This window comes from Prinia subflava, chromosome 3 (assembly GCF_021018805.1).
Source record: "Prinia subflava isolate CZ2003 ecotype Zambia chromosome 3, Cam_Psub_1.2, whole genome shotgun sequence".
In the NCBI taxonomy this organism is placed as follows: domain Eukaryota; kingdom Metazoa; phylum Chordata; class Aves; order Passeriformes; family Cisticolidae; genus Prinia; species Prinia subflava.
In genome coordinates, this window is record NC_086249.1 from 79424597 (window position 1) to 79568775 (window position 144179).

A 144179-nucleotide genomic window follows, 5' to 3' on the forward strand; every position below is an offset into this window, starting at 1 on the left:
CGGTTGCTTACACATAGGCATGTCCTGATGGCCCCAGGGGACAGCAGATATGCACTGGGGACTAACAGTTGTATGACAGGAACTACAGGAAACCCATGTCTCTCTGGAGCACAGGACTGGAGGCCAGCAGGAGAGGGCAGGCCTTGGGCATCTCAAAATGAACCAGGCACCTCTGGTTCGCAGCCAAATCAGGAGCTGGGAGTAGGAGACGGGTCCAACTTAAGGCTCCAAGTGCCTGTCGCCACAATTAAGCTAGATGTTAGATCTCCTACTACATTCCTCTAGTGAAAAATAGTTCAGTATAGATATTGGCATCTCAACATCATTCCTAAAGATTATGTCAGCTGATCTAAGGTATGGGGACATCAGGACCTTGAGTGAAAGACACAGAAGAAAACATCAGCCCATCAGCTGAGCTGTGTGATATGTGGTTACCTTCATTATCCTGGTGTCACTTCAGACCTGTCCTTTAGAGAGGTTTATGATGGAGCAAGCTCTCCCTCCCCAGCTAATGAAGAGAGAGATGAATAGATGTGCAATCCCTCTTGGCCCAAAGCAGGCCTCTAAAATAAAAGGGATTCCCTTTCTCAAGTGGTTGTTGCTCCTGAGAGAGTGATTTTTCTTAGCATTTACAGCAACAAAGCCAGGTTCCTGGTGGTGCATGCAAAAGGAAAGCAGCTCTTTTTCTTTTCTCTGGGATTTGGAAGTGATTTCTCCCGAAGATGCTAGGAGGGCTCATTATAGATGGCAAAATCATAAAAGAACTGCAACATGCCTAGTTTTCACCCTTGGTGTGTTGGCAACCATGCTGCAAAGTGAGCAGAGGCCTTGGCTCCCCTGCCTGCAGAGCTGGATCTTGGCCCCTGGTCTAGTTTGTCTTGACACTTGGCATCCCATGGGGTGAGGCACCCACAGCCATGGGGTTCTGCATGGGTCCCTGGTGAGGATGGGACACCCAGAGTGAAGTGGGACACCCTGAGTCACAGTGATGGGCCAGACCCAGGAAATGAGTCAATCACTCACCTTCACCCTCTATGGCCTGTCAGGGTCTCAGTAGGTACAGGTAGCTTTATTTAAAAACAAACCCTCTTCAGCATGTAAATGCATCACAACTTAACACCATGGCACAGCAGCTCATGCCCGTGGCTTCCTCCATTTGCTGCCTTCTTGGGGTGAAATGAATCCCAGATTCCTCTGGGTGAGAGTTGTAGAAAGTGTGCCCACAACAACACAGTTGGATTGGGTGATGAGCTGAAGAAATGGGAGGTGATTTCTCAGAGGAGGTGTTGAGAATACCTCTTGCTGACAGTTTTGTGCCTTGTTGAAATACGCATCACATCTCTACAACTCCAACTGCTGAAGAGGGCAAGTAAAATGCCAAGGGAAGGGAAGGGATGTAGGACATATATGTCCTACAATATATATCTCGTGCAAATGGAAGAGATTCAATTTGCAGAGATTAAGGTGAACATTAGAGCAGAAATTCCATAAGGATGACATCTATGAAATTACAGAGTGCAATTTGGGAAACTGTGCTTCTTAAGCACTAAGGGGAACAAGAGTACATTGTAAGGCACGGGATCTCTCATAGCTAATAGCTGTATTACAGTGATGTAGTGTTCATGCTATAGTTCAACATGAATCACAATGCTGGCTGATGCATAAATACCACATTATTTTATATAGGCTATATATGCACCGTGTCTATGACATTATTTTTATCTGCCCCTATAATGCAAGTTTAGAACTTCCCTGAGCTAGTCTGTAAGAGTTATGTACAATACCGAGCAAAACTCCTATGAAGTTTAATTTGACCAGTGCTAAAGGAACGTGCTAATTAAATTTTATTTATTTATTTATTTGTTTGTTTGTTTGTTTATTTATTTATTTTTTCATTAGAAAGGAAATAAACTTCAGAACTTTCCCTTGACAGTAAGCACGAGTTTATCTTTAAATGGTTTTGGACTATAATGCAGTACTTGTAAATGAAACTTGGGAATTTCAGTAGTTATCTGGCAAGTGACACAGACTAGGGTTAAGAATGTGACCACCCACTATGAATAGTTCCCACTTACATCTTTAGTATGTATATTTATAGAACTACTTATTTTATGCTTAATGCATAAGTGGGGGGATCACTGGAATTTGTTCCTGGGCCCACTTTCCTCTTAGAAAGCAGCACAGACTGCTGTCTGCTTGGAGTTTGACAAGAGACAGTATTTAACATTTATCTTGTTTACACCTAAAATGAGGAAGGAGCAAGCCTGGTATGTATAGATCTAAGTGTTTGCCTGTCCATTTGCCAGCCGAACACTCAATCGCAGAAGTTGCACAAACAAATTAGGCATACAGCTATACAAACCTAGTTTGAAAAATTGGGCCATGCGTGGGTGTGTGCATCTAAATATTTTACAAGCTGAACAATTACCCTGGAGTATTTTAGGTTAGAGATAGATAAATGATATGTCCATTGAAATTTACATCTAAGTAAAGATTCAAAGATAAATATGCATAAAATCTTTCAATTATCAGGTTTTCAGGCGTTATGGGTGTTCTTATTTCAGAATAGTGCTGGGCAAAGCTCCTCGCTTTTGTGATTCAGTTATGTGACACAGAAGTAGCAATAAGGCTACTGCCAGGATACAGGTTAAGAAAAAACATTACCAATAATCTATTTCATTGCTGCACTATAGCAAATGTTAACAGTGAAGAAAACACTCAAAAAGGTGAACCAATGGAGTGACTGAGAGAGGAGATGCCCAGTGCTGCCATTCAGCCACAGTGGGAAAGGCTCACTGACAGGTTCAGGAGTTCGAAGGGAGTTTGTTGTCTCTCCACAGCATTACTTCAATTCAGCCCACACATCTCCATGCAATGCCTGGAGCCTAGTGACGTGGGGCTTCCTGTGGATGGGCTGTCTGGAGCCTTGCCTTCATAGCTCAAACCTCCTGGGAGCAGGCAGCAACATCTGCTCCATGGTATCATACACATCCTGCATGGCTGGACTTGGTCTCCTCTCAATGGCTTCACCTCCTTGATGAGGACACAGAACCAGGAAGAAGAGTGATGAGCCTTACCCTCCTGAAGTTGCCCTACCAAACCATTTTCTTTTCTGAATCGAGGACCTTCTTTTTTATGTTTCATGTTGTAATTACAGAATCTGAGCTACTGTCCCATGAAGTGGTCTGTCAAAGGCAAGCCTATGGCTAAATCATGAGCAGAATTTGGAAATGGATTTGGAAACAGGCACTGGCTTAGACCAAAGGACATTGTTTGTACTCCAGCAGTTTAGTCTGGCTGTTCAAGGGTGCTCCCAGGATTTCCCAGGTGACTAACGTTACCTCCTGGCACCAAAGCCTTCCCTGCTGTTCTCAGCCCTACTACAAGGCTCATATCCCATATTCACCTAAGTTAATTATTACTCCTATTGAAACACTCCCTTTTAATTAATGGGAGAGTTGATGATCTCATATGTTTATCTGTTAGCAGTTTTGTTACTGTTTAATAACTAGAACCCTAGAATGACACAAACCCAACGCATCAAATGATGGTGGCTGATTGTCACCTCAAAGGGTAGAGAGGGCTGTGGTTTGGGGAAAATTCTGCTATTCAGGGCCACATTCTTCCATGTGGTGCTTGGTGTACACCACCAGCTAACAACCACTCTGAGACTCTTCAAGGCTCTTTGAAGGACAGGCAATGGAAGGGGGAAAAGAAAGTCAACAACAATAAAGTAGCAGCCTTTTAAATGACACACCTACAAGTGAGCAGTCCTCATTCCCAAAAGCCTAGCAGATTACCACAGTTATTCTTGCAGCTGACTGATCTGTCAAAAATTATGATTTTCTCTTCTTTTCTTCAATTGAGATCTTTTTATTTTCTCTGCTGACTTGAAAAAGCACCCCAGAAATATATTTCCACTTCAGTTTCTGCTCATCAGGATGAGGACGTAAGTGAGGGGAAAGGAAAGAAAACACAAACCACTCCCCACATGTATTTGCTGGTAGTGTTGCCTGAACTGGTACATGTCAAGCCCAGAAATACAGAAGACAGAGCATACCAGAACTGCCTACAAACTATCATCTTTACCACTTTTCCAGCAGCATTGCCAACACTACATTTCTCTGCCCAGAATGTTCCTGAACCACCAAGACTGGGAAAACCTGTGGGAAAAGCAAAGAAAACCCAAGCTACCTTATTTGCCCACAGAAGTCCCTATGGACAGCATCTACGTGTGTGCCTCTCCTCCCTCTTCCCCTGCCCTGAAAATACTGAGGCTTGGTGCCCACGGGTCTGGAGAGACCTACTGAATGGGCACTGCAGAGAAGGCTCAGCCCATTTCTGGGTGTGGGACAAATGAAGACTGTCCAGAGAAGATCCCTCCTGGTGCAGATTTCAGAAAGTATGTTTTCTTCATCAGTAAACAAACAATGACTCATTGGCTGTCACATGAGAGAAAATGAGATTACAAAGGATGTATAAGTAAATAAATTAGTTCCCGTTAGTCATGGCAACAGCTCAGTGTTTCCACCCAAGTGTTTTATTCCAATTCATCTTTTTGTCTTTATTTTTGTAATATTGTTACTCTTTTACTTTGGGGAATGAAATTCTAATAAGATTCTCTTGTAAATACAGTTTTTAAAAATGCAGTTCTTGTGTTAGACTACTTTTGAGGACACAGTCTTTATTTTTTGACATTTGTGTTCAGGAATGGAGCTGTGGGGGAAGAAATGAGGCTGTACCCTACTCTGCCCTGATAGTGCTGCAGGTCTTGCATGTGGCCATTTGTCACTCAACCTGCAAAAGGAGCTTTTATCATGCAGGCGTTGGCTGCTCAGCTCCCTTCCCCAAATGTAGCTGCATTACACTGTTTTACAGATGCCATGCAATAGAGCTCTGGAGGTTTGCTGACCCCTCTCCCCAGGCATCAATGCCAGAATACTGTGATCCAAAGAACTGTGTCTCTCTGAGTAAATACTTATTTTAAAACAGGCTTCTACTCCTTTCCTTTACATCTGCATCTCAGCCGATAAAGACTTTTTGTGTTTATCCCAGATCCTGCAAAGATGGAAATCTTGTAGAAGAGCTGTGTTTTCGTCTGTGGTTTTAATTCATTTTTTACAAAGACCTTGTTTTGCTATAGATGTTGAATATTCTACAAATTATGTAGGATGTTTTAAATATGTGTATTTATTAAACTTCCTATAATCTCAGTCCATGCCCTCCAAAGTAGGGGAAATTGGAAATTGTCAGAGTCACATCTTGATTTAAATGTCACAATTCTCATCTACAGGCAAAAGTGGTTGTTACTGTTTTCACTAGGACATGAAAAAGACTTCAGAAATTATTCCAGAGAACTGAATAATTTAAATATTACCATTATTCACAGATTTCCCTAAAACCATTTTCTGACTGGTTTTCTCCCTTATTGCAAGACGTAGGAGGAATTTAGGGAGATGGCGCCTTTTCTGGTACATTCTTCAAAATGTGCAACAAAGAAAATCACTTCCTTTAAAATAACATCAAAAAGCATCTCTCTCCCTCTCTGACTACAACTGTTTTTACACCTGCAGATACTGTTAAATATATCTGTTCTAATTGTAAAATTCACTCCAATCTATAAAGGTGATGGCATTTTCTTGGGGCAGCTGCTCAGGGGTGACTCAGGAGCCACTCATCAGGACTTCAGAAGTATGTTCACAGCCAGCATTAGCATTACAAATCTCTTCATACTACAACTGCATCTTTGACTTGGTTGGAATTTTTAGATCAGTGGACAAAAAATGCACTTGGACCCTTAATTCCAATGTATTTCCCATATTATCAATGACAATACTTTATTGAGACTATTGTCTTTAGACACCCAGCAGAGGTGATGAGTGAGGAAAGGAGAGAAGGGAAAGCAGTGTGGAAGGGATGTTAGCCCCTGTATGCACCAACAGGTGCTGCAAGTTTTGTGAATGCATCAGGCAGAGAGCCTGGAGCCATCCCTGCTGTTTATACAAAGACTCCTCTTATCCCTGTCTTGCAAACATGTTTAGGCTGCAATAAATTGAAACTTCTCTTTCAAATTCTCAAGGCTCTCGAAACTTGGAGGCAATGTTAGTAAAAGTTTAAAATAGGAGACTTCACAGATTACTCATGCCATCATTTAAAAGGCTATGGGATTTGTTCCAGTACAGCAGAGAATTTTTTCATTATTGGTTGTAGCAATAATCATAAGCTGAGGCCTGTGATTCAGTTTATGGTGGACTTAATTCATGATGGAAGACTTTATTTTTAACAACAAAAGTTGTTAAAGAGAGGATAGCAAAATTCTGTTAAAGGTAATTAACTCCACAGATGCAGGGCTGAAGGCTGCTCTATAAAGGGACAAAAACCCCCAAACAAATCTATAAGGGTGATGGATTTTATCCTCTTCCTTTCCAGCAGGTTCACTTTAAAGTATCTTTTTTAAAATTTACACTCTTAATGAAATAATTTAAATACTACAAAACTATGTTTAGTTCTGCTTATTGCTGTTGTCAAGGGCATTTCTACATGAAACCTGAACAAGAACAGGTCAGGTGGAGCAATGTGTGGGTGAAAGCACTTCCTCTACACAAAGTATAGCATGACAAGATTGTATGCACACAAGTACAGATTCACGGTTTTGTTTTTGAATGAAAGGAACAAATTTGTTTCTAAATTCTCTATCTTCTCTTCTGACTGGAGAATTGATTCTCTGATGCTGGACTGAATAAATCACTGCTTATGTTCTGTTATTTTGATTTTTGTTTTTATTCAGAGGATTTTTTTTCGTTCAAGAATGGAAAGGAAATATATGAGTCTCAGAGAAAAAATAAATTAATTTCTTTCAAGGCAATCCATCTGGTTTGAGTTGTTCATTAAACAGAGGAAAGTGAGGCTGAAAAGCAACTCTCGAAAGGCCAGCTCTGACAGAGCAAGAAGGTAAGAATTTACCCATCTCAACCTGTCAAGAGCTGACACTATTAATCTCTATGCCACTGCATAACAAATATATAAGGTTAAAAATTAAAGGATGGATATTTTCATTCATTTAAATAGTGGGTAAAGTAAGAAACTGAGGGCCGGGTTTATTTTTTTTTTCAATACTTTTGAGACATCAAAAGCACTTGAAGCAAAATAATTTGATTCTTATTTTATGAATATAAAAGTATTTGTATTTTCTTGTTGAGACAGTGGGTGGGAGCAGTGAATCAGGAGGTTTGTGTTGAATTTCATATCTGATAACAAATTCCTTTTTGATCAAAGGCAAGTCTGCATGCTGTAATTTCTTTGTCCTAAATGTAGCTGTATATAAAGTATACCTGCCTCATGGGATATTTCAGATGAATAGAACTATATATGTTGAGAGTACCACATAATGCCACTATAGCTGACATTTAGTTTGATGCTTCACAGCCTAAGTGCCCTAAACACTTTTCTTATTACCTCATTATTTTCTTTACTGTTTATATGAGGCCCGTTCAGGCAGAACCCATTAGCCAGTGATAAGGAAAGAGGGAGAGATGTTTGTAGTCAAGTCACCAAAAAGCCCAGAGATTTTTTCTTCATGTATTTGAAATATTTGCAGCCAGAATTGGAGGGGGAGCAGGGAAGATGGAGCTTGGAGTTTGGGGTTTTGTCTGGGTTTTTTTAAGACTCCAGTATCTGCAAACATTTGGAAGGACTTAATGGTTCCCAAGTGTTGTCTAGCTCAAGACAGTACATAATATGTAAATGTACCGTCTACTTTCTGAGATTCTTGGGAAGCCACAATATAGACAAAGGTTACCACTAGAGTCACACTGGAAATGTAAAATTTGTGCACCCCAGAGTATTCATTTAGGTAAGAAAAGTTTATACAATTTATGGAAGAATTACTCTGTGAGGAAATGAAATTTCAGTAGCTTTTATATCCCATTTCCTTGGTTCCTCTGTCATCCCCCAAGTTCAACCCTTTCTTTAGGAGTCCTAAGTGAGCGGGGAAAAATGTGTTGAATTTAATGGTTGGCTTGGGAAGTCTTCCCCAAAGCACTGTTTGTCCATTTTAACAGGCTGTCTGCTGCACTTACTTTGTTTTACTGGCTATAAGGACATGAGTACTTACATTTGCTCTCTTTCTCAAAATATTGTGGTTTGGCTGAGTGGTTTAGACTAAACTGAAGAAATATATCAGTACTAGAGAGGATGGTTTATTTTGGTGGTTTTACCTGTGTGTTTTCAAACCCCATCTGTACTGAGAGTATCGAGCTGTGTGTGGGAGCGGTGCTGCAGCAGGCGGATGTGCAGGAGCCCTGATCGTCCATTCCTACACACACAGACAGAGTTTGCCCCAAATGCTCTGCTCTCTTGTAGAGGTGGGAATTGGAGATGGGAGCAAGGCCAGGGACCTCTGCACAGAAAGCTGGGTGTGCTGGGGAAAGGCAGATTTCACAGGGACTTCGTACACATCCCTCACAAGCACTGTGCAATTTAGCTGTAGGCGAGGCAGGGCTGACCACACTGTGACTTGCATTAGCACACCACCCGCACCGAGCCAGAGGACAGACTGCAGTCAAGGTCAGCCAGTGTCCCTGCAGTCACCCTGGCCTCACCCACGGTACAGAGGAGATGCTGAAGACACTCACTGCCCCTTCAACTTGGCTGTGGTGCAGCTCCTCAAGGATGCCTTTTCAGCTGCACTGCCTGGCCGTGCGGCTGTTCTGCTGAACAAAGGGACACCTAGGTTTCACCAGAATCAGCTTTGATTAAATGTTCCTTGCGAGGGACAGTCGATATTCCTGAGCCCTCGCAGCTCCCCAGTGGCTTGTCCTCCACCTCCAGGCTGTGTGCTCTGGCAGCCTGTCTCCTGCAGTCCTGGTGCCAGGACGCCTGCTCGCCCACGGACAGCTGGGCTCAGCGCCTAAAGAAACCTGTTTGCACTCTGGCTGCAATGAGTCCAGCAGCTTATTTCTTGCTCCCTCCCTGGGAAAGATTACACTTAAGAGACTGGCAAAGCAGCCCTGAGCACGCTCCAGTCACGTGCAGAAAGGATTTGGATTACAACTCTCCAGATGCATGCACAGCCCAAGCATTCTGGCCTTGTGCAAATGCAGTGGACTTTGCCTATTGATCTATTTTTTCCTCTCCAAGAGGACTTTCTTATGAGATAGTTGTTCAGAAATTAATTTGTGCTGCACTAGTGATTGTATTGTTATTGTTCCCATGTGGCTGTGGATATAGATGATATTTTACAGGAAATCATGAAGAAAAGACTATTGCTTTGAGCAAGGCTGTAATTTAAAGTTATCCACAGAACATGATCCATACTTGTATTCTCACCTCTATAGCACTGCAGTGGTACAACACCAGCTCCAGTCCAGGTGATGTTCTGACCTAGGTTTTCAACATGACCATGTTTATTCTAATTGATGGATTTAGCATTTTAGACCTGGTTCATCAGCCTAAAGTATGAATTAGTGAGCACTTAAACCTGAGGCAAATTTTTTTTTTGTGTATGAATAAGAGATGCAGGAGTCCAGTATAGGCACTCAATGTAGAAATGCCTTCTCTCTTTTCCTGCTTGAGATGCATAAGATGTGTCTGTGGTTCATATTTTTATTTTACAGAAGGTATATTTTGCATCAGACTTCATGAAAATGAAAAAATCAGTGATCATACTCAATTAGTCTAAACAGCATCACTTAATCATTTGTAACAGGACACAAAATTACCTAAAAAATATGCCCATATAAATTGCTTCTTGAAATACACTTCCTTTTATGCCATTGTAGTGTGAACATCCCCCTTGAGCACTTTCCTGTGTTGGACATGCTGATTACATTGTTCATTTAGCAAGCAGAAAACGAATGGAAGTGCTATTAAATACACCAAATGATTTGGATCAGAATGTATCTACTTCCTTGAAAACTGAAGGCTGGGAAGAGCATGCAGGAATAACAGCAAACACATAAACTTAGAAGATGCAGCTCAATCTGGAAGCTGAAAGTGGAGGTGATGCTCCTGTGTCTGGCTCTGCCTGGGCTGGCAGCAGCTCCAGGGCAGGGTGAGCCAGGGCTTCTGCTCTCTGGGGCCAAGGGTGTAACTGGGAGCAAAAGAAACTGGGTGGAGGGGATAGGATTACTGCCTGCTGTCTCTCCCAACCAGAATGAGGGTCAACCACGTTCCACCGATTTATTTGTGGGAGAGGAGCTAGAGGAATTAACTTGCTAATCCTACACCCAGCCTCTCTCTTCCCCCACTGTAGTCTTCCACTGATTTCCCAATATAGATTTTGTCTTCCTCTCTGCAGCTGTTTGTTATTTCCAATTTTTAATAACAAAATGCTATTTCCTAAGACTTGGAGACTTTTATTTCTTCATCAAATCCACTTTCACCTAATGTACATAAAGGATTTGTTCCTAATACATAAAACCCTGTAAACTAAAGCACTTGTAGTAGATTTTTTCTTCTATCAATTTAATCTGAGGAAATTAGACACCTGCTCTAACAGTAAATAAATGTTCACGAAAATTAGGGAGAATTAGAAGGCAAATTCTTCAATCACTTACAAACCATGAACATATACTTTTTTGAGTAGCCCTGAAATAGCTTGCAGGTGTTGTTTTTAGGTGGCTAAAGACGGCTCACTGCACTCCTGTAGTTGTTCAGGAGAGACAATGTAGGGGCAGAGACTCTACATGCATTGCTTCAACTTCCTGACTGTATGACTGCAACTTAATGAGCTGCTTAAGGCTCAACCCAATGAAAGGTTTCAGTGACTAAAAAAGGGCTTATATATTATTAAGATTCCTGTACTCGACATTGCAAATCCATACCTTCCTGTTTGATTTCATAAGTCTCTAAATGCTGCCAGCTCTGCACCTGCACGTGTCTTGGACCATCCCTGATACTCTAGTCATGTCTGGGTGTGATTGCAACCCAAAAATGCATCACTTATTCGCCTTAAGGGCCTGTCACAGTAGGCTTGGCACACAACCATTGGATGGATCCACCACAGGAGGCAGCAGTGGTTATGGAGAAGCTTTGGCTATAAATATTCTCCACCTTTGTTTTTGAAGGTAAAGGCAAATTCATGGGGCACGAGACAGGGTGTGTAGTGCCACTGTGTAATATTATACGGAAAAGAAGGAGTCAGTGAAATCCAGAGATCTTTATTTCCTAGTCAGCAAAGCAAGTTCAGGATCCCTTCATCCTGGCCAGAGGAACAGGGGTGGAATTTCTCAGAGATGCTCATGCACTGTGTTTCTTGCTGCCACATTGCTTCCTGCAGAAGGTGCTGGCTGAGAATGTTCAGGTTGTGATCCCTTTGCACCAAGGATTTCATATCACAAATCCCAGGGAGTCAAATAACCACTTTGCGACCGCAAAAATGGAGGTCCTACCCATCTCTCACACCCCTGCCACCACAGGGCTTCTCTCTGTATCTCACAGTGACTTTGGTGCCTGCATCCACAGCTCTGCAAGGAACACACTGCTGAGCTCTGGGTTTGGGCCCTGCTTGCTCATAGTGCCCATTTCTGCTGGTGAAAATATTAGCAAAGATTTGAGAAAGAAGACCAGTAAAAATTAACTAGAAAAAGACTAAGTCATATAAGAATAGGCACCTGTACAAACAGTCACATACAACTCAAATGGTGGCTCCTGGGGATATGTTTGTATTAGATATATGCTCTCCTGGCTTTGAATACATGTTTTCTCTCAGAGCATAAACTTTAATGATTTAATCTAGGAATGAGCCTTAGGGACACCACAAATATCTAGGGTAATGTTAACCCTTGTCTCAGATAATCAATTGTTGTTGGTCAGCAAATAATTGATCTGATTTAAGGAGTTCTTAGGTGACACTGGTCAAACCCACACACTTCTGCACTGCTGCAGGCAAAGAACTGTGACCAAAACACAGTTCTAAATGCAACAGGTAGCTTCATCCTTGGCACTAGCTCAGCTGATGTATGTAGGCAGCAAAGATCAAGCTTACCAAGACCCCTCTGCCCACCCTGCCCTTTAGAATGCAAGGAACTGCCAGATGAGGGCCCATAAGTAGACCACAATTTGACCTAGAGATACATAAAACCAGAACAGCATCCATCTAATGGAGAGAAAATAATTGGTAGTGACGTTCCTCAAGTTGCTTTATTCTGTTTATGTAGAATATTACATTGACTAAAGACAAAAGCAGGAAGTATCTAAGAAATGACAACTGAAAAGTGGATTTGCTTTACATCTTAATTTTACATTATAGCAAAAAAGACATACAGGCCTATTTGAGATTGAAACTCATTTTTATATGCGTATTATTAAAGAGAAAGAAAAAGTGAAAAAGAAGAAATTAAAAAGAAAAAAGGAAAATAGGAAAAGGAGGAAAGAAAAATATCTTTTGAGAGTTAATTCTTCAGCCATTTTCATCTGTTTTTGAGCTAGCACTCCATGACAACATTTCCATTATATGCTGTCTCTGGTGTATTGCTATCAAAGCATACAGGACTTTTCCACTGAGTGGAAAATTGGCGAGCCTTTCTTGTTTACAACTGCAAAGGTAACAACTCTGATAAAGTAATGGACATAATTATGACACTTTTAGTCAAATTGTGGGAAAAATAATGTTACGTTCCCTTAGCCCGGCCATTGCACCTGAATGTGTTATTCTTAAAATCAACACTGATGTTGCTTGTTAACAGCATCCTTGCTCAGAGGGCTGTGCACAGTCCATGACCTCCTGGCTTCAACAAATCTTAGTAAAAACGCTCTTGCAAGGGTAGCTTAAGGATTTTCACAGCAATTGGTGCTCTCAATAGGCTCAGCTTTGGAAGAGGAGTGTGAGTTTGACTTCTAGAGGCAGCAAGTGAAGCTCTGGGCTAGAAGGGGACTGGGCAGTTGTATCCGTCTCAGCAGAGTCCCTATGCAGTCCTTCCAGGCTCCACTGTGGACTGCTGCTTCTTCCCAACTGCCCTTAAAAGATCAAGTCCCATCTAAGTCTGAAATATAAATGGGTAGATGCTGCACTGCTGAAGTGACCATGCCATCCCCATTACAAAGATTGACAGGCAAAGTAGCATAGTGCAAGTCATTAAGAAAAACACTCTGAATGCAGTGTAAAGATGATCTAAGCTCTTTAGAAGCACTTAAAAACCCACAGAACCATAGAATCATAAAATCATAGAGTAAGTTGGAAGGGACTCATCAGGACCATTGAGTCCAACTCCTGGCACTCTGCAGGACACCACAAGAATCCCACCATGTACCTGAGACATCAAGTCCCTTCCTCTTCATGTCACAGTGCCTCAGGAACTGTAGGCTCTCTCACCACACCACTCCCTCCCCATCCCCATCCTCACAGCTCAGGGAGTCGAGCACTGCAAACTTCCCTGAGCATCAAGCTCCAGACTCCAGCAAGCCCCTTGAATTCTCATCTTCTTAAGGCAATTCCCTAGCAAGCAGCCTATTCTTTCATAGCTTTACCTTTGTGGTTCTCAAAGCGCTTTATGAACGTTCACCAAGCTTATGTTATAACACCTGTGAGGGGTTAAAACATTGCTGCTTTCCCAAGGGTGGGTAGTGCAATTTTTGGGCATCCACATGGAGATGTGTGAAAGTTTCAGAGATACAAAACACCTAGAACTACCAGCTTCTGGCACACATAACCTGTGACCCAAAATAAGCACTATTAAAAACGCAATGGTGGGCTTGCTTTTATTTATTTTTTATTATTTTTTTATTTTATTTATTTTTATTTATTGCTGTAAAAAAGAGTTTACAAGTAAAAATACTTTCAAGTGTGCCTCTACAGGTCTGAGAGTAAGAAACTTTTTATTTGCTTGTGCTTTTTTTCTTGAAGGGAGCTGAGACAATTTAACTAAAGATGCAATTCAGGCAGCTTGGTCTGTAAGTAAAACAAAGTACACACCATATTGGATGACTCATAGTGAAATTGCAAGAGCAGATGAAATCAGTGGGAGCCATGAGCTTTTCCGTAAACAATTTCAAAGTTACTGACACCAAAGCACAAGGCAGTGCAGTGTTAGGCACCTGTTAGGGGAAGACACAATTAAAATACATGACATTGTGAGGCGATGTGTTAAACAGACAAACTAGTGTGGGGACCAGCACAAAACAGAATTCATAACATCTTTAGATCAACATGAACAACAGCATGTCAACATAAAGGCATGTTTCATTCCCTCTGGACTGGATACCTCCCAGGAATTCCCCTCCTGGGGGTATTTTGGTGGAGAGGGCCCAATGACTAGGAGGTTTGGGACAGGAATGAGGAGAATGCAACCACTCCCCGTTATCATTGTTCCCACCCACCCTCCCACGGTGAGGAGCTTTTCTCCCTCCCAACGCTTTCACAGGAGCTCTGAAGCAGCTGGCAAGGGGAAGCATGCCAGCTACACTCTGCTGGCAGGGGCCCTTAAGGGGGGGCTGCAAGGGCAACCAACCTCAGGCTCTGACCCTCTGCAGGGTTCCCTGTGGTCTGCTGGGAAACTCCCAAGGTAAATTAAACTGTTCTTTGAGGTGAGGGCAGAGGAAATGGTCTTTTCCTGAGTGATCTGCAAGAGGACCATCAGGACCTACCAGTGTCAATATAAAGTAAATGAGCTGTGATTAAGTTTGCGTACACAATTTGCCCTGTCAGCTAGGGACTTCACCCATCAAATTTTAAATCCCATGAGAGCCAGTTACTGCAGCATTGAGCTCTACAGAAGGTCAAAGTGTAGGTGATTTCAAACCCAGGACAGACATGATTGTTAGTCAAACAATATTGGGTCAAATAACTCATTGATTGGACTGCTACTTGTTTGTATGGCAGCTGAACAGCCTGTGCCTGTGCCTCCTGCCTGGTGTGCTATGGCAAGCAATCTCCACTCAGGAGAGGTTTGGCATCGAAAGAGCAGCAATATTTTAAATTGGGATTTGAGGAACCATGCAGACCTTTGGTCTGAAATTCCTTTTTGACTTTTTCTTGCTGAGCCAAAATTGGTCCTGTATTTGGCAGATGGCACTGACTCAGGTGTTTATCCAGAGTGCTCTGATGCATATGTCCATGTATGCCCACTGACTACAGATAAACAGGTAGTGACTTAGGTTAGCTGGACACAGGTTGGCTAATGAGCGTCAAAATACAAACACAACCCATCCTCCCAAAATTTGTTGAAGAAAAAATAGTACCTGATGAATTTCAGTTGGGTACTGGATTTGTCAGCTAAATCAGGACTGACTTTGCTGCTGCAAACCGTAATGCTAAAATAAACCACTTGTATGGATGCCCTCTGTGCTTTACATCTACGGATTATCCCTCCGTCATTCCAGTGAACTATTACAATAATCATATAAAATCCAGGAATACTGTCAAAGCTTTCCTTAGTAAGCCAAAGCTATATAGCACTTGGGTGACAGTGACAGTTGGAAAACAAAGACTAGGAACACTGACTTGTGAATTATTTTTCCTGTCTCTAGACAATTCTTGTATGTAATAGAGATCAGGTAAAAGAATGGTAGCGATGTAGATCCAAGTTTACATATGCTCAGCCAGTTCTTACTGCCATGTTGCTGTCTTTGCAATAGCAGCTTAAACAGGGATTGCTTTAAAAAGCCCCACCCAAAACCAAGACACCCCGAACTATTTTGAAACATGATTATTTTTTCATAGTTCCTTTTTCATTACTAAAAAGTTTGGGTTTTTAAAATAATCGTGATACAATCAATATTTAAAATAAAATTTACATTATTTCAGTTAACAACCTATAGCTATGATTTTGTATAGCTAAAAATTTTCTCCATCTTTGATTTAAGAATTCAATGTTTCCAGCTTTTTTAATGTAATATTTGTATTTGGCCACTGATCTTTATAATGCTGTCTGGTATTCAGTTTTTCTGTTATGTATAATCATTCAGCAATTTCAATTATGACTGATGGAGTCAGGAAAATTTCACTTTCAACCATATTAGTTCTTCACACTATTGTTCTCCCAGCTAATTCTAATTTTAATTAGATTGAGCAGCAATTGATTGTACTGATGTACTGTTCAATTAATTCCACAGTGATGACTGAGGTTATTTGCTGAGTGACAGCAAAATACCAGAGTACACCAAATTTTACAATAATTATGTACCAGTTCTACTGGAAACAGTGGTCCATCATCTTATATAAACAAATTCTGATTTTAAAGTCACGACTATTTAGGTATTTTTAAATATTGCCTATTAGAAAATAAGGATGACTCCATTTTATAAGCATAGAGATAATAAACTCTGTAACATTAAGAAGGAACTTTAAAAACTGACCACACAAAATATCTCAAATTTAAATTTTTCATCAGAGGTAGGTGGAGTCTTGGTTTGTTGTTGTGTGCCCATTGTTTTTTGCCTCCTGTTATAGTAGATCATGTAGATACAGGGAAAAGCATGTAGTAATCACACTACTTATGGTCTTGTCTTTTAACTCAGGATTGAAAAGTAAAATACAAACCCCACTTCTGTACTTTCTGAACCAGAAAAAAACAGATTGCAGATGATGTTTGATCTGCATGGATTGTACAACTGTCTAGACTGTAGACTAAAACCTTGTGCACTGATCAGTAAGAGTCTGCATTACCCATTCAAACAGGAAATGTTGCATGAAGGTAAAATTCATGCCAGCATATAATAGCAGAAAATGACTTACACTGTCTGACCTAATTTAGAATCATCAACCTCAAACATTCAAAAATTCAATCACGACACCAATCATGGAACTAATGTAAAAGCCTGATTTAAAACACATTGATTATTCTTTTATCTACAGGTTTCTAAGTTCACAGAGAGCAAGCTTCCAGACTTTCCCTGGCAGTCATGAAGGATGAAAACACTGTTTTGAAGGTTGCACTTTTCACACAATCTTATGCTTCTTGGGATCAGCGCTCTGAGAGATACATTTTGTATAACAATTAAAATCCTTGGCAAAGCAGTTTTCAAAGGCAGGGCCTATGATTAGTCACAGGTTATTAGAAAATAATTGGGAAGGCTAATGAGGAGCATTTGTTTCCTTCTCTGCAGTTAACTACAGCATTGTCAGTTTGTGAACCTGACACCAGTCAGACCTCTAAAGGGTGAAGTCAGCTCCTGGATATGAAGTTGATAATTAAGGCTGTAGACACATAGTAGAGAGCCAAGTAGGAACTTAAACCCGAGTCAGCATGACGCCACAGGATTGTTGTGCTGCCTTCACTCACAACCTGCAGCTGCTTTTTCAACCTCTTGGCCCAAGACAGTCCCACCAGCCCTCTGCTCCATTTGCCCAGGCTCTTGAGATGACATGATAAAGTAATGTATTATAGATGTGCAGCACATCACTTTGCCACTTTTTCAGATCACGGCTGCTGCACCAAGCCAGCATGGGCCAGAGAAGTCCCGTCCAGGCACACAAATGCTGCAAGGTTGTGGCTGTGGATCCCCAAGGAAGCTGCCATGGAACATGGCCCATGGAGTTTGAGTGCCCATGGGATGAGCTTCCCTGCATCAGTAAACAACTACATACACTTGGAAAATGTTCCTCCCGAGAACAGAAAGCACTGGTCCCTAGCCTTATACAGCTCATAAATTGGTCATGCAGCCTACTGGATCTGCAGGTAAGAAAACCTCCTCTGTTTTTTTTCTGTTGCGTCTCCCTACACATTTTTTCCCCATGAGAGGGGAGTATCAGCTTGCAGTGATGAGCAAAGTCCAGTGTGGGCAATACCATTTTGCTGACATAACCTACCACATGCTGTATCTGCACCACTGGCTCTGAGCTGTGGCACCGCTGTGGCACATGTCAGGGGGTTGAGCTCCTCCCATGAAATGGCTGCACCTCATGGCTGCAAGATGCAATACCCATGTCTCTGCACTGAGCAGAACAGCCAACTCTGGACAGAATTTGGTATTTAAGTGCAAAACGGAGATTACTCAGTAGAGTCAAAACAGCATGTAACAGCAGTATTTTGAATTTCAAAACTGTATGAAAGATCAGTTTTAACCTTTGAATGGAGTTCAAAAGATGTCCCTCAGCACACTTCCACTTTTAAATAAACAGGAGAATCAAGGGCCCTGACATTTCCAAAGCCCAAAACACCGTTTTGTTTTCCTTACATAAATACTTTGAATCTCAGCAACTGTCTACAAAAGATAACGATAGAATTTGTCATAGTTAAATGTGATCTGCTGATAGATTTAGCTTGCAGTTTTACAGCACCTTTGGGGAGCTTTGGTCCATTGAATAGAAGAATTTGGATGTTTTGTGAGCTCTAAGGACAGGTTCTTCCCCTCAACGTTTTTCATAAATGTCATTGAGGATGCAGCAGCCATGCAGTAAGTGAGAAAAGCAGCTGCCTTACCGTCAGGTTGAGTTAGAATCATAGTGCAAATATACTTAAGTGACTCAGCAGTAACTAAGTGAGTATTTGGGATCTATTCTCCCCTGGTAGTGGTCATTTAATTCCTCTTCATCTACATGGGAAATGAACATGTTTTAAGTAGAAACTAAATGTGTAGCGATGTAAACCCTTCAAGATGATTTTTTTCTTGAGAGAAAAGACACTGACAGAAATTTTCTGTTATCTTCTGTTGTTTATGTTATTAAAATGCGCATTCTTTTCCACGTTAAGGAGAATTAAAAATCACCTTTTTTTTTCCCCAGAGTGCCCAGTGGTTTTTTACCTTTCCATTTGTTAATGACATGATATTAACAACCCCACAAGTATAAATGGAGTTTATTAGACTATTGAAACCTTTAAAAGGCAGCTTTGAAAATGAGGAGTAGTGGCTTTTGAAAGAAGTTAATCACAGAATCATAGAATAAATTAGGTTTTGGAAAGGCTTCTCAGATCATGGTGTCTAACCTATATTAACTTATATTTGGTATATTTTCTCCCCAATGGATTAGAAGAGTGACCAAACACCTTTGCTGTCCACCTTGGAACTGGACAATGTTGTTTTCCAGATTTTCAACTTACCAGTCCCTCGGTTTCATATCCCTGCTAAAATGTCTCCCTATGGGAGTGGGTATTAGCTCATACTCTAGAGAGAGCAGCTGGTGAGAAAACCTGATGCATCTGGAGAAAAGATCAGGTATTTGCACAGAAGGCAGAAGGAGCCCCATCTGGGACGTGGTTGTTGTCTCCTGCCACAATGTGTGTGAATACATTAGTGTGGTTTGGATCTGCATGGTTGGGATCCACACGTTCCCATGCCCATCTTGTGGAAGCCACCGCTCTGCCAGGCTGGTGGTAAAGCACAAGCAGCAGCACACAGGGGACAGAAAATGGATAGTCATGAAAAAAGAAAGACGAAGAAAAAAGAACTATAAACCAAAAGACATGCTATTGTTTTTTTAGCCTCTTGTGCAAGACATGAACATCAAGATGAATTAACTACCATTATGTAATTGCAAAATGGATCTATCACACAACCTGTGGGTCTGGGGCTTGTATGCAGCCCTGTTTGAAGCAGCAGTATGAGGCATGCTGTTTCTTTGCCAAAGACATAGATACATATTTCTATTACTTACCCATTTAAAATTTTTTTTAGTATATAGTTATGGCCTTAGGCTGGGAAAAATATTTATGCTCTTGTCTCCGGTGTATATATTTTCTAAGGACAGCACCACTCTTATGCATATGCAAAAGTGCATGCTTTACATATTTACCTTCTTTATACAAACCAGTGTGCCTGCCACATCATGTACTGCTTTCACTTCTGTGCATATTCCCCCAAATTTATCATCTTCTCATATTTAGAGTGTAATTCTCACTCAAATCACAAGCAGCCAGCTCTTCTTAATAACAGTTATTTCAGAGATAACAGCTAATTATGACATTTTAAAAGGCACACATTAATATTTCAGTAGGCTCAATGTTTTGAAATACTACTCAGGGCAACATCTTGGTTGTTTTTGCGGGGAAACCTAAGGATCCATTCAACAAATAGGCAGTTAAAACATCCTTCAATATATAAACCCTTGCAAACGCTTTCTACAGTGTCTTCCATTCATCATAAGCCACACTTTGGAAAAAAAACAGCTTTAATGGATCGCTTCTTAATGTAATTAAGTATATTTAACAACAGTATGCTTCAGAGTCCTTAAATTAGTGCTTTGCCTCAAGACAATGTATTCATCCAAATCCCTCCCTAAAACATTCTTATTCTGTAAATCCTATTAACATTAATCTGCTAAAGTTAGGTGTGTTTTATCATTTTTTTTCAGATGCCTGGAAAGCTTTGAGAGCTACTGCTCATTCAGCAGCTTATGGTTCCTTCTGGAAGTCTAACTCAACCTGGAAACTTTGAAGGGTTCATGACACCTTGCCTTGAACACCCTCCACTCAACAGCGCTATGGGGAAAAGAACAAAGTGGAGGATATATTGTAGGATGGCATTAGCAAGGGAGTGGTAAGAAGGGACAAAACCGAGACCAAAACCTGTGTACTATAAATGAAAAGGAGAGAAGGGATAATTCACCTCTCTTTTATCACTTCCACAGTGCATTTTGTTCCAGAAACAACAGAGACTTTTATCTGAAAGTCCTTGGATGACCGATCGCATTTAAATTCAGCCCAGGCCTCTGCAGGCTAGAGTGAGGCCTGACCATGCTGTGAGGCGGAGCCAGCAGGGACCCCAAATATTTTCCAGCTCTAAAAAAGCATGGTCAGATTATTATTTCAAAAGGAAGATTAACACCATTGTGAACTGAAGTCAAATGCATGCACGAAAAGCCAGGAAAGGGGATTTCTGTTCCTCCCTGAGGTGCATGCAGTCTTTCTTGGAAGAAAGAAGTGGCTGCATTTTCCTTTCAGGTTTATCTCACAGGCACGTGAAAGGCACTTGGGGCTTCCTAAATCATCAGTTAAATGCTGTGAGAATTTGTAAAAGTTAACAAGGGGAAGAGGGACTTGAGGATTTCTAAACCATTTTAAGCAGGAGCATGGAAAGATTGCCGAGCATACATTTTACAATCATCATATTTCAAGGTTCTAAAATCTTTGTCGCAAGATCTCACTGCTAGATTAGCTTTGGTCACAGAAAACAAGACAGCAGGGCTGCTGACTTTAATTTGGATTCAGAAAGAGTGGTGTTGCCTAGCCTTGCTTCCCAAGCCAGGAAATGCCTCCTGAGAAGAACCAGTACGACTAACACTCCAGCCTCCTCTATGTTGTAAAGGGTTTACAATATTTTAGAGTGCCTTCCCCCTTCCCATGCCAAGGAATGATTTTTCTCCACAGACCAGGGACATTACTGGGGGGATGTGCCAAAGGCAAAGCACTGGGGCTGGCAGGTCGGCTATTCCCACTAGAGACCGGAGTCACCACGGGGGCTTCTGTCCCCTGCCTTTAACCACTCGTGGAGGTCTTTCCCGTCAGTGGAGGGGCACAGCGGCTGGCACGGACTGCACATACACCTAGCCACGGGGCTCTGTTTCAGAATTGGCTTACCCCAGGGACCAAAGCGTGTCAGGGGAGGTTTAGGTTGGGTATTAGAAAAAGATTCTTCACCCAGAGGGTGGTTGGGCACTGGAACAGGCTCCCCAAGGTCACAGCACCAATCCTGACAAGAGTTCAAGAAGCTCTTGGACAACGCTCCCAGCACAAGGTGGAATTCTTGGGAGTGTCTAGAGCTTGGCAAAGAGCTGGACTCGATGAACCTTGTGGGTCCCTTCTAACACAGGATATTCTCTGTTTCTGTGGCTTGGGGTGGCTGCCGTGCTCACCACCATTGGTAGGGCACACCACCTACCAATCACCGCCCGACCCGGCTGATAGAAGGGGCGCTGTGGCTGAAACTTCGCCCCGGGCCAGCAAGGAAGAGAAGGGCCGGGAAGAGCCGAGGCTGCAGCCGCCCCGGGGCTCATGGGCGGCGGCGGCGGCGGCGGCGGCGGCGGCGGCGGCGGCGGCGGAAGCGCCCCGATACCGCGGCTGGAAATTCCCCGGCGGCAGCGACCCCGCGCCCCTGGCCCGTGGCAGCCCCGGGGCGAACCCCGGCGCGCCCCTCCCCGCTCCGGGCGCTTCCCCGGCCCGGCCCCGAGGAGCGCGCGTCCGCCTCATGCCCGGGTCTTTCGGCGTTCGCCAGTACTTTTCCCGAGCGCTTCCGCTCCCAGCGGGGCAGCTTGTCCGGGAGCGCTGGGTCTCACGGGGCTGGAAGGGGGAGGAGGTGTCAGGGCGCTCCTGCCGGGCAGGGCCCCCTTTGCCCCGCCCCGCGGTCCCGGAGAGGTCCTCCCGCGGAGGGGAGGGAGCCACCCAGGCTGTCCCTGCCCGTCCTTCCTGCGCTGGGGCGGGGGAGCAGCGGCCCTCCCGGCGGGCAAGAGGGAGCCCAGGGAGCTCCTCCCGCGCGATCCCGGCAGCGGCAGCGGCAGGAAGGGCAGGGCGGGGGCGGGGGCTGTGGCTGTGCCGGGGGGGGGCGGTTCGCGGAGGAGGGGCCGCCGCCGCCGCCGGGCGCAGCAGGCAGAGGGAAGGCAGAGAGCGGAGCTGCTGCCGCCGTTGCCGCCGCCGAGGGCCGGGGCCTTGGACGCGTCCGGCGAAGAGCGCAGGAGGAGAAGGAAGGGGAAGAGGGGGGAGCCAGCCGGCCCCTCTCGGAGGACGCGGCCCGCATCCGCCTGGGGAAGGGCAGAGGGAAGCGGAGGGGGAGCGAGCGGGCGCCGCCGCCGCCGCCGCCGAGGAGACAAAGAAGCGGAGCCCGCCTGGGCTGGGAGCCTCCCCGCCGCCGCCGCCCGCCCCGCTCCGATCCCCGCCGGCCGGCCGGAGGTGAGCGCGGCCGCGGGCGGGACTGGGAAGGGGCCGGGGCGGGTGCTTGGGCCCGCCGCAAACTTGTGGCGGCCGCCGGGGACGACGCGCGGAAGGGGCGCCGGGAGCGGGAGAAAGGCGGGTGTCACCTGGGCGGCCGAGGCTCCGCGGCCGCCCCGCGCAGGAGGGGGCCGCTACCTGCCGGGGGTGGCACGGGGGGCCCGGAGCGGGAGGAGGTGTTTGTGTGCCACGTCCAGTTGCGGGGGGGGGCTCGGGGGCGGCTCCTCCTCATCCTCCCGAGTTGCTGCTTGTGTGCATGTGTGGCGTGTGACAGCCGCTGCTTTGTGCCGCCCGGCTGGGGGGCAGCGCCGGGCCGGGACGCCACCCCGCACATCCCTCGCGGGGCTCCGGTGAATGGAGGCGGCGTATCCGGCGGCCGCGGGGCAGCACCGGGGAAGGCGGGCAGCGCCTCCCGGCCGGAGCGCGGCGCAACCCGAAAGTTTCCCGAGCCGGGAGCGGGAGCGCCGCCGCCCCGCACGGGGACCGGAGGGCGGCCGGGAACACCGGGCTGGAGGCGGGGACCTGGCCCTCCACCCGCTCGGTTCATTTTTCTTTCCGTCACCGATTTTTGACTTCAGTAGGGCTGAGGCCAGGGGTTTTCTCAAGGAGGGCGGTGCACTGTGTCTTCGGTCGATGCCAGTGTAGGTAAAGGACATAAAGGCAAAATTACATCTCCTGTACTGAGTGTTCAGTGAAGCGCATCCTTGCGTATTTTGGGAAGAAAATAACTGAAGTTTGTAAGTCTTCTCGCCCTGTTTTTAATAAAAAATGTGCCCAGGCTAACAGCTACCCCTTGCTGGCAGGGTAGGCACTTTGGCCTATCTCAGATCAGGTTGTCAGATCGGGATTCAGGTTTGTAATTCAGGTCTGACGTGCAGCTGGCTGATCATAAGCGCTCTCGGCTGTGTGTTCCTATGTTAATACCTTCCAATGTTTTTTAACAGTGAATGTGGCCCTCTTCGTGCATCAGGGTTATTCCGTGAATTTTACGTAGTATTTCACTCGTAACTATCACGTTTTTGTAAAACAAAGAGAAACCTTTTGTTATTTTAAAAGTTGAATGGTGGCTGAAAGTCGGCAAGAATTTAAAGCACTCTTCAGCTTGAACAGTGTTTCTTCCCATGAATTATTTTCGTTTCTGAGGAACATACTGCTGCTGTTCTAGCAGCTCAACGTGGGAGAATTAGACTTCTCTTTCATGAAATGTGGTAGTGACCTTTGTAAAAACAAATTTTCATGGCCTAACCACGCGTGGTTTGTATCATTGGGAGTTTGGACTCGTAACTTAATATGGAGGAATTTGAAAAGACTCACTGGGTAGGAGATTATGAAGAATTTCTGTTTGAAAGTACTTGTTTTGCCATTGCTTTTTAGAAATCTGAAACAGTCAGCACTACACAGATGATGTTAATGGTATTGTGTTTTCATTTTTAGGATTATAATTTCTGATGCAATGTCGTTGCTTCTCTGAAATATTGATTTCACAACTCTGGAAATTGAAAGCCTCTGTCTCACTCAAGTGTGTTTAAGAAGTTAAGCAGATCGCTTTGTCTTTGTAACTGACTTTCTTCTTGTGACTTTGACAGAAGATGTCACTTTTGGGAACAGTGAATAAATGTAGCAATAGAAGGCACCTGTACTATGAAGATCAAGGCTGTAATTAGCAAATATTTTTATATAGGCCATGAAACAGATACAGATTCATTATATTAGCTCTTGTTGCTGTTGTTCTGTCATTGCAACATTAGTTGTTACATTTGCTTCCTACTTCTACCACATTACATTTCCTATTGCTTTTGTGAAAAAAAAAATATACAAAGTCTCTTTTGCTATATTTTCCCAAAACTAATGGCAGAGTTAGCCCTTGATAGTGTGGATGATCCTTTTTATTACATCCTGGCTACTAAACATACTATAAATTCAGAACTCCAGCCTTTGCCTTGTTGCCATACAGAAAAGGAACTTACCTCCCTTTTTTCTCTTCTCTGTTTTCCTGGCTAGCTGTCTAAAAGCTTAAGGAAAGGTCTTTATGCTCTTCCGTGTCACCTCATCTTCTGTTAGCTAAAGAAGAGGCAAAAGATATGGAGTGTCTGCTACTTTTCCAGCCTTAGTTTTTTTGTGCCTTGTGTTGCTGTTGGTATGTTAATCCTTTGCAGTGCTCATGGCTTTCGTCGGTAGAAACTATAGTGACTCGAAAAGTGATGCCTAGATAACTCTGTTTGCTGGTCGTGGTCTTGAGCAGCAGCAAAACTACCCGAGTATCTGCATTTTTCATGCTCCTTGAGCATAAAAGCTGCTTCCAGACTCATGGAGGCAGGTACTGTATCAATTTACTCTCCGCTGGTTTGAAATCAAACCCAAGCCCATCTTTGAATGTAAAGCGAATGTTCTAGAAAAATGTTTTGTATTTGTATTGAGGGACTGATGGTTTCTAAGCAGAGTGGGTATTCCCAAACCCCACTCCCACTGTGTTTTGAGGAAGGAGGATTGCTGATGAGGATTTATTAGAGGTGTTTGAGGGAGTTTTTAGATAGCTGAAAACTGAAACCAGATGCTGCCGTGTTTGGGTTAGTGCCGTCAGCCCGGGTGAGGTGCTGGGTGCTCCTTGCTGGACACCCCGCTCCCCCAGAGTAGGTCATGTGGCGTGTTGAGGAGACGGAGAGTTGAGGCACTCTGCAGGAGAGCTGCCTTCTGCTTCTCATGAAATTATAAACCCAAAGGTAGTGTGCTTTGTCCTTGTATTTACTAGGTATACAGAAATGCTGTAGAACAATAGTTTCCAGGGAGTGAAAGTCAGGAATTTTTACTAGTTCCTAAAGTGGACGGTGTTTAGAGAGCTGGGATGGTGTTTGTAATGTGGGAAGTAGCATTGTTTTGTTGTGCTGAGGTGAAGAAGTGAGGCCTGCACTAATCGTTTCACCTGTGCACCATTGTCCACTCTTTGCTACATGAGATCCTGGTACACCTTTGAGAAATGACTTTTCTCTTTGTTTTGCTTTGCAGATTTATGCATATTGGCCCAGAAATCCAAAATTTATTTGTGTTTTAGGTAGTTCCAGTTTAAATTTCTCCTGCAAATTAATTAGCCCCGTTAGTTTTCTCGTAATATAGTCAATGGTGTTCTGCCCAATTAAACTGTTGCTCTATTCAGTAGTGGGTAAAGTAATCCTTGCAAATGCGAAGTTTTTGTTGTTTTGGGTTTTTTTCCTTGAAGTAATCTTTTTTCCCATAATAAGAATTCTTAATTGTTTCATTAATTCTAATGACATGAGTAAGTTGAAAGTGCATTGAAATATGACATATATTTTTATATTCAATTAAGTACGTGTGACACAACAAATCGATTTGTTTCTCACCATTAATGAAGGGAGTTCATATTTTAAACCCAGCATAAATAATAACTTTGTGTGCAATGAGAGGGCCTGACAGTGTACATTTTTAAGCTTTCATACAGTATTGCAAATTTTAAGAATTCAGGTGCAGAGGAATAAATCTTGATTAGAGAATAGCAACCCATTGCATTTTAAATTACTGAAGCTATACACAAAGCCCTGGTGTCAGTAAAGTTTTAGAAATACTCGTGCTATGAAAAACATTTGTTAGAGTGGAAGCTCAGGCATGCTGGTATAGCCTGTATTTGTTCACAATTGTAGAAAAAAACTTTGTCGCTTAGAGGCTTTTTTGCGCTGTAGGTTCGCTATGCTGGTTTTAGTCCTGGTCTCATTATCCGGTATTAATATGGTGACATGTAACTACTGTTGATTATTTGGTGGAGCAGACAGTGTGGTGAACATGGGACACTCAGCAGATCCCTAAAGTCTCAAAAGTGTTCTTACACTTACAGTTGTGACAAAATTCTCTCTTATAATCGTGACAAAATAGAGGTGCAAAATAAAATGCTATGTGGGTGTGTTTTTACCTTATCCAGTTTCCTCAGCTCGTATCAGTTACTGTATGCAGAGTACACACAACCATAGAAACACACATGAAAACAGGTAGTGAGATATACCACAGATAGTATATAGCAGAAATTTTATTGGAAAAAAAGATAGATGTAGTTTGTTTACAGAATCAGCTAGCAACTTTCTTAGGCAACCTCCTTCTAAAAATCTTTTTAAAAATTATTTAAATTAAATACAGACTTTGTTTCAGATAAGGTGTTTAATCAAAAAAAGAAATATAGTTAGGTAGCCTGTTGTGTTGCAGCAGTTGTGCTGTTTGGATAGGTGGGGCATTAATAACCAAAAATAAATGAGCAGGTCTTCAGTTTATTACCTATTTGATAGAAAAGCAGATTTTTAGCCTTCTGAGCTGTTTAAAATTTCTACATTCCAGAAATGATCACAGTATTTATGAGGGCCTGAATAAAGAGAAGTGACACGAGTGTGAAAGCAGGTACTGAAGTTTATGGAAAAGCCAGAGGCTGTGGATGCTCTTGCTGATGCAGTCCTCTGAGTCCGGGTCATGTCCTCTTACAGTATGAGAAGCTGCTTTTAGCTGAGTGCTGTCTCTTGCCTGTCTTTCCCCACGGGTTACCTTGGATCAGCTCTGTGCAAATACAGAGGAGCCATCAGACCTTGCAGGAGAACAGGAAGAGGATTAACAAAGGCAGGTGCTTTTTGCTCATGCTAGGGTGGGATTATTGATTCTGTGCGTCATTTAAAAAGTATGTGTTTTATTTTTAAGAAAATAGAAGCAAGCTCTTGGAAAAAAAATCATCAATTTCACTTCAGATTTAACTATATTGTTCTTATTTATATTATTTTCAAAAAGTCATAAAACATGGTCAAAAAATTGCCTTCAGAATAAGATTAGATCCCTTGCACGGGTGGGAAGGTTTAGAAATGAATGACAATATTCATTAAGCATATAAACTATAGATGAAACATAGTAGGATTTTCTAACTCATTCTTATCAAATTTAAGTTGGCTGAAATAATGTTTTTTTGTATACCAATTAAATATTAGTTAACTATATAGTAAAATAAAACACTTTGTTCCTTCAGTCCTTTCCTAGGTTTGGGAGAGAAGAGGAACGCTATGTCCTGTTAGAACTTACTCTGTATATGAAGAGTTAAACTGGTGTATTACTCTAATTCTTTTAGACCATTCTGGACTAATAAATGTTACAAGGAACAGCAATAAATGAAGCCTCCTGTTTAGCAAAACCTAGAACTGATACCAAAGAAGAGTCCCAAGCATTGATCAGACTGACCTCTTGGTTTTAATGCAGTGAGAGCACCCTCAGCATACCACGGCTGCAAGGTTTTCCTTCCTGTTTTACCATAGCAGTGTATCCATCATGCTTGTTTTCTCCCACATCCGTTGTGCGTTGGACTTGGCTCCCAGTGCCATCCTGGGCCACTGCTGTTTCAGGGGAGCTGACTTCTTAGTTGACATCCTAATGATGTTTTGGATGACAACAAGGAAAAGTATTTTTCAACCTTTTAATGCAGAAGGAGAGATACGTGGCTCTATGATATGCTCTCGGGCCGAATTTTGATAGCTGTCATGACAACAAATGACACGTTCATTTCCCTGAATGGATGGTGTCCTTCCAGACACACACAGAGTGTTATCAAATTTGACAGGTCTTGAATGATGGCATGTCAAGCATTCTGGATTCCACCACAGGAGACTTGGGCTGCTACAAATGCACACTGCCACCTGGCTTAGCAAAACTTACTTTAGGCTTTTTCTTAGGTTTGAGTTCAGATTTTTTAAAATTTGTTTTTACAAGTATCTTTTGAGTTTTCATTTTAAGTAGATCAAATATTGGTAGAAAATTTAGTTAGTAATTTTAGATTGAAAATTTGATTGCTAAATAGTAGAAGAGAAAAAAACGTAGTTGGACTTGATCCAAACACTGTAAAGATGCATGTGTTTTAAATGCTTTCAGTATTTTTAGTAATAATTTCAGCAAAACTAGAAGGATAGGTTTTGAGTATTTGGCAGGTTGGAAATGTGCGCTCTGCTCACTGATTTTTTTCATTTTGTGTTAGTGCTGTCAGTCAGTGATGGTACAAATGCTTCTTGGTAGTTCAGCTGTAGAGTGCAGGGCCAGGAGCTGACACCTGAGTAGATGAGCTGCAGACAGGGGCAGTCAGTGGCACAGATGGCTTATTTGATTTATTTATAGGCTTGGCTGTTGTTTGTATGTAAGGTTGCAATCTCACTTGGCCAGGTGTTTCTGGTTTAACTGGACTGAAGAAGTCATGTAAGTTGGGTAAAACCCTGTAAGTGCTGGGTTTTGTGTGTTTTGTATTTGAGTGTTAAGATGGATTACAGTCTGTCAGTATCTAGTGCTCTGGTGGCTGGCTCAAATGACCTGCAAACAGCAGTTTTTCATGCGTGGTGGTGTATTTATTTATTTATAGTTATGAACTACTTTAGTTAGCAATACTGTCTGGCTATACCTGTCATGTAAGTGAAATGATAACTGGTACCATTTAGGTGCTGGGAAGAAAGTACCATGTTTGTATCTTTGATGAGTCCTTCCTACCAGAACTTATAATTCTATGTATATAGCAACATTGGAAATGTAGGTTAAGACATAGCATTTTTCCCAGTGAGTATTGAAATTGTGTAAAAGTCCCTGCTGTTTTTTCAGCTTTGTGGTTTTAATTAAGAATGTTTTTGTTCCAGTCATAAAAGAAGTTGGTTATGGTATATCTTGTTTAATTGTGCTTTCCTTTAATCATAGCATGTTGAATGCAAAAAATGTAGGTGCCATTTATAGGTATAAAGATGGGTATTTTTATATCAAAAAAAGAGTGAAGCCATTTAGAGTATAAACATCCTGAGCTTTACCTTTCCTGTATTTCAGAAAAAAAGATAAAAAGAAAAATTGATGCTCAGTCTTCTTCCTTTACATTCCAGAGTTCCAACAGTCTGTAGGCAGTCTTTTTGCTAGTGCTGCAGGGATAATATAGAAATAATTATATTGTGGACTATTCATAAATTCACACTGTTTTGAATTCCATTTAATTCAAATAGAGAAAGAAATTAATGCTAATATCCCAAATAATTAATGCTATAATAAGGGATCTGCCTTCCACTTGACACTAAATGACTTATGTTCTGTTACATCAAAAGACCTAAATCATTTTGAGCATTCAATATTAAAATTCTAGTTCATGAATATTAGAAATTTAATCAGATATCTCAGTAAGGACTGTGTGGATTGTATTGAGTTTAAACACTGGTAATCACAAAGCTTGTATTTAGCACAGGTATCAAAATATGACAGATCATTTTTATGAGCTTTGAGGCTCGTAAGGGATGCATGGGGAATCATAATGAACTGAAATGTTATGGACTTCCTATGGCAGAATACTGTTAAAGTCTGAGTAATGTTGTTACTGAGACAATGTGTGTCTTCCTCGGTTAGTCTTGTCTTATAATACTCTCGGTTGTATTCCTTTAGGATCTTTTCTGGTTTTGCTGACAGGAGATTCTGGATGTTTATTTCAATCAGGTGTTTGTCTCACCTCTCTGGAAGACAAACTGTCAGAGCTTTGCCAAAGTTTCATTCTTTGTTTTGTATCCCAACTTCTCCCTCCATTGCTGTGGCCCTGTGCATGTGCTTAGTACCCCTGGCGGTCCTGTTGGAGTGATCGTCTCTTATTTACAAGACACAAAGCTGAGCCATATGTACATCTTTTCCAAGATAAGGACCACTGTTACATTGCAGGTCAATTCTTTTTTAGTTACACGTTCTTTACTTGTCACAACATGTATATAGAATTATGGAACTTCTGCTGTAGTGTCACACAGCCAGCTTATTTTTAGAGACAGACTTTATGCCTATACATTGTTTATGACATTACTTTTCCAGCAGTCCCAGAAAGTCAGTGTGGCTCCCAGTAGTTAAGGATTGTAAGTAATACTGAGCTGTTATAGAACAGGTGTGGATCAGGCAGTGCTTGATATAATGCCTGCTTAAGTTGATGGAAAAGGAAATTTAGTCCTCCGGGGGAAACAAGGAATTAGTTAGTTTGGTGTTTTATTTAAAAACATGGAAACTAGAACTTAAAACAGACAACCAAAATTAATGAAAACAGGAAAAAAAAAAAAAAAAAAGGAAAACTAAAATGTGATGCAAGAAAGGCTCTTAAATGCATTGAGGGTTGTAATTCCTGTTTTGGAGGAACCAAGGTTTGAAAACAAGTATATTAATGCAGATCATGGAAATTCATAACTTCTAAATGCTTTGCCCCCCATGTTTTAACTGTATTAGTTTGTTTAATGGTGCAGCTAGACCTGATTTCAATGTTCTGTTATAAAGGTCTTTTCAACTTGCCCTTGTGATTTGTCTGTTCTGTTCTTTGATTTTTTTCCTTCTTTCCAGATAGATAATTTTAGTGGTTAAGTAGCTGATCATTTGGATTCCTTTGAGTTAATATAAGTGATATACTTGTGGTTACAAAAAGATACCGTATGTAATTGCCATCTGGATTAATGGCCATTGACTTACTCTTCTGCAGCAATGGCATACATACCATTACTGAGTGTACATAGCATTTGAAGCAGCTTGGTATTTAGTAGATTATACTGTGCTTGCTAAGCGGGTAGTAAAATTTTAAATGCTTCCTTCTTCAAAAATAGCAATCCTGAATCTGATGTCAGTGAGTCATGAATGCAGGTGAGTCAAGGTGGAGTTGTGCTAGAGAGGGGATCATTTTTCCAGTGCCACTCCCTGGTCAGCTCTGCCTGCCTGTTGCCCACCTGACTGGTAGCAGCTCTTGGCTCTTTCTCCTGTGCCATTTTCCTGCCACAGGCTTTTTTGAGTATGGGAGTGTGCCTGGTTTGCAGGATGTCATGCCTGATGTTAAGCAGTTGTATTTCAGTGGATTTTTAAATTGGCGGTACTGTTGTTCTAAAATTGTGGCACCTACTAGATATCAAGAACCCCTCAAAACCAACAACAATGAAAACTCCAAACCTCAATATTAATACTTGCACTTGGTATCAATATAATTAATAGTTTTGGCTGCTGTTGACATGTACCTTTAGATTTTCTTAGGGAAGTACCATTTTTTTTATGAATCTATAAATTCTTAATTCAAGAAAAACTTTGATTTAGTTGCTGCATACCTTGATTATTGTGCTGTCTAAACTGATGGTGATCACCTGTGTCTTTGCTTTGTTAATCTTTTCTCTCCTTTTCCATTGTACAATATTTTGTAGATAATTAGAATTTGGAATAGCCTTGATTGTGAGTGGACATATTTTTGGGTTGTCTTTAATCTATTCATACAGCAGAAATATTACATATGGCATAGTATTACATTACATACAGCAAAGAAAATAAAATATTAGATAAAACTAGAAAAAATGTATTCTGTCTAGCATGGTTACACGCATTTGGGAATGAGTAAGATTTGACTGGAATGTTGTAGTTGCATGATGTGCAGAAGTGGAGTTGATGAGATTTCTGAAATGAGGTTACACTTAAACCCTTGCTTACAAGATTTCTGTATAATTGTTTTTAACTTCCTTCTTCTGTGAATATGTTCTGGAATTGTGTTAGGGTATTGGGGTGGGCTGCCACATGGGTCAGTCAATACATATCTTTCCCTAAATAAGAAGAAACATTTTTGCACTGAGAAATGTAGCAAGTGTTTTACATTGTTTTTCTAGATTTTTCAGTGGCATTGATTTGAAGTAGTGTAAATTTATGGCAAGCTAAAATGACCGTGTGTAACTGTTTTGCAGAGAAATCTGTTTTCCTGCAGCTTCTGTGTGCAACTGGTCATCGTACATTGTCTTGAATCACGCAGCCCTTTGCTCTAATAGCTCTTTCAAAGAATCCAAATCTGCTCCTTACGCCATCTCCCTTCTGTTCCCTTTGCAGTACAGGGTGGCACCGGTCAGTGCCTCAGAAATCCACCTCCTGTGGTTAATGCACTCTTTGCAAGCAGCACAGGGGCTGTCAGGTAGCTGAATGGCGTCCAGCTGCTGCGTTATGAAGCCCTTTGTCTAACGATCTGCTATTAAAGTTCCCGTGGAGGCTATTACTCATGTATTCCTCATGCCGGAAGAGTCTTTCCATTAATTTAACAGCTGTGAATAGGATTTGGATGAAGATATTTTTGTTAGTGCTTTGTTGGCTCTCTATTCTAAGTAAATATGTAGCTGCACACAGTCTGTTTGCTTATATCTGCTCAGGGTAGGAGAAAGTGTAGGGTGCTTTACAGGGTAATTCTGTTAAATAGCATGTTCTCATTTTCTATCTTCATATGTATATGCTTGCAACTTGGTATTTGGAAGTGGCTAATTATATCTGAACTTAATGTGGTCCAAATTGGGGCAGGATTTACCAACATGAACTGGCTTTGGGCTAAGGTGAATTGTATAAAAATAAAACTGTACTTTCCTTCACAATGCATCCTCCTCCTCCTCCTGCTTGTCCACCCTTTATAGGGTGGGAGAACTGCCGTAGAGAGAATTGTGTGATGAGGTTCAGCACTGGATCCCAGTGTCATAAGGTGTTGGGGGAATGGTGGAAGCAATATTATTTCAGTTTTTTCTGTTTTCCAATAGCTGGATATTTTCTTTTTTGTAATATTTCTTCATAACATTGCTGTTCTTGGAAGTCTGTGTTGTTCTGTACTGAAATGAAATGCAGCCTGGGGTTTTCAGCTTGTAGATGTACTGTAATGTACTTACTGACAGTTGCTGCTTCTGAGGACTTTATATGCAACACTGATCTGAAACTTACAAATTTCAAGGGCAGGTAAGGGAAAGAGAGTTGGAAAATAGAATTCTTGAGTTCAGGAAGAGATAGACAAAGGATTCACAGTTAGTAGCCTTAAGTGTATATGTACATTTTAAAAAGTTTTGTGTGAGTGTACTTCCAAGATTGTTTTTTATAGTAATTGTTTTGTGCTTATCAGCTTTTGCTGCAAAGTGGACATAATACAGGTTGCTGAGTCATTGACCCTTGTAACCAACAATTTGTATGTCTTCACCTTGTTTAGCTTCATACCAAGAAGTAGTAGAAATGTGATTTTTATAGTATATTCCTTTGTGAATATACTTGTTCACAAAGGAAAGACTTAAATTTTTCTCTGGTGTATCTAATTTTTTATCATTATGTGTGGATGTACAGAATGTGCTCAGCTGAGATTGATCACTGGTGTGTGAAATGACCAAATTATAACAATGGAGGGTTTTCTGAGGTGGGTAATACATTTTCATATGTAGCTTCCAGCAGTGACTTTAATACACTGAAGGCCACACTTTCAATGCTTCTGTTATTGAAATGTAGTGCTGTGATCATTTTTCTGCTGAACTTCAATTTAGAACTTCATCTCAAAAACATCCAAGGAAAAAAGCATCAAAGCAAAATAATAATTGTCTTGGAATGCAGGAAGATCTTTAAGTATAGAATTAAAATAGGTAGGAAGAGCTTGAAAAAGTGCTTTGGGCACCTTAAAGGCTAAATCTGTAAGTAAGAGAGGAAAAGACGGGCACGTACCTTGATGTTGTAATAGTTTGCTAACCTTGCATACAGGACGTAAACCTCTGCATTCTTACAGTTTATAGCTTTGTTTCCCATCTTGAATCTTCTGGCTTTGCTTTACCTAAAGGACTGTTACCACTTTACTGAAAGATCCTCAGGAACTATTTTGCCACTCGCAGAGCCCTGAACTGGTCCTCTGCTGCACTTCAAAGCCACCAGGTGAACTCTTCCAAATGTTTAATCAACTGAGTTATGATTCTCAAGCCACTTATGAATGTGTTTAGTTAACTTTTCTGAGGTTTGGATTTGGGACTTTGTAAAGAAAAGCACATATGGGAAGAAGAAAATGATGATTAAAAGTAGTGTATGCTCAGTAGAGAATTGGTTCAGACTCTTCAGCATTTCAGATGTGCCAGTGTGAGAACGGTTTCTCTCGTACTTCTGTCAGTGTAGTAATAGCTGTGGGAGGATGGTGGTGTGCATGAGGCTTCAATAGCTGACAGCTTTTTTACTTTCTACAGCTACAATTAAAAGTATCATAAATGTTGAATTTCATGCTGGTTTTGTTGGAAGACTGATTAAAGAAGAAATGTAGTCTGTATTATCCAGGAACACCTCTAGTATCATGCTGAAGTCATTCACATTTTCCTTGCTTTACAGTAGGTCTTGATGTGTCAAACACAGATTTTAGTGGGTCTTGATTTGTTCTGGCAGCATCAGCAGATGGTTTCAATACCATCTGCAAAATATATGGAAAGTTCTGTAAAGTGCCGATTTTCTAGGGTTTTGTTTGGTTTTACTATGCTTTGCAGTGAATATTAAAATGTTCAGGAAATTTAGCATACTTTGTCTGCTGGGCAAAGTAAAATCTTACTGTAGCATGTGGAAGCCACTTTTCATCCCACCCACAAGCTCAGTGTACCTGAGAAATCCAATTATTGGCCATGGACTGTGTTGGGGAGGGATCTGCTCTTCAGGCTAAATCTCAGTAGACATGGTTATTTTCTTCACCTCTTGTGTTACAGAGAACTCTACCACTTGCTTTAGTTTCTACATTCTCTTTTCAGCTCAGCCCACACATTTTTCTTGCTTTTCTAGGAACAGCTTCCCTAGATGGCAACACTAGCGGCTGGCAGCTCTGTGCTAGTTACGCCTGGGGAAAAAGCCCTGGCTTTCTCAAAGCCCTCTGCCTCTAGCAGCAGTGAGCAGATACACTCATTGTTAGGGGATGTGAGTGGAAGGTATGTGGTAGTCTTGTCTCTGCATGGCTGAAACCCTCATCAGCTGGAGCATCTGACTGGATCCTGGTCTGGGATGAACTCGATGGATTCGTGTAGTGGAAGTCTGTGCTGTGTTACATATCCCAGTTGATGCTACTATGAGTTATTTTAGGTGCTTGTCAATATACTCTTCCAGTGTATAAATGCTCTTGATTTTCTTTTTTATTCATAGAAATGCTGCAGTGGGTCTGGGTTGCACTCTGATAATAGAATCACCTGTATTTCTTTGCTGGTTTTTTCCAAGTCAGCTGTGCATACTTGAATAAATAGCACACATAAACTGTCTCCGAAAAAGGTATTTCTATGGAATATGCACATCGGAAGTTTATTACCTTCAGTTTGTTTATAGATTATAGGATCTACCCCTCTGGAGTAAGATTATTTTCTTGATTTCTGTTTATGTTTAAAAACACGGTATCACCCCTAAAGCACGTCTTGTCATCTTGTTACTACTCTCTGTTAATTTTCGTGTCTGGGGTAAAAAGATGTGTGTTAGGATAACTTAGTTTCAAGATGCAGTATGAGGTTTAAAGAGAGAAACTGTGTGCCTGCAAAAAGGTAAATGATTCTGTTTCTCTGTATCTGCGATTTCATCCTTAAAAGTAAAAAGCAAGGAGGAAATTCATTGTGGTCATGTAATGTTACTTGAATTCATTTTGCTAGTCTGAGTTTTCATTCTCAGAAAAGAAAGATCACTTAATCACAGATTGCAAATAGTGTAAATTAGACACCTCTGAAAAGTAGAAATGATAGTAGAAGGATGAATTAGTTGATTTCTACCTACAGCACAGGATTTGCTCATTTTGGCAACAGCAAGATGTTTAGTTCAGCTCTGCCAATTTTTTTTGGAAATCTCACTCTAATTTGCTGAGCTTGGAGACCGTGTGATTATTTCAGCCAGCAGGAGAGCCTTATTTCTTTTGTCAGGTTTTTTAAAAAAATCTGCTTGCTAATTCTTTGGGGTTTTGATTGGAGGCTTTTTGGATTTTTTTGAATGTTACTTCATCATGTGCACCATTAAACATTTTATGCAGGAATGAGAAATAATTATTTCTTCTTCAATTGGTTCACACTGGAATAGCCACAAAACCCTTGATCCTGGTTCTCCACTATTCTGCAGGTTGTAAATCATTTACTTTGTGCTCCAAGTGCAATACATTTGTATAAATCTACTATTGATGTTGATGTATCATTTCTACTTCAGTCTCACTTAAGGCAAGTGTAAATAACTTTACAGAGTTGCAAAACAGTAGGGAAATAAGCCTCCACAAGCTGAGGCATCAGACTTATTTTCTGGGACAAATGAAGAGGTTCTTTGAAACCTGATCAAAGCCCAGGCTCTCCAGTTGTGCGTAATGTAAAGGTGGTGGCGTTTGAACAGAATTTGTTGGCTTCAGGATTTTTGGGTTTGTTTTCCTTTTTCTTTCTTTATTGGGGCTTTATATCTCTGGAACTCCTATTCAATGTATTTCTGGAAATGACAAATGTAATGCCATATGGCATACCAGATTTCAAGCCACTCTGAGGTGCATGTGTGAATTTTAGAGTGCCTGGAAGAAATGAATGAAAACCACATTCTCAGTTATATCTATTACCAAGCACAGTAGGCAGAGGAATGGGAAAGCTTTGAAGTAATTTCTGCTGGAGGGATTATGTGCTTATTTCTGCGCCACCATCCTAATGCAGCAAGGTGTAGATGTAATTTATGTTTCAAAATATGCACTAATTTCAGCAGGGCTGTTGGTTTATGTGCTGCTGTGCTATTCTGGGAGATGGTAAGAAATACTGAGCATCTTTTTGCTACTGGCAACTGTTACCATTTTCAATTCTTCATTTCCAACCCTTTTTGTGCCTAAATCTCTCTTTCAGACTTTAATGCCTGAACTTAATTCTTAAGTATTGTTGAACTGTTATTTCTGTATATGCTCTGCTTCCTTAAAAGGTTCTGTATTGATTATACTTTGAGTAGATTTCTTAAGCTTTTGTTGTTTAGTAAAAGCTGAGGAATTTACTGAAGGTATATGTACCAGGGTTATTTTTCAATCTGAAGACTTTATGTAAACTTTTTAAATGCAGAAAAGATGTTTGGGGAAGTTGTGTCAGGTTTTGGTTATAAAAAGCATCTCCTCCTTGCAGGGGGCAAGCTATTAAGGTAGTTCCTTAAGTTCAGTTGTGTGATCAGCTCACACAATTCTGTGAATTTTCTTCAGAATTAAAGACAATTAATTTCAAAGAGTTTTTTATGTAGAAAGAGGGAAGAAACGTACTTATGAGATAACTAATTTGAGTGATTAATATTTTGCCACCATAATTGCTTTGCTGGTAGAATTTGGTAAAATTAATTCTTTCTTCCTCTAACAATAAGAGAGTGTTCACAGGGGTAGTCATGTTACACTACTAAATCCTTTCTCCCAAATTTTTCTTTTAAGAAATGTACCTTGATACAGTAATTGTTCATGAACACTTTCAGCTCACAGCCTTACGCTCTTTGATTTGTGTGAAACCCTAAGGCTTTTCATAAGATTCCGAGTTTCTTCTGTGTTAGATCATTTCAATGATTCAATTAACTTGCTGTGTGCCAGTTAATTGCTGTTTCTGACCTTGAATGAAAGAGTATGTTGTGTGTTCCAGTTGTTTCAAAAAGATGACAGCAAAGGAATGATCTTGCAGTGATGTAAAGCAGCAGTTTTACAGGTGTTTATGATTACCAACACTTGTGATGTTCTCACACACCCAGTGGAAAAATGTCTTCCTTCTTCCTAGAAAATACTGATTTGTTAGGTCTGTGTTATTTAAGAAATCAGTTTGCTGAGGCTGAATGTCCTGATGAGTTGAGAAGTGGGAAGCTGTGGTTCTTGTCAGTGGCAGAAACTGCCCTTGGGATCTGTGTGTGCAATCTTCCTCCCGCCCTTGGGACAGCTCTCCCTGGTAGGAGGTCACAGTCACAAAGTGAGGGGCTTCTAATGCTTAGAGTATGTCCTCTTGGGTGACAGTGGGCTACTGCTGGAAAATTCATGGAGTTTTCAAGTAGGAGAAAACTGTATATCCCCTCTTTCTTTCTGGATGTTTTTTGGTCTTGTTTTTTTTTTTTACTCTTGATGTGTGATATGTTTTCAAATTATCTTCCTCTTTCTGATACAATGGATATTTCTTCAATAATTTAAGCAAACTTTTTTAAAATACAAAATCTTAGTTCATATCTGTATTCCACTGGAAAACTTTTGGAGTACAGAGATCCGCACAATAGTAGTAAGTCATTGTTCTTTGCTTTTGAAATTCTGTGAAACCATACGTAGCACCAAGTATCTATTCAATGAAAATTTTTTATTTGAAATGAAGAATCTGGAACTTCTGAAATGCAATTTCGGTGTGTTTTGGTAGGAATAAAATAAAGGACATTTTAGACTTTCTAACTTTACCTGCTTTATGCACAAACAATTTTGAAACATAGGGTTTTGTGTCAGAAGGCAATACCCTTCTCAAATTGCTATCCATATAGAAACTGGTTTTGGAATGGTTTAAGGTATTAGTACACTGTGCATTTGTTAGTTAGTCCTCTTTCTTCATACATTTGTTTCAAAACTCTTCTTCCAACTTTTCTAGATATTCTGTGTATATTCATATCTTTAAAGAAACCTAGGTAAGAAACTCTTGGAAAAAAAAATCACAGAATGGAACACGTAGTCAGCTATTTGAAGAAATGCTGTATGCCGAACTTTTCATCATGTGCCTCTGATGTGGATCAGAATTAGAAACAAACATCTCCTCAGTTCTTCCCTTGCTGAAAGGCTGGCTTGAATTTGTTAGCATTTTGTTGTATCTTTCAGGATTAAAGTTTAAGTTGTCACATACAAAACCCTAGCTAAAGCCTGAACTCTTTTGGTGCAATAGTCATTGCAGGTGATATGTGTTTCCTTTATTGTGTATAAGTGTTCTTAAATGTATTATCTCTGAAATTTCAGTGTATCAAAACCAGTGTTTGTTCCAAGGCTTTTACCAGCCAATCCTTATTTTCTATCAAATTGTTCTGAATACTGTAATGATTGGTGGTTGTTTGTCATCAGTTGAAGTTAAGACCTAAGCTCTCCATAGGTCTTCTGTGTGTATTTTTCCTTCCCTGTCTTTGGAGGGAAATGCTAATTGCTTAAAACCTTTCTGCATCTCTTTCAGTGTTCCTCTAACATTTTGGCTGTTCTTGTCTTGTTTCTTCATCTGCTTTTTCACTGGTTGATAACTCATGTGAGTTATCTTTACCAGCCACTTGCTAAAAAACTACATCTGCTATCCATGTTCTCGTTTTGAAAACACCAACAAAGAGCAATTCTGAAATAAAACTGTGATTGCATGGCCATCCAAGCTTTATTGCTTGGTAGATATTGCAGGTAATGGCACTAAGAAAGATATGATGGCGTGCGTCAGCAATCAGAAGGTAGCCCTGGTATATTTGTAATCTCGTTTATGTGTTGGTACTGTTTGGAGAAGCTCTGTAGACCCAAAGCAGAACTCTTGCTGCCCTTAGGCCATCAATTTATACGTACTTCTGGTTCTGCAAGTTTTCTTTGAAATCATAGATGCGTGTGGTTGGCTTGTTTTGTTTTGGATTTTTTTTAGTGAAGAATTGTTTCATAACATTTGGTGGTAATTAGCCTGAGTCAGTCATTTGAGATGGGGAGGGGAAGGGGGAGGAGAATCCTGCCCTGCTGAGAATCACAGAAATCTTGTGATTACAATTTTTGAGGGGTCCATGATCTCATCGCATTTTTTGGTAAAGCTTTTGTATAGATACACAAGGTGCCATTCAAAGTTTGTGGATGTATGTGTATTGTCTAATGGCTTATTTTTTGATTTGACATTATAAATTTGACTGATTAACATGTGCCAGTAAGTTTCCAAAGCTGGTGCTTAAATGGGGATTATGTACTCTTCTGCTCACCAGTGTAAGTTGTCTTCAAGTCACAGGTCCAGGCAGTCCTCCTGCCTCTCTGCTCCAGGGAGAGCACTGATAGGAAGGAGAAGGTTTTTTTTGCCTGTGGGGACATTGAAAGGCTGGGCAAAGAAACAGTAGTACCACTCTCCTTTGAGGTGATTCTTCCTTCGAGCTTTATTCAAACAAGAGGCATTTTTGCCTTGGGAAAGTCTTGATTTTGGCTCTCAGACCCAAAGTGCTCATTTTGAAGCTCCCATCAGATTGTATTCTGCAGAAAAGAGAAGTCATGTTTCTGTGGTGAAACCAGCTAGCTTTTTTAGGAGCAAAGCTAAAACTGGCTTCTGAAACATAAGCTAAGCAAAGTGTGTAACATTTATCCTTACAGTTTATAAGTGTGGCACTATCTACTTCAAAATTTTGTTACTTAGGCATAGAAACCCATGCTAGAAATTTTGGTTGATATGTCCTCGTTAGGATTGTTCTATTTTCTGTCTTCTGTTTCCTTTGTATCTCACAAAGTAAGATAGTAATATGTCTTGAATAAAAACAAATTGCCCTGAGCTGCTTTGGGTATTTTTTGAAATGTTTAATATTGATTGTCTTCTTGAACTCATTAATGCCTGCCATCAGCAGGAAACATAAGAATTCTGATTGAAGGAAGTTTGCACATGTAAAGCTATTACAAGCTGGTAAAATGCAAGGTGAGAATAAACTTTTTTTTTGGCAAAAGAATGAATGAGTGGTGTACCCCATTTGTGGTGTCAGAACCAGTACTAGGTGATGCATCATGCTTTTTATCCTTGATATTGTTTTGTCATGGTAGGTTTATTTCTGATTCCTGGAGCATCACCAAAATTTTGAATCCTGTTCACACAGCATGTCTGTTCCTGGGCTGATTTTTTAAAAAAAAAATTTTTTTGTTTGCCACCATATGTCAGATGTGCTTAAGAATGTGAAGCTTGTTGTACTGCTTTCTCAAGGTACCTAGTGCTTCTAAAAATTCAGTAGCTATAATTTGAGCAGTTGATATGTTCACAGTCTGTAGGTAGGTTCTAGTTTTGAAAATACTTAATTCTTACTGGGAACTGCTACTTTATATTTGTCAAGAGGAAAGCACTTGTGACATTTGTGATATTGATGATTTAAATAAAAGGTTTCTGTAACTATTTTTTTGGAGAAAAACTGTGTGTATGCTTTAGCAATTAACAGTGAGTTTTTGAAACTGTTGCTCTTAGGGTTCATATCATAAACTTCATGTTCTGAAGCATGTGGGATACTTGTGCTCTTTTGCAGCTTGAGATTTGAAGCTTCCCTAATGGAACTGTTCTTCTTGTAGGATCCATATTAGCTGTCATAGTCTACTGAAAGGAAAGGTATATTACAAAGAAAACCAATATAATTGAAATTGTGCAGAAAGGAGAGGAAACACAAGTACAATTTAATGCTTTCAGATCTTCATTAGTTTTAAAAAACTCAGAGATGATACTCTTAGCTTCATTTTTAGGCAAAACGTGTTCAGATCATGAAGCCAATGTCTTCATATTTCTCTTAGCAAAGCTTCTGTTCCTGCAGGTTAATAAAGCCGTTTTAAAGTGTGTGCAGAAAACCCCATGGAAATACACCAGAAAAAGCCCATGGGATTGAGTAATATGCATGGAAAAATGCCTCTGCCTTTTGTTTCCTCGTGTCAGAGAAAGGAAAAAAAACCAAAAACCCATAACCCCCAACCTCATGTTGTTGTCTTTTAATCTCCCCTGCACTGAGAAAGCTCTGGCCCAGATCTTCCCATTTTAATTGTGGAATTGGAGTACAAACCTTGAAATTACATAATTACCCTCCTTCCCCCCATCAGCATCCTCTCTCTCTCTGTCTGGAGATTATCTGTTTCTCAGGTTGTCAGTAGGCATGTAAAGGACCAAATTTAATAAAACTGTAACTATAATTGTTTAATGAAATGACTGTAATATTTTTAAGCCTGTTCTTGAAACTTGGCACCTTTCTGTACTAGAAACAAAGTGTTTGGCTAATGTACTTGAAAGTGGACAGCATATGTTTTCTTGGCTTTTGTTTTTTAGCAACAGATCATGTGCTTAAATGGAATTGTGACATTTTGATTTCTAGCCTGCATGAGGAAGATGATTTAGTCAGGTTAGCTACTGAGAAAGAGCTATTCAGCAAGGCTCTTGTGTACCCTTCAGAAAGAGCTTTGACTGCTGTGACTGCCTACTACAAATGAGGGATTTTTAATTTGTTTTCTTTTGGTTTTTTTTTGTTCCCAAAAGAAAGGACAGACCTGGACATCTATAAATGTTTGGGTTTGGGTCGTTGGATGAGCTGGGGAAATACTGTGTGAAGAGAGGAACACATGATTATATATCCACAAATAAACTGCACTGAAGTGGTGAAGTATTCAGTGCTTCTGAAAGTTGTCTAAATTTACATTGAAATATTTAGCAATGATAGTTTTTAAAATCCATATAGAACAAGAGCTTATTTTTTTAAAAATTCGTCATTGTTTCAGTACCCTTCAGATTGATGAGGTTTTGTTTTGATCTCCCCTCCCTGTTTTCCAACATGAAGTAACCCCATGTCAAAAGGTTCCTTACCCAGGAAATCTTTAAAAAACAACAGACAAAAATAACAAACAAGAAAATGAGTACTGGGGCACCATTGGAGTAAATGTTGAACTCGGCTGGTGGTTATTGTTACGGTTTACATACATTTTGAGCGTTGGGACCAGGACAAACTTTTGCACCACAAGCAGAAGGAACAGTTGTTCGAGAACTGTGAAATAGCAACTGTCTTCTTCAAGGGGTGGTGGGAAGAAAAGGCATTCCCCAAGTCTTCCTGAAACGCCTGGCAGAGAAAGGTAGCTCTGAATTTTCTTTCTTGTAAATGAAGTTTTATTAAACTGTGATTGCCATCTATGTCATACTATAAAGATGGTTGAAAAATGTGCTGATTCTCATTTCATTCAGTTTATTGTCATACCGTATGGGATTTAAATGAGACCTAATGGAGTCGTAATTGGATTTGATTGGATTTGCAGTGCCTGTGTGACATGAAGGAGGATTCATGGTACTGTGCTCAGGCTGTTGTAGAGAGCAAATGCAAAAATTAAATCTCATACAAAACTGGAAACAAATTGATTGACTATATCCTTAAAAAAAAAAAAAGGAAAGTTGAGGAAAATTGTAGCTGAAGAATTTTGTTCTAGGCTTTGTCAAAATGCTTCTGACAGGTTCAATGACTGCATGATTCAGTTGGGAGATATTTTCAATTAAGTGTATATTTTCAGTATATAACTATATATTGCTTGTAAATACAATAAAGTTATTAGTAGTTTAGAAGTTTAGTTAAAATTATTGTCTGATATTCTCTGTTATGCTTTAACAGCAGAAAACATCTGGGTTACTGATTTGAATTTGGTGCAAACTGATAATATCCAAAATTGTGTCTTGCAAAGAGATGTCTGTGAATATCTCTGAGAAAGGATTTTGAGATAGGTTGCCATAAGAAAATGATAGCTGCTCTTCATTGGCACTGCTTTTGAATTAAGACTATCTTGAGTTCTGGAGTGCAACCCTGCATTTGTGTATTAGGTGTTTCTTTGAATTTCTGTTTGAATTAGCTCTATACTCTAGAATGCTCCAGATTTTTACCAAGGAAATTTCTTGTTTTGAGACTTTTCTGAGTATCACTAATGATTGTATTCAGGAAAAAACCAAACCAAAGCAAAAATACCCACCTCTAATTGTGTGAGTTTTGGTGTAAGAAGCATAGACTTGGAATGTGAAGTCCTAAATATAGCCACATGAATAATGAATGCTTTACTCTCTCCTGAGTTTTATGCTGTCTTCAGACCAGAAGCACTTGCAATATATATAAAGTGATTTATATCTTTACCACTGAAAATGTTCTGGACAGATCATGATTAGAAACTTTGTCTAAGTCTGCTATTTTTGATTATAATTTACTTATATTTAAAGCCTTATTCATCTATTCATAATAGAGATAATGCTTTCTAGGTAGAATGTATTTACTAACCAGCATATATTGCTCCAGTTATTTGGCATGTGCATTTTTTTTCTTTAATTTCATAGCAGTCTCTTGAATAGCTTCATTTAGAAAACAGATAAATTTTAATATGCCTGCAAAGAAAGAAAAAAATTCCTTATGTTATTTTCGTTGAATTAAAATACTATTTCCCTTTCTCCTTGATCCTTATCTATTTTAAAACCACAAATAAACAGAATCCTGTTGCAGGGTTAGTAAACTGAATTTGCCACATAATTAAGGAGTAATACACACACTTCCAAAGAAAAAGGGAAATCAGCAGTTAAAATGGCATGTTATACTACTGCTGTTAATGTTTTAATGGGAAAAAGAAGTTTTGGAAAAAACAAAATGGTAATTGAGGATGAAGAGATAAGCAGAAATCTTTGTAATTACTTGAGTCAATATGTCTTTTTTCGAAGAAGAGTACCTGGAAGCTATTATCTTGGGGGGCAAATTTGGACAAGGTAATTGGCTTTGACCTTTTGCCAGATGTCTAAGAGTTCCTTTTACCCTCTCCCTTGCATCCAGATAAATGTCATGCTTTTAGGTTTTTGTTCCCTTGTTCTGGTTTCAAGAGGGGAGCTGGTTGTGTAGCTAATCTGCACTCAAAATTATTTCCACTTCTAACCCCAGTAGGACTCTCTTTTGGGGTATTCAGACAGAATTGACATCATTGGATTTCTGCCCAGATACTGTATTTAGATAGCTTTGGAGATGTCATTAATTTGACAGTTGCCATAGGAAATCTTTGTTTTGACTATTGTTACAGGGCCTGCAATGTTTCTATTGCATTTTCATTTGTAGTCTGCCACTGAATCGCTGTGATTAAAATGAGCAGAATAAGACACCATCAAATGTGTACGAGACATGAAAGGGAGAAAAATCACTGCTAAAAACCTCAGAAGGTAGGCTGTTGCCAAAATTTATTTGGGTATGATGAGATTCTGGAATACCTAGTTATCTTCCAAACACCAGTAACAGCACAGCCTGCGGCTAGAGCTGCTGTGTGCTGTGGTGGAACCAAAGCTGTGTTAACATTTCTCGTTGTCAACCTAAAGCAAAGTTTCTGTGTGCTTCAGGCAAAAACTGCTTCAGCTGCTTTTCTGATGGTTAACTTGGAAAAAAAGCCAGGTTTTTGGGGAACTCTGTTTTTGGGAAGTGTAGATCCTGGCAACTCGGCTGTTGTTTCCTAAAGGAGACATGGAACTAAGGATCTTTGTCCTGCACAGTTAAGGTGGAGATTTTGGGGACTGCTGTTCTGCCATGTTTAAAGAGGATGGTCACTGTACCTCCTACCAAGTTGTGTAAGTGGTAAAACCAACTCAAAGTTCCGTGTGTTTGTCTTCCAGTTCCCTTTGGCTCTTAGATGTGAACTTCTAGGTTAATAGTTTTGTACTTGAACCATATGCAGGTTATTGCAACTTAAACCTTGTTTTTCATCAGTTACATCGTCAGAGGAGACTTAGGAAAACTTTAAATCTGAAATAACAGATTTTCACAGCCTTTTATATATAAATAGACTGTGATAAAAATATATTATTCCTCCCAAAGAAGATGATTTTCATCAGAGCATTACTGAGTACTAACACCATATATTATTTGAGCCTATTCTGGTGTCAGTAAGGGATTTTGTGTTGAATGGTCTCCCCCTGCCTCAATTTTACTATTGCATTCTAGTTTAGTGTCTGAGTTCTTCAGCCCTGTGCTTTTTGGCATTGTAAATGAAATACTGTGTTTCAGTAGACAGTAGATCTCTGCTCTTCTTGATGGTGGTGGTTTAGAGAGTTTCCTTCAACTTGCACCCTCAGGTGAAGTCATTATAGATTTCTTCACATGAGGGCCAGGATGCCTGGACCTCTTTCTGTTGTGTCCAAGTCAAGTGGTTCGTCCATGCTGACAGTGCTTCAGATGCAGCTTGCCTTAACAGAATAGGGCAGAGCTTGCAAAATCTTCAGTGTCAGATACTCTACTTGGACACTAATGCCTAGAGCATCCTTATTCCTTGTGGCTGAGCATCTGGAGGAAGAGTAAAACCCAGGCACCCTCAGCAAACAGGCTCAGGTGTGGGGAATGACAGCTGCAGTTGTTGGTGATGGCAGCTTTTGCTGGGGAGTGCCCAAACCAGGCCTTGTTCAGCATAAATTATCCACTTGCCACCTTGCAGTTTGAATTATCCAGAAGTTTCTGACTGTGGTTTCCTTGAAGACATCAGTCACAATCTGCTCTGTGCATTTCTTCTAGCTCTCTCTATCTGCCTGGTGGTTTCAAAGACAAACACTGACCTTGACCTGCCCTCATAAAACCACCACTGCCATATGTTTTAGCACCGAGACAGTAGTGGCAATATTATTTTAAATTCAGACAGTGCTGTGTTGAATGTACACATAGGAAGAATTTTCTTCAGACTAAGAAAGAATGAATAATTTACCATAATAGAAACTCTAATAAGGATTACAGTCCGCCTTTAACTTTGAATTATCAGAAGGCTAAGTCTGCCTTACTTGATTCTCTGTAGCCCCGGTACAGTCCATTTTCTGTTACATCTCACCCCAAAGCAAATCCTCTCAAACTGTGTAACTGTGAGATTTATTTAGTTACTTTAAATGTTAGTCATCTCAGCCATGAGTGGTAACCAGTTGTCTCTACCTAGTGTTTCTCTGATACTGAGTTAATGTTACATTCTTCTATGGTAGCTAATTCATTGGAATATATGGTTTTCAGTTCTCCAAAAGGCGTCTGTGGATCTTTTTCCAGTGGAGGTGTTAATTTTCAGTAATCTACATCTGTATATTACTACATTACTATAAAGAGTATATTAACATGCTGTTTGTAGTCATCTCTCACAGTCCTGAAAGCCACAAGTGTTGAATTATAAACTCTGACTCTAGTAGAGAGGTTTGAAAAAACTGGTATAATTCATGGGGTTGTATTCACCTTTAAAATGCTTTACATAAAGATGCAATTGGAAAAATAGATTTGTGAAGGAGCTGCTTGGGGCTGGTAAGTTGCTAACCACTGAGGTCACCCTCAAAGATTCTGAGCTGATTTTCTATTTAATGTAAAAGGCTGTTGTTGTACAGTTTTTGCAAACAAACCATTAAATTATTGATAAGAAAAAGGCTGAAGCTCAAATGGAACTATTTACCAAACTGTATGTACAAAGCACTAGTTTATGAAATTCTTACTAACTACAGATGCTAAGATGTTTCTAAAAATGGTATCTGTAATTTGAGTTATAAAGCTTCCTGCTAAGGAAACCAAAATAATTCTTATGCTCAAATCATGGCCCGAGAAACTCACTTAGTGAAGTATTACCTAGGTCTGAAGTCTATTCCTTTCCTTTCCCTAGAGACATGCTGTGAGGCAAAGTTTAAGAACAGCCTTGGTACGTATAGTTCAGTTTCTGCTTAGCTATTGGCAGTTATAATGGGCAATGCAGGTCTTTCTGCATACATTTGTAAGGGGTCTTGAAGTGGTTCGAGCTGTCATAAGCACGAATCAAGACCTTTGTTGCTTCTCCTATGTGGGTTTTAGGGATGTTTATCCATATCCTTACAGAGCCAGCTTGCAAACTCTTAAAGAAAGAAAAGAAGAAAAGCTGCAAGCTCTGTTTTCTTTCTAGATGAAGAAAAAAACAGGGGATTGATATAGAATGGAGTTTGAATACTTAACTTTTTGCTGATAATTCTTAAATAGGAATGCTAAAAAACCCTGGAGTTATGATGGTGGCACAACACCTTTGTGAGCTTCCTTTGGCTTGCAGAGTGGTCACAGCTTGCATTTATTTTGGTGCTTGATTTGTGGTCTGAACAACAGATGTGTGGGGGTTTTGGTCATGGGGTTTTTTTTTGGTTTTGAGACTGCAGTATTGCATGTCTTCTCAAAAAGTTCATAGCCTTCCGGTCAGGGAAGCTTTCTGGTCCCCCATTCGTGATTTTTCCACTGTGCTTTATGTTGTTTTCTTTCCGTTTTTTCATGCAGGGGCTACCACAGAAGTTTGCATCTCAGCATAATTAAATGTGAATTAGATCAATATTAGCAAGTATCAAGATAAAAAATTGTGCTTAATCCAGGAATTTTAAAAATTGCTTATTACAGTGAGTTTAGGTAGTAATTTGTTATCAGTATTTGAGCTTTTTAGTAGCTCAGACTTTTGAGGGAGACCTATAGAATGCAAAAAGCATGTGATTTCTCCTAAAATAATGTAAATTTATACAAAATACGTTGTAAAAAAACCTTAGCAAATGCACCCACTGACAGATGTTACCCTCCTTTTTTCTTTCCAGTTTAAAAAGATTCTAGTCGTGCAACTGATTGGAGGATATACATACAATAAATAGGAAGCCTGCAATGGCAGTTAAATTCTGAAAGACAATATTTATTTTAAACACTGCTATTATTTAAAAAACCATCCACTTTTGTGTTATGAGTAGATCAGGTGGTTGTGCAAATATATGTAAAAAATATTCTTGTATATTGAAAACGTATCGTGTGTACTCCAATACAGAGAATTTGCGTTTGACCGCAGGAGTTAAATGAAAACATAGGTCAGCATGATTCTTTAATTGTGTGTGATTAAAATGTGAGCCATGCATGTTTTTTCTAGCTGCATTTTTCTTCCTATTCTCCCCCAAGTATATATTTATTTAAAAGAAAGAGTTGTTTGAAGGACCAATGATACGTGTCTAACTGCTTCCTCTTCAATACAGATAGCATGGCCAGAGGTGCATGACAGCTCTTGCATCCAGACAGGAGCACAGAGAAGATGCACAGCCTCCTCCTACTTGTCTGCTGTTCAGTAGAGACATGAATTTCTTAGGGTAACTTGTACAGCCTCTGGTGATGGCTCTAAACCTGGACTACTTGAAAAAGCCCATTTAAACACAGAAATTTCTCTTGGCTTCGAGGGCTAGTCCCATTTTTATAGCTGGCGTACAAGCTCAAATCTTTCCCAGTGTTTTAAGTATCTCACAGTCTTTTATACATGCAAGGCAGTGAACCTATTCTTGTTGAGCCTCACTTCACTTGCTTCCTCCCTGTTAGGGAACCACAATCTTAAGAGAAGAAAAGCTTAGTTGTATAGACTATATAGTATGGAAGAATTTTAACTCTTTAGTTTATTTTTAAAATGTTATACACATTGTAATGCAGAGTTGTAACTTACTGCCTTTTTGAAATCTTAAATATGTTGTAAATCCACTTTTCCTTTTTCTTCTCTCCTTGTGTTTCATACTGACTCTGAAAGTGTATTACTATTTTAACATAACCGTTTTCTTAGCTGTAAAAGAAGGTAATATTAAGTCAGTTTTGAGATGATATATGTGACTAGGAGGTTTAAAATACAAAGCATATACTACAGTATTAAAAAAACTGTTTGGTTTCTTTTCCCTTTAAGCAAATTCATGCATTGGGCTTTTGAGTGCTTAGGCTGATCTGTCTGCTGCTCCATGGAACTGGATTGTGCTTGCCCAATTGTCTGCATAGTTAAAATATTTTGAACATAGCCTATTTTAATGTAACTTCTTTTGAAATATCTGCCTAATGGAGAGGTCTTAATGGAATACTTTAATAGCCCAAAGTGGTTACCTGCAATTGCTCCAGTGTATTTCAGTCAATTACAAAGGAAGGCAATATTTAACGTTGAAGTGAAGCTAGATGGTGTAATGAACTGGCAGATTGCCAACTTGATCTTCTCCACAGGAGAATTTGTATTAATGTGATGCTTTTCATTTGTTCTCCAGAAGGTCACCAGTAATATGTAAATTGGAGTTAAAATTCCCACTCTGTGCAGTACAGGTTTATGGTCAGATCATTCTTGTGTATTAGCATATTAAGTATCAAAGAGATTATTTTAGCTATTTCATGTCAGAATTTAAATAGGAGGTTGTTGGGTATTGGGAAGAGAGCCTGAGAGGATTGTCATCGAAATCATTGCTGTAAGGCTGAATCTGGATTTTAGCCATGGAGAGAAATAAAATGGGGCACATTAGAACTATTAGTGAAAGAAGAGGTGGTTAATAACTGTACATCTTACTTGTAATGTAATCAAGACCACTAATTTATTCTGTGAGGTAGTAACCTTTATATTAAGATTCTTATCATATTAGCTATTTACCTTCTGGTGCTCGTTTGTAAGCATCAAGTTCAAATTTTGGTTTCTGACTATTGACAGGGGCTTTTTTACTATTGACAGGAACTTTTATAGTCCTTGTGTTTGAAAGACCTTGATTTAGGAAGCAAATGAGTGGCTAATGTTTCTATTGAAAACTGGATAAATTTGTCTTTTTGCTTTGTGTGTTTATAATCCCATGTTCCTTACATTCCTATTCCTTGTCATAGTCTTCTGTTCCTCTGCTCTGGGCCTCAGGGAAGTGTAGTGTTTGAGGAGACTCAGGAGTGGTAAGGAGCTGTGCCATTTTACATGTGGCAGGGCTGACATTACTCCAGTAGTAGATGCATTGAGTGAGATAAGTTAAATGAGCATCGTGTGAAATGGTACAGAAGTGATGGGCACTGGGGATACCATGGGAGAAGACTGCCCACCTCTGTGGCTCCATTTGCTTTGCTGGCTTCCAAAAAAATGCTTGACTTGATTTCCTAAGTTTTCCAATGTTGCGCCGGTTTGTCTTTTGGGTGAACACTAAGTCCTGTGTGTTGCAGGTCTTTTGAAGGTGGTTTTAAGGTGGAAACAATTTTGTACTCTCAAAATGTAACCATTCATGCCTGTGTTATCAAATATTTCTTTCTAGTCCTGGCTGATAGGACATAGCAGGAGAACCAGAAAACTCCATGTGTGGTGCAAACTCTGCCTGGGTGCAGGTAGTCCCAAACCCTAACTGCTGTTACAGTTTTTTGACTCTTGAAATGAAAGGTCCTGAATTTTTGTAACTGAAGATTGTTTCAAGGAACACATTTTAAAGGAACTTTTCAAGGAACATTTTAAATATAAGTGAAATATTTGAGGTCTGGGTTTCCATGCTGAGTTTGTGTCACTTGGCAAATGACAGTGTTTTGGGCAAACCTTTGGACTGTGGGGGTGTGTGATGGAAATTGGCTACTCCTCTGGGGAAGTGACTGTTGGTGTGACTCGTAGCAGAAAACTTCCTCTGGCTCTTCCAAAGCCAAGTGAAAATTTTTATCGGGAGAAAAATAAAAAATGGAGTCACGATGCAACAAGATTGAACCCAAGAAGGACGGAGACCAGTTTGCATCTTGTGCTTGTGTGTTTGTTAGATTAACAGTTTTATTTCAATCTGTGTTGTTAAGAGTGATGGGTTTTTGTCTATCTTCTTCCTTTGACTATTTGCACTATCACCATTAACATTCCAAATTATTTCAATGTGTATTAATTGAGCTGCCAAAATAAAACAATTCTTGCTGTACAGAAGGAAATCAGCATTGTTATGCTGAGATAAACACATGACTCATTCTTATGCGTTTACATGAAATTTGGCCTCTTTCTTTTCCCAACTGTATTCTTCTCTGTTTGACTAATAAATACAGGGCTAGTTTTTCAGGTATTGATGATGAAGAGTGCCGTTTTTCAGCTCACTTTCAAACACGTGCTCTATTTTCAAGTGTACATTTGTGAAGGTGGAAGCAATAATTGAGGGAGATACTGTGTTTTTCTTTAAGGAACAAAACAAAAATACCCTAACAAAATCAGAGGTTGGTACAGCACTTCAGTGATAGATGGTAATGAGCAGTAGATGATTTGTAAGGTAGGTCAAGGAAAGATAGTACTATTTAGAAGATCTTGTACCAAAAAAATGAGGAGGTTTTTATTTTCTCATTTTTATCTCTTACTATTAAAAATGTCCTTCTGTTATTGACAGGAGAAAAACACGTGCTACAAAACATTCAGCCAGCAGGAAAATATATCTGCTCTGCCTCAGGGTTTTAATGTTGCTTCATTTCTTAAAGTATCTTTCCCATTTACATGATATCTTCCTACAATTTCAGTAGAGCAGTTTTCAGTGGGAACACAGTTTAGGACTATAATTGGTTAGAAAAACTGATTTAGCAAAGTCTTGCTGCCTGTGGTCTGTATCTGCACAACACTGAAAACCCAGGTGGGGCAGCAGCTATTCCAGCCACCATGTGGCAGAGGAGAAGGGACTGGTCACCCTGCAGTCCCATCTGCTTTCTGCTGTCACAGGCAAATCTTCATTCAGGTGGTGAACTGCATCAGGAGGCTCTTCTGTTGGAATAACATTTCCTCATAATTTGCCATCCTCCATTATTCATTTTTTTTAAATCTTGTGTGGTTTTCAGGAGGGCTGGCAACAGTTTGTCTCTCCTGGCAGCTGCTGAGGAGCAAAAGGTGAGCTTCCAGGAGCTGAGGGTCAGGGAGTCTCCTGTTCTTTACCCCTTAACAATATGTTTAGGTTTAAATGTTTGTCAAACTGTGATTTAGTAGTTCTGTTGCTCCACCTATTAATGAATGGGAGAGTCAATCTCACTTTGAAACGGTTAAAGTATTTATAATACCTTTGTCAGTAATTTTTCTCCCCTCACTTCCTTATTGTGCATGGGATCACTGGATGACTTGCTCTTTTGAAGTTAATTTCTTCCCAGGATGCTTTTGTAGAGTCACAACTGCTTGGAATCTGTTCAGAAAAGACTCAGAACAGAAACATTAGTGCAGAGTGGCCTGGGCTTGTGTAGGGGTTTTAACACTTGGTCCTTATGAGGTAGAGGCTGCAGCACAAGTTGCTGAGAATTTTTTTTTTCTTTTTGAATTGGATCTTAATGGATTGTCAGTGTCTCAGTTTGTCACACATCCTGTGGAGTTAGAAGGGTCATTAAAAACAGAAACAAGTGTTTAAATACTCTGACTTCTCTTCTGAACAGTTACTTTTGTGGCCAGAAATGCTTAACAGAACAATGGAGGCCAGGAGGGACCTCTGGACAAGCCATCCACGTTGTGTCAGGGTTGAGGCTGCACCTGGGGCCATGTTCAGTAGAATCTGAGACTCTCCCAGGAAGAAGGCCCATCACTTCACAGTGTGGCTGTGCTTAGACACCCTTGTGCCTTCTTTACATCCAGATAGAATTTTTCTGAATGTGATTCTCTGACCCTTTGACAAGCATCAGCACTGCTGTCAGAGCTGTCTCGTTGGGTCACCATCTCTTGTGGTAGAAGGCTCCACATGTGTTAGTAATCCAGCTGAATTAGACATCTGTATGTGTGTACAGATGTGTACGTTTTCCAGCCTTCTGGATGGAAATACTTCACTGCCCCACAAGACTCCTGGCTGAGCTTTTGTGGCTGTACATCTTTTCCACATGTAGAGGCATTTTCTTTTTCTTAGAAAGTACAGTCAAGTTAAACTGACTAATACAAGAGTGAAGAAAACAGTAAATAATGGTGCTTTATAAAATATAATCTTTCTAAAACTAGGCTGAATTTTAAATTCCATTTCTTGATTGATTTTTCTTGGTGTTATGAAGGCTTAACTTATACTTATTCAATTTAACTTGGATTCTTTGGCGTTAAAATCACCTTGTATTCACTGAGAGAAGTTAAATATGAAGTTGGAGTCTTCATGCTAAAGAAGTGGATCAGGTTCAAGCCTTTCCGCCTGCTCTTCAGCATCTTAGGAGGTTTTGACAGCCTGAAAGCTAAATTACCTATTTGGAAGTGTTCTAAGTTGAGTGCTAGAACTAAAATATATGTTTGTTGTTTCAGGTGGTGGTGTATATAACTTCGTTGGAGAGTCCTGCCTTTCACTGTCTGGATCCTTTTAACAGTGTGTCAAAGGTGAGTGGTTCAAGTTTAGTGGTTGTTTTTGTAACTTAAGATAACAAGTAAACTGGATGTATTGCTTGGTTTTGGCTTTTATGTAATAGCAGTGTAGTTGTGATTTTTTGAAATTTGTTTAACTGCTGGATGAATGATTAAATAGTGGTTTTTTCTGTCAGTGTTCTGGGGCAAATCAGTTCTAACTCTTACTTAAAAAAAAAAAAAGATAAGCTCAAACTATTAATTAAGAACTAGATATTGCTTCCACTGTTTTATGGCTCCTGTCTCCTGTTACCCTCTTCTTTGACTTGGGATGTTTTCCCTTGAAGGTGCTGCCTGAAAGCACAACATGATTGTGTGGGAAGTATGAAGGAGAAACAGTCATCCATAAACCATCCATAGACTTTGTGCTATTCTTTGGTTGAATTCTGAAAACTAAGTAATAGCTTTGCAAGTGTTGAGTATTGAAAGTATTGGGTGGAAAGAAGGTTTTTGTGAGAGCAGAAAAGTGAGAAGGAAAGAAGGTTTTCTGTGAGAACAAAAGAATTGCATTCAGTGTATAGAGAGTATCTTCCTAGGCTGACTCTGAAGATCTGAAATAATCTAATTAAGCTGATGTTGCTGTAGAAGTCTTTTTGTGGTAGAGTTTGGCCAATATCTTTCAATTTGTGTACCCTGCTGTCAGTTTCTAGTAGCTGTAGTTGATTTCTGTGGCTTAGTAGGAATTTATTAACAGAAACCTTTAATAAATGACACCACCATCTTGGCCTTATCCAGTACTTTACCAGGTGGATTTGTTACTTCTTGCTCAAATTCTCTGTTTATAAAATAAAAGTAGTGTTACCTTCTTCAGGGGGAAGTTATGAAGTCCAATTGGATCCTTCAAATGAAAAGGAATCTATTAAGTTGTTGTGTGCCTTGTGATGTTTGCTGTGGGTTCTGTTAAATACTTGTTCAATTAAGCGTTATGAGATGTTGAAATTTGATTTATTTTTTCAATAAATTGAAGGTGAACCAGTTAGAATTAAAAATGCAATCCAATCTGAACAATAATATCTCCATATGTTTTTGCAAATTATTGATTTTCCTTTAAACTGAAAAGGAAATTCTGAAGTAATACTGAGATAGTGGGCTTTTGCACTATATTTTTAAATTATCTGACATATGTCTTTAGATGTACTGAAAAAAATTTTTAACCCTGACCTTTGTAACAGATCACTGTAACCTTGAACACTTAGGTGTTTAAAGACTAATAGAAACCTATTGTACTAGTTTTCTGCAGTAGAATTTGCAGTAAGTTTTTTAAATACTTTTTCTATGAGGTATAGGTAGCAAAATCAAAATATTCTTGAAAGAGCTGTTAATGTGAAAAAAAATAAACACACAATCCTAAAGCAAATGATTCATCAAGCTCTGTTAACCTATTAATTGTAAAATTATTTTTCTGCAATAATTTCTTCTCAAAATTAAGCCAGTATTGTATTGACTATGGGCTAAATTATGTATTTAATTCAAATACATTAGAGTTTTGTCTTCGGAATCTGTTTCATATACTTTTTATAATAATTTTAAGTTAAATGTTCAGTGACAATAATTTTAAAAATAGTCCACTGCTCACTTAAAGAAAATAGGTGTCTGAAGTCTTGGTTATGTTCTTAGTCACCTTTATTTTGTGAGCTAGTTGCTGTCATATATGGCATATTGAGTAATTTTTTTTTTTACTCTTTAATCCAATAAATGTTGAGGGTAACATGCCCAAAGTGGAGTTCTTTATATCAGGCGAGGGTTTTATGTATTTTGCCAAGAGGCAGTAAATAGATAACAGCTCAAGCTCATTGAAAGGAGGTGAGGAAGAACTGGAAATGTCAGTTGGTGGGGGTTGTAGGGAATGTCTCTTTTTTTGTATCTTTTTTTTTTTCCTTTTTTATTGAAGAGTGAGTACCCAGGATATTTGCTGTGTACAATTAGACCACACTCAATTTCAGTAACAAAATTAAATCTAACTGTATTAATATTTTACTCCTTTTTCCATCCTTTGTGTGCTTGTTTCTGATGGACTGTATTCAGCTTGGTAAATATGTGAATCTGCAAAACCTGGAGCATTGTAGTGCTGTTCCCAAAAGGAAATGAATACGTAGGTGTAGCTTCAGTAAAGCCTACGTTTGTAATGCTTTGTTGAACCAGAATGTAGTAAACCTTTTGCACTTTGAAAAGGAAATGAAATTGGCAACAAAGTAAATTTTCAGAAATTGCACAGTCCTTAAACTTCACTGAACTGCAGGCAATCTTGTATCCTTATAGGATTTTGTCCTGATTATCAAGGTCTGCCAGGTCTTCTTTTATATAGCTGGGCAAGCTGGCTTTTTTCAGTTGTTAGCTTTCCTCTCCCTCTCCTCTAACATCACATTCTGTGTAGTGATACTCTGTATTTTTGAACTTGTCCCTCATTCACTTGTAGTAATTGAATCAAAAATAAGATCTCATATTGGATTTTCACAATAAAGTATTTTGAAAAGTGGTTGCAATATTGGTATGTGCATTGAGCATTTTGTATTTTAGATTAAAATCTTCTGAGAAATGTTCTGTGGTTTTTTGAGTCTTGATACACTTGTATGGAATACTTAGTTCTTTAGGGTTACCTCTGTACATGGGAGTGAGATTGTTTGATGGGATCAGAAGCAAACTGGTAAGAGCAAAGTTATAAATGTCTTTGTACTCAGCAGATTTGTCAAAAGCTACGGTACCACAGCATAGAACAGAAATCCTTGTCTGTAAAGATTCTCAGAGCAAGCATGAAAGAGATTAACTCCTCACATATTGAGACTGGGAACCTGCACACAGCTTCTGACAGACTGATCCTCCTCCTCTGTTCAAGAGCAAAAAGCGCTGTAGACATTTCAGCTTGATGGAACTGTTTGTGATGCTGTATCACAATATTTCTTGGTATTTTTCTGTGATTCAGCATGTTGTAGTTATTGATTTTGGATATTTTTTAACCCAAGGAAAATGATACCTATTCTCAGTGTTGCCTATGAGTTAGTTATGGGCAACTTTGATTCTGACAGTTATGAAGAGAATGAAAGGTATGTGCTGAGTAGATGTCTGGATTCCTTTCCCTTAAAAAAATACTTCTGTAATTGTGCCAATTATCTCAGGTGCCCAAAGTGATTCTGATACTTCGAATGCAACTTCAGTGTTACTTAAGTATATTTACAGACATTTAGTATAAGAAATGAATTTATAAAATACTGCCTGGTATGTTATGCTAGTGGCATAATACTTTCTAACCTATAATTGAGGACAGTGGGGAAGAACACTTTCAGCCCTTTCTTCCACTTCCCTTACTACAGAGACACACCCTGAATAAATTGATCTTCCCTGATTACATTATTTAAGTATTTCCCTTTTTTAGATTTTTCTTTACCGCATTTTTGTTTCTCTTTGTAGTAATTGTAGTTCTTTACTTCAGCTATAGGCATGTTCTAATTTACTAATATTATGAAAGTTAAAAATCTATTGAACTATAGGCATTTAATTTTTAATTTACTAGTTTTAATTTACTAGTAATATGAAAGTTAGGAATCTGTTATCTATTTTTTTCCAGTTTTGATAGTTTCAGGTGCAACTCAGGTTGGTAGTATCAGCAGTACCTGGTACAGCACACAAATGTCCTTTGCAGTGTGCTTTAATTGCAGTCCATATGGATTCCTCATCAGAAAACACTGTACAGCTTGCACCAATGCAGGAAAATAAATTTCAGTAAAAATAAAACAGCGACCACATGTTTTCATGATGGAAGTGGTTTTGGTGTATGATAGCCAATGTGGACTTTTTCTGTCTTGTCATCCAGCATGTCAGTTTTTCTGAGCCAAGTGGTTTGGTGTGTTATTTAGATGTTGAAATTGGTGAACTTCACAGAAGAGAAGAATATTTAAAAGTTACTGTGGTATATGATAGAATTCGGTTTCCAATAACTTGGTTAATTAATCTTGGATTACAATTACTGTTTGCACTGTAGTAACAAAGCTCCAGTTCTACTAAGCAGAGACAACTGAGAAAATGAGCTTGCCCTGTTGTTTATTTTTTAAACTGGTAGCAACACAAAGCATAGAATATCATGCATATAGATGCAAGCCTTTTACAGTTTATTTTTCTTTCTGTGATTTTAAGTTTGAGAGCCTTATTTTAAGACATCACAGGTTCCTTGCCATCTTGTGGATTTAAGCCCCTCTTTCCTTTGTACTGTGTTTTCACACCCTTTTGTTTCAGGGATAAACTGCAGCTCTCATCCCTCCTTATTTTGGAGGCTGTTGTTGATGTCAGCTGCTCTTGTTCTCTGCAATAGAGCCTTGGTGTAGCCTATTTTCTACCTGCCCCATTCTCTCTTCTATCACCCCACCTTTCTTTTAAGTGATCCTTCTCCTGATTTTTGATTCAGTACCTCTATGTGTAATCCTTCCAGGTACTGATGTTGCCACTGAGACTGGTTTTTTTCCTTACTGGTTTGGGTCCTTGAATTTTTGTAGCACACCTTTTCCTTATGACTGCTTGTTCTACTTTTTCCTACTAATACTTAAAATTTACCAGTAGCCTGAATTTTTTTTAATGTGCAATACCATCGTCTTAACAGATATGTTCCTGTATGGGAACTAGAAGTCTGTGTCATGCAAGCAGCTACAGCAAGTGATGTCAGAGATTATTTCCCTGAAGCAGCAGGTAGCTGGGGTATCCAAATTTTCCCAAGAGGCTGATTTTGAATTCTCTATCTTGCACCAAAATCCATAGCTCTTAGCACATTCCCTGATAAGCTCGGTTGTCTCATACCATTAGTTCTCAGGTTATCACATACCAGCCCCAAAAATGCTTTTGAATGAGGGTTAGACTTCTCTTTATATTTGATCGCTGAATTTGTTTTTCAAGATTAAACAATCAGAGTATTAGTTTTCCTTGCTTAGTTGTCCCTGAAGATTACTGAATGGTATTTTCTGTCAGCCTTGGATTTGCATGGGATCTGGAAAGGTCTGTTCCATTATTACTGGAGAGAGGGCTGGTTTATGATGGTGAAGATCTGGATGCATGGTAATGTGAAATATTTACCTCAAAATGAAAGGGTGTAGACATCCCTGAGTTTACTTGAATATTTTTTACTGGAACTACAAAACTTGTGTGTGTGTTTTGAAACTGTCTCATAAGCAAGGCTTTGACAATTGTGCTAATTTGAATTTGCTGTCAAAGGGATGATGGAAGCTAGCATTCTCAGCTGCTGACTTGCACTTCAGGCACTCTTTGGATGCTTGGCTGCTGTAACAAACTTTCTGACTGCAGTAAATTACTGAAACTTCAGGAGGTCTTGAGCTGTGAGCTGTAAGTCTTCTTCCATGTGACTGCTCACACATCGTTATGTGGCCAACATTGGAGTGTCCCATTTGTTTGCTGGGCTTATGTCCGTTGTGTGAAGAGCAGCTGCTGCTTTGTATTATTCAGGAAAAAGAGTGGCAGAGAGATCAGAAGCCTGCTGATTGTTGTGACCTGCTTCCTGCCTGTGGTTTAGGAGAAGGGGAGAAAAATGACAGCACAAAGTAGGGCACTGGTCAGCTAAAGATTCTGGCCTGTTGGTGGTGGCTGGTCATTTCCACATCCTGAGACAGTAGCCTAATAACTAATCGTGTAAAATTCCTGAAAATAAGAGAGACAAAACTGAGGGCAATATTCGATGACATGACATAGTGCTGCTTAGCTTTACAGACTTGGTTAGCTTGGTTTCAGGGTGGAGTTTTTTGAATCTAAATGTATTTGTTATGCACTAGAGGAACAGGAACAGGGCATCAAATAATAATTCAGATCAAGGCCTGTTCCTCAGAGTTTATTTTGCAAGAAGCTGAAGAACAAATAAAACAAAAATGCTTGGTATTAGTCACTTGAAACAATCAGGGATTCTGTGGTAGAGGAAGGGAAAAGGGATGTAAGTTCGGTAAGTTCTCCCCAGGGTCCAGAGAAGGAGGGCATGAGTGTATCTTCCTACTTGTCCCTATTCTCTTTTTTCCTCTATTTTCTTTCTATTCTATTTTATTCTCTGTTACCTTGAGGTGATTTGTGAATTTTTACATACTGACTCCTATTTCTGTTTAGTCATAGGATTATAATTTGCTGCTCCTTTAATACACTGCTCTACAGCTCCCAATATTTGTGTATCAGTTTTCTTCAGAAAGCTTTTCATTGAGGCTTGAGCCAGATTTGATAACACTGTTCTCTTGTGTGAGTAAGGTCTGAGTTAGATAATGAAGAAATTGTCTACTTCTGTTGTAACATTACTTCTAACAGGGTTGTGGTGTGTCACTCTTGGATATTGACTACAGGTAATGCTTAGTGCTTGACAGCATCTTGTAGCACCTTAGTATTTTGTATGGCTTCCAGCTGAACTGCTGCATGAGAGCAATGGCATAGTCATTTTTATTGAAAATCAGTAGCAGTATAAATTTTTAAATTTCTGTTAATCTAGATGGAGCAAGAACTCTGTGGTTAAAATTCCACATTTCAGACCTGTGGTTTTCAACCTGTTTTTTCCTTTATTTAATCTTCGTTCTTGTACAGATGTTAATCCTCACAATCTGTCTCCATGTTTGGAAATTATTTGGCTGCTATTATTTCCCTTTCATTTTTGTTGATGCATTTTGTTGTTATCTGGCGGGAGTAAGGAAGAAAATGTGTCTGAGAGCATGTGAGGGTAGAATGTCTCATCAGTGCAAGAGTACATAACATTTCTGGATGAAAAGGAATGTAATGTAGCAGCCAAAACCAAGTGTTTAATTTTGAACCAAGTTATTGCAGGGAGGTTTTATTCAGGAAAAGCAAGCTTTGGAGAAATTTCACAGAAGATAAAAATAATAGGAGGAGATTTAAAGGTGTTTAGAAGTACTTCATTTTCTTCAAGTACAGAAGGTGAGAATAGGAATAAAGGAGAATGAGAATCCAGCATCATGAGGCAGTATTGGTCTCTCCTGAATGATGTATATTTTGCACTTGGAAATATAGACTTTTCTAATTGCTTATTTTTGGTTTTGGGTAACTGCTTCTATGGAAAAAGTCAGATATTCCTATGGTGAAAATTTATCCTAGCTTATCCTTTTGAAAAGATGATCTGGTGCAGTGGAAAATTGTGTTGGGATAATAGCAGTGGAACAACTTCTGAGATTGTCTGTGTACGCTGTCTTAGAGCAGCTGGCACCTGAACTGCAACATAAGAGCTCAGAATAAGGAGCATCTTCCTAACGTACTTACAGAAGCATGTGTTCTCTGGAGCACTCCTGGGGTTTTAGAAAATCCCCTTTCATCCTCTTCCCTCTTCTGTGAAAGGTGTTTCTCTCTTGGCTTTGTGTCTCTCTCCATCAACTGAGGAATTAGCAATAGCTAGCTGCTGTAATTGTGTAGCAGAGCACTCAGAAATACAATTTTTTGGAAGAAAACTTCCATTTAAACTGGAAGAAGATATGTAAGAAATAATTTGATTGAAATAAATGAATGCTACCAAGAGTCCAGAACAAAAATGTGTTTGGTTTTAAGTTTAAAGCATTCTTTAAAAGTTATAGGACAAGTCATTTTGGAACCTGTTTTATTTGGGAAATTTTGAGGGATAGCGTTCCCTCTGCATTTGTGTTTTGAGAGCAGTAAGAGAAGAGGATTCCTGTATTGACTCTGAAATGCCGTTAGATGGAAGAAAATTCTAAGGGGAGACTGGGATTGCCAATTCTTGCCTAGGCTTATACTTTCTTGGTTAGCACAGCAGTCAGTGTGACTGACGAGAGACTCGTGAAGCTGCAGAATTCACTCGCATCTCATAAAAGATCCAAGAGTATTTCTTTATTTAAATTGTGCATTTGCTGGGTACATGCTCTATCAGGAAATTAATAGCTGTAGCTTTATGAGTAACTTATCTCATGTTCCAGTCTTTTTCAGGAAGATGTACAGATTTATACAGGAATAAATTCAATACTATTAGCTGTCTCTTAATGAAATCTAATACTGCATCTTTCAAGCTACCTCTTTGGTTACATGCATAAGCACAGAATCAAGAATGGTATCTTATGTCCAGTGATTATTTTTACCTGTACTATTCAAAGACCCTGCTTCTAGAAAGTAGCTTCTTGCCTCAGAAACTCTCCTAGATATAAGAAATAGGTGTTCATTAACCCAAATTCAGCTTTGGAACTTTGCCTTGAGATTTAAATTGAGACATATATATTTTTTTCTTTTTCTTTTTTTTTCCCTTTTCTTTTTCCTCCCCTACTGCTACATGCATCCTTTCATATTGGATAAAAATTTTGGTCCAGGTGACTTGGTAAGAAAATCCAGAAATCTAAGAATTTATTCAGCATTCAAAATGACAGTAAACTGGAAAGTTTATGGAAGCAGAGTCTGAACAAGACCTTTAAATTACTTAATACTCTGTGGACTAGAAACTTTAAAATTGTTATAACAATTCTCATTTTCCTACTGTTATGGAGGAGATTGATGGGATGATTTTTGGAAAAGCAAATGGTAAATTGCTTAAGACTATAGAGTGAATGTTGTCTCGAAATTGACAATATATTCTTTTTTTTTTTTCCCCTTAAAAACTTGGGAAATAAATGGGATTTTGAACTGAACAAACATGTCTTTCTAGTTAAAAAGTGAATATATGATTTTTCCATTGGGGAACAGAAGGTCAGCGGTTCAGTTTTATTTTCAGCATTTTATAGACAGTTTAAAGTGAAATCCCTTGAAAAGTAGGTAGCGGTGTTTCAAGGGATTAGCAGTAAAACGTAGCAATCCACAGTGATTCTGAGCTTTGTCCTTCTGTGCAAGATCAAGGTTAAACTTCTTATGTCTGAGGACTGTTCTTTGTTTATACAATACATAAATGTACTAATACTTCCAGTGAAGTAAAACTCCTGCAGACCATTGAATGTTTGAGCCATGGGAAAAGAAGCAGCAGTAGAAGCAAATCTTTCAAACACTTTATTTGAAAGAAGTTCAAGGATGTCTCCTTTATAAAATCTAGTGTTCACCATGTCCTGAATGGCTGACTGGTATAATTTTGAGGAGGAAGGTTTATTGATAGTAAGGATGAAAGTCCGTGAACAGGGGTACACTTCATTTGTTCTTTCACAGAGCATGTATCACCAGTCTGTCATATAGCTAAGTTTACCTAAATGTCCTCTCAGTAGAGCATCTGGTTTTATTTTCTGACCTTCTGTGCCTGGCTCCCTCCTACTCTGTTTTTGTGAAGAACTGTGGAGAGGGTTTTAGATGTGAAATGATTTGTAATTTTGTCTAATGTAGACACCTAAGGTATGTTTTATTCTTCCTGGGTTTTCCCTTCTCATTTATCTTGTTTGTTTTTGGTTTCATGTGTTTCTGAATGGAGAGGTAAACTTAAATGCTGTCTGCCTAGAGGAGTGGAGAGAGAGCCGTGCAGAGCAACAGCAACAAACATCAAACTTATCTGTGTCTCTGACTTTGTAGAAACACTGAAACACCCATAAACCAACACAGAGATATGGTCATTAATCACTGCTGCTGTTTTAGAGGTGAGATGAGGTCTCTTTTCCAAAAGTTTTCTTTAGGTCTGAAGAGGCCTAAAGAACTGCATCATTTTTCTGGAACTGCTTTTGAAAGAATTCAGGAAAAGTTGAGCCAATGCTCTTTTCTGGCCTTCTTGGTATATCTAAATGTGAAGCAGTGTGAGATTCTGTTGTGTTTACTCTGTAGCCAAGAAAAATGGGCCTAAAAAGCTGCCATCTTCCTGTTTGTCTAGTGTTGTTTGCAGTCAAAAGGTGTGAAGATGTTTTCTCTGCACAGCCTGTGTTTGCCCACTGCTGTCTAGAATATACCATTGCTCTTGATTGCCTTCAAAATAAAGCAAGACGACTTTCTGCACTAATAGTGGAAATAGTCACCACAGGTTGGGTCACTCACAGTCACTGCATCTGCATTAGGCTGCTGATGGAGGCAGAAAAAAAAACTTGCAGCTGCTGCCTCTAGTTGTCTGAGCCCTGAGTGCTGCTGAGGATTGCAGCAGCAGGTGCAGGAAAGAGAGGCTGAGGGCAGATGGCACAAGCACAGGGAGGGTAAAGGCTGGAGGAAGGGCATGCCAGGAAGAGGGATATTAGCCAACTGTCTGTCATTGGAGTTGCTTTATATTCAGACATAATTATTTTTTTTTCTCCTCTTTCAACAAATTAAAATCAAGAAAGATGACAGTTCACATTCCTTGTGTTTTCTGGTACGTATATGATAAAAGGGCATGAAAAGGTGTATAGTTTTCAAGATACTGGGAAATACCTTCTTCTAAAAATACTGTTTAAGATGAAACAGTAAAAATGCTGTCTTAGTGTTGTTTTTGGGGTTTTTTGCTTGGTCTCTCAAAGGTTATACTGTCTGTTAATCTTTGTCCTGTTTTCTGAATGACATATAGATACACATTTCCTAAAAACAGCACATGCCCCAAACAAATCAAACACTTTTTTTTTGGTTTTCTTGATCCCTTAAGGTTGTCATCTCTTATTTATGGAAAGATTTGAGCTAAGTTTTTCTTACAAGTCCTTTGCCATGTCTGTTGGTGACCATACTAAGCTTAGTTAAAGACATGATGAAGTGTTTTCTCTGTAATTTCTATTACTATCTATCTTCTAAGCATAGGTAAGTTATAAGGCTTGTAGCTGTACTGTGTAACTGTAACATGAGCTGCTATAATACCAGCTTGTTCCTGTATAATACCAGCTTTTTGTCCTTTGAAATAGAACTTTAAATTTAAATCATCTGTCAGAAGCTGAAAACGAACACTTCCTACTTTATAACAGGCATACTGTTCCAAAAAAGGCTATAGAAATATCCTTTTCAAGTAAAACATCAAAAGAGTTTTAAAATCAGTTTCCTGAAACAGCAGGGCACTTATTACGTAAATAGAAAAGATTGTACTTAGTATTATGTGGTTTAAATTCTGCCACATTGATTAAGCATTTGTATCTTGAACTGCACCAGATGAGGAAATTTTGTGGTATAGCAGTATTACCAATGAAAATCCTAAAAGATATTGAATTGGAAGGGTTAGCTTGTGTGAAAGTCACAATATGAAACAAGAGTGAATAGCGCATAAAATTAGAGTGGTGTTGCAAGATTAGCAGGCCAGAACTCAGATTTTGTTCTTCTGTTGTTGCAGCAGCTTACTTTATAACAGCCTGGATAGCTTTCTCTTTGTACCACCAGAGAGTTAACAGCCTAAAGTATCCACTACTTTCATAGAATCATAGAATATTTAGGGTTGGAAGGAACTTCTAAAGGTCATCCATTCCAACCCCTCCTGCTGTGAGGAGGGATATCTTCAAGTAGATCAGGTTGTGCGGAGCCCTACCTAATCTGGCCTTGAATATTTCCAAGGATGGAGCATCTTCCATGTGTCTGGGCAACCTGTTCCAGTGCTTCACCACTCTCATTGTAAAAATAAAATTTCTTCCTTATATCTGGCCTAAATCTCCTGTCTTTTAGTTTAAAACCATTACCTCTTGTCCTATCCCTCTAGGCCCTACTGAAAAGTCTGTCCCCATCTTTCTTGTAGGCCCTCTTTATGCTATAAAGTCATCTCTTCTCCAGGCTGAACAACCCCAGCTCTCTGAGTTTGTTGTCTTCATAGAAGAGGTGTTCCAGCCCACTGATCGTCTTGGTGGCCTTCCTTTGGACCTGCTCCAACAGGTCCATGTCTTTCTGTGCTGGGGGCCCCACATCTGGATGCAGTATTCTGGGTGGGGTCTCACCAGAGCAGAGTAAAGGGGCAGAATCATCTTTTACCTGCTGGCCATGCTGCTTTTGATGCAGCCCAAGATGCAGTTGGCTTTCTGGGCTGCAAGTAGACATTGCTGGGTCATGTCCAGGCTTTCATCTACCTAATGCTCCACAGTCCTTTTTGATAGGGTTGCTCTCAATCCCTGCGTCCCCCAGCCTATACTTACATGGAGTTGCCCTGACCCAGGTGCAGTACCTTGTACTTGGCCTTTTTGAACCTCCTCAGGTGCCCATGAGCTCAGGTCTTGAGCTTGTCCATGTCCTTCTGGATGGCATCCCATTCTTCAGTTTTGTCAGCCGTAGTTTGGTGTTATATGTAGACTTTTCGGGGATGCGCCCCATCTGTGTCACCAATGAAGACATTGAACAGTGCTGACCCCAGTATGGACTCCACTTGCCACTGATCTCCATCCAGACACTGAGCCATTGATCAAAATCCAGATACCCTCTGGATGTGGCCATCCAGCCCGTTCCTCATCCACTGAGTAATCTATGCATCAAATTCACATCTCTTCAGTGGAAAGAGAAGGATGTTGTGGGGGACTGTGTCAAAGGTCTTACTGGAGTCCAGGCAGACAACATCTGTAGCCTTTGCCTTACCCATAGTTGTAGTCACTCCATCATAGAAGGCTGCTAAGTTGGTCAGGTAAGGCTTGCATTTGGTGAAGCCACTTTCTCACATAACCATTAACAATTTTATTCCTGTGTGATATTTTCCAAAGTCCTATATGTTATGTTTCTTCTTGGGGTTTTTGACGTTGTATGCCTCAAATTATGAAGCTGTATTAGTCTGAATAATGGGCAGCTGAGACTGTGAGATAACTTGAACATGTCCAGAGGAGGCAATGACGCTAGTGAGGGGCTTAGAACACAAGGCCTGTGAGGAACAACTGAGGGAGCTGGGGGTGTTTAGCCTGGAGAAAAGGAGACTCAGAGGTGACCTTATCACTCTCTACAACTCCCTGAAGGGTGGCTGTAGTCAGGTGGGGGTTGGTCTCTTTCTCCAGGCAGCAACTGACAGAATGAGAGGACCCGGTCTCCAGCTGCATCAAGGGAAACATAGGTTGGATATTAGGAAAAAGTTTTATACAGAAAGAGTGATAAAGTACTGGAATGATCTGCCCAGAGAGGTCGTGAAGTCACCATCCTTCGATGTGTTTAAAAAAAGACTGAATGTGGCACTCGATACCATGGTTTACTTGAGGAGTTAGGGCAGGGGTTGGGTTTGATGACCCTGAAGGCCTCTTCCAACCTAGTGATTCTGTATGTGTGACTGGCTTTCAAGAAAGGAAGAAAAAATGTGAGCTGGAAAATTGGCTTACTGCATTCATTATGTTTGGCAGCCTCTTCTTTTGAGGGCGCCCCCATTGGTCTTGTACAACAGACACTTGTGCTGCACCTTCCTGCTGAAGTGGAGCTTGGAGAGCTGGAAAAATCTACAGCCATCAGATATTGGCATCACTAAGAATCTGGACTCCAAGCAAAACATAAGTGGGTCTTGCTGAGGAGGTGCAGTCTTTTTGTTTAAAACTTCCTTTTCCTTAAATGTTGAGTTTACATTTTAAGCGATCATTTGAAGCAGGCCCTGCTTGCTTATTTCACCTGAGCAGACTAATTCGTGTGATGGACATCGTGAAAACTTGGGATGAGAATTTTTTTTACAAACATCTTTTTTTACATTGCTAGATAAACACAGAAAATTTCATTTTTGTTGAAGGGTAAAATGCTGTACTGACTCCATAGCAGGACAGATGTAACACTCTGGGCTTTTCTAACATTCTTCCTTTATTTCTTTGTCTGTCTTTTAAACAGACTTCTATACCACTTACAAAAAAAATGTGCTTAGGCTCTGTGCTCTATTGGAGCTGTGCAGAAGTTCGTTACCACTAAACTAGTCTTGAGGTTTCCTGTTTGCAGTTGTTCTGCAATGTGAGATACAAGGTGCCACCACATAGCTGCAGCTGTATTAGAAGTTGGGATATCAGATCTGTCATGGGGCCAGGAGAGGCCAACCTTGCCTAGCAGCTGTTAAAGGCATTTGGCTGCAGAAACAGACCTCAGCCCTCACACCACTGTGCCCATATACAGTGGCAGGCCACACCAAGACAATGGGGTCTGAGGTGTGTAGGTAGCAAGGACAAGTTAGTTAGGACAGCTCTAAATTACTGGTTGAGCGATCCTTCACTTTTTTTGGAGATATGGTTGTGTTAACAAGAAGTATCATCTAAAAGCCCCATCCCTTCTGTGCCTGTAGAAGGGGACTGTGGCAGGGCTGTCCTGCCGGGGTGCACGGGCCATAGCGCCTCTGATGCCATTAAGTGTTGCACCAGCCTGGATCACCCTCGCCCTTTCATCTATAATTATGCCTTTCTGGTTTGTTTTTTTTTTTTTTTAATTTTTCCCCCTAAGTGATTTGAAAGCAAACCAAGTGCTTTTTGTGCTTTAGAGCAAATGTTCTGGTGCTGCCAGAAAAGCTCATGCAGCTACTGAACCTGCCTTTGTGTCACTCCTATATTGTGGCTGGGGCTATCCCTCAGCTGATTGTTAAATCTCTCCAGCTTGGGTGGATGGGTAGACCTAAACCAGGATCTCAAAAGAAGTTGAAAAAAAAATTAGTGAAAGCTAAAACTGTAACTGCTTTGTGGATGTTTCTGATATCTTGTGGTGTATTTGAACATTAAAAGTGTTTTAATTTTTCTTATTACTTTTATATGCTAGTTAATGACAAAGAAGAAAATGGTTGTCTCTGTAAAATAATCCCATATGTAGAAATAAGTATTAAACATTTTTCTTGCGTCGTGTGCAGTCAACTTAATATTCTTTCTAATTCTGTACTTATTCTTTTGCTAATTTTTAAATTATTGCAATGCACTTTTAATACCTTTTTTATAGTTCTTGATGAACTGAATTTTACTTCTTTCAATACTTTCAGTTTGCATTTCTGGACTTGAGCTTATTGCTATCAGGTTTTCCTTTTCACGGAAAGGACCAGGGAGAGGGGACACAGAAAACCCCTAGAGCTTTTTACCTCCTTTTAATTTAAAAAACAGGTTATTTTTTAAATCAGTTCTTTTGTAAATGCTAAATTGTAATAAAACATTCCTCCTTTGCAGTGGATTAATTTATTTACATCTTTGTTCACATTTATTTTTTACAGCCTTCCACTCATCTCTGCTTTCAGTTTTGGAAAACTGACCCCTTAAAATACAGACAGCAGCATCTATTGATTGTGACTGGGTCTTCAGTTTGCACATCAAAGTAAATTAGATAATAATTACTTGCACTTACTCAACTATCACTTTTAGTTCTGTAATCAATACATCCTAATGAGACCTAATAATGAAATACCCCAAATTAATTGTGAAGCTTGTGCTAAAACAATCAACTATTTTAGTTTGCCTGGATGTGGGGGGCTTTTTTGCTCAGGTATTGGTTTGACACCCTAGAACCACATAGCTGGGTGATGAATGCTTGTTCACTACAGCTATTTAGTTAACTTCCTTTAAAAGAGTGAGAATAATCTTACAGTAGTTTTTGATGCAGTGACCTCTTTCTGAAGAAATGTGTCTCTTGGGGTGTGTTGGCACATATTATATGAAGTATTAAAGTGTTAAACTGCAAAAGCAGTTAGACAAAGTGGCCTTTATGTGATCCATCTGTATTTGTCCAAGCACCAGCATGGAAAGGATTTTACTGGTTATAACAAAGGTTATAATTATAACAGCTGGTTATAATTTGGGTCAGTTTGTTTATTCTTTTTAAACCTCTGAATTTTGAGATTTCCTTGTAAGAGTCATTGGGAATATGTCTTCCTAGGTTTAGGTTAACTTTGGCCTTTGAATGAAGGAGATGTTATTTTCCTCTTTCTTCAAACATGTTCCACTGGAAATGCTAAAAGTAGATCCAAAAGCTGTATTCTTTTTCACAAGTGTTTATTTAAATTCACCTTACTGGTTCTTTCTTATGCCTTCTGAGTTCTTTGTGTTAGTGTTTTACTGGTCCTCAAGAACTGAACAAAACCATTTCAGATGTAAAGAAGTGGTTTTTTTGAAATCTTTCTATATGTCAAAACTATTCATGTAGGGTGATGTAAGGAAATTAACCACACACCCACACATGTAACAAAGAAAAAAAAAAACTGTAGGTGAAAACAAAACTTCAAATTTATTGAAACTATAGGCAGATTAACCAGAGATTGCATCATCATAAACAAGAAAGCTTCAGATTTAGAGAGTACTTCAGATGAAGGTATTTAATAGAAGTTATTAATTGCAGAATACAGTAAGCACATCCAGGTACTATGAAACAAGTTTGTATGTTTGTAGACTTTTTAAAATTTATTTTCTGCAACTGTATTACCTTAGAGAACTGAATATTGCCTATTTGCCATAGCTTATGAAAGATTACCAGGTGGGCACCAGATGCCCAGCCTGTCAGCAACAAATGCTGCATGGCTCAAAACATGTCTTGATTTTTCAGAGTTTGGGGACAGGAGGAGAGGTTGTTCAGCCTTCAAATCTTACAGAAAACCATGATACATCATTAGTTAGTTTACCATACTTCCCATGTAATTAACTAAATATCATCTAGTAATTGTATTTTACTTAATATTGTACAGCAGGTATTTTATGTACATCAGTGTCATGTAAAAGCCTCTGTATCAATTCTGTTCCTTTCTTTGTGTGTCTTAGGAAGACATCTAATTCTAGAACAGTCTATTATATCAATTGGCACTGCCTATTATTAGAATTTTTGCTTGTTCCCTTGGTGAGGGATTAAATTTCAAGCATTACTGTCAGTCATTTTTTAGTCATGTTCCTTTTTGCAAAACAAATTCTGAACAAGGAGAGCAACTGCTTCATTTCTCACTGCATCTTTACCTTCTGTTTGCACTGTCCTAACTAACCCTGTGGCATAACTGTGAGCTTTCCTCTTGAGGGCAAGAAAAAAATGCTGCTGTTCTACCCGCTGGACCAGGGTGTTAAACTAGTCATAGTATTACCTTGTGTCAGTCTGTAGGAGAAGATTCCAGTTCAGGTGGCCATGCTGATAAGAGTCCTTTCCTGTTGGTCATCGTGGGAGAAATGTATTAGTCCTGTGTGGGGAGGGGGAGAGAGTGAGGATGGAAATCTCATCCTGGTAAAAAGAGAATGGGATCTGCATTACAATTCTTCGTGTTTTGGCATTTGGATTGACACCAACTGGATAAATCTTTCACATGAAGAATCACTAGTAGATTTACAAGCTTGTTGGAGCAACTTCTCTTAAGTTCCTCTATGCTTAATTTTCCATCATCTCCAAATATTACTTCCATGGCTCAGTTTTAAGCATGGCTTCTTTGTTTAGTTTTTTTTTTTTTTTTCCTATCATTGCTAAGTTGTTGGATTGTTGATAGTTTATTGAAGGTAACCTTTTCCTTTCTGGACTTCCTTCTCATAAAGTCATACAGAAGCTGCAGTACAGCTAGATATTCCACCATTGGCTACGTTTATTCTGCCACATGGTTAGTTAATGTTCCTCACCTGTCTGAGCAGACTCTCAATGCAGCCATAACTGTCTTGATTTTGGCTGAGGTTTTGCTGATTGCCTTCTTGGATGGGCAATTTTTCAGTTTTTGCCCTCTCTGCTAAGGACAATTCTGTGTAGAAAAAATTTAATGTGTGCTTTTGCAGTAGGGCAGCTTCTGTTGAAGACAGGACTTCCTTTCATAACAAAACCTAATCTGAAGGGAAGTAATGAAGTGGCTGAAAATACATGAGCTCAATCTAAACTGTATTAGTTTTAATGCTTCAGCAAAAATACAATGTTGGTAAAATAAATTAGTTTTTTAAGACTGATAGCAGTGAAGGAATTGATAGATTAAAGTGAGTTAGAGTTGTGTATTTGTATTACAAGATTTACCTTTAGAAGGTCTGGGTTGTGGAGTTCTGTTTGCTCTCATTTAATGTGGTGTCTTCATTTCAGGTTGCTTTTGTTTTTAAGGTTGGAAGTTGGATTGCCAAGAAGTAAAGCAAATGACCTTTGGTGTGGTAAGGTAAAAGCCAAGGTCGTGTGAAACAATATTATATGGAGAAGACTGTTGCATTTCATGGATTGTGTGAAGGAAAGACTGTTACAGTTCTTTGCAGAAGTATTTTGAAGCTTTTCACTGGTGCTTTTTAAAGTGTGTCAGGTAGAAGACATCTCAGTATTTCAGGGCTAGGACTTCTGAGCATTTTGAGAAGGAACTTTCCAGAAAGCTGTACACTTTTAGCAGTAATGGATTATCATTTTCTTGATGGAAAGAAATCTTATGTTGCCATTAAAATCTTTGGGAGCTGTGGTATCTTTTATTTTGCAGTATGTAAGCAGTACACTAAAGAAATTTCATGCTTTCAGTCTGTGTCAAGTTTTTACGGTACTCTGAGGTGCTTTGGGAGGCTGTTATTTTGTTTTCTTTTCATTTTCCCCCAAATCTCGTTATGTTGTCTGCTTATAATCTTTTATTTGGCACATGGCTTTGTTGCAGAAGCATTTCAAATCTATTACTTCTACAGCCCCCCTTTTGGGAAACAAATGTCCTTTTTTACATACTAGGAAATCTTAGCTCTGCAGATGTCACAGGAACAGCCATATTATCCTTGATGGAGACAGTCTAATGATGTAATCATAAGAAAATAATTTTAAGACCTTTAATGTATTTCCCCACATTAAAAACAAACAAAATAAAACAAAACAAGCAAACGACCCCAAAACACAAAACAAAACTTGCTCCTCTGAAAAGAACAAACACAACACAACTAAATTGTACACACATTAAATGGATACAGCATTAAATGGATAAATGTTTAGCTGCAATTACATTGTGCATTTTGACTCTAAATCCTGTCTCCACTTTGGAAGGAAAGCTTGTGCCACTAAACATTTAGTAAAACCTGAACTACTTTACTGAAAGGGGTTATGTGTGAGCATGGTGCTCAGGAAACTCAGCATCTCTATACCTAAATACTTCTGCCAAAACTGCATCGTGCAAGGGGGTCTGCTTGTGAAATAGCACTGTTATTCAGACATGTCTATCTACACTAATGGGAATTTAAGAAATTGAGTAGGTTTGAGCACCCTGTCCTGGTGAGTTTCAGAGGACTGCAGTTGATGTTGTCAGCCCTGGTAAATATTTCTTCCTGTGCTTCTGTCCTTGCCTAACACCGTGGGGAAAGACTTGATGATTCTTACAGTAGGGGTCAATTCAAATTCTTTTTTTCTTCAGAGGTATAGGAAGAGTTTAATAGTTTTCCACCAATCACTACTCAAATATTATTCCTAATGTTGGGTTTTTTGATTATTAATATGCTGTAATAGTGATCATTTTAACTTGCCTGTTTCGTGAAAATAACGTTTGTTAGAAGGGGAGTCTGTGTATTGGCAACAGCAACCAACTGCATTGATGATGTCCTGTTTCTTCATGTCCCCAGGAATAGTGAGAATTGACCATTTTACAGTTGCTGAGATAAAATAAACCAACCTAAATTGGAGAGATAGATTATATTGACAACACCAGCCTCCAGAACTTGTTTGATTGCAGTCCCTTGTGGCTACATCAGCTTATCGACCTGTAGACTCTCTGTCCATTTTATGTCAGTCAGAAAGCAGGGCAGTTTATTGGAGACTGAGGTCCAAAGTTCAGGCACTTCTCTGTCATTGTCAGATGGGATTATTATTTTAGGGGGAGAAAATGGTTGAATAGTTACTGACTGACTTATTGTAAAACTATCAGTTCCACTGCATAAGTCACAGCCTTTTTGAGTTGTAAGGATTGTGTTTCTCAGTTATTCAAAGCATCAAAGCTCCTTTTTAAATTTGTCTTAGGGATCTCAGCCATGCAAATACATATTTGAATAATGTATTAATTGTTGTATGTTCTTTCTGGTTTTTGATTGGAAAACGAGAACTTAAACCTGTTTAACTCAGTTTAAGATTTTCAAAAATCATGTCCTGTGTAGGCCATGAGGGCAGATTTTGCTGGTGCTTTCCAGAGCTTCGCTGTCAAATGGTTTAGGAACCATAGCTCAGGCCTATGTGATGTTCTCCTGGGAACAAAATTTGTGATAAGAAGAAGCTATTAATATATAATAGGGTCTGCTATTATGTTTTATGATTATAGATGAAATAAGGAAAACACTTCTTTTTCCTAGAGTAGATATGCTGGGTTGTCTGGCATGCAGTTTTCACAGTTTGTACTGTAGCTAAAGGGAGAGGTGTGTATATGTGTTTGTGTGTATATTTACAGACTGCAGAAGGAACCCTTTTTGGAATATAGGTGATAAAACTTACACACTGAACAAAATTTCTGAATGAAGTTTGGTTTTTAATTACCTTTCTTTTACATAAACTACTAGGTATCAGAGAAGATAGGGTTGTGGACTTCCAAGACCTAGGCAACAAAGTCAAATATTACAGAAATCTTTGGACATTAGTCGTTTGAAGTACTTTTGCACCTTTTTCTACTAATCTGTAGTTTAAATGAAATCTACACCTTTTATTTAAAAATCCCCAAAATCTGCTACATTGATTTTCAAATATGTTCTCACCTCCTACTCTCTCTGTCCTCCTCCACTTCCCTCTCCCCCAACCCCGATGGCAGCAATTAGAACATTTTAGGTGACTTTTCAGAATTTACAAGGTAAAATCAACATGTCTCAGTTGGCATTATAACATATTTGAATGTCATTGGTACTATCATTGGACTTATCCTTGCACACTATTGTGCTGCCTCACATTGTTCCTGGTAATTGCTGGGATGCGTAGGAAAACGTGGAGGCATGCAGCTGTCTTTGTGCAGCTGACAAATAGCTTTGGAAAAGATTGTTCTTGCAGGTAAGTGAGAGAAAGACAACTCAGATTCAGTCTTTAATGGAACTCTGGGTGTGTTTCAGGTAGGGAAGAAATGAAATCCAGTGGGAGCTCTTTTCCACTCCGCTGACTAATGCCTGGTGCTGGACTGTGCTGAGCTGGGATCTTCCTGGGAACAAAGGGGGAGAGAAGACTTAAAGCCAGTTTTGTGCTGCCTGCACAAAACAGTGAACAAAGGCTTGCTAAAGACAGTACCCTCTTATTGATGGCAGATTTTCCTGCCGAGTTGCATTACTTACTGAATCATTTCTTAACTTTCTACTATATAAAGATGGACAATTTTGTTTAAATGCAGAAAACTGACACATGTGATGTTAGTGCGAGGATGTGGAACGACTGCAGAAGGAAAATACATTCTTGGAATGCTGCTATTTTTTTTTTTCTTCTCAGATCAGGACTTGGAATGCCACATGTGGGATACTTTGATAATGCTATATGCAAAAATTAAACAGATTTTATAAATAAGCTTCTGTTAATATATATCCATATAACATTTTATACATTCGGAGGAAGTGAAAGTAATACATTATGACTAGAATTTACTATCAAGATGTTGCCATATTTTAGTGGCTGAAAAACCAAGAAAAGTCATTATGACTTCCCTTATTTTTAAAAGAGAGTTTTCCCTATATGGCATTCCCATTTTGCCCTAGCCTTTTTCTTGCTTATTTTACAAGAATTCAAACGAAAAAATGAGTAAGAATTATATGACCTAATTTACTGAGGATCATGTTTTAATATTTTGTTGCAGAAGGACTCCATGAAAGATGACAGAAGAAGTTATTGTTATTGCAAAGTGGGATTACACTGCACAGCAGGACCAAGAACTTGACATCAAGAAAAATGAGCGTCTTTGGCTATTAGATGATTCTAAGACATGGTGGAGGGTAAGAAACGCGGCCAACAAAACGGGATATGTGCCATCAAATTATGTGGAGCGAAAAAACAGCTTGAAGAAAGGTTCTCTGGTTAAAAATCTAAAGGACACATTGGGTAAGTCCTTTTGTATTTTGGAATAAATTTAGTAGACTTGATGAGTTTCAGGTTGCAAATGTTAATGTGGATATAAATATTTTTTTAACATGTGTGTTCGGATTGTCTTTATGCTTAGTTTGAGATGACTTGATGGGTAGGTGATTGAGGGAGGGAGAGACAGAGACAGTGGGTGTGGGTGGAGAATCATAGGCAAAAATTTGTAATGTTTTCTTGCATCACATCCAGAAAAAAAGATGTTACTTTTGTTCCAGTTTGTCAAAGGTTGTCTATTTTCAGTAGCTGAAGAGCTGTGAGTTTCATACACATATCAGCTGCTGAATCCTCTCCTTTCATGCCACCTCTTCTGACTTGAAGGATGAAGGATGTAGACTGGATTGTTCAGCATATATATCACAGCCAAAGCTAAATCACTTTATGAATGGGATTTTACAGTGTAGCTATGTACAGAGCCAGGGGTTAAGTTTCTGTGGTGTGAGATGTTCTGTTGACTTTCAAGTCCTGAAATATGTATTCTATTTTATACTTGCATATAAAGTCTTCACAACAGTATCTCATACATATAAAATAATCTAGCTTTGAAAAATTTTGTGTGTGTTTTAAAGAAATCTATTTGAAAGTCAAGTGATTTTTTTCTCTTTGATTTTTAAAGAGTGATTAAAAAGAGCTAGAAAACATACATACAGCTAGAAAACATTATACCCATAGTGATAAGTTGTTGTTTTACATGAGGAAAACCTAGTAGTGATATTTTAGGATGTTACGAATAAAAAAGAAACAGACACATGAAAAGTGTTTTAGGGGCTTTTCTTTTGCATCTGTTTTGGTTTTTTGCCTGTATTTTATGAAATCTTACATAGGGAAAATTTGTTCTGTTCCAGACTGCTATACAAAATGACTCTTCAATAGAAAAATCAGAGTTCGGGATTAGTAGAAAGTTAAAAAGTTCACTTAAAAATAACATGGCAATAGCTTATGTGGGATTATCCTGTGCCAAAGTTGTTTCCAACAGGTTTTGTTTCTTAATCATTCCTTCATTACCATTTCTTCCACTGCTAAATTGCCATAAGCTACGTGGAAATTGGGGAATAGAGGATGGGTGGCAGGCAAACAAGGTTATCATAAAATTTACCATGGTAATATTTAGTACCACAGTCCTTTCTACAGATACTCTTGGAATATACTGACTATAGTGCCAGGAAATGTGATTATGCCTTTTCAAAGATTTGAGTGGTTAAAATCCAAGTCCCAGTTGTAAAATTAAGCTCTTTTTATGTAGATCTGTGTTGTTGAAAACTTGAATTTGATGTATGTATTTTGAAAGGTACCTTAGGGAAAGGATTGCAGTCCTGTTGTAATAATATTTCAATTGCTCATGTAAAAAGTTTGCTTGATGTAAACACATTTTTATTTATGTCCAATAGAAACCTATTAAAGTGAAGGGAATAGAGGTGTGTCTTAGCCGATGTGTGTGTTTATTTGCAGTCTTAACAAAGCTGCATGGTGCAGGGTGCTTCCCGTCACTCTGGTGGTGAATGATGAAAAGGTGTGAGACAAAAGCTTGGTGGTTTTTTGGCCGAGCCATCCTTAGGTGTCGCATCTTCCAAGCCTCAGCCCTTTGCACACACCTGCATGGGTTTTAAGTTCTGAAGCACTGTAACGACAAGTTATGTGTTCCCTGTTCCCTTGCTAATGTTTTTCTCTGTTCAGCTGAGGTAGAAAATGTCTTATGATAGTCTGGCTTTTTTTGTGTTGTGACCACACTTACCTGGGTGAGCATCCAGAGTGTAAAGCACCTCTAATGCTCTTTCATCCTGTGAGAGTGAGAAACTGCCTAAGGCATACCTAACTCACGGATGGATTCAGAATATTCCTAACATCCACCCAAAAGAGCTGGTGCTTAAGAGTATTCTTTATTAGTTTAGGTGCTGTGAACTCCTTACCTTAATGAAACGTGTATATGCTGTGCACCACATGTCTGTACAACTCTTTTACCTGTCCTGAATCAGAGTCCTCAGCTAAACTATAGTCTTTAAGCCTTTCCTGTCTTACTGTACAGTAATTTCCCATTCAGAACAAGCAGAGCATGTGTCCTTCCTTAGAGGATCCATTGTTTTCAGAGGCCATCCGAAGTGCACTCCTTCTTTTTAAACAGTGGCTTGCAAATTGCAAGACTGATGCTTCATCTAGTGACACAGCTTTTGAAAGTTTTGCTTCACCCAGTGAAACAAGTTCTTAAGTTCTCTTTATACAAATATGTCTAATATATCATCATACCTGCCTCTTCAAGGATGACAAGAAAATTCCTATTAAAATACTTCCTAACCCAGCACAGTTGGGAATGGTGGTCATGAGTATTAGTCCTTAAACAACTAGGTCTTGAAGCTACTGCCAAAATATCAGGTGCTGAACTTAAAAAAAACCCAACAAAGTGTCACTGAATAGTCTGTCAATAATTAATCATGAATCTTGTGAAATCTCAGAAGAGAAACAGCCAACTCCTATCTGCTTCCAGTGACGTACCTGCACCCCCCTTTCATACTTGTGTCAGTCAAGCAAATGGTTGTTCCCATGGAGATGCACTTCTCCCTGCCTCTTTCTTAATAGATTACATTTCCTTGGGTTAAAAAAATAATTCATCTGAAAGCATTGTTATCATGCAAATGATGTCATGTGTTGTCTATGGGATTACCTGTAGCTATCTGCCACTCTTGTGCTTATCCACGGTAATTACCGGTGCTTGATTTATATTTTTATATTCAATAAATATGAGAAGTGCCAGCCATAGTTCAAATTGATGCAGACCCCATAGGAGCTATAACTATTTAATTAATAGTTCCCCTCATTTGCTGTTGAAGATGCATCATCTGAATAGTTGTTCGTCTTTGGCAGTCTGTGTTCTAGTGAAACTTTATGCCACCAGTTATGTTGGTGTCTTGTACACAAAAACCAAAGTACACCACAAAGTTCACTATCTTTTGAAGTTGCTTTTATTGGGAAAACTTACAATCTCATCAGAAAATTAAGTCATGCTTGTTTGATGCTAAAAACTAATTTTCCCAGAACTGTTGACTGTCGTTAATTAGATCTCAACCCTTGAATATTTTATTAATAGAGTCCTTATTAGCTTTACTGTTTTTTGGCCCAGGCTTGGTGGAAGGTTAATGGACATATGGGTACCTGGAATAGGCAGCTTGATGTTTTAAATATGTCAGCCCAATTTTAGCAATGTCTTAAGGCTTCTTGAATTTCCATTTTACTTTGACCTTTTTTGAAAAAAAAATCAAGTAAAATATGTTCAGAGACAGCTCTCCTAAATGTGTTTGGTGCTTATTAAAATGCTGATTTATGCTTGTTTAGCATGTGTTCTTTAAATCAGTTCCTTGTGGACTGAAAAACAGCTCACCCTAAAATCTCAAATGACCCCCAGTAATTTCAGAAGAGAGACTTTAGAATCATCCTATGCATTTTTTTTTACAAAACTATAGCCTTTTCTACGCTGTTCACTTTATCTTTGTGTTTTTAAGGGCTTGCTCGATTCTATTGTATTGTGTTTTAATCTTGATAGCAGGGAACTTTCTGTAACTTTTAACTTTGCTTAAATTACTTGAAAAAACTTGGAGTTTTGTAATCCTTCAATTACAGATGAATGTCTGGTTTTTCTGTTTGTTCTGGTGTCATTTTTCTGTTTGATATATACTACTTGTGTCTTCTTAAATCTCTTTCTTGAATGAGGTCAAATGAATACTCACCTACAATAGCCTCGTTTTAATTATGGAAATAAGAGTATATAGACCACCTATTGAGTGTCTTAAATGATTCATCTTCTCATTCCCTTTTTTGTCTTAACTGAGTGATACTGCAAGTAAAAAGTTAATGGTAATTTGGCCATTTCAAATTGCTGTCTTCTGTTTGCTCATATTGAATGAAATCTGGTAATTACTGCTATTCTTAAGGCAAAAGCCAGCTTCCATGCCTGTGATTAAAATTTCATCTTCATTCATTATAATGAAGTTTAAAATAGTTTCCTTTCTTTTGCAGAGAGGGTATTTTCTATACATTTTGAATAAGTCTTACTAAGCAAGAGACCTCCAGCATTCATCTTTTAAATTGTAATTTTCTGTAATATAATTCTTCCCATGTGCTGGGGGGGTGGAAAGGAATTCCCATATCCATTTGGTTGGAGTGGGTGTTTGCCAGCACCATCCCCAGAGCTGTCTCTGAGTGCAACTCCATGGGTTTCCCCTTCTGCAGCAAGGATGATCTGTGCCTGCTGGCTCATCTCTGTCATGCTGAACAGAAACCTTATCTGAAGGAAGCCAGAATAATTGAGAAGTCGGTTGTTTGTGTACTCAAAATAAAACTTCTACATTTTTTCCATCCTGTTGCAAGTCATTTTCCTGGCAGCAGCGCAACTCCCCAGGCAGCAGCGTGCCATGAGTGGCTGAAGCGTGTGATCCAGCAGCAGGGTGCCGTTTTCATGGGAATCCATGATTTCCTGAATGTTACTGCTTTTGCTTCACAACCAGCACTGCATATAGGCTTTTCTTAGAGGTTTCTGATCTTGTTCCCTTTAGTGAATAACTACATAAGAAACCTTGAGGATGTTTCTACTCTACTCTTGGCGAGAGCTTTTGAACAGGTGCCCTGCAAAAGAGAGAGGTTTCTTAAAATGTGTATTGAAAAGGATATTGGACACCAAGAATACAGGGAGAGGAGTTTGCAAATCTGTAGAATTTGCAAATAGAAACAGATGAGTTTTGGTTGTGATGGCAAGTAACAGTAACCCTGATAACATTTCACAGACATGTTTGAGTTGCATGAGAAACTTGTTAAATGACTCCTTTATTAAGCTTCTGGAAGTCTGCAAAACTTCTCAGTAACGTTTTAGTTTTAATTCACTCAGTATGCCAGATTTGAGAAGTAAGAATTGCCAAGTGAGATGTAATGTGGAGAAGCCAGTTGTTGCTTGCATGGTTGTTCCTAGCAGGTTATTTCAGAAGCGTTATGAGCTTCTGAAATATCCAGGAGTATTTTGTGTGTTTGTCAACCCCTGTGGTATGTGTCTACCTTGGTCAGCCTGTAGATCTGCAACAGTTCCTGAATGCCATATATACTGGTGCCTCCAGGAATCAAGAGTTTTATATCTCTCTCCTTTGCCCAGTTATTTTTATGAAAATGCTGGGTTTTTTTCAAATTTATAACTTCATATTTTCCCATTTGAGAGCTACTTGGGACCACTTTCTCAGTGCTCATTTGGAAATTGACAGGGAAGTTAGCCCTTCTTTCTTTGCAGAGTCACTGCCTAATAAGAAGCAGAAATGAGGAATTGGTCGTTCTTTAATGCAATGTTTTTTAGCAATGGAAAACTGTTCCTCTTTACTGTTGGTTAAGAGGCTTGGTGTACTTCCTTTTTACATATAAATATTTCAACTCAGATTTAAAGAATTACCATTATAGTTCTGTATAACATGGTTATGAAATCTCATTCTCCATAAGTTATCAACCTTTTAAGTTCTGGTGTGTGTGTTATTGGCCTTTTTTTTTTTTTTCTTGTTTTGGTTTTGAGGACTTTTTCTTTTTAAAAATATCTCAGTGATCCAATTTTGGTTGTTCTGATGTGATATGTGTGGCAGATTTAATTGTAAAGGTGGTATTTTGACATTCATCAGATTGCTTCTAAATTTCAAGTATTGGAATTTGATTACTAAAGTCTTTTACTGGGGGAAGTTACTTATATGACTCTAACATTATGAGTTTTAGCTGAATATTTTCCAGTTCTTCCACACTAATTTTTAAAAGGGTAATCATAAGAGTATGCAAAGGATTTTTGGCACAGTCAGAGCACTAATTGAGTCTTCAGTACTCTTTGCTTGATGAATTTGTTTGTTTATCATCTGCAAGATCACAGAAAACACATTAAATTGTGATAGAACCAAGTACCAGTTTGAAAATATTTCTGTTAGTTCTTAATTAGTTATTTCCAATTCTAGTCTTCTCTGGACACCATAAGGGTAAAAATTTTGCTACAGAATGAAAGAATTGTGGAAACAAAAATAAATATGGTATCACTATATAATAAGTATATTGTTGGATAGGACAGCCCCTTAAGCCTTATAGCTCATGTTAACAGAAACAGGTCTGCCTTACAAGACAGACAGAAGTTCTTTTAATCTCTTTTGGACTTCAATTTCCCAATGTTGTTTGCCTTGCTTTTCACAGATCTGTAAGAAATGCTAGTCGTTCCATTCAAAAAACAGCATTTAATAAAGTCGATTAAAAAAAAAATAACTTCCACAGTATATAGCTACTTGTCAAATTATTTATAACATATAAAAATTCCTAAGAAGGAATTATATGAAGTTTTTGTTTAGCCAAACATCTCTAGACGAAATTAGTGATAAAATCAATCCCCTCATGGAAATTCAGCAAAAATAAAAGATTTTTTTCTGTGTCAGTTATTGTTGCTTTGAAGTTTTCTAGCTTGTCAGAAAATACGTGCATGACAGTAGTGGCATGTTTGTCACGCCTCTTGGAGGATTGGATGAGGGAAGTTAAGTTCAAATTTAGGGAGAGGAACTAGAGGAAGTGTTTATATACAACACAAATTCTTGCTCAATTTCCTAGAATCCTAGAATAGCTCATAGCTCATTTCATGGTTGAATTTGGTCGACAGAAGCACTTTCTCTGCTGTTCTTCATCCTGCAGTGTAGTTGCGTTGCTCAAAGTAAGCATGTTTGTTGGAGAGACAGTGTGGCAATGGTGGTGACTCTTCACCAGTGATGAAATTGAGGAGAACATGGTTTTGTGGTAGTGAGAGAAGTTATGGGAACTCCTTTTAGGTGTGGTGTCTTTAGTTTCGGGGGAAAAATAAGATGGAACAATTGCATTTCTTCCGTGTTCACGGTAATAATAGATGATTGTGGTTACATAGATTGCTGAGAAAGGAGAAATGGGAGATGTTCAGAACGATTTCAAACACAGAGAAGAGATTTCTTCCATTCCCATCCAGAGCACATGGAGTTGGGTGCTGGCAGTGCTTATGCCACTGGAGTGGAGGCAGATGATTACTATAATATGTAATTGAAATACTTTGCTACTTTCCAGAAATATATCTGCCTCACAATCATCATTAAAACCTACACTTAGTTAAAGTAGCCATTTTCACTTTATTGATGATCTTTGAAGATATGGAGACATACTCAATAGCAGCAATACTCTCTGAGCATATGGAAAATGACATAAGAACATATTGATGACAGGGTAGGGTCTGCCTTCTCACTGTCAATTAGATACATAATTGCAAAAAAGGTATTCATTTTGAATTAGTGTTACTATAAAATGTTAAAATATTTATCTAGAATTCAAAACAAACTCAGGAGTTTATGGGTTTGGACCTATTATACACCCACAAATGTTTAAACAATTTTAATATGCATATCAGCTGTGTCCACTGAAAGTAACATTAAAGGAATCCAAGTCTCTGCTTGGTGGAACTAAAACCAGACTTTCTAAAAAATACTGTGTTGTAATTTCTAAAGAAACATCTGCTTGAGAAGGAAAAAATCTGAAGTTGCAGAGCAGACTAATGCAAAAGAAACAAACAAACCCACAACAAAAATTCCCAATGAAAATGAAACAGAAACTTCATTCCTTTTTAAGAGCTGAAAGCAAAGAATTTTGGTGAATATTCTGGAGAACTCATGGTGCAGAATAATGCTTCCTTTATTGCTTGATAAAAATTTCTCTGCTGGATGTATGCACCAGGCCCTTTATCTGCTCCAAGGTGAAAAGCCAAAAGCAGCAGTGAATGCAGAACCTGAAGCTTGTTGCAGTACGAGCTTGTAATGGTTCAGAAGTTTGCTTTTTTCAGTTTACAATTGTATATATTGTATTCTGTTGAAGTTTTAGCTTTTTTGGGGTAGATAGTTGAAAGAATGTGCTGCTTCAAGAATTTAAAACAAATATATAATGGAAACCATGATGTGGCTACCTTTCAGCTGATTTTTCCACTGTGACAGTTGCAGTAAAATGTTGCAAGGCTGAAGGAATAAAGAAATCCTCCTATTTTTACTCTATATTGAGTAAATTTGTTCATCATATTAGAAATTTTATCTAATAAGTGTACTTTTTCCCCCTTTCTCAGGCAGAATGTCTGTGTGTGCTTAGAGGTACATTGACATTTACAGATCAAAGAATAAGTCTTTATTGTATTTATAACTATGTGTGAAAAGACAAAAGGATCACCGTAACTCAGTTTCTCTATGTGTGTTGATGTCTTTGGTATTATTTTCCTCAATTATCACCTTGGACTACCCTTGGTTTTTCCCCTCTCTGAGCCAGTTATGTTTTAACCTGTAATGGCTGGCCTCAGAGCAAGCCCAAAAATGAGCTCCCAAGGTAGTTTCACAGCTCACTGTTAAAGAGAGTGACTCTATTGCCAGCAGCTCTTCCTGTGCCCTCTTCCTGCTGTGGAGGCAATCTTTTACTTTTTTAGCATTAAAGTTTGTGTCTGAACCCTCAACTCTTCTGTATGTTTCGTTTTTTTACATAGAATAAAATACTTTAATCATTCTGCTAATTATGTCTTTTCTTCTGAACCGGTGAAAGTACATTTTTTTCCAAGGTACTGTCTTGTATTGGATTCATTGTGTAGCGTTCCCTTCTTTCTTCCTTTCCCCCAGGTTCCTGGGAGAACTGAAGTTGGCTGAGGCAGCAGAACTGGGGCCGCAGTGTGGGTCACTGCATTGCACCTATCTGCCTGGGTTGAGCTTTTTCCATAAGCACATGTTTATAGGACTGCATATATTTGTGTGCTCTGCACGCTGTCATCCCCTTTGGCTTCACGTCCTAGCCCGTGAAGGTGGTAGCAGAGAGAAGAAACAGCCGACAGTAGCTGAGGTCTTGTGTACCTTGTTTGGTGTGCGGGGCTGGGTCACCATTCTAAAGGCCAAGCTAAGGTGACTGGCAAAAATCAATAGCGTCTGTATGTACTCTGGGGACACCATTTTCCAGGGAATTACATTGACTCAAAGAACAAGAGATTTTTCAATACATAGGTGAATACAGTGACTGTTCTTTCTCCCACGTTACAATCATTGGAGAAGTCTTCTCCTTCAGATATGGCTATTTCCTTCAATATGCAACCTTAAGTAATTCTTTCAGTATTACTGGATGGATTTTTTTTTTTTTTGTGGCCTTGGGCTGTCTTGAGGTTTAGTATTCCAGGGGATTTTTAAGTATTAATTTGTTTCCTTTTCTCTAATTGTTTCCAGTTGAGTTCTGTTGCTTTCTGTTTCTCAGGTTTTCCGAAGACCTGACTGGGTGGCTGTTCTGTGACATGTTGTCGTACCATGCAAACAGAATTTGTAAATCAGCATTCACACCAAAAGAAACTGGCCTTTGTCTTAGAATATGTAAGGAAAGGTTTCCTTCCATTTTCCGAGTCTCAAAAGTTTTTTGTTTTGTGGAGTCTTTCCATAAAACAGGAATTGACATGCGTGGAGTGTAGGTAGACAGAAAGATCAAAGCTGCAGTGCTGGAGAGAAAGGCCACCTCTGTTGTTTTAAGGGGAAAGGCTCCAGCACAGATGGCTTTTTTTGAGAGTTGCTTCAATGGTGAATGTGATCGTTTGCTGACAGGTTATTTTTGTGGTCTCAGCGCATTCTTTTGGACCTCTCTTAATGGCTGGTCAACTTGGACAGATGGACATTTAAGGGTACTCGTTGTAATAGATGACTATTTGTAGCTGTACTTTGCACTAGAAGTTGTTTTAGGACTTAGGCTGTAGACTGTCTAAATTGTCATTGCCATCACTCCTGTTTGCAGTCTTTAGGATTTTGTAAATTAAAGGAAATGGAAAGTGAAAAAAAAAAGAGGAAAATTGTATTTTGATATGGTGGAAACATCATTCTTCTTGTGTATGGGCTGTACCAGTTTACTAACTCACCTGTATGATATTTTTTAAATTGTTCATTCAGGAAATTGTTCTCCAGAACAGGAGATAAATCTATTACTTTACTATTACCCTATAGTTCTTGAGTTTAAATCTACAGAAGAAATTGTTCTGGTTTGTGTGTGAGTCCTGAGGTTTTGTGTTTTGTCCATGAGGACTAAACCTCAGAGGAGATAGGCTGTTTTGTTAAGTGAGCCATTTCATCCTGTTACTTCCCCTTCAGAGACAGAGAGGCTTGGGTTTGTGTATGTAATTGCAAATAACCCAAGAGCCCTTGATTAATGAAGCTGTGTGCATTGAAATTCAGAGAGGAAGTTAGTACAGGAAAGATGACACTTAGTTTGCTTTCCCCTTCCTAAAAGAAGTTTGCAAACTGCAAAAAAACCTGCAGTATCAATAACAGGCTTCTAAGGATTTTTGAGGTTTCTTAAGAGAAAAGGTAATAAATGCCTTGTACTTTCTTGTAACACTTATTTAATGTTGGAAAACGTTAGGGTGACATGGGCATTCTGGCCATATGGTAAAATTACTAAGGCTTTATGTCATGCTTGGTGTTGGTATGGGTCAACTGGAGTAAAACACAGTAAGCTCAAAGGACTGTTGTACTTTCAGGAGGGACTGTCTTGAGCTTTTTGTTGCTGAGATACTGCACTTTAGTCAGTATTCGGATCATTGTCTTCTAGAGCATTTCTTTGAGTTAGGGGGCTGTATAATTGGGGCTTTGTAGTTTCTCGGTTCAGGTTTGGGCTTAGTGATCCGTACTTCAATCTCCATCTGTAACATCCATTACAACTTTGTTTTTCAGATACAGAATTGAGAGTAAATTTGAGCATACAAGAAGTGAAATGACTAAGTTAGAACTATAGTTACATGTATTTAAAATAGAATAATTCCATCGCGGTTATTTGGAAGGATCTTTAAATTGGAAGGTTGTCATCTTGCATTCAGATAGTCTACTTTGTACTTGATGTATTTTTTCCCCAATTTCCTTTTAATTGAACGGGTTAGTGTTGGGAAGTCAAATTTGTATCCTTAGCTGTCCTGTGCACACCTCTTTTACTTCATATAAATGTGATATAACTAAATATAAATCATCTTTCCACCAAGTGCTGGAAGGGGAGGGGGAACATAAGCTATGATACACTTCCTGAGGGACAGGAGTGTGCATTGAGGTAGTTTGGAGCATCTCATTCATATTAGTGACTTCTTTGTCAATAGCCTCTGTTAGTGTTTGTGAAGGGGGCAAAACAGTGCAGCTTTTCTTCTTGACATCAAGGGAACAGAAAGCAGTGGGAAGGCCTACATGGCTACTGTGCCTTCTCACACTTTATAGATATGTTCTTAGAGTTACAGGGCTGCCTTAGATTTAAGATATTTCTGGAAAAATTCTCATATCACTACATCTTTCAAAATCAAGATAGCATAATTTATAAGATTACAAATTAGGTGGAAATATTTGTACTTATGTTTGAAAGCAGAGACTGCGTATTTAAAGCAAGCAAGCTTCAGTTTAAATATGTAGAGAGAAATTGGAATGGTCAGTCTTGAGAAACCCCATTCATTTTATATGTCCTCTATTTGAGACCAAGGCAACTGTTTTCCTGTTGTACAGAGGATTTGAAATCCCAAGACCATTTAAATTTGCCTAGTAAATCTACTTCATTTTGACGCTGGGGTAAGACCATACACGAGGCAGTTTATGAAAGCCTCCAGATTGTACGTTTGTCTCTGTCCCCATATGTCCCAATATTACATCTGTATAATTTTAACCTTTTGCTCTGAAATGTGATGTGCTGGGTACAGAAAACTCTGATACTGGGATTTGAGTGTACCTTACCTGTAAATTACAGGAGTTAATGCAAAAGTTGTTTGTAATATAGTTGTTGAGTTGATTTCTTTACAGAAGCCTCTAGACCGAATAGTGTTCGATGCATGGAAAACTTTGACACTACTTTTTCTTGTATTTGAAAAGCATTGATAAAGCAGCCTGGTTGTCGAAATGTCAGAGTTTCACTTTGACATTTAGAGAAGAGTTTCCATTTTCTGATCTGTTCTAGTGTGGCTTTTTTTGATATTGAGCTTCGTAAAGAAGATACAGAAAGTCATTAATTGAGCGGTAAAGCTTCATTTCTGTATTGCAAATGCAGTTGAAGATTCCTGGAATTTATAGCCGTGTCCTTTAAAGAGTGCTGTTGATGGATATGTTGCTTCTAAAACACTGACTGTCACATATGGATCCTAGCTTTTGAACATTTTCTTGGAAACTGTATGTGTAGGTGGATGGGGAGAAGAAGGAGTGGGAGGTTGCAGTCTGAAAATGGGCAGAAACGTTGGGGTTTTCTCTCTGTGTAACAGAAGAAACTTTGGTCTGCTGAATTCCTTAGTAATAAAGAAGCAAAGACAAGTTAATTTAAAATTATAAAAGTAATAATAAATAACAAAACTACATGAATGTCTAATTTGAATATTCCAGTTGACAAGAAGTTGTGTTTAGCTCTGTACTGAGTGGATGAATTACTTAATTTACATTGCATTATGGTGGGGGTTTTTTCTGAAGAATTTTCCTGGAAAGTTAATGACTTCTTTCTTAATACAATTTTTAGTTTATTTAAAAACTGACACTGTACACTTTGGAATCTTATTAAATGTATGCATTAATATGCAATATAATTCATTGTCATAATATTCAGAGATGAATAACTTACTTGTTAAACAAGAAAAGATCATTGTTTTTAGCTGCATCTGTTTGAAGTCAGATGGAATTGCAATTCTGTGAGAATAGTCAAGAAAAATAATTTTAGGTATCTTAAATAAAAATTGGTTAAAATGTCAAAGAAATATTACTTCTAGATAAAATGAGAGATTTGTTTGTTTCTGTTTCATCTAACAGAAAACACTAGATTAGTAAATTGAGTGAAAATTTCTGGTTGCCTTATCTTTGAAGATTTTTGAAACAAGGAGAGCTGCTCTGTAAAATTTGATTGAATGTATACAGAAACTAAAATGTGTCTCAATTTCAGCTGAAATTTATTTCTTAACTTTTTATATAACTCTGACATTCGCAACAATTTTTTTTTTTACTCTGGGTATTTATATTGGGAGTTCTCCCAGTTCATTTGTTTGACTTCCTCAAATTTATCAGCCTCAAACTTGTTTATGTTGAATCTTTCATCTCTTAAATGGAAGTTGTTGTTTTAAAATATAAGTTTAAATTTTTCAGCACTCTGGAGTGCTTTGTTTCCGTTTGAATTGTAATGGAGTTATTTTTAAAGAACAAAATGGATTGCTATAAAAAATTGGTTAAAATGAAAATATTTCCATTAAAATTGTACTGTACTCATGTTCTCTGTGTGGCTTCTATGATTTTATGGAGTTCTTTTGGGGTTTTTTTTATAACCATAAAGCAAGAGGTAATGTTGAAAGCATTTTACTCTGGAGGGAAGGTGCCTAAATTAAAATGCGTTAAAATTAGTGTGAAAAATATTACAAGTAATTGCTTTGTTGTTTGGTTTTTTTGTTGTTGTTGTGGTTTAATTTTTTGTTTGCTTCTTTCGTTTTGGGGGTTTTGTTTGTTTTGGGGTTTTTTTTGTTTCAGGGTTTTTTTTTAATTCAGAGAGTAATGGTCAGTAATATTTTTTAAAAATTAGTTACTGGGTAATGCATATTTCCCATGAAATATCTTTTTTAAAGTTCTTTTTTCCCATATATAAATTTTCAAATATTCATTTTAAATTTAAAACCCATTCATTGACAGCCTGTGGCAGATTTGTGAGTGTACATGTGTCCCTTTCAGCTCTAGTATCAGTTTCCGTGTTTTGGTTAGCTAATACAGCATATTTTAGTTTGTTAATTGAGAAAAAAGCTTGTTATTTTTGTAAATAGACTATGAAAGAGTACCTGTTGGTATTTGATGCACTCTTAATTCAATATATCTCTTTGACTCTTATCTTGCTCAAGTTACTTTTTTGCCAATTTACAGTTTTGTAGTAACACATAATAACTGATCAAAAACTAATTTCAAACATAAAGGTTTGAATACATTATAGAAAAATTAGTTCCGACTCATTATGATAAAAAATCTATTAAGATATGTAAATATGGCAATAGATGAAAATGTACAAATAGTTGGCTTTCTAATTGCCACAGGGAGAACTAACAGCTTTACTCAGCAGCATCCATTTTTATATTTCCAGCTGCATATTTAGACTTAAAACTGGCTTTTCCAACATTGATACAGGATATTTGAAGAACAACATTTAATAGAACTCTAGTCTCTTAAAGAAGAAGTAGTTTACAAAACTCAGTTGTATTGAGACACTTTTGTTTGTTTTGCAATGTATTCTGTAGTCTAAAGGTCACTTTTGGAGGACAGTGTCCTTCCTTAATTGTTCTTGATATTTGAATAAGAAGCTGTTGGAGGATTTCTAAGGAGTTGTATTTAGTATTATTATTATTATATGCTGTATTTAGTAATATTTGCTCTTTTTCACTGAGTGCTGAAGGGAGGAATTCTGTTGAATTTGGCATTGAGGAGTTTTCAGTTCAGTTGAGGAACTGAATTTGGTATTGAATGGAGGAATTCTGAGGAATTTGGCATTGCACTTATAATTTCTCAAAGCAATAGTTTTCTTGTACTGCAGTGTTTTTCTGAAAGAATTTTCGGGGTTTTTTTGTCCTGTACTTTTGATTTGATGTGCAGGTAAGCTGCAAAAACATCTTTGCTCATCATTTGTATATTAAAATTATGTATTAAAATCAGAGCAGGTTTTAGAAAAGGTAGTTTAGGAGAATTCAGATGACACTGATGACATGCTAACAATTTCTCAGAAATTGTCATTTGGTACTGAATAATGTTTTTTGTATATGGAAGAAGGAAAAATAGAAAAGACAGTAATAGCAAATCAACTTTAAAAAAAGTCAGGTATCAAATCAGCTTAAAATTCCTTCAAAAAAGAAATGCAGGTGTATTTAATCTAAAGTTAAGCTACATACAAGATTTTAAAAATTTAGGGAGCAGTCTTGGGAAGGGGATGCTAGAGAATTTGACTGCAAATACCTTTAATGTTTGGTTCATGTTGTTCTTAAGCAGAATTTAATAACTGTGAGTATCCATAAGCCTGTGGAGATGTTCTTTCTTCTCTGGGGATGATCAAATGCAGTTAGAATACAAAATGTGGTCACTCACCAGTTTCAGACAAGGATACCAGCTTGCAGAAACATGGAATGACTTGTCAAATAAAACTTAGTAAAATTAGGAAATTGTCTCTTTTTGTAAATAGGCTTTTTGTGTAAAGGTATTGTGGAATATTAAACCATAATTAGCAAATGGAATACAAACTTATACTAGTGATAAAAAATGCCTTTCTATGCAAATGTTATGTATGTGTTTGATAAGCTATGTTTTAAGATCACGTTTTAAATATAGTTAAACTTGTTTATCCTATGAACCAATTTTCATAGAGGCTGTAGCTCTGCAGCCTTGTTTCTGTGCCATCACTGAAGGCAGAAGGGAGAGAGAAATCCTTTTATTTTAGCAGAAGGAGTCTGGGCATTTGGGGCATCTGTGCTGACAAGCAGCCAGGCTTCGGGCCAGGAGTGTGGCCAGCAGGGCAAGAGACACATGTAGGGGTAGGGAGCTGGCACTGTCCCAGCATCGGGCCAGATGAGATCGACCAGAGGGAAATTCCACCACTTGGAGCTCTGGGACTTGGGGAGCTCAAGACATTTCCTAGGGAAGTCTAAGGAGGGTGAGGTGGGAAGGCTGGAAATACTGTGGGGAGAGGGAATTGAAGGTGCAAGCTTGAGGACCTTATAGGTACAATGTAAAGGCTGTCTCAGGGTCAAGCTGGTAATGAAGGGGTGCTTGCACAATGGAAACTTAAGTGACAGGAAGCAAATTCATAGGAAACTGGTCTTCAGCCTGCTGCTCAAAAAACAAGCTATTCTTTAGAGCTGCAGCTGAGCTAGGAAAGGAAGACAGCACGTAGTGGTGTGACAGGCATGTTTCTGAGTTTCCCTTGGACTAACCATGGGGCCAGAGGATTTCTTTCACTGCAAAGAGGAGGATTTGCAGTGGGTCTCTTCTCTGGAAATGTTGCTAACCAGTTGATTGATATATATATATAGATATATATATAGATATATAGATATAGATAGATAGATATATATATATATATTTTTTTTTTTTTTTTTGTCTCAGTAATATACCCCAAGAATTATACCAGCTCACATCTTTGCAATGTATTTATATGAGTGAAAATCTCTCATATAAATACAACACTATTCACAATCTACAAGTAACCCAGGGTTACTTGCAGATTGTGAATAGTGTTACTTCCTATGAATTGTAGTAACAAAGCAACTTTTCTGCTCCTTTGCAATGCTTCTTTTCCTTCCATACTTTTCTTGTCACTTGAAAGCTTAACCTCTTGCTTTAGATTACTCCTTACAGCAGCTATTTGTGTTACAAAGGATTATGGCTTCCACAGCTTACAGATGAACTGTAACCAATGAGTCGGAATAAGAAAAGTACAGTTGCAGTAGAAAGGTAGATAGATTAGTAGATAGGTTTTCAATAGAACAAAGACAATAAAACATGCCAAAACTATGACTGGGATTGCAAGTATATTCAACTTTTGTACATGTGACAAAGTGCTTGAATATTTTCTTTTCTGTAAAATTCTTTGTATGGGTTTCATTCCATTTGGACATAATAAGATCCCCTTACAAATAGTAGTAAGTGAACATTTCTGTTAGTAGAATAGTAGTGTTTACTCTTCTAGAGATGACTCACATAGATTGTACTTTTCTTTTTTTAATGGAGTTTTTTGTTATAGATGTATATACAAAGTTTATAATTGTCCTAACTTTATTCTTGCTTAGCTGTGGCGAGCCATCCTCCTAAACTGTATTTTTAGACTTTCCTAAGGAAATGAAGCTTACATTAGTCATACTGTCACAGTCAGCTGTCATAGTCCATCCATCTGTCCATCCTTGATAACTCAGCCAATTTTAGGCAAACTTGACAGACTGGCAGAGATAAACTAGCTAGTTTTTTCCAAGTCTGTGCCTAGGAGAGTCATTGCTGGTGTCCCTCACTGGAGAAGAAGGCAGAGCAACCCCAGCTCTTTGCTCAGTCCAGGCAGGTGTGAAAGGCAGTGGGGTACCAGGCACTTGGCTGGCCAGCCCAACAAAGGTAGGGAGGAGGGCAGCACCAAGGGGAGATGGACTATGCTTTGAAGGCATTTTGGAGATAGCAGTGGGGAACTAGAGATACAAGAAGGGCCTGGGGATGTGAAAGTAGTCCTACGATAGGGGGACTTACTGAGAATCCTACAGGAGGAAGAAGAGGAATAGCTCAGCAGGAGGTATAAAGAGAAAAACAGGAACAGATTTCCTTCATCCTGCTCATGGAACAACTTGTTTCTTCTTCACTCATGGACACAGTTATGAATGTTGCAGCCTCACATAAAAAATGATTCTTAGATGCTGCGCATGCCCTTTGCAGTGCCTGACTGCAGATGGGTCTCTGCATAGTTTGTTCCTTTGGTCAAACCAACTGGAAAGTCTTTGGTGCACTTTGCTGCTTTTGCAAGAGGTTAATCATTACCATGCTGTCAGCCTTAAAAAGTTTGTTCACATGAAATGTTAAGCTTAAACTGAAGAACTCCTGTAGTCTGTTGATAGAAATTAGACACTTTATTATGGGTTGGTTTTTTTTTAAATTTTCCCAAATTTGTAATGATTTATGTTTAATGGGCATGATAGAAAGCAACATTTGAAATATCAGATGCGTTGGAGGGTCTGTGAAAAAAGGGAATTTATTTCTCTAGATACTTAAATATATACCATTTTCTTGTCACACTACATCCCAATTTCTCACAGTTATCTCTGTGCTCAGAGTTTCAACTAGTTAGGGCAGCTACTTCACTATCTACTGCTTTTTTTATTTGTTCTTTTGCTGTAAGTCCAAGAAGTGAACTGTATACCTTCATTAGTGAGCTGATAAAAGCTTAAGTTTTTAATCTGGAAGGTTCAGTCTCAGTGGAGGGCTTTATGTAGAGTGAATCTATTGAAATGCAGTTGCTTTTTTCCCATGAATTTATAACAAGTAATTTCCCCCTTTTCTTAACAGAACGACCCTTAAGTTATGTTTGTTTATATCACTGTAATTTAACGCTCATTAGTTCTGAAACATCCTTGTCTTTTTGGTTAAAATGATCTCTAAACTGATGAAAATTTCCAGTCTTGGCAGAGATCAGAGCCTGACCAGCTTCTGATTAGTACTCGCTTGTATGCTCTTTTCCTGTGATTGTCTCCCCTAGTACAATAAGCTGCCTTCCTCGTTTTGCCTGGAAGTGCAGCCACTGGCTCTTGGCTGAAGTGATGTACTTAGAGTGACATTAGGATGTAGCGGGCTCCAGCAGGAAACAAGGCCCTGCTGGGGAAGGTCAGGAAACACTTTAGGGTCATCAGAATTTTCTGCCGTCTTTTGAGACCATAAGACCATGTATTAATTAATGTAATTAACCCTTCTAGACAGCAATCCCTGCATCATTATGTGTGCACTGTTTGCTGCACAGATAACTGAAATAAGCATGAAGTTTTGTGGTGAACAAACAGCTTTGCTGAAGATGCCCATTGTATATGCAAGTACATATATACCTAAACATATTAAAACACACTTTTAGCAGGGTAGTGGCTGGATTGAATAGGCCTGAATTGTTAAAAATGAAATAGCATGCATCTCCTTATTTCAGATTATTCAAAGAAACAAAAACAAAGTACCTTTATTTATATTCCTTCCATTAAATATTCCATAATCAGCATGTGTGCTCTTGTGTCTCAACTAAATCTCTCACCTGCCACCCAGGCTCTAGGGGTATGGAGAAAAGTACAAATGCTCCTATTTTTGTGATGGTTTTGCCTTCTGTCCCTTCCAGAACATTTTGCACGTTGCTTGGCTGTGCTATACTGAGATGTAATCTTTTGTTTTTCAGAGATTTTACAAGTGAATTTTGCAAGAGAGAGAGCTACTTGTTCACTTTATTTATTATTTTGTTTTTATATAAGCTTAAGGAGGGATTTCTGCAAAAGTTTGCAAAGTACCAAGGATGTTGTACAGTTTTTCTATATCTAAACAGACATTAGTATGGTTTTTCTACTTAAAAAAAAAAGGTCATGTGTTCAATGTTACTGTTATTTATTCTGTACATTGTATTTAACACTATCATTAAGACCATGACAGGACATCAGAATTTACAGATTATAGGGAAACATATGCAAATGGTCTTCCTCATCATCCGGTTTCTGCTGTACATGATGAAATGTAGGTGAAAGAGGTGTGGGTTTCAGAAGGGGGGTTGCAGTTGGAAGGAATTGCAGCTGTGCCTGCCCAGGTACTGCCAAAGCAAAGAGAGCAATACAATCTGCAGAGAAACTTTAGGTTTTATTTCTGTGCTTGTTAATTTTTGTAGGTTTTCTTTCACTTTTTGTTTGAGCCAAATTGAAGTCATCTCTAAAATTAAAAGACATGGTCATTGGGCTGGAATTTAAAGATACATAACAGCAAGCTCAGAAACGTTTTAGTGATTAGCTGTTCTAGCGAAGAAATCACTGTGTTTAAGTGTGTTTAAACTCTGCTGCTTCTGAGAAGTCATTATAACACAAATTGCTCTTTACCTAATGGTGCATCAGCTGGATGTTAACAAGAATCTCTTAAAGCTGTTGCTATTTCCTGGCTATGTAGTGTTACAGAAGAGATCTCCATTTAGCAGTGTTGTTGAAATGAGGGTACAGCATGTCACCACATCCAGCTTTTGCAGTCTGGGGACAAGCATTCCAAGTGACCACTTTACATTTCTGTCTTTAACAGGCTTGGGAAAAACCAAGAGAAAGACGAGCGCAAGAGACGCCTCCCCCACTCCCAGCACAGACGCAGAATACCCTTCCAACGGCAGCAGCGCCGACCGGATTTACGATCTTAACATTCCTGCCTACGTGAAATTTGCCTATGTTGCCGAGAGGGAGGATGAGCTGTCCCTCGTTAAAGGGTCCCGAGTGATTGTCATGGAGAAGTGCAGCGATGGCTGGTGGAGAGGTAGCTACAATGGACAGATCGGCTGGTTCCCTTCGAACTATGTGGTGGAGGAGGTCGAGGAGGCAACCGCAGATTCACCCAGCTTTCTCAGCCTAAGGAAAGGCGCTTCCATGAGTAACGGCCAGGGCACCAAAGTACTCCACATCGTTCAGACACTGTACCCATTCAGCTCGGTCACAGAAGAAGAGCTCAATTTTGAAAAAGGGGAAACGATGGAAGTCATTGAAAAGCCAGAAAATGACCCAGAGTGGTGGAAATGTAAAAATTCCAGAGGTCAAATCGGTCTTGTTCCTAAAAACTATGTAGTAATCATTAGTGATGGTCCTTCTATGAACGCTTCCCATCCACCTCAGATAAGCTACACGGGACCATCTTCCACCGGACGATTTGCTGGAAGAGAGTGGTATTACGGGAACGTTACCCGGCACCAAGCAGAGTGTGCCCTGAACGAACGGGGAGTGGAAGGAGATTTCCTTGTTAGAGACAGTGAATCTTCGGTAAGTGGTGCTCGGCCCGCAGGTTCGTAACCCCCCGTGCATGGGTTAGCAAGCAGGGCACTTCACAGATTCCCTGTCTTTTCACCCTTAAAGACGTGAGCAGGCCTTCAGCATTACCAACCAATACCCTCCCTGCTGGTGAGAATTGGTCTGTCAGTGAAATGCAGTGACATTTACACTGAAATTTAACAGCTGTGGTCTGTATTATCCAGGGGGGTTTTTAACTTAGTGGGCAATCAAGTAAATATTTCAGGTTTCCATTTGGCTTTTCATGTGTTTCTCGTGCTATCCTCAAATTTAAAGCATTACAGTATAAAATAATTCTAGTTGATTGAAAATTTGGTCATTGATTTGATCTTAAAGCTGTTTTCAAATAGAATCTTTGCATTTGTCAGTTCTGTTCTGCTTTTAATTGAATAATTACGTAGTTTCTTTATTAATTAAAATCCCATTTTGATGTATTTTTGATCTACTAAGATAATTTAGATTGTAATAAGGTAAAGTTATTATTGCATCTAGTTGTTAAGATTGTTAAATACAACAGAGAGGGTCAAGTCAGCAGCTCACATGCCTTGTAAATTGAGCCTTGATGACATGAAGGGATCTGAATAATTCTGATTATGGTTCATGTAGTTCTGAAAGTCCAGATTTAAAATTCAACTGAAAGGACTTTCATGTGTGCTGGGGCCAGAGAATTTGCAGTTAAAGCACTAAAATGTAATTATCCTTTGACTGTGATTTTGAAAAGGTGACAGATTTTAATCTTATATCATATGTAACATTGACAAAATAGACAAAGAGCAATTTTGTAACAGTCCTAGATATTTTTATCTGAAGACAGTATTGTCTGATTAAATTTCAGGCAACCTCTCCTTGATGAATTTGCTCTGCAAAAAACATGATATCTATCACACTACCCTTTCTTTGAAGCTCTGTGTCATTGAATTCCTATTTCTGCTTAATTGTAATCACTAAACGAAGGCAAATGCAAATAAACCACAGGAGAAACAGGAAAAAAAATTGAGAATTAAATAAAAGTCAACTAGAGGAAGATAGGAAGAAAAATAGGAATTTACTCCATGACTGATTTACGGAGGCTGAGAGGAATCAAGTTTGTTCAGTCAACAGAAAAAAAGACTGATGTGGGATACACAATCTTCTAAAATGTAGAAAGCCACTGTAATCATTAAATTACAGTAGTTCCTTATTTTTTCCAACATTCCTTTTCTGTCAATGTCCTGTGTGATAGGGACATTTGAGATGTGGATTCCTGGTGTGCCCGTCCAGCAGGTAGAGCTCACTTTCAGATCTAGAGGCTGCACTGTGATTTGTCTTGAGATTGTAGCTAGCAATTTCCTTTCATCTCTTGGGAAATTACCAGAAGGAGAGTTTGAAAATACATTACTTCAAATACAAAAATGCTTACCTGTTTCTCATTGCATGACGTGTCACAGTGACCACTATGCTATGGCTTGGGTTTTTTGCTCCTAAGAGTCTGCCTCATCTTTGAGTAAACAAACTACCTTGAAAGAACACAGTAACCTTTTAATTTAATGTGCCATCAGAACACTAAATCCTTGTCTTCAAAGCAGTTTCAAACTTTTAGCCTGCATTGTTGCTGGAGAAATCATTGCTTTGGAGTACAAAAAGATTCATTCAGAATGTGTTCTTCAAACTATTTCTAGCATCTAACACTTAGTGGGATAACAGAAAATTTATTCAGTTCATATCACAGTGTGTTTCTTGCACACCTGCAGGAAAAAGAAAAGCGCTGAATTGAGGAACTTACCTTTTTTCCTTCTTTTTGTACTCTTTGTCTGGTCTTGCAAACCCTGTATTTGAGACTATTTTTATCAATGAGAAAACTACAGGTATGCATGTAAATGCCTCTCTTGTATTAGTACTGCATGAGAGTTGTACTTTTTATTAGGTTTGAAGAAATAATTTACTGCATCTCAAACTGTTGTCTGCCCTGATCTTTATCTATCATTCCATCATATAGTGTGTTTGTGCATGTGAATTATAAAACACTGGGAATTGCTAGTTTTTTCCCTGGAGTACCACAAATGATAAGTGAATGGGCGTACTTGATAGCACTGAGAAAATGATCATAAAAATCTATTTCAAACTTATTGTGTATGGAATAAAGAAAGAGTTTAGCAATAACTCATAAATTTCTGACAGTTGCTGTATTTCACACATGTGACTACAGAGGTTGTTCATGCTGTGGCTAAAAGTCATCAGGAATGTCTTCACAATCTGAGCAGATGGTCTTGATTAGAGAAAACAGACTGAGCAGAGCAAAGCTGTCAGCTCTCTGATTTGCTCATGTGACCACCAGACCAGTACTTCCCATTACACTGTGTTGTTAACTCACCTATTAAAGCTGCAGACGCAGGGGTTATTTCTTTCTAGAAAGGCCCATAGATCAAACTGAGTCATGCTGCTAATCCTGTGCCTGATTTTTGACCTGTTTTAGAGTTTTCTGTAGCCTTCCATCACCATAGTTACAAAAATTGGTCTGCATAAAAGTTTTCCATAGTTTCAATTTTGCTCTTGTTACTGAGCTACGAAAAGCTTTCCTTGGATAGGTGAAGGTCTGTATTATTCTGCATTCACTTGATGAGACTGTCACATTTGTGCATTTGAAGTGTTAGTAGCTGCAAGATTTTACAATATTTCTCTAGGTTTAACTTACCAGATGTTTGTCTCTCAGCTAGATTCCTTTAGCCAAGAATATTCTCCTCAGTAACACTTAGATCTACAGGATGCCACCATAGAGCAGAATAACCTGAGATGAACTCTGTAAGGTAGCTAGGAGCCTGATTATCTTCATTAATTACGAAATACTATTATTAGACCATAAACTTGTTTGAACCATTTAAGCCCATAGTTTATGTAACAGGCACAGTTACCTACTGATAACATTTTTGCCAAGTATTGTACCCAAGTAATGTCACCTTAGTTTTGTAGATCTAAAAGATTTGGGCCTGTGCCTAGTTAGAAATACTGCTAACTAGTTGTTCTTTCTATTGCAGACTACTAGGTTAATGAGACCTGCAGTTTGTCTCATATAAGTAACAAAACAATGAACAAAAAATGCAGATTTAAGCTATGCAGTCTCTGTAGAGCCACTTTTTGGATTGCAGTCTCTTCAGCAGTCAGATTTTTGCTCTCTTTGTGTAGTTCCTAACCCAAGGGAACAGGTTTTGGCTGATACTGGTGGTCTTGGTTGGGTGGTTGATCGTTATGCTTTGAAGATCTCTGATTTCACTGAGTACAGAAGCAAATTTGGGTGGGAGAGGGTTGTTTTGCTCAGATTCACACCAGAGAACAAGTGTGCTCACTAGTACTGTAGCTAACAGGAAGCAGTAGTGTGTCACCTCCAGCTTCTGAGCAGAGCCTTTGCTGCAGACGCCCTTAAACTTCAAAGGGAGCTTCTGTCAGAACTCATGGGCCCCTTGCAGTCCTCTGCAGGTGGGTGCAGAACTTGTGATCAGGCAAACACCAGTGCTTTGTAGTCTGATAAGGTCTTCTCATGAAGCAGAGGAGGTGTTATTTTTCTCAGAGTATGAGTGAGCTATGAAAATTTTGGGACGATTTCAGGAGCAGTTAGTTACTCATTAGGAAGTAATGGCTACCGTCTGCTGGTAGTGTCACAGCATTCACATTACAGTAACCCATCCTAAACAGAGTTGCAGGGTATAGTTTTAAGATAATACTGATGATTTTAGATGTATTAAAATGATACTGAGGCTTGTAGGTGCAACTGGATTTGTCAGTTTTTTTGAGGTCATATTTAGCTTCTCTGTTCTTTGTCTAACAATAATGACAATAGGGGGAGGAGGCAGAGGTTGAGAGTTTGTACGTTTTTTAAGGTGCTAATTCCATAGCATTCAGAGTGTCCCATGTTTTCCTGGGGTTTTAATCCTGCCACTGTTGGATAGAAGCAATGAAACTGGCAACTGTTTAAAAAGTGAACTTTAGTCATGTTCTGTGACATGCAGTGATTGATAAGTACAGCATTCATGAGGAGAAAGTTTTTCTTTGAAAACAGGCATTAGGAAATATCCTAGTGGCTTATTTTAAATGGAAGAAAAAAATCTTCCTAGAGCTGTAGTTGAAGATCAGTGAAACCGGTTTGAGTTTCTGACCTATATAATACTGATTTTGGAACATGAAGATTACATAGGGAGGAGAATGGTATTTGGTTATATCCAAATGAAACAGAAGGGGTAGAAAAAGGAATTAACTCTTGAAGATGGTGTTTTCCAGCCTGACCATAAATCTTTGAGCTATGACTTTGAGTTTTTTGACTGGGTGACTGAGTAAGAGGGGAAGTGAGGGAAAACTTGGGTATGGAAGTGGAAGGAGTTGGGGAGTCCCAGGACAGGCTCACTGATGGGAGCTCAAAGGGTCTGGAATAGTTTGAAGAATGAGTGCATGAGAATATCTTTGTTGGAGAAAGGACATTGGGAAATGGAATTGGATTGAAAAGGAAATTTTGAAATAAGTTACAGGATCAGTAAAAGACTTTCAGAGGAAGCTGTTTTTCACAACATTGCCATTTATAAATGATAAAATTATCATTTCATTCTCAAACTGAGAGTGTGAAGAGGGAACTCTGTTTTTCCCATTTCACTTGTTTTTCCTTATATTGCTTTATCACTTGTTTTCACGGTAATTTTCAATTTTTTTTTTAAGATTGTTCAATTCCTCACTAAAGAAGTAAACAACTTCCTATCTTTTGTTTTCCACATTCTTACATTTCCACATGTAGGCAGCAGCTAGCTCATGGTCATCTCTAGATATAAGCAGGTGTTAAAATAAAGGTATTGCAAACAATTCGAAGTACTACTACACCTGGACTGTAGGTGCATTAGAGGTAATCTTTAATTTTCTGGTTTAGGAATTGATTTAACTTCAGGTTAGGTTTTTCAGGTTTAGGTCTTTCCAATTATGATGCTGAAGAAATATTCATAGTTTCCTTGCCACAAAGGTGTGTCTGTAACTCTGTTGCAGAATCATCAACTTTTCTGTAGACTTAAAGGATTAAAGCTTCCTTCTGATGTGCCTTTATTTGGTGTATGTGAGACTTTTATTCTTGGAAAAGTTACTGTGTAAACATCCAACTGTAGCAATTAATTTAAGAGGGAGAAGAGAGAAAAATTGGCCAGCAGTTAGAACAAAATAGCTTAAACAGTAAATAAAATAAACAGACTTGGAGCAAATCCAAGGAGGACAGCAGGGAACCAATTCAAACTGCATCGAACCAGCATACTTTGAAATGGTAGTGTTAAGAGCAATAGTTTATTTAGATTTTTTAATAGTATTTTTAATGAATTTGCATTTTTTAGGGCAGGAAGGAACTGAAATATAAACAAAAACAAACTCAGTGACTTGCTGTTCATTCGTGAGTCCTATAGAAGTTACTACTCTGAGACCAATAAAGGGTTTCAGGATTTTTGCAACAGCTGTTTGAGCTCTTCCATCTCTTTGCACCGGATGATGACTCTCAAAAGAATTAGATCAGCCTTTCCGCTTTTTACATTTTTTTAAATTAAATCAGATAATGAAAAGAATAAACTTCGTCACGTATTCTGCAGAAAATACGATAATGTCTTCTACTTATGTATTAATCTAACTAGCATGCTCAAGAGCTATGGAGAATAGACAATAGTTCATGAGAAATGTTCTTTCACTAAGGTTATAATTAAACTGGCATTAAGAGTATTTAATGTATTGTGTGGATCACCTCACAAAGACAGAAGTCTGGCTGGTGCCTGGGTCATAGGACAGTAGGTCAGAGGTCCAGCATCTCTCTGCGTGTCATTAGCACATCATTTATGGCCTAGAAATAATGATTCTTAATAGATACAAGGAGCTTTGAAAACTCATAATTTTGACATGCTAAAAACAACTGTGCTTTGTCAGAAATTATTAAATTGTTTTTGAGGGCAAAGTTATTATTTCACTTATTTTTAAACTTTTACCATAACATTGTTTCCTGTTCCTAAAACAAGCAAAAATGTTTAGTTCAGATTATGAACTTCCCATTTGTAAGTTCTTCTGTTTTAACTGAGAGCCTCTTGGTTACTGGTTTCTGTTTGGTGTAGACATCACTCATGGAAGCAGCAGAACTTAGCAAGATTTGATCCTGTTTTTTGAATACTAACCAGCTAATCTGTACTTGCTGCCTCATTCTGTCCTTAATGAGACCCTACAGACCTGCCTGTGTTCAGGACACAGTGACCAGCACAGCACCCAGACCCCGTGCTCTCAACTTCTCCATGAGCGCAGGGTCTGAAAGCTTCTGCAGAGCTTTCTGCAGGCCTATGCTTTGTTACTGTTTAATGGCTGCTGCTTGGAACTAGGGAGATTCCCCTGGAACCAGGTCCCAGGCCTGTGTGGCTATGGCTGCAGGAGGGTTTGTCCACTCTGCATTCAGGGCTTTAGCCACAGCAAGTGGTTGTACAGCCAGGTTAGCTTTAACCCAGTGGGATAGGTGCTGAAAATAAGCCAATATCAGTGTGAGTTCTGTGCAGCCCTCTTTGTGATGCTGCTGAGACAGGGGTTTAATATCAGACATAGCTGGCTAGCTATTTTAAAACAGCAGTTTTCATACTTGGAGTCAGGGATGGATGACAGGGCACAAAATGTATCTTGGGTGGAGCTCTGGAAATCCCAACAATATGCTCTTATGCACATTTCTTTCCATCGCTTTCTCCCACCCTTCCCAGTCCCCTCTTGGCAGTCACAGAGAGTGTTCCATGTATTTTGAGCCAGTGCTGCTCAATGCCAGAGGAAGCCTTTCCTGAAGGAGCCTGTGCTGACCCGGTCAAGGCCCGGTGACCCTGGATTATAGATGGAACAAGTAATTATCCTATGGGTGTTACATAAAATAATTTTTAAAGAAGTGATGTCTGTTGATCTGGCATGTGGTGGCTTGAGGTAGAAGAGGGTTAGGCCAAGGGTGTGGGGAGGTTGCTGCTGCCTTTAGCAGTACAAAAGGAGAAGTGCTGCTGCCCAAAGCCAAGCCTTGAGTCTGAGGAGTTGGACCAGGGCCAAATCAACAGGCATGGCAGGAGCTGTGTTTGCAGTGAGCAGGGCTCCTGGGAAGACAGAGAAAGCATTAGTGCTGAAACAGATGTGGGGGGGAGATGCAAGAGATGAGATTTTGGGATAGACAGGATGTGAGGGATGTGTAGGCAGAGGCCCATTTTATTGCAGGAATAAAGACAGCATATCTGAGAAAATGCTGTCCTCCAGCTTTTCTGGGTATGTACTCAGGGTGTGTTTGACCCCTCATAAATGCAGTGCAGAGGACTCAGGGTGTGGTTTTGTGAGCTGAAGTCTGGTGTCAGCAGTAACATGTGAGGGCTCCTGACCCCTCCACTTGCTCCTCTGCTGTGCCACAGTTGTACTCAGGATTGTTCCTAAGGCAGTGCTGTGAACCAGGTGGATTTTATTTAGCCTGGGTAAGCACAGGTTTGCAGTGCTGGCCCAGCCAAAGCAGCAGCGTGATGGGGAGAGGACCAAGGGACACAGTAAGATTGTCAAAAGCCTGGCACGTGCCTTCAGCGGTTTGTGCTTGAAGCCGTGCCTTTAGTGGGCTGCGACACTGCAGCAGTACCTCCAGAGTAGCACCAGCATTACTTAACTCGATTAAGTGTTTGTTACAAACTCCACTGTGTGCTTTTTATTATTCATTTTCCTGCTGGCTGGTGACACCTACTTCCATACACCTCTCACAGGGCAAACACATGCTCCCATCTGTCATATCCCACTCCTACATGGAAGGGAGCACCCAAGATTCATCAAAGAATGGCAAAAACCACAAGGGTCCAAAAGAAGCTCATGAAGTTTTATTAGCAAACTAGAGACTTGACACAGAGATTCATGTTTTGCCCCTGCTCTCTAGTAGTGAGAGGAATAATAAAAGAAAAGATGGAAGAAAGAGAAGGTGAAAGGGAGATCAGATTGCAGAGGAAAGGAGATCTGTCCTGGATCCAAGATCAATCCAGCTAACAGGGTATCCAGGGCCAGGGGGGTGCATCACCAAGGCTTTTTGGGGCAACCTGGTTATAGGTAAGTTTTCCCCTCCCTGAGATTAGGTTTCTTGCTCTTCATGTAAATGAATCAGCATGTGTACTCTTCTGGACCTTTATGGAAATGGAGGGAGCTTTGAGGGTCTTTTGGTGGTCTTGATCCCCCTCTACTGGACTTGCCTGCTCCTTGACCCCATTCCTGTGCCTGCACTGTTTTGTGTTGTATGGCCTCTATGGATCAGAACAGGAAAATTGGCCCCAGAAAAGTGCTGCCCTACCTCTGCACATCCCTCCTTTTCAGCCACATCCTTTTCTAACTTGCGTGTTTGAGTAGTCATCAGTATTTGAGACACAGCAGTACATTAAATCCTTATTTCCTAGGCTTCTACTCCATCTCTGTAGCCAGCCAGGTGCAAGAGGTGGCTGGAGACAGAGTTCAGCTGGAAGCAAGGGACACTGTGTCCTTCTTACCCTCCTATGGTGGTATGTGGTGAAGAAAGTGGAATGGTCTTATACTGGCTGTTTGGATGACAGTGTTTTCCTTGTTAAAGCAACTGATTGCCAGAATGAAGAGATTTATCATTGGAAATTGTTATGTCCTGAGTAACTTAATTAGTGCATAAATTCTATCTTTTGTGGGTGGTGATGTGATAGTGAGATTTGTACTGTGTTTTTCTTCTACAGAAAACTATATCTATTATATATGTTAAAAAGAAGTCTTTTTTTTACAAAGAAAATATACTCAATGGGAGAAATAATTCCCTATACGTGTGGTAATGAAGATAAAAGGTGCATGTATTTTTGTCTTCTGCAATGCAAAGCAAGAATGGCCCTCTAGTGGTCACGGCTTTAATCAAAGCGAAATGGGAAATTTTCTGCGTCTCGCCCAAGCCATATTGCAGTAATTGTTTTCTCCAGGGCACTCTTAGTGAGGAGGACATGCGTGATAAAAATTCTTCCCTTTTCCTTAACATTCTTGTGCTTCTAGATTGAGTAACTAAGATAATATTTGCAATTTAGTCATGCAATTGGCAGCTTCAGACTGTGTATCTGGGGAGCTTTCACTTAACTGACTTAACTGCGCACGTTAATAACAACGGCAATTATTTATTGAATAATAGGCTATTTGGTTTCTTAAGTAGCTAAAGCACCAAGCTGTGGAACAAAGAATAATGTAAATTACTGTCAACCGTATGACACAGTTTGTTACTGAAACTGCAAAATTATGCCGTCATTTTGTTGACTTTTATGTAATTTTTTTTCTTTTTGAATTCTTCTCAACAGCCCAGTGACTTCTCAGTATCTCTAAAGGCATCGGGGAAGAACAAGCATTTCAAGGTGCAGCTCGTGGACAATGTCTATTGTATTGGGCAGCGACGATTTAATACTATGGATGAGTTGGTGGAACACTACAAAAAGGCTCCCATCTTCACCAGTGAACACGGGGAAAAGCTATATCTTGTGAAAGCACTTCAGTGACGTTGAAGATGGACTTGGCCACCTGGGCCTCTTATAACTTACAAGCCTTAGGTCCTAAATTCACTTTTATAGAGCAGAGCAATATCTGAAGCAGGCTTAAGGAATAGGCTCTTTCTAAAGTGTTTGCTCTGTCAGTTGCTGTTTGTCCCTTTTTTTTTTTTTTTTTTTTTCCTCTTTTTGTGTTCCAGTTTTGTTAACCTCTGACCACCTCTCTTCAGGCTGAGAGTTTCCCTTGGGTGGCCATGACGAGCACTCACCTTCCCTGCAGAGTTCAAAACGCCCCTCTCCTGTGTACGTTTACATAGTTAGCTCAGATCAAGGAGGGGCGTTTTCAATTCAAACCAGTGTTAATCTGTTCAGACTGCTCCTGCAGGCAGAACTCTCCGTTCAGAGACATCGGGCACAGTTTGAATGCACTGAAGCTGCAGCTGCTTAAGTGAGAGAGAGTAGACGTAACAGTTGTGGCTGTGAGTTCTGTAGCTATATCGCTTACCAAGTAGGATAAAACAAAACCTCCTAGTTCCTAGAAGCACTCTTTACACTGTACTCTGCTATTACATTGCCTCTCTGACTCTTTGTAAAGAGTACACTAATTAAAAGCATTTTGTAATAGTACTTCTTAAACTACTATGGTAAGATTGTAGTAAAAGAAAACTAGTGTATTTTGGTCTGTAATTGCAACAAAGAGAAATTTTATTTGAAAGTTGATTACTAGAGAAAGAATAATTGAATTGTAAAGGCTGAATGTTTTGGTAATCTACAACCAAATGTGCCATCCACATAATGCTTTTTCCTCTTGCCCTTCTGCTTGTTTGAATTAAACGATTATGTATTTAATTCTCAAAGTAATATGTATCTGTAGCTGATTGTTGACACTAATACAGAAGATTAATAAAAACTGATCTTGGGACAGGGTGGGATGGGCTACCAACACTATATATATATTTGCTTTACAGAAAGAAATCTTCGGGTTTTACAGAGGATGGCGTGGTTGGTAGGAAGAGACACACAGAATGTTTATGAAGAAAATGCATTTTTCTCTTTTCTTTACATTTAAACTCCTTTATGGTTTAAATATACAGTCTTTAGATGGCACATTCCTGAGATTGAAGAAGGGATCATGAGATCTCAAAATCTTGCATACTCAGTTTTTTGGATATTGTAATAAAAAAGGTATTACGTCATGATGGAGTACTGGATTTATCCTTGGGTGGTAGTCTTGGTGTTACTTTAGCAAGGTGAAATAGAGTGAATAATGAATTTGTTTGTCTTGGAATTTGTGTGTCCTAAAAAGAAATCATCTGCAACTGCAGAGGACAGTTTCAGTATGAGGCAGTGTCTAATGAGCTCTGTGTTTCTTGTCTCTGTGATAATTATGTCCATTCATAGCTTTAATGAAAACTGCAAGATGGACCTTTAAAACACATTTCTTACCTATTCTGTGTTTCAGCCAGTAGTAGTGCAACTACCTCTGTGTATGACTCTAGAGCAGGTTAAGCAGATACGAGCACTGTCTGACTTGCTTTGGGGTAAATCATGCCACTGCCAGGAGGCTGCACTGGCACCTTTGCAAATGAACTGCAGCCTTTCTCAGATCCAAGAGGAAAGTACCATTTCTGAAGTTCTATGCACGTACTATTTTTCCACCTCTCTTGAAATCTTATTTCTGTAAGGTTTTCTGAATTGACGGCTTGTATTGGAACTAAAAAAAATGTATTTTTCTGTATGTGCATTAACTAAAAATTGGGCAGTGGCACTTGTGCTTGGTAAAGTTAATGAAAGAAAGCAGTGATTCAGAGCAATCCAAAATTATCATGCATTATCCTGAAGAGCACCTACCCACGACTGTCTTCTAAGAAGATAAAAGTTTTCCTTAGGAAGTTGGTGAGAAAGTTTACAACTTACCTACAGAAGGACTCCACAGTGGGGTTCTTAAAAATAATGAGTGAATTCTGCAGAGAATGTAGGGATTTGCCTTCTAATACCTAGCTTTTTCTTTAGGTGAATCTAAGCATGTACCGAGTATGGCAATAACATTAAGAAAGTGAGTTATATGTTGTAAGAGCATTTTCAGGTTTGAGTGAATTGCTTTTCAGTCTTATTGTCTCTTGGTAGTATTTGCAAAAATTATATATGGGAATGGTTTACCTTTTCAGTAAACTGATTATTCTAATTACTCTTTCATGCCCTGTATTCATTTTTTCCTGAAATATTCCCTATGTTTCCTGTTTCAGAAGCCTTCATATGCCCCTTGCAATCTTTTTCACTTTTTTCTAGTCCATTTTTACAAGCTCTCTTAGTTCCTAACTCCTTTCTAGTCTTAGTAGCTTAGAACTAAATAGACATCTGAATGAATGTTTTATGATATGCTTTATATTTTAATGAATTTATCAGATTTTCTTTGCTTGTTTTTGTTACCTCATCTGTAAACAGCTTCTGTGTCTTGAGGTGTAAATTGTAAAGTACTTTGTTTTGGAAGCAGTTATGTTTATGACCTGTAAATGACTAGCTCAAGTAATTTCTTCTTTTTTATTTCAAGTAAGTCTCACCTTGGTTTTTCCCATGCTGTATTTTATCAGCATGCTTTCCATTCAACAGGCTCATTAATAGCTCTTCAGTTGTTCCCATCATTATTGAGGTATGTTCATGTGAATTTTGCCACCTTTTCCTTTGCCACCTTTTGATCTCATTTGTTGGACTTGGTTTAACATTAATAATCTTCAGTACTAAATGCTTCATAAAGGGTCAGTAGACATGGATTTTATTATTATTTTCCTACATTATACACCTCTTTCAATTATTTGACAAAATCTCACCTTTATTTTTTGACTACTTACAGCCTCTTTGTCAAAGCTCGTGGCAAGGGTGGGATTTTCTTTTTTTTTTTTTTAAACGTGAGCGGATTCATGACCTGAATTTCTTTGCTTACAGTATTAATTAAAGGCTCAAATAATTTCTGATGGAGTAGAAGTTGTGATTTTTCTTTATGGTGTTTAGTCTGGCTTTTCCTGTCCTACCATATTCATACAGGTGCATAAGTTGTACTTTTAAGTACTATTAATGTTTTCTTGCCTTGCTGGTGTCTATGGAGGAATGTAAATGACTTGTGAATCTATAATTGTTGCTGTACTTTCCACACAGTGGCAGAAATTTTAGATCCATATTTATAATTTTAGCTCTGAGAGCTTAATGACAAGCTCCCACTTGACATTATCTTGATGCTTGCGATATCACAAGGGTTAATATAAAAGTGCACTGAGAACATGCCAGGTAAACTCACATGGACCTACTGTGTTACAAAAGCAAAGGATTTGCTTATTCTTTGCTTTTGAAGAGAGAAGAGGCAATAAAGTCATGCATTTGGGTATTTAAAGTCATTGACTACGTGAACAAACTCTGAAGTCCCACACTTGAATGGTTCTGCTTAGTGTTCTCTGTTCAGATCTTCATAAATGTATATTAAATCCTAAAAGTTGCAGCTGTTCCTCCAAACCTTTATTGTAGCTTTTCTGTACTGTAAAGTTTGGTGTCTGATTTCATGGTTTCACTACAAGGAATAGAAATCTTCCATGCTTAGAACGATAACTTCTGTTGTAACACAAAGTTGAAGTACGTTCAAAATGCCATCATACAATTTCACCTGTAAAAATGAGTCAGATTTTTGTCTAAATTATAAATAAAAATCTACATAAAGGATTACAGGTCCTTTGAACTAGGTCTGACAATTTACTTGGCAAAAGCTACTAAATAACTAAGGGCTTTCATTTCTTCTTGGTCTTAAGGTAGTTTAATTCAGTGCTTTGGAGGTAAATGACACTTCAGCAGTCTGCAATCTGAATCTGACAGGTTCTGTTTTCTTACTCCAGTGGGATGGGATGACTCATTTTTAAGTGGAAACTTGTTAACATAGAATAAGCTGTGAAAATTGTATTGCTAAAGTAACACTGATCCCTTAAAATGCTCTAGGAACTGTGAACCTTCCTGTTTCTTTCTTTTCAGTACATTCAAAATTCAGTGCCTTTTTTATGAAGTGGAAAAATGCAAGCCAGCAAGAGTGCAGCATGCACAGTCCTGAAGAGCATTACAGATCACCTGTACCACATGAATGAAAGGATGCAAGTAGATGCTGCCAGTCATTCACTATTTTGACTAACAAGTAAATCAGTTGTGCAATACTCTCCTAGAAAGTGTACTGCAATTGCAACCCAAATGTACACCAGCTTTAGTGTGTAGTAACCATGCTTAATGTATGTTTTTGTGCCAGTGTCTTGCAAAAGCAATAGCTTGCTGTCTTTGTTTTCAGATGGGCATTCATGTTATTGGATATAGTTATAATTTGTTCGAGAAATCAACATGTAATGTTTTTTGACCTAAATTGACATGATGTGAAAAATAACTTACATCTAGTATACTTAAAACTGTAGTATTTTCTGGTCTTTTGCGTGCTGCTGGAACCCTGCGCTCTTTTTGTATTTTAAAATGCAATTTTTTTCCTGGCATATTCTTAGTGTGCCTTTTCTTGTTAGAAAATAGGCTGTTTCCCCTGTTGTTACTTGAACTGTTTACCCAGGCTGATACAGAAGCTGACTAATAGAAGTGGCATGTAGCCATTGACACATTAGACAAGTTTTCCTTGCATTTTCTTTCCCATGTGGTAATACTAAATGGTTTAAGAGTGGGAGGTTAAACAAAAAGAAAGAAAAAAGAAGACTCTCTAACTTGACAGATTGTCTTCAGCAGTGGGAGTCCATAGTTATGAGGAAAGAGTAACAGGTAAGAAACATTCTTTTCTGTTTTCTTAAATGGATTTAGTTTGGATTTTAGATTGACATGTGTCATGAGTGCATGAATTAATACAAAGGGTAACAAATTAATGCTGATTTAGTTCATTTTATTGAAGGAATGGATGGATGAAGTTGTTGATCTCAATGGTCTTACTCTAGAAAATAGTCATCTTAAAAAGGGGAGAACTGGGATTTTGGGGACTTCTTTGTTGGTGGGGCTTTTTGTTTTGATTTTTGAGGAAAGAATTCAAAAGAGGCTTCTTGCTCCAGTTTTCAAGACAGATTTTGCTTCTAAGTTTCTTCCCAAAAAACATCTCTTGATTTTGGGCCAGGCCACAGGGAATGTGTTAAGTGGAATTATTCTCCCACCTGTAATTGAAACTGGTGATGAATCATGGGGTACTTCTTTTATTTTTCTTTTTTTTTTTCTTTTTAATTTTAATTTTGATCTCCATTAGATTGGATGCATACATCTGTATGGTAATTAATTAGCGGGTTCTGTGGATTACTGACTTAGTTTTTCAGCTGGGTTCAACTCTCTGAAGCTGAAATAAGCTTGATGACTTTTTTTTTAAAATTCCTTTTTATGTCACAGAACCAGTAGTGCATTCAGTGCAATTATAATTGGTAATGCAAAGAAGCCCTTCAGTTGTGGGCAGCTGGTATGTTTGGAATACTAAGTCCAGAGATGATGATGATGATAACACAGCCTTAAAGAATTGTGGGTAAGGGCACCAGCAGACAGTTACAGAGAACAGGCTCCGGCATCATTAACCAGTGTCTTGACGGTTTCTCTTTGGAGAATGAGGATGTTTATTTTCATTTGAATATGCATAGCTAATACGTAGAAGTTAAACTTAACCCTTTATTGGTGTACAGTGTGTTTAAACGTAAGTAAATTTGCCGGAATTAGCACTGCAGGGAGAGAATGTGAATGTTGAGGCCTTAGGAAAATTAAGCATACTGGTGTTTATGACAGCTTTCCTAATGAAAATCCTTGCAGGTTTATGTCCCAGTGAAAAGTGTTTGTGTTCCTTGGCTTTGAACTGGCATTGACCTGACTTTGTGTTGCCACAACCTGTCTCCACCAAAGACAGGGCAACTGTGATTATGTTAGAAGAGATTTCCATAGTGTCAGGGCTCTTGTGCAACTAGCTTGGTCTAAGCACAGAGTGCAGTGTGAAGAGAAGAACAAGGTGTTGAAGAACCCATCAGGAATGGGTGGGTGCCACAGAGAACTCATTAAACCAAGTTAATGTTTGTCCTTTGCCCTTACTAGTCCAACAGTGAACACTGACATCAGTGTTTGAAGTTTTGTGTTAATAAGTCTCAGGGCTGTTCCTTGTGCTAACAGAGATCAGATGTGCCACTTTTCTGGCTTGTCTCCGTGTAATCATTCTGCTATGAAGTTCAGAGTGGTTTAAGAGAAATTATATCTTCATTTTAGATGGCATTTCTGGTGCAGTATATAACCATACTGATGTTGTCAGCCTTCTGATGCTCTTTAGCATTACTTTTTCTGTAAAAATTAGAAGTCTGAGCGTGTTTCAGAAGTTACCATTGTCAACTCAGTCCTTTGCCATGTGATGAGCATTAGATTACCAGTCATGGCAACATCCCATATTGTTTAATAGTGGTCTTGGAGGTTTGTCTCCCTATATCAAATTTGTCTTATTTTTTTGCTCTTTTTTTGCTCCTTTTTAGCCCATTTTTTTTCCTTGGAAATACATGTGCATCTGTCTTTACAGTCTTATTAGTTCCTGGAAAGTCTTCTGGTCCTTGGCTGCTCTCCTGGAACTTTGTGGATCATTTAGAATAATGGCCTTTCCATCCAGTGTTGGCTTCTTGGGAAATAATACTCTTCATGATGAATTGTGTTATCCTGTGTTGGGGAAATAAGAGCCAAAGGTGCTCTCCTACTTCATGGTAGTTCTGGGAAGCACTTTGTTCTAGTAGAATGAACTCTGGCCATTCTTTAGAAAAGAAAAAAGAAAAAAGAAAAAAGAAAAAAGAAAAAACAAAAAAAAAAAAAAAAAAAAAAAAAAAAAAAAAAAAAAAAAAAGAGGGAACAGGTTACCACTCCAGTTTACAGCAAATGCTCTGTAAAAGCTTGCAAATCCTTCTAAAACTGTAATAATGAAGGAGCTTGTTATATAATGCAATGTCAGAAAACTACTTTGGTTACTTATAGAAGGAGGAGATTGCTTTCCTCAGCATTAGCAGGATGTTCATTCTTCAATAGTCTTAGAATTTCTGAAGAACAAGCACAGCCACCTTCAGGAATATATCTGAAATCAAGCTGTGCATATTGCAGTTCTGAGCCTTTGAGGGTAGGGCACCACACAGTCACCTAGCTTGATTTTTTATTATTTTACTGTTAACTGCAATGATTTTACTTTTATGATGACTCAGAATAATAGTTTTTCTTGTGTTTTTTCCTAGTACAGTTGCATGTGGTCAGGCATAATTTTCATTGAAGCTGGTTGAGCTTCCAGGAATCCTGCTTGTTCTGTGCTTTATTCATCTGCACTCCCTTCCTGATTCATTTGTGCTTGGTCTCCTACTTGGCTTTTTTGCCTTTCTCACCTAGACCTTCTTCTCATCTTCTTTTTTTTGTGCCCTAGACCTTCATCACTTTTTCATCTCCTTCTTGTCTTCAAGTATTTCATTTAAAGTCTTTAATATTTAGAGTCTGCCTAATGAAGAGGAATGATTGCTTTGCTCCACACTTCTCCCTTACACCCCCATATTGCAGAGGAGCAGGCCCACTTCCCTGCATGGAGATGTATTTGTGCTGTGGGAACATCAAGGAACAGCTCATCAAGTAAATATATGACCTGAGCAAACCTGTTCTTATTCCCAGAGGAGGTTGTTGGATGGTGCAATGCCCACTTGAATCAGCAGCTTGATTTCAGAGCTTCAGTGCAAGGTGCTCAAACAGCCTAAGTAAGCATCTGCAATTCTGAAATGGGGAGTGGAAAAATACATGGCCAGCATTTCTGTATATTTGCCACAAATGCCACACAGCATGTTCATCAGAACAGCGGCAGTGAAATTCTTATGTTGGTATTTGGGAGTGTTGGCCCATCCCTCCTTCCTTGCTTGCTCAAGTTTCTTCTTGACTGGTAAAATACTGGCTGGTATTTTCCAGCACTGAACAGAGAGAACAGGATTCCTCCAAGAGAGTTGCAATTCAGCAGTAGCAGCTTTTGAGATGTGATTTCCTTGAATTGCATCAATCCATACTTAGGCTGATATAGTGGAGTTGTTACACTGGCATATAACTATAACACCATGTTATAGCTGTAAATACCATAAAGAGTAAACAGTTTGTTTATTGGGACTGTTGTAATTATGGTGTGTGATATAAAATCTTCATTCAAAACCTGATATCATAAACAAAGCCCTTTAATTAAAAAGAAAAAAGTAGCCCTCAGCCCACGTACAAAAGGAAGGAACAGCTCAAACTGAAAAGAGGAGCCAAAGTAATTGTTATGCACTGTACAGTGATGATGGAGAGCAGACAAAGAGCATACACCAAGGAGCCATGGAAATGAAGCAGAATAAAAGGACTGGTGACAGCACCATTGGGAATGTGCTCACCCACACAAATGGACTGATGCATTTGTTTGCACCAGTGAGCAGGAGCAGAATTCAAAATGATCACACGAGCCATTTGCTAAGGGACCAGGCTCAGCAGGCCTGGGCCAGAGGAACTTGAAGTTCATGCTTTTTCTCTCAAGATACAGAGGCAGGATATAAATAGCAGTGGGCTTGAATAAGCAGTCAGCCTCTGCAGCAGGAAATGAAGACATCTAAGAAATCCCCTTTGTCCCAGTTAGATGTGTGTATGTGCATGTTTACTTTCCCTCCATTTAAAAGACTGCTTCAGATTTGATTTGTTTCAGAACTAACTCAGTTCTCAGTTCAGAATCAGTGCAAGCCTTTCCGTAGACTGGTCACCAGGGAAAGGTTTGATTACCCTTGAGCTGAGTGTAATTCACATCATCCTAAACTGCACATGGTTGCCTTAATCCTTGGTGAGCTCAGTACCTTAGGAAGGGAGAACCAATATTTCAACAATTTTAGTAGGGTACGTAGTTGCATTAAAACTCCTCTGCTCTTCCTCCTTCCCCACCATACCGATGGCTTGGGGACACATACCCCTTTGGCTTCTATGATACATTTTGCATCCCTGATACTTGAATAAGTTGTTTTAAGTCTGATACTTGGAATAAAACGACCTTGAACTTCCTTCTCACACCAGCCTTTCCCTCTGAATGTGAAAAACGTCTGCACTCACTTAGTCATACCCTTGCCAGGGAATGTCATTGCCCACTGCTGTAAGAAGAATGTGTTGCTTGCCATCAGTACACAAAAAATACAGGATTGCTTCATCCCCAGTGGAAGAGCAGTATGAGGCTATCTGTCAATACTATGTAATTTCACATCAGCATGGATATGAGTTGGATTGGGAGCTAGTGATGCTAAAACTTGAGGAGAGGTAAAGTATGGTGCATGTCAATTCTGAATCATTTCGGTAAAGAAGTCTCAGTGTCTGTGCTAGCCCTCCTATTTACACAATTGTAACAGTATAGACTTACCAGTACACATGCATTAGAGGGATGCAAGGCCTTAAAAACAGACTGTGATGCTTCTGTTTTTAAAGCAAAACGTAATTGTTGCAAAAGCAGTGAATCTGAGCTAAAATACACCTTTCTTGTTAGGGATGCTGGCTGACCTGGTCTCTGCTGGTTCCTCGTCCGTCCTTGTGTGGCCTTGTACTTTTGAATGGGACCCATCTCCTCCTAGTCGGGATGGCTGCAAGTGAGTTATGAACTCTTAACAGGGTACTCTGAACTAACCCTCCCCTGGGCTTTCAGCTGCTGTGCTTCCCAGTCATGACAGCCATCTTTTACTGGCCTGAAAGAGTTTTTTCCAGAAGGTTCTATCTGTGTCAGCAGACATTAGGAAGAACAGTCTTGAAATTAAGTCATGGTAAATTGTGATCTAGAGAGCCGTAGATTTTTATGCTCATCTAAGATGATAGACAGGTACTGAAAAAAATAGGAGAACTTAATGAAGACATTTCTTTCTCTGAATGTCATTCGCCCTTCCTGTAATCCTGATCCTTTCCTGTCGGAGTCTAGAACATCCCCCTGGCCACCCTGGAGGGTTTGGAGACCGGACAGGGGGGTCTGGGATCTGTACAGGGGGGTCAGTCAGACCCACACAGGTCCCAGGAGGACACTGACTCTGATTCCTGTCCATGGGAGTGAACACTCACATGCAGGAAGAATCACAAATCCTAAGAATTTGAAATAAGTAGTGGATAGTTTATTATAGAATATAAATATAGAAATTAGGATTCTTAGCATATGGGGCTGAAGAGACAAGATGGAGGAATTGGGGAGTGGCCCCTGTCTTCCTTGTTCTTGTTCTTGTCCCCCATCTTGTGCTGAGTTGGGTTTTAGAGATTGGTTTAGAGTAGAACTGACATGTTAGTATAGGCAATAGGTATTGGTAAAATTTTATAAATAAAAAAATACGTCTCGGACAGTGGTTGGGTCAGGGGTACTGTACATAAGGTGTGGGGCTCTCTGATCCGCCCAGTCTGCCACGTGTCCTGCTCTGCTGGGGATGCCTTGCAGAGCTGAGAAAGAACTAAGATAAGGTACCCTGCCAGGGAGGCCTGGCAGAGTTGAAAAAGGACTGAGATAACGAAGAATAAACAACCTTGGAAATGTGCACCGGCAGACTCAGTTTGTCGTCTCTACCTCTGGTGTGAAACACTTAGGGCAAAGAGAAGACTGAAAACCTTATTACCTCTGGGAACAGCAACCCAGAGGAAACCCTCAGGGAACAGCAACCTTGGGGGAACCCTTATTACCTTGGGGAACACCAACCCCAAGGAGAATCTCAGGAAAACTACAACCCTGAGACTTTCCAGCTGATAGAGAAGTTTTACAGTGCTTCCCTCCCTCTCAATTTCTTGCCCTAGAACTCAGGAAACTGGCCAGTCTTGGTACTGTCTTCTGGTAAATGATTACACTCACCACAGGTTTTGAATATATAGGCTTGTTACCGTGTTTCAGCAAGATTTGTGTGTCATTATGTGAGCACAGACAAAAATCACTGCTCCTCAGATGCCTGTACTGAGAAGCATACATTTACATTGTCTGGCACCCTATTGTTAGTTTGAGAATGCTTTTGCTTTTAATGGACAATGACCATGAACTGAGATGTAGAAAAAGGAAATAATTTGCAAAGAACCTCACAACATTATGCTCTAACCGCAAAGAGCATCAACATTTACTTTACATGTTCTTTAAGGGCTTATACCAAGGCAGGCTGAAATTTAATGGAAAGATTGAAATGACTAGACTTGGCTTTGGGTCATACTCTAATACAATTCATTTCTTACTGACTTCTGTTTGATATCAGAAGGTATTAAGGTACTTGCACTTATGATTTTAAGAGGCCTAATTTTAGAAGATGTAGGGGATCAGAAATGTGAACTTGTATTCCAAAGCAACTAAATTATATACCAGTGTTTTCTGAACAATCTTAGACAAGGCATATTTACTTTACCAATCTTGCAAAAAGTATAAAAAACAGAGATGGTGCCAAATCTGCAAAGAGAATGTCATCTGAAAGAGGATTTCATGCTTACTTCAGTATGAACTATTGCACTGTTCTTTATTTGACTCTGACTTCCTAAGTTTTCTGCTGTAGATTTATTGTGGCTTTTCTCAGATTTTCTGGTTATTAAAATTCAGCCTCCGACTTCAGAGCTCCCTTGTCTAATGTTATTTGATCCTACCTAGGGGAATGTGTTTTAAGTGTTAGATATTTTTAATGGATAAAACCTTAATAGTAAGAATTTAAAGAATATTATACTTTGGGACTTAAAAACCTCAACTTGGAGAAGAATGTTATTTGCTTTTTCATTTATTTCACCTTTCAAATAATGTTCCAGCTCTCCAAGGAACACTATGATATTACTGTGCCTTTGCACTTGGACCTTGCATTCCCATCCCATTGAGATTTTGCAAGTTTTCTTCATCTGTGGTAAGACAGTATTAAAAATAAATTCTGGATGTCCCATAAAATCACAGAAAGGTTTTGGTTGTAAGGGACCTTAAAGATCATCTAGTTCCAACCCCCTGCCATGGGCAGGGATGCCTTCCTTTAGACCAGCTTGCTCAAAACCCCATCCAGCCTGGTCTTAGACACTTGTAGGGATGAGGCATCCACAATCTCTCTGAGCAACTTGTTACAGTGCCCCATCACCCTCACAAGTAAATAATTTCTTCCTAATCTCTAATCTCAATCTACCATCTTTCAGTTTAAAACCATTTCCCCCTAGTCCTGTCACTACATGCCCTTGTGAGAAGTTCCTCCACAGCTCTCTTGTCAGCTCCCTTTAGGTACTGGAAGGAGCTATGTCTCCCCAGAGCCTTCTCTTCAGGCTGAACAACCCAGATTCTCTCAGCCTGATTTCTTAGGAGAGGTGTTCCAGCCCTCTGTGTTTGCAGCCCTCCTCTGAATTCTAGTAGATCCACGTTTTTTGTGTGCTGGGGCCCTCAGAGCCCGATGCAGCACTCCAGGTAGGGTCTCACGAGGGCAGGGTAGAGGGCACAATCCCCTCCCTTGCCCTGCTGTCTGCACTGCTTCTGATGCAGCCCAGAACCATCACCTTTCTGAGCTGCAATGTGCATATTATCAGGTCATGCCCAGCCTGTATTTTTATAGAAACATATTTTGCTCCAGTCTTTTGGAATTACAGAGGAGACAGTGTCACATATATTCCCAGTTTCAGAACTTGCCTTTGAGATAGTCACTTGTTGCACCATTGAATTGAAAACCTTTTTCAGTGTATGAAAGATCTTAAAAAGTAGATTAGGAATGATTGCTTTCAATTCCTTCCTCTCATGGATTCTGTTTATCTTTGTGGTGGTATAGCAATACAACACAGCTGTAGCTGAAGTTTGGCAGTTTGTTCCTCCTCAGTTCTCTTTCAGCATCTCTGTAAGAAGCGGCATTAAGCTTGCTGCTTAATGATGTTCCTTTCTTCTCTGCTGATTGGAACTGGCTAGCTTCACATGCTTCATATTGTGAGTGAATCATCATAAGTAATCATCATAAGGTGTTTAGTATTGGAGGGTGGATACTTAAAAAACCAGTGAGTTTCCGGGCAGGGATCAGATCCTGAACTGCTTGCAGAAGGATTTAGTGAGGTTACACCTGTTTATTGCTGCAAACTAGTCTTCTTTTTCTTTCTCTTGCTGCCATTTTCCCATGTCTTCAGTGATTCACAGCCTCCTACACTGCAGTCCACTGGGACTGCCAGAGATGACTTTGTTGTTAGTTGATGTTACTTGAATGACCCAAGTTTTCCTTGTAATCTGCTTCCATCAAGGGGATGGTGTTAGACCTCTGGGATTTTCAGGAATGACTTGCATTGCACACACTTAAAGGAAGCTTGTTCAAAGTGACCTAAAATCTTTAAAGTCTCAAAGGAGTCACAATTTTTCAGTTCTGGGCTGAAAAACATGACTTCCTCTGATGCCTGTGCTCTTTGGGACGAGTGTGCTTGCTTCATGCCAAGCGCTTGTTTTCGCTTTCCTCTAGTCCTCAGCTCCTCTGTGTGTCACAGTCCTGCTTGGATGTGAGGCACCCATGTCAAATGATCACCTGCAATCCCCATGCTTTCACTGTTGTGTCCTCCTCTTGTATCTGTGTGCTCAGTATGTGAGATTTCTCAATCATATGAAGCTGAAAGCACCACCTTAGGCCCTACTTAGGAAACATGATTTAAAAAGCCTCTACAAACTTCAGATTGTCTTGAATGTGTGAAGGTCCACCTGCTTGACAGAGTGATACGTTTCCATTTTCTATTTATGAGAATGATAATGAATCACAAATATCATAAGATTACTTCTATACACGGTATACGTGCTTTATATATCCCCCCAAAATAGAGAGAATTAAATAAGGAATTAGAAAAAATTAAATGGTACTGTGCATTTTCTGCCATTGGCTTGTTAACACTCCTGTTCTTCCACATGCTTTACAGCAATGAGAAGTATAAACACAACTAGTTTCTTCCTTTTTCAGCACTGCTTAGTCAGTGTATCCCTCTGCTGCTCAACTTTATTGCCAGAGTTGCCAAGTGGCAAATCACATGGATTCATCCCATGAATGGACGTTTGTTCATGTGGAATTGCTTTGGTGCTGCAGAACAGTTTCCTGTAGGTCACTGATTTGCTGTCATTCAGGTGCTCAGCAATGTTATTCATCTTTTTTTTTTTTTCTTTGCTGTTGAACAGAGCCACAGGCTGTGAAGAGGGGTATAGAGGATATTTAATATAAATCTGAACTGTGCAATTCTCTCTTAAGGTGCATGTTGTAAAGAAGTCAGAGAATTAATTCCCCTACTGCTTCTGCCACAAGTAGGATTTAAGGTGAGCCAAGAAATTTCAGCTGATGCTCCATATTTTATTGTGTGTCAGGCAAGCCCAGAAACTTTCTTCATGAGGGCTGTGCATGCTCTTGACTAATGAAAGATTTCACCCGCTTTAGCAGTGGGAGGTTGTTTAATTAAAGGGAATAAATAGCATGTACTATATCAAACACTTTAATTCTGAAAACTTGGAAATGAGAATTAATAGGTTCATGCGGAAGTGTGCTTACAAGGGATTAATGACTGTTGTTAAGCTGGTGATTATTCATTTCCATTTTGAATACATTGGTCTGAGAATATCTTGGGATCCAAAAAATTTTAAAATGGAGACATGAGGCCTTGGACATGGGAACTCTGGGGCTGAAATGTGTTTCCCTTCAGTGCCATGGCATTAAAATACACTGGCTGATGCTTCAAGTAACTGTGACTGTCATTTCCACCCTCCATGTGGTGTTGAGACTTTCTGCTCAATTTTCATGCATGCCATAATACTGAGGGTAAGGTTTAAAGACAACAGTGAAAATAAAGGTGTGAAATACTAGTGAAAGCTCAATTTCATGCCTCTGGTTGAGGGGAATCACAGTGAAGGTTTGTATGATGTTCACATGGGCTTTGGTTTCATCCTGCTATCACTGACATCCACAGTCTTCCAACAGTCTCTGAGACTTGAGTCAGACGTAGTTTGCCTGGATTATCAGTGCAACCTGTTTTCTCCCATCTTGCTTCAGCCAGAATAAAACAAACTGATTCACAGTTCTAGGACTGGGATTTAAAACAAATGGGGAATATTAAAAGTAAACCCTTTTTAAAAAGGTGCCCTGTGAAATTGTATTTGAAGAAAATCTGATCATGGGGAAGAACAAGAGAAAGCTGAGGTACACAAGTGTGAGTTTTTCATGCAGCAAGCATGTTGTGGGGGGTGAGCAAGAAGGATTAGGCTGGGGAATGAGCCTCCACTGATATTCACACAGAAAGGGAAGAGCATTAAATCAGGTCTATTGATTTGACACTGATAAAAAAGTAGTGCTTTTCTCTTAAATACAACTCTGCTGTCACAGCTTTGTGGTTACTGATGTGTGCTCCCAGCAAAAGACATTACCTTAATACAGAGCTGTGAGCTGCAGGCATAACTGAGGCAGTGGCATATTCTCAAGCATGATTACAAGCAGACAATTTTTTTTTCTAGTGCATTTTTACATCTGTATTTTTCTCTCCTGAATGCTTCTGTTGATAGTCAGACTTTCTCAATTGTTATTGCTCACATTAAGTGGTAGGAGGAGGGAAGAGTAAAAACCTGAATGCTTATAATGTCCCTCACTGTTGCAAAATCATTACTGGCAACAAGTGACATCAACACAGAGGATTAGAGAAGCACAGAAATAGTACATGAGGGGTTAAAAAGACAATGTAAGTGGCTGTGAATCATCATCTTTCCTTTCTCAAATAAAATGCTCTCATCCACTAACTCATCTATCTCAGTCCTCATTAAAGTTAGTGGGAGCCTTTCCATTAACTTAAAAGGATATTGGATCAACTCCAGATCCTCCGTGCTGGGTGCAACGGGCACAGTTGTTAAGCTCAGAGGTGAGCAGAGGGAATTTTATGACTGAAGAGTCAGTGTGAAATTTCTGCCCTCTTGAATCCACTGGTGAAACTCCCATTAACTTCATTAGTGCTGGGATTTTGCCACTAGACTCAGCATGGAGTGAAATCAATGTGGCAAGAGATGGCAGGATGTTTGACAACAGAGTTGCTAGCTGTGTTTTATCCATGGCTGGAATGCTGAAATGTAAGCTGTTTTCTCTGTTAAAGTTTCATGCTGCCATTTCAGTGGCAATAGGAGAATTGAGCCTGACTGCAGCTGCCTGTCTCGTAAGAGAGAGAAATTCTGGCATGGCACCTGGCATGGGCTTTCCTTCAGAAATGCTCCCTTGGGAGATTTTTAGCTTATCCAGAAGTGGCTGTACCTAATATGCAGCAGATAAGTGAAATATAGTACACTCACATCCAGCAGCAGAGACCATGCCTATAATACCTTCCCAGGCAGAAGAAAGCATAAAGTAGCATTCAAGTAAAAATAGGGAATTTGGAAGAAAAGAAGCTTCTTAGAAAGTAATGAGCTGTACCCATCCAGCTGTGCTATCTGTAGGGAAATGATATATTTTTGAATTGGAAAGAGATGTGTGTGTATAAGAAGGAGGACAAAATGATTGAAAACACATGAGAATGGAAAGGATTTTCACCACATTGTCCCGGAATCTGAAGAGAAAGATGTCCATTATAGTAATTGCAGTGTAAGCCCCAGAAATATGCTGCAGTGTGAGGCCAGATCCATCCCTGGAGGGCTCTCAGGCAGAGATGAATATAAAAAGTCACAGGAGTTCAGGGATAGGTCAATACAATGATTTCAGTTTTTAAGCAGCTAGTACAGGGTTTTCTAGAAAGGGCTAGAAATTTCCCTTAAGCAGTTGTAGTTGAACTTCAAAACCCAAAGGCTCTTAAAACACTGGTTGCTTTCTGAAATGTTGGTGGCTATCAGCATCTAATTCTATCCTGTTTCCCAAAGGGGCTGCCTTTGAAGTATCACTACTGAGAACTACTCTGTGCTCCTCTCTGCCCTAGCCTACTCCCTGAGCGGGCTCTGAATGAAAGGGTTTGTTGTAGGCATGTGCTCCACCTTTTACTCCTGCATGCTGTTGACTGGTATTAGCAGTACCTTCCTCAAAGGAAATGAGGGTGATAACAAGGTGGTGCTTAATTGAGGTCCCTGAAACGACCTCACTGGCTTTAGGCTCTGTCTGTGCCACCAAAGATCTGTCCTTGGGGAGAGCACGTAGGTTCTGCATTGGAGTGCCTGCCTTTAGATGTGCTGCCTGTAAGCCTGACTCCTCCTGGGGTTAAGTGCTTCATTCTTCTAAATACTATCTTATTGGTAATGCCAGCATGTCATTAATGTAGTGAATCATTAAATGGGGGACATTTTTCCTGTCTACTTTTCTGTGCGATAATGTTAAATGTGGTCCCCCATTCCTGCCTCCAACACCCACCCTCCACACCCCCCATCCATTTCTCTTTCTGGAGCATTCAGAGTGCATGACTTCATCTGCTTGATTATCTCGAGCCTTGGGAATGCTGGCTTTGTCTCTGAAACCACCAGAATGTGCTGAGCAAACACCGCTCCCAGTCAGGCTGCATCAGGGCTGGCAGTTAAAGCCTCCCATGCAAGAAAACTTGCTAGGAGCTGCTTTTCCATGAGATCATCTTTAATGATAGGGGGTTGTCTTATTTTGGTGGACTGGATTGTACACGAGGGCAGTATCAGGGCCAAACAAAAGAGCTGTTGTTTCTGAATGTTTTTGTAGCTTTCTAGGATTGCATTTTTGCACAAAAGCAGGCATTCATCCTTAGTTACGTTGCAGTTTCTTCTTTCATACTGACAATGTGGTTTCTGTCATTGGCAGCAGTGCCAGTAAAATCTACAATGCATTTTTAAAATGTAATTGGGGAGGGAGTGTCTTTTCTCCAAGAGGCATGAAGAGCTGCATCTCTAACGATGCAAACTTCTTAAGAACTGTGCTGCTCACTCCAGTCTGTCTGGCTATAGAGCACTGTTGTTCTTGTGCATCAAGCAGTGGGAGTAGGCTGAAGCAATGGAAAGGGAAGGATTGCTGACAGGTATCTAGTGAGAGCCATTTCATGGGAACTCCCATGACTGGAGTGCAGGAGCTCTCTGTGCAGCATCTCCAACTTGTTGAGGGGTGTACTTGCTGCCACAGATGTTCTGATCTGCAGAACAGGAAGCTAGGATGGGTTAGCTATTACTGGGATACAAGGAAGAATGTTATGTTTTCATATTAGCTGATAATATCTACGCTATGCAAATGTAGTCTTTTATGGTCTGCAGATATCTCCTGCCCTCCATGAAGAAGAAAAGGTTTTAGAGCTGGCTCAGAGCTCAGGCTGCGGCATTACATTGTCAGAAGTGTTCCAAAGGAGGGGAGGTAGTGTGTGAAAGAAATGGACAATGTGAGTTGCATACCCTGACCCCCCCAGTCTGTCAAGGCACATCTTGACATCTTGAATTTCCTCCTTGAATATTCAAAAAATGTGGGCCTGCCACTCTTTTTACACAGCAGTGGCAAATAATGCAGATGGCAATTACAGCCACTGTTCAAATCTTAGTCAAGCATGTGCTTATTAGTGTGAACAGTGTCAAGGTCCCAGCTCTCCCCCTGTCAGGCAGTACAACCCCTGCAGGTTTAGGAGCTGCCAGTGCATGTGAGGACATTTGCTGTTTTCTGTCATTGTTCTTGCATGTATTTGAAGTTGAGTGTTACCCTGGTGTTACAGTGGTTGCTCCCAGCACATCTTTTTGGGGGAAATAAATCATGCCAGTCAAATTAGGAAGTGATCCAGTATCTTGCTCATAACCCAAATTAAGTAAAACAAAGCTTGTATTTTATTCTGGTTTAGAAGAGGTTTAACTCTTTGGCATGAGGCCCTCTATACTCTCTTCTAGTCCATCACACGAGCATCAAAGAAATTGTTATAGCTTGGCCAGAAATGCTTGAAGATGTTTTAGGAAAGAGCTTATTCTCACTGACCTGAGAAGATAAGCTTGTGCTGAGCTGAAACCAGCTTTCAGCTTTGCAGGTGGAGGCTTTGAATGTCCAGCCAAGAAATGGGCTCAATTTTAATTGTTTCTATTAAGATTAGTGCTCAAGACATTGTTAATACACAGTTTTGCATGGCCTAACAAAGAGAAGATATAGCTTTATCACAGATTATGAAACTGAAGTCTTTCCCATTGAGATAGAAGCTAGAGAGGGTTACTGTGGACAACTGCTGACTCTGAACATTTTATAATTCTTAAATTCAACTAATTTGTATCCATAAAATTTTAAGGACCTGGAGATAAGAGCTCTGTTGATCTCTGTATGTTGATTTTTAGTCAGTGAGTGGAAAAAAGTGTACTGCTAACAGGCTGTGAAAATTGGGTGCTGGGGCTAAGTATAGGTCTATCAGCTTGACATTGATCCAAAAACAAAACAATGGAGCTACTGAAGTTAGCATCTCTCTGTTAGTGGAACAGCACTTTGTTAGCATCTCTCTGCCTGAGCCTAAGGAAAATGGGTCTTGTCAAATCAGCCTGTGGTATTTTACTTTACCAAGATTACAAGCTTGCCTGATATAAGTTGCAGTAGTTGCCCGATAGGGCCTTCTTCACATCTTGATCCAGAAAGAAAATGAACGATATCCAACAGAAAGTGGTTTTGATGGTGATGGATCTCCGGGTGGAGATGGATGGAGGGAATCATCTCTGAGCTGTTGGTGTATACAGTAGGGTTCCTCAGGGGTCGTTCACTAGCTTTGTACTGTTGTTTCTAGATGCAGACAGGACATAATGGAGCGAATAACTAAGTCAGCTCACTGTAAGAGCCACCCACATTATTTGATAAACTGTGAGAACATAAGAAACACTCGTATATTATTTGCTTGGTACGGGGTCTTCTATTTAAACTCAGGATAGCAGGTCTTGAAGGGGCCTGAGGCTTTGGTCCAGCAGAGCAGTGACCGAGGGGCCCTGGTGGATGGAAAGGGGAGTATAAATCCCAACACTGCCAGGGTGTGGGGTTTGATAAGGCACCATTGTGGATGTGGAAGGAAACATTAGAAAACTAAACTCAGTATTGGTGAAAAGGAAGTGGGCTGTTTACAAAGTCACTGTATGTTGGATAAAATCCACCTTTGTGCAGAGGGCTAGCACAGATGATATCAGAGCTTGGAATGAGATTTTCGTCATGGTCTGCCATTCAGTGCAGAGGTGGAGTTTCACCTAAGTATGTTATTGTGCTACATCAGGGTTTAAATTCCTTATTTACTGTTTTCTGGCAAACATTTAAGTAAATGTTGCATTAAGTAGACATTTATTTTTAATAACATTGACATTTATCTCACTTTTCTCCTGACATTTTTAACATCTTCACGGATACCTGCATAGCTATTTCTGTTCTAAAATTTGCAGTAGTTAATTGATTTTCTGCATATCTGTGGGAACAGCTATCAGCAAAGAGAAAGGGAGGCACTCTAGTTTCATGTCCTTTGATTAAAGGTAAATTGAAATAATTAAAGGTGTGGTATTTAACATAGAGGCTTTAGGGCTGAAAACCAACATCCTGATACCTGCTGAGAAATACCTTACTCCACAAATAATTTCTGTTCTAGTAACTCCTGCCATGGCTAAGGCTAGTATTGGAATGTGGCCCACAGTAATTACTGTTTTGAGACAAAGGGGACACTTTCTGTTCACCCAGAAATAAATCACTTTGATTGCTTTTCTCCTATGGCAGAGTGCTGTATGTATAATTTAAGATGTACAGAGTGCAGCAGTGGAGCCTTTTAGAACTGGATCATCCCACTGGTCAGCAGTAAGAAAGCTGATGCAAGTGATGGGTGAGAAGATAAACACGAACAGTTTTGGGAGCTGGCAAGTGCCAAGGATGCTACACGTACAGCTAAGAGCACTGAATGTGTTTCAGTCTCTGGTATCAGCCTGTCTAGAGGGGAGACCCAGCTTGCCCATGTGTGGCTAAGCTGCAGGAATGTCTCAGGATAGCTCTTGGGGGATTGTCTGAGTGCTGAGTGCAGCTGCAGTCGTGTCAAGAAAACCAGTCCATCGTGTCAAGTGCTAATAACAGGAATTAAGCAGTTCTGTAAACACATTTTATGAACAAGTATAATCAGTTTGGTGTCTCTTAACAGGCTGGTATGTGATGACTCTGGAGAGCCTTGGAACAGCTTTAGGAAGGGGAGGCAAGGCAGAGCATCGTCCCCTCTGAGAGGGTATTTGCTGCAAGAGTGGGGCTTTCTTGTAGCTGTGAGTGGGGCTGCTCTATGCACAGCTGGGGGCTGACCTCATAAATGCAGGGTTGTTTGTTGTGGAAGTAACCAGCCACCTGGGAAAGGTTTCTAAAAACAGTTCTTTTTTTATTACTTGGTGAGCACTAAAAACAATTATAACTATAACAGAAACTGCTGATAGGTTTGTATCAATTTCCTTTTGCTAGTTGTCTCATCTTTCTTTACTCTGGGGTCTGAGATGTTTTTAGAGTACCAGGATCTTTGTACATCTCTTCTATGGCTCTAGCTCCTGCCCAGGCTGTGAAATCAGCTTCAGTCTCTCTGTGTCTCATCCTGCTGGGAAGTCACTGAGATTTTAACCAGTTCTGTAGTTAAACAGGACCTTCTCACGGTGCCACAAAAGCACATCTCACTCTACAAGCCCCCAGTTTCTGTACTGGAGGCACAGCAAGAACCAGGGGAACCACCTCTGCCAGCAGCTACCCACCTCTTCCAGGGCTTTCCACCTGAGCAGGCAGTTCTTGGTGCTTGGTGCCATCCCTGCTCTGGCTGAGAGCAGAGGTGCACAGCGAACATCAAGGTTCCATGTCACAGAGCATCTGGCAAAGTCAGTGCACCTGGCCTTGATACCATGCTTTGTCCTCTGGCTCAGCTGAAAGGCTGACACAGAAATTTTAGTAAAATATGTTAAGCTGGCATCAGAACCTGCTACAGACAAGATCACTGCATTGTCTTGCATGTGTTCATCTGAAAAAGCAAATATATGTCGTTTGCATGTCTAATGCAGATGAAAGAGATAGAACAAGATCAGAGAAGAGATGGTTGTATTTCATTTCTAGTCATTCTACTATATTGTGTAAAATGAGCATTGTGATTGAGGCATTCTTATTATAATTTTGCTTATTATAATACTTGTTTTTAATGGGAGGCATTGCCATGTGGCATTCTTATACTCCCTTTTTGTTTTGTTCTTTACGAAATCTTGTGTTTTCAGTTCTGAGTAAATTAAAGGGTTTGGATTGGCAGTTTCAGATGTAGATGCTGTCTGTTCATAAAGCAGGTCCTGTACAGTAACAGAATTAAACTGCCAGTTTAGGTGTGCTTGAGCACACCTCTGTTTTGATCTGAAGAAACCTCCATGCCAGCAGAGAAAGTTAGCAATTTTATTCTCAGCACAAGCATGAACTTTCATGGTGCAGAAGTTATGCAGCTGACTGAAGTAAACTGACTGGTGGTATTGCTGCTCTTCCACCCATGTCACTACTCACTGATTATAAAACCTGCCTCTTTACTCCTGTTGATAGCAGGTTTTGTACTTTCTGCATTTGCTGGGTTTCAGTAAAATGTTTGCTGAGAAAATATCCTGTTGTCTAATCTTGAGCCTGGTGGGTTTTCCTACTTTGTTGGGGTTTTTTTTTTTTTTTTTTGTTTTTTTTTTTTGGTTGGTTGGTTGGTTTTTTTGTTTGTTTTTTGGTTTTTTTTAATTACATTAAAAAGAAAAAAAAGTAGGTGGGGGAGAACTTGGATCCCAATAATGTTATTTAAGCAATGAGTTCAACTTGGAGGCTAAATCAGACCTTTTGCTTTTGAATCATTCTGTGGGTGGTGCTGCTTCTGTACAAGCACAAGGTGCCCTTTCTACATTTGTAGTTCAAAATAATTTCCAGTAATATGAGTGCAGATGGAACCAATCATTGGTGCTTATTTCTAGGCTCTTTCTACCTTCTCATGGAGGAAAACAAAGGTCTTTCTGATGCTCTTTTGAAGCTGAACATGATGCAAAAATCAGGCAGACCTTTCATCTTCCTCTCTCCTGATGCTTATGATCTACTCTGTTGAAATATGGTGACAGTGGCATGTGTCTAGCATATGCCTCAAGTCTCCTGCATGCAGGGCTGGAGACAGACCATGGCTGGCTCTGTGGAGGGCCCCAACAAGGTACTTGTCCCAGCCCAGCTGTGGAACAGTTTCCAGGAGGTCTGCACCTATCCCTTTTCCTGGATCCCCATCTGGCACTGGTCCCAGGCAGAAGCTGGGGTGGGCTGTGCACACACAAACCCAACAGCACCGGGACAAATGGCCCTTGCCTGCACAAGTTGCTATTAAAACATGGGGGAAGTTCCTTTTCCAGAGGCCTAATGGGAGTTGTTTCCAGCTCTTCTAATTGAGCAGTGCTACAATACAAAATGCTATTTGCAAATCAGTGTTCCTTTGTAGGCAGCTCTTCCCTTTCACCCCTCTCACCATGGAGAGAGGCATGCAAGCCTCTGCAAGCATCTGGGTAGTGGCTGACAACAGGCCACGTTCACAAGGGGCCAAATCTTGGTCAAGACTGGGGGGCAGACGTAGGGAAAACCATCTCCTTTAAGGAAATCCAGCTGCTCCAACAGCCTGACACAGTTCCTCTGCCCTTCATCCAGACCCTGGTTAGCCACTGGGCTGGCACACCGGCAGCATGCTCTCCACACTCATCCTCTCTCTGCCAGGCACAGTCTGTCCCTCTGTGCAGACCACTGGAAAAGCTTGTAGGGCTTATGGAACAAAGGTTTGCCTGTCCAGCTGGTGCAGTGAGAAGCACTTGCTCTTGCATAGAAACTACAACAGCTTGTTTTGGTTTTTTTTTTTTTTTTTAACCCTATTATTTATTTGAATAGATGAAGCAGTAACTGTGCACTGTATTCAGAGTAATTTAAAACCAAATTAATGTCATGCATTTGTAAGCCAAGGCATAGGGAGGCAAGTAAATCCTTCTTCCTAGTCTCAGGGGAGTTGCTTTTTCCCTGCAGCACAGGAGAAGGGCTCATGCATGCTTAAAATGCCATGTATCAGTTACAGAGCCCATGCTGCTGCTCAGATGACACCACAGGTAAGCACACAGTTTTCTTCCCTCTTGACCTAGTAATGTGTGTGCCCTCTCATCATCATCCCCCATTGTATTTTAATAGGGAGCAGGCTACACCAGCAGCATAACAATTTGTTTCACAGGGTTCTTCCTTATCTCAGGGGGATAGAAAAAAGCTGGGGTTGGATTGACACATGGGAAACTGTTAAGCTGAAGCTGGAGTGCATGAGGAGTATGGCCTAGCCCATCTGCATTCAAAGGTAATGATGCTCTTGATTTTTAGGACTTTTGGGATGGAAAAAGCCAAGGCTGGGTGCAGCAATGCTGCTCTTGGCAGCTGGAGGTGCAGGGAGAGGTTTGCTGCTCTGTTATGAACCATCTGCTGTTGTGCTGCTGGAGAAGCTGGCAAGCAGCTCCAGAGAACCACCCGGGCAGGGTATTTTTCAGAAACTGCTTCTGGGATTGTTCTCAACCCAAAGACCCATTAAAATCAGTGTTAGACTGATGAACAGGGATTTCTGCTCGTTGCCATAAAGGCTGAAATGACTGGATAGAGAAAGCTATCAGTTTCCACTTCTCCTTGAGCAGATATTTCTGCCCAGGATAATGCCCCTCTGGGGATGGAGAATGAATGGAAATTAGTCATAGGGAGTTCCAAGGGAAGGCAAAAATGAAAGCAATTTAATCATAAGGTAAGTATTTATGTTGCAGAAATAACTAATCGGTATTAAGCAATAAAGATCTTAGGATATAAAACAGAATAATGAAATATTTTATACGTGGAAGTACTTTTGATAGATTCTGAATACTAGATTGTATACTGGAGTAAATTGTACCATTAGCTCTGTGCAGAAAAAATAAGATTTTTGTGAGGGAAACAGTAGTAGGATGTTGTCAGAGAGAGAGATGAAGGAACAGAGGCTTTCTCTCACCTTACATTTACATCCAGAAAATTTTGGATTTTTCCTGTCAGTAGCTTGACTAAAACCCCAAGCATTTTTTTAATGCATACTCTGAATGCTGCTTTGCACTGTACTGCACAGAGTAGGGGCAAGTGACTGAAACAGACCAATGGGGAAACCATAAAAATTATTGTACAAAGAGAAATTGTTTAGATATCTTTATTTAGCAAGTGAATTACATTGCCAATAGGAAGGAGAAAAATGGAGACTCAGCTGTGTTTACCAAGGCAACAGAAATTTTCCTGAAGTGAGGCCAACTTTGATATGAGCTATTAATTTTGCTTGATTTTTGCAGGGCTACTTCTGAATAAGATTTGAATGTCATGTTTTTGTGTGAGGGCATAAACATCTTGCTTTCAGTTCATGTTAGTTTTGCCTCTTGCTTCTAAAAGCTGATGGCTGGTCTGGCACTTGAAGGCCCATAACTTGGCTGAGGTTGTAGCACGACCCGAAACACGTTGTGCCCTGTGCACTTTTGGGAAGGGCTGGGATCCTTGTGGCACCAAAACAGACTCTTGAACTAGAGCCAGGTGCATTGTGTTAATCCTGTATTTTTTGCCCTTCTCTTCTCCCACCTCAGCAAAGCTTTTCCTTGTGGCCCTGATCCAACAAGCCGTTTAACTGTGTGCAGGTGCAGGATGGGACCTCCTGGAACGTCTCGCTGTGTGCTGAACTGTATTTGCACTGAAAAAACAACCACAAGGCAACTTCTGTGGCCACCTGCCCCTGCCAGCCCCAGTCTTTGTTAGTGCTGAGTACAAACATCCTCCCAGAGCACCAAGGTCAGGGTGACACACCAGGAAATACCAAGTGAAGGTACAAGTACCTACGTTTCACTCTCTGACCTTTGAAGATGGGTGCATCTGCAGAGCACTCTGGCTCTGTTCATGAGAGCAGTTTTGCTGGGCAGTGCAGCAGGCTGTGCCTGGGTCTCTCTGCTCCCTGAACACACTTGTCTGAGCACAGGTTGGCTCGTCATGCAAGGCCACCTGCAGCTCTTGCACCACCAGTGATCCACGTTGTGCCAGTTGTCAGTGGCCAGTGCAGGTGGTGATGTCCTGGAGATTGCCATCTGTGAAACACTGGAGGAGGGTGAACATTTTTCTGCAGGGTTTCCTACAGATCAAATTTTTTAATGTTCCCTAGGCATGGCAATTAGTTGGTGGTTTCGATACCAGCAAACCTATGAGATCTCAAGTCTATTTGTGCCTTCATCCTGCCTCAGGTAAGTGCCAGGCATGAGTGCCACTACATAAATGTCCTTTCTCATCCCACTAGGCCACCCGTACTCCTGACCCATTGACCATATGCCAAGTCTTGCTCCTTGGCCCCTTTTCTGCTGCAGATGTGAGAAGGAGCTCTGAAGGACCTCCTGTGTCTAACACTTGCACTAACTACCCTTCCCCATTAACCAGAGTCCTCAGCCTTCTCTTCCCCACCGATACCTTTCCTCACAATTTCACCCTATTATTACCCCATTTTCCCGTAGTTTCTGCCAAGAAGAAATTGTTCAGCTTTTTTATTTTTTAAATACTTTTTAAAAATACTTTTAAATGCTTTTTTTAAAGTGTTTTTTAGATGTCTCACTGGAGTGCCTCAGAGTGAGCTTGCCCCTCCCTAGCCCCTTCTTAGCAGACTTAGGTTGTAAAAGCATACCATTATTTTACTTCCTTCCACTCCTTGGATGAAGAGTACATTTTGCTGTACTGTGTGACTGCCCCCAAAGAGCTCAATTGTTTTGGCAGTACAGTGTTGAATTTGCCATATCCCAGTAGGGAATTACTTGGTGCTACTTAAGTGGAATTGTCCACAGGCTTGCAAGTATGAAGTTATGACCAGAATCTTCTTTTGAGCAAATTCTAGTAGACTCCTATCCACTTCAAGAAAATTATGAATTTGTCTGTGGATCATATCCCCTGTCTTGCACAATGGAGCAGAGTCAGTCTCATGGAGTTGTTTATGGTGTTTACCTCATATCAATAATATTTTCCTCCTTTTGAGGACTTTGAACAATCATTTTGTACAAACAGACAAATTTGTGAGATTTGGGAGTTTTATTTCAAAGGACTTCTAGGTAACATCTAAAATAAGATTTGATTTTAACCCTGAGGAAGAAAATAAAACTAACAGGGATGACCAAATTCCCACTTACACAAACATCCTTTGACAAATGGACTTGAATGAGGCTTAACCAAGGACCCTAAGCCATGGGCCCAGATGAAGAGGTTCCCAGAGAAGTCTTTGTGCAGCTTGCTTTTTCTTTTGGCAACCCCAGGCTTTGCAGGCAAATGGGAGCTTTAAACTTTGTTCCTTTCCCAACCCTAACCCTAACCCTAGACACAGACTAAACCCTTTTCCAAGGGCCACAAGCTGTAGCAGAAATCAAAAAGCTATCATGGGAGAAATATTTTTACATTCTCCCTTGTCAGCCACAACACAACTGGAGTTCGAGGGTTTTCCCTCTCCTAACCCTAAACATTGGCCTTGGCTGGAATATCACAAACCACACCAATGATGAAATTTTCAGAGACAAAATCCTAATGAAACCAGTCCCTCCCTCTGAGGGAGCTCCTTGGCAGCTCCACATCACATGCAGTTCTAGGCTTTGACATTCCCCTGAACTAACCCTAGCCCTAAATCTTCTGTGTGAGCTGAACATTTGCCAAAGAGACTAAGCCATGACCAAGATAACAAACTTGTGAGGGGAGAAAGCTCTTTGCAGCCTCTCCTTTGCCTTTGGCAGTGCATTAACAACCCCATGCCAGCTGGAGCTGTAGGACCTCTAAGTCCTCAAACTGTAACTCTAAGCCCAGGTGTGGGCTGCTTCACAGGTAAGAACACTCAGCTGTGGCAGACATGGAAAATGTAGCAGAGGGTTAAATTTTTTGCTGTTCATTCCAGCCTTTCCAAACCCTTTTCAGACCTTTGCCCTCCGGAGCTCTAGGCTTTGTCCCTCTTCCATCCTTAGCCCTAAAGCCTCTGGACAGCTGATCCTCAGTCAAGCACACAGAACAATGGTCCAGGTGAAAAAGCTATCAGAGGAGAAATATTTCTGTGACCTGCATTTCCCTTCAGAAATCCCACCCTAGTGCCATGCTAAATGTTGCTGTAGGCTTTTTCCCCTTCCCAACACTGAACTCAGCTCTAAGGCTGTGCCTGGGATAACCCTTTGCTGAGGAATGAAAGCCCAAATCCAGCAATTGTCAAAGGAATTACTTTCTAGGAGACTTCTACTTCTCCTGGCAGCCTGTGGGAAATGCAACATCTACTGTAGCTTCAGGGCATCTCTCCCTCCTAAAGCAAAAACCTGACCTTGAGTTAACTATAATTAGGATAACCTGCTGTGGTCCCAATGAAGATGTCAGTGGAACAATCTTTCAGGAAACACAAACCTTAATCCCAACACTAGATATGGAATGAGCCCTGGGCCTTCATTTAAATGAAAAGGGTGTAGGGAAGAAATATTTTTCTTTCCTCCTCCTTCCTTTGGAATACCTTTGGCAGCCCCATACCAACAGAGCTCCTGTCCCAACTTTCTCCCTGTTTCTGTCCCAAACCCAACCCTGCCCCAGACTCTCAACTCAACTTACCTTGAGCTCAGAGAAAAAGGTTGTCTAGGGGTAATTTTTTTTCAGCCTATACATTGCTTTGTATTGCCCCAACTGGGGCTTTAGGCTTGGTCCCCTTCCTAAACAATGTTACTGTAACCTGAGTTTTATCCCTGTCCCTAAACTGGGCTCTTCAAGAGATAATCACATAACTCCAGTGTCGAAATGCTGGCAGTGTCTAAGCCTCCTTCCAGCTACAGGAAGCTGTTTAAGCCCTGTGCTCCTTTTGACTCTCAATGCCAAAGCCAGGCACAGCACAATTAAAGATTAGTAACAGACATGTATTGCTGCTGTGTTTGTGAGCCCTGTTTAGGGCTCTTCCTCTCTAATGGAAAAAAACCAAACCAAGCCCAAACACCTCTGCCAGGCAGCACTGTTGTGGGTGTGGTTAATGATGGGGAGGATTGGAGACCAGGTGACATCCTTGTGAGATGAGCACATTTGTCCACTAACCTGTGTGGACTGTGTGATGAAGGGGTGGGGACGGGAGCTTCAGACACCAGCTATCTTCCTGCCTGTGCTGGTACAGGCCTGGCACTCTTTGTCCCCATGCTGAAGACTCTCCCCAGCTGGAAGAACAGAAGGATCAAACCAGCTCCCTGTTCTTTTGCATCCGGCTCTTGCTGTTCCTGCCAACAGCACCCAGGGAAAGACCATGTGTTTATTTTCATGTAGTGTCTCCCACTCATCAGCTGGAGCAAGGCATGGATCCCTGTGATATGAATCCTGCAGGCATTTCCCTCTCCTGCCACCCCCTTCAAATCTGTGTGCCCATGTTAGAAAGTCACTTACTAATAAAATAAAAAGCTTCCCATATCAGGAGAGATTATTTCTGTATCTTCTGTTACGTGTTCCAATATTCTCAAGGACCTCTGCATCTTCCCTATTGTGCTTTAATGCTGGGAAGGATGGGGCATTCACTCCTCAGAAATATTTTCCATCAGGAAAAGGAATTAGCCATGTGTATCTGGAAAATGGAACAGTGAATGTTAACAGGTATTCACCCTGAGGTGTGCTCTCTGGTAATTATTGTTTCAGATGGCCCTGGATGAGGGCTATCTCCTCTAGCTTCCCAGATCTTTAGCAAAAGAATAAAATCTGCTCCTTGAGATCAGCCCAACTGCATCTAAATGTGTGACTGTACATCAGCTCAGAGCTGTAGGATTGAATTTAGACTGGCGCAGTGGAAATCAAGGTGGATGTGCAGCATGTGCAATTGCTTTTTCAGAGAGCTTGAGGGTTTGAGGGCAGAAAGGGAGAATGACTCTGAAAGTTGGAAGGAAAATGGAAAGAGCCACTGATAGGAAAGAAAATTGCCGTGGTAAAGATTTCTGTAGGCAAATACCAGGTTGAGTGCTGATGAATGGTAACTGTCCAAGCAAAAGTCTTGAGTTATCACAGAATCACTAGGTTGGAAGAGACCTCCAAGAGCATTGAGTCCAACCCCTGCCCTAAACACCTCAGCTAAACCATGGCACTGAGTGCCACATCCAGTCTTTTTTTAAACACATCCAGGGGGTGACTCCACCACCTCCCCAGGCAAGCCATTATTATTGTGTGGTGGGAAGTAATGGACTACACTGAGCATCCTCATCCAGCCCTGCTGGATGTTCATGTGATACACAAGGGCTTACCTACATGGTTTTGGAAGTGCTGGAACTCCATCTGTAGCAATTAAATCAGGGCATCCCTCTGGCATGGGTTCCATTAGACTGACGGGATCCAATTCCCACACATTTAATAGGGAAGGCTGGGTGGATGTGAAAAACTCCAAGCTGATAGAGCCACCAACTGTACAAAGGTTTATAGCATGGTGATGATGCTGGCACTGAGTCACAGCTCTCTATCCAAAGGTAGAGTAAATCACTGAAAAACCAAACCCAATCCCTGTGACATAATTTAAAAGGAAGAAGAACTTTGGTTTGCTGCATGTTCACCTTTCCAGCTCCTTGACGCTGAAGACCAGTGGGATACAGGGATCTGCAGGCAGAAGAGGAGCAAGGCTGGGTGAGCCCAGGGTGGAAGAGGTGTCCTGGCACAGCACACTGAAACCGTGCTGCCAGTATCTCCCATGGGGCTCTTGTTGTGCAGGGTAGCAGCCAGCAGGAGCAGGGGCTGAGGGAGGGTTTGAGGCATTGCCAAAGGGCTCTCCAGCTGGAGGAGACAGCAGTGGGGAAGGTGCCATGGGGAGGAACGAACGGTGGAGCGGGTGCAAGGGTACAGCTGCTGGTAAACCCATAAATCTTTAGCCCTGGCACATATCAGGCCATTTAATGAGCTTGCTAGGTCAGTGATGAAAGACTTATTCATCAAATCATTGTATCCTGAAATGTGTTGCATTTTAGTACCAATAACGCTTTGAAGCAAGATATATTATTTCTTCCTGACCCTTTCACCTCAGCCAGAACAGTTTTTCATGTGATTTAACTGAATTAACAAGGGCTGTGACCTGATGAAGCAGTGAATAATGCAGTGGTGCTAAAGACAGAGCTCCCCTGTCCCCTGGGCATGAGGCTGTGACACCAGATCAGAGAAACAACTAGGGGAAAAATAAAAAGAGCTTTTTGGGGTTTTTTGGGGTTTTGTTGGTTTGTGGGGGTTTTGTTTGTTTGGGGTTTTTTTGTGGGTTTTTGTTTTTTGGGTTTTTTTTTTTTTGTGTAGGGTTTTTGTTGTTTTGTTTTGGGGGTTTTTGTGGGGTTTTTTTGTTTTGTTTTTTGTTTGTTTGTTTTGGTTTTGTTTTTTGGTTTTTTTGGGTCTTTTGGGTTTTTTTCCTCTGAGTGTTGAGGTGGTATGAATGGGTAGGCTGGGGTGAGGCCTGTAGCTTAGCTTGTCTTGCCATGATATTTTCAAGCCTGAGTCAGTGGTTACGCAAACAGAGGATCCCCTGTCCCCTGGGCATAAGGCTGTGACACCAGATCAGAGCAACAACTAGGGGAAAAATAAAAAGAGCTTAAAAAAGGTGGGGGTTTTTGTGGTGTTGTTTGTTTGTTTGTTTTTGTTATTTTCTTTTTTCTTTTTTGTTTTCTTTTTTTTTTTTTCCTGGGTGTTGAGGTGGTATGAATAGACAGGCTGTGGTAAGGTCTTTAGCTTGTCTTGCCATGATGTTTTCAATCCTGAGTCAGTGGTTGTGCAAAACAGAGGAAGCAGCAGAAATAACAATTTGCCAATATTTGCCAATATTTGTTATGATGTATTTTGGTTAGTTGTGCTCACAAAGCTTAGAGAAGATCACAACCTGCTCATGGGACCAAATTAAGCTGAGGAATATTTTTTTTAGATTTGAAGAGAGTGTGAATTTCTTAGATTATATATCCACAACAAACAAGAAGATTATCCTCATTATAGAAATCAGGAAGAGCATTTCCAGCAGGAGGCATGAAGGACATATATGATCACCACTCAGACAACAAGCTGAAAATGTACTTTTAAATTATGGTCCTCTCTGGTCACAGCATTTGGAGTGACATTTAGAAAGCCCAAGGAAATCTGTGGGCCTCTAAAATGACTGGCTACATGGAGGTGGATTTTTATTCTTCCATGAGCAAGTGATTATTGCTTCCCATGGTTCCTCTGAGTGGGAGTTGTGTTTGGTGCCAATGCCTTGTTGCACACTCAGTTCCCCAGCTCAGGGTCTTCTGCAGTGCCTGAGGGAGATGCATTGAATGAAATGTGGAAATGTGTTTACTGAGACTTTCTCAAAAGTACATCAGGAGGAAGAAGAGGACACCCTCTCCTTAGAAAGTGCCAGGCTTAGTGCACGATGTGTTAGATGGGGATTAGCATCCTCATTTTTCCCTCAGGCTCCTTGGGCTCATGTCCCACACTTTCGTGTTGAAACTGCTTCCCTTTTTTTCACTTGGCTAGAAAAAAAAAGAGCAAATATGAGGCAATTGCGATAATAATGTTGGTAGTAGTAGTACTACCACTAATAATAATAAATTACTCTTAAACAGCGGCACAAATCACATTGGGTTCTGACCATTTTTCTGATTAGTTACTTGCACCTCTGAGAGGACAGGAGACAGGAAGTTTGTTGGTCCTGCTCTCCATGTGTGACACAGAAGGACACTAAGGAAGCAAACCTGTGTCTGCTGTCTCTTCCAAACTCTTCTTACTCTCCAGCATAGCCAGAAATGTAGGGTTACTGCCTGTTCAGCTCTGCCTGGGAGGGAATGCAGCTGATCCTCAGAAATCAGGGTGAATATTCCTTTTGCAAAACAAAAAAATGAAAGTGTACAGAAATTACAAGAAGGAAAGAATATACAAAATTGCAGAAAATTATTAGTATTGGCAGATGCAGGGTTTGCCTAATCAGGAAGGTAAATGACTGGGGAAAAGCGGAGCCTGAGCTTGAATGTGAATATTTTTCCAGCTTTGCACACTGCCACTCTGTATTTGAGGAGGGATCAGTCAGGGAAGAACTTGCAGTAGTGACTCTCATGTCTGAAAGCAAAGCCAAAAGAGCCCTTTTACAAAAATTAAATCTTGATCTCCATCCTGCCTTTGCCTTCCCTCTCAGATCACTAACCATTGGTTGCAGCTTCTCCAGGCTCAAAAGGGAAAATGCTGAACTATTATTGCTGGACAACGCTTCCTCCTCCAGGACATTTATTAAACTAACACCTTTATTATTCAAAATATTTGAACAAGTGGTAGCATGGTTACCTCCCTCTTTTGGAGGTCTGCTGACGCCAGCCCTAACACAGCAGAACAAAGCAGAGACTTTTGCTCAGCACACCATTTCTCCTCTCCCCTGTTCTCCCTGCACAAAGTGACCCCTGATGAAGGGCAGGCAGGGGCCTGAGCTTTTGAACAGATTATTTTGTTCAACCTTGGAATTGAAAGCAAACACTCCCAAGCCTTCTTTGATGCCAGCTGACCTGAATCAAAGCTTGCAGACCCCTGGCTGATAATGTTTACCAGATGCAACAGTGAAGAGGGTTTTCAATCTAGCTTCTCTGTTTCTAGGCATCCATAGCAAAAATTAAGTGCAGGGCTAGGAGTTTGGCATGTGACTCCTGTCAGGGAAGGCTTGTTGCAGGAGAGAAAAAGCAAACAGAAAATGATCTTTCTGCATAGCCCAGTACATTCAGGTACTTGACTAATAGCTTCTAATAATCCAGATAAGTGCAAAAGGCCTGTTACAGGTTCTGCAGTGATGGGGGTTTCTGGCAGCTGGATCTGTACTGACATTTGGGGGGGCAGGGGGAGTGTGGCAAACACCTTGGCAGGAAGGCAGAAGTGAGTGTAGGGAAGGAACAACAAAAGCAACATTTTTGCTGACAGAAGCAGAAGAAAATGGAAAGTGTCACCTGACTGCTGGGGACACAGGTACCTCGGTCACCTGCCACAGGGACAAAGAGAGATGGTGACAGCTACCTGATCATGATGTGTAGAAGAAAACAGTGATGCAAGGCAGATATTACTTCATAACCTGCAATCATTGTGTCAGAGAGTCCTGCCAGCAGCTCAGTGATGATAGAGCAGAGATGTTTTGGTACAGAGGGAGGAATGAGGTGGTCACACAAGAAACTCACAAACGCTCGACTTCCAGAGGCTCAATCCATTATGTGAGAACTCCAGCTGAGGCTGCTGGGAATGGGAGAAGGAGAAGGAAGGGGGGAAAATGTAAGCATTCATATTTCGGAGGCCCAGCTGCTCAAAGCAAATCCAGACAAAAGGCACTGTTGTCCCTCTGCTGGAAATAACAGCAAGATCAGGCTTTGGGGAGGCAGGAGAGAGTTAAGCATTGCATGACAGGACGTGTCCACCCTTGTGACAGCTGTTGTGCTGTATATACAGCTTTGTATATGATACAGAAAAATACTAAACAAAGGAAGAATATCCAGGCCCCACAACTCCCTGTGTGTCCTTGTATACCATGGGCTTGTGCCTGTACTCCTAGGACACGAATCTTGCCAGCCCTGTAGTCACATCAGCTCCCTGGGGCTCCTGGGAATGTGCTGGCCATCCTCGGGGATGGACCCTCCTTTCAGAAACTGCCTTAAAAATCAGCAGCAGGATGGGGGCAGGGAGAGCAGCCAGGGGGTGTAAACCTTGTGCAAAAATCTGTGAAACAAAGGCTGGTGAGCGTGGCCTGCATGGGGGAGCACAGCCTCTCTGGTCAGTGGCAGGAGACATGGCATGGCTGCAAGTCCTGCATATTGGGAGGGAGAACAGAAAACAGGGCTAGATCTGAGTCCACGGGAATGCTCTCCCCTTCCTCCTCCTCCAGGTGTGTTTGTGTGTGTGTGTGTGTTTGTGTGCCAATTGCTGGTTAATTACCATCCCTGACAAACCATATTTGACCTGGGCTAAAACCTCTCATCTGTCTTTTCTTTTAGAAGAATTGGGGCATAATCACTTCCTGTGGGCAGTGAGCTTCACACTGCCCTCCTTCACTTGAGGTTTCACCTCTGAAAAATCATTAACTTGCTCTCAGCTCCATGAGCTTCCCTAGGTGTGACAGCCAGAAGGGCAAAGAGCATACGTGGGGTGTCTGCATCCCCTCCAGGGGCTGAAGCAGTTGCTGCACAGTATCTGGTCTCTCCATCACCTGCCAGACCTGCACCAGCTGTGTTACAGCTGCTGGGGTGCTCCCACACCCCTGTCCTTCATACATTATTGACAGATGGGAGCCATAACCTCTCCCCCATTACTAGTCCCAGACAAGTCCTACAGCCTTCTCCCAAAGATGCTGTCCCTTCTGTTGCTCTGCAGTGTCTTTGCCTGAGCAAGACCCTGACTGATTTCATGATTCGAGCAATAAATGACAGATGATTAAAATGCGTACATATCATATGCTGTTAACCCATTCTTCACAAGGAGTGAGTGGCAGCTCTCCTCAACAGGTCTCACCCCTTGTCTCCCAGGCACCTGCCCTCTTCAATCCTCACCTCATTTTACAGGTGCTAAAACATCAGTGGGATGTCTGAGCCAAAACCACACCCAAGACTAAATTTTTGTTCCTCAGCTCCTCTGATGCATCCTGCTGCATCCGTTCACATGCAAGATGTGAGTCAAAGGAGGGAGTAAAATGGACCCTCTGCACAGTCTGCTCTCCCATGGGCAGGTTAGAAAGAAGGTGAGAGTTCTCCCATGTCTGATCCTGAATCCTGGGATGAGGCCTGCCTGGCCTGCCTGTGTTTTACTGTATTCTCATCCAGTATGTATGTGGTCATCCTGGGAATTTCAGTTTCAAACCCACTATTAGCCTGGCCTGACTCTGCTCCCCCACCCCCTCCCAGCCTGTCCAGCAGGTTTGTTTCAGTCCTGGACTGGAGTCTGAAGTGATGTGATAGGTCTGCCAGGCAGGAAACTGGGAGGCAGAGCTGTAGGTCTGGGCAGTGCAGGCGTGGGGGCTGCACCCCCAGGCCCTTTCTCCATGTCCCAGCAGTGCCAGCAGCACTGTGCCTTTCCTTCCCTTTCCTCCCAAAGCACCTCAGGGATGCCACCTTGGCACAGACTTGCCTCCTAACCACAGGGGTCCTCAAGATGACATGTACTTAAATATTGTTTAGCCTGTGGTTTCCATGCTGTCTGGTCTTTGCTTGAAAGAGCAGTGTATAGGGAGAGAACCAACAAGTGGTGCTTTTTTATAGTCCTGGAAGAGCTACAAACTCAACACCTCCAAAGTAACACAAGCCACTGATGAAAGGAAAAGCCATGTGTTGGTACTACAGGTGAGCAGTCAGGCATCTGATTTAACAAGAAGTGTTAAAAGGCCCCCAGTTAACACACCCTTGCTCAAGTTCCTATTAAATGGAAATTCAGTCCCAGGAGGAGTTTTTTTTTTTCCTTGAGATGTTTTCCAGCCATATGGTGCCAGTCTCAAAAATTCATGTCTGAATCATTTACTTTTAATAGGTTGATATCTTCCTTCTGTCTCTCCTTTATTCACGTTTCCTTAGTGGGACAAGAACCATTTTTTTTCTTTGTTAACAAAGAATGAGCCTCCCTGTCTTGGTCCTTTGGATTTGTGGAAGTTTTTCCTTGAGAAGCCTTGCCAGAAGGGGAAGGTGGCCATGCTTGTCCCATCCCATGGTGTGGCTCAAGGATGTGGCACTCTCACCTGATATGCAACACAGAGCTGCTGACAAACGTCCCTGCTGTGGTGGGGAAGTCCCTCAGAAACTGTGTTTATGTGGTAACATACTTTTGTTACGATATATGTGTTCAGCTCCTCTTACAGCATTCACTGTGGTTTTCTTTCTGTCGTTGTATTGCAGCACTTTCAAACAAACTTCAAAATCACTTCAGCAGCCCGGTGGTTCTCCAGGTTGTTTGCCATCATCTCTTGCAAGCTGGAAAAGAAGCTTTTTATCTCATGGAAGGCAATACACAGCTGATGTGTGTACCTGGGTGGGTGTGGGTTTAAGTGTGTCTCCTGTTTGGGTGCTTTAAACTCACAAGCTATGCAAGAAAACCAGCACTACAACTTCCTTCCCCTGGCTCCTCTCACTGGGCTTCACCATCTTAGTGGTAAAATATCCTCCCAAAAGTAGACTGACAGCAATGGTGGGAAGGTGCTTCCATGTCCAGCCTGATGCCCTCAGTCTGGGCTGTGAGAGTGCCTGACTCACACCCTGCAGTTGGTTGTTAACTGCAGCAATTAGATATGCACTAGCACGTGTAAGCAAGTGGATGTATCCAGCTTTGGGAGAGATTTTAAATAGGCAGCTCTGGCACTCCTCTCAGTTTCTCTCAACATGAGGATTTTCTGCTTTACTGGTTTATTTCTGGATATGCAGGCTGCAGAAAAAGGAATTTTGTTAATAGAGATATGCAGTCTCGTTTGTGAAAATAACTTCATAAGAATGGGAGAACGTTGTGCTGTTTTACTTAAATCTGCACATGTTTTGCTGACTTAGAAGTTGGTACTGCATTTCAAAGACTAACTCCCTAAGCCTGATTGGTGTCCTTTATCTTTTGATGTTTAAGAAGTTTTTCTTTCCAAAGCCTTCTTTTCTTTCAAGGCACTTCAATGAAAAGTCTTCTTTCACCCACCTTCAGAACTGCACGTAACATCCTTCAATTCTCCCTGATTTATCTTCTGTATTCTCTTGACTCAAGGCAGGTCATAAATTTGCCCTAATTTATGATCTGGTACCTTTTTTTTTCCCCCCTTTTTTAAATTTCGGTTCTGCATTTTCTGAGATATTTGTTTCACTCTAATGAAAAAAATGTATCTAATGGGGTATGCTTCTCCAGTATACTGTGGTGTCCTACCATGGCAATAGGGACAATAAATGCATCAGCTGAAAGCAGAATCCACTCATTCCTTGCTGATATTTCATCAAGTATCTGGACCTTCTTATTTTCTCTTGAACTACTACTACTTACATGTTCAAGTGCAAAAAAAAAGAGTGCCTAAAAATAAAGTGAAGGGTCAAACTCTGACCTTATCTTCTGTGGGAACTGCACTGATATGGTGCTCAAGACCATGTTCTGGTTGGAATTCCAGAGTAGAAAGAAGAATATTTTTTGTTTTCTTTTGACTTTTCTTTGGTGCAGCAAGAGCTACAGGCTAAAAGACCCACTTATGTCTTGTTTGAAAGCTTTAAAACAAGCCACAGATTTAGTGACAGTTCTGGGACTTGTATATCA

At 39.9% G+C, this 144179-nt stretch overlaps 1 protein-coding gene across 1 annotated transcript; it reads left to right on the forward strand.

Annotated features, from left to right (window-relative positions):
• Positions 1–22412: 22412 nt before the first annotated feature.
• On the forward strand, positions 22413–107234 carry NCK2 (NCK adaptor protein 2). The gene is made up of 5 exons (XM_063392667.1): positions 22413–22757; positions 54220–54291; positions 75731–75972; positions 95802–96523; positions 105856–107234. The coding sequence occupies exons 3-5, from the start codon at positions 75747–75749 to the stop codon at positions 106048–106050; spliced, it is 1143 nt and encodes a 380-aa protein (XP_063248737.1). The 5' UTR covers positions 22413–22757; positions 54220–54291; positions 75731–75746; the 3' UTR covers positions 106051–107234.
• The last annotated feature ends 36945 nt before the right edge of the window (positions 107235–144179 follow it).

Excerpts from the sequence above, each read along its gene's own strand:
- NCK2 (XM_063392667.1), top strand. The coding sequence starts at position 75,747 with ATGACAGAAGAAGTTATTGTTATTGCAAAGTGGGATTACACTGCACAG. Across the intron at positions 75,973-95,801 it reads AAATCTAAAGGACACATTGG|GCTTGGGAAAAACCAAGAGA; the intron begins GTAAGTCCTTTT and ends TGTCTTTAACAG. Across the intron at positions 96,524-105,855 it reads TTAGAGACAGTGAATCTTCG|CCCAGTGACTTCTCAGTATC; the intron begins GTAAGTGGTGCT and ends TCTTCTCAACAG.